At 40.6% G+C, this 144,179-nt stretch overlaps 1 long non-coding RNA gene and 1 pseudogene across 1 annotated transcript; one reads left to right on the top strand and one right to left on the bottom strand.

Moving 5' to 3' along the window:
• Positions 1–29,455: 29,455 nt before the first annotated feature.
• Positions 29,456–32,089, top strand: LOC100444059 (ATP-dependent RNA helicase DDX18-like; annotated as a pseudogene).
• Positions 32,090–53,897: 21,808 nt separating this feature from the next.
• LOC129050128 (uncharacterized) lies at positions 53,898–124,867 on the bottom strand. Its single transcript, XR_010137112.1, has 4 exons — positions 124,546–124,867; positions 89,055–89,213; positions 66,076–66,258; positions 53,898–54,132 (listed from the first exon to the last, which is right to left on the bottom strand). It is a non-coding gene; the product is annotated as an uncharacterized LOC129050128 (long non-coding RNA).
• Between the last annotated feature and the right edge of the window lie 19,312 nt (positions 124,868–144,179).

The following is a 144,179-nucleotide window of genomic DNA, read 5'->3' as shown; positions in this document are numbered from 1 at the left end:
TACAACAAACCCCTGTAACATGAGTTCACCTCTGTAACAAACCTGCACATGTAATAAAAGCTAAAACAAAAAACAAAAGATTGGTGGTGGGGAACAAAACTGGGAGCATTCTCTTTAACCCAAACCTCAGAAATCACTCTGCATGTCGCTGCTAGCAGCTTGGCTGGCTTAGTACACCCCCACCCATCTTTTAAGAATTTTAAGTTTCTTGTTTTTTATAGTCACAAAAATGAGTCCTGTGCATTTTTAATACAATTTATATATTTTATCTTGGTTTGGGGGGCTACTGCTTCAAATTGGTTAATCTTTTGGAGAAAAATCAATATACATTCTACTCAGCTCCAGTAATGAACAGGCTAAATTATTATTATTAACCATGTTGAGTGCCTGGTTCTCGGCGCCCATCTTTGGAGGTATTCCAGGCTCTCTGATATATTCAGACAGTCTGACCTATACTTATCGATCTCCATCTGACACAGAGAGAGGTTAACCAACTCGCCTTAAGATAAGCATATGAATTGAATACTGACTGAAACTTGCGGCCTATATAAAGAATCTTTGTGAATTATTAATTAATCAGCATCCAAAAAATTAGGTGGCAAAGCAAATGTTCAGGGTTTCCTGTGTGAACCTTTTCATTTTATGTCCCACAATAAGATTGATCTAAAGGCCAATCAATCCGGTCCCAGGGTGATCTAACTCTAGCCACCCCTCTCTGCTGCTATCCACTGCTCTGTTAATGTGTGTCATTCTGCCTTGGGTCGTGCTTAAGTCTCTGTGTGTGTGGGTGTGAGTGTACGTGTGTATGCGTTTCTGCCACTGGGTTGCAAACTGCTAAGAACACCTATAATTTCATAGCATCTGCTGGAATTTTTGCTGCAAAAGTTTGGCATTTTGGACTAACCTTACTTATCTTTGGGGAGAGGTATGGTGTGTTGGTAAATGCTTGACAACTAGCTCTCTAAAAAATAATAATAAAATAAATTTTTTTCAAAAGCTCTGGTTTATAGTGTTTGCTGATTTCCTTGGTATTACGCTTCCACTCTATCAATTTCAAGTTACAATGACAACATGATGTCACTAAATGTGGAGTTGGGAAGAGATAAGCAGGCACATCATTATACAGTACATCCACCCACTCTACAGATATGATAGATGTAAATAACCTCAAGTGCATGGATAATAGTAAAATGTAGTAAAATAAATAGAAAGTGATTAGTTTTGAATATTTATTATATTTGTTTTGGATGTAATTTGTTTAATTGTGCATTTATATAGCTTTTAGTAATGTCTAGGTCTTACAATCAGCTCAGAAAACTCTTCAACATTAATAATTGGCTCCAGCTCAGCAGTGAGTAGCGGAAAGAAAAAGGTTCATTGTTAAGAACACCACCACAACCAATAACAAAAAAAACTGACTGGTACTATTTCTAATAAAGTGATGTTTTATTATTTATATTAGGGGGAGGCAACCTGACCCCAAAATAAGAGTGTGAGCTGGCTCGTGCTAAGAAAACAACTGCAATTTCATAATATCTGCTGGGATTTTTGTGCAAAATGTTGGCAACTTGGAGCAGATAGCTTTCTATTGAAGAAGGAAAAGTTTTTTAGTGATGGCAGAGATGTGGGCATGTCTATAGCCTGGATCTATGGGACAAAAGGGAAGAGGAAATCAATAACAAGTTATTCTATATTTAGCAGAAGAATGTATGTGGTGCTGGTACCACATACACCAGGTGCAATGCTAGGTGCTGGGGATGCAATAAAGGTGACCTAAGTCTTCTGGTCTGGGGATCAAGGGTTGACTCCCTGGGAAGGAGACCATGAAGATGTCCAAATGAAAGCAGGGGTAGAGTTGGGCGCAGAGCCTGGTCCTGAGCCTAAAAAGAGCTCAGTCTGGGCTGGGCGCAGTGGCTCACACCTGCAATCCCAGCGCTTTGGGAGGCCAAGGTGGGTGGATCACAAGGTCAGGAGTTCAAGAGCAGCCTGGCCAATATGGTGAAATTCCATGTCTACTAAAAATACAAAAATTAGCCGGGCGTGGTGGTGCGTGCCTGTAGTCCCAGCTACTTGGGAGGCTGAGGCAGAAGAATCACTTGAACCCAGGAGGCAGAGGTTGCAGTGAGCTGAGATCGCGCCACTGCAATCCAGCCTGGGCGACAGAGCGAGGCTCCGTCTCAAAAAACAAAAAACAAAACAAAACAAAAAAAAGTGCTCGGTCTGTCTGCTGCACAGTGAAGAAGCCTGGTGGCGGGTGTGCAGTTGGCAAGTGGGAAAGGGCTGTATGACACAGCTGGTGAGTGTCGGCAGGTGTCAAGTGACCCAGTCCCTTGTGGGCTGTGTTGAGGGTTTAAGACTGAATTGGAAACACCTTCTGAGGCCATCTGAAGTTACTCCCTAGTTACATTCACCACCCACACTGGAAGACCCTTGCATATTTGTCCCACCTGTAAGGCAATACGCTCCAGAAGGGCAGGTATCCAGAGGGCTAGTGTAGGGTCTAGCCCATCACAGCAGCTAAAGAAAGCTTTATGGAAATGAATGCACAGATGTGTGCCTGCCCTCATGCCCCCTTACAGGTTTGAGTATGGGGCTCATACCCCTGACTGAGCCAGACCTGCGACCTCCTGGAGAAGCTCAACCCCAGAACTTCCCTGCTGTAGAGGATAAGAAGCCAGGAGCAGAAAGTCCTTCCTGGGCCTCTGCTCCCAGAGGGGAGCTTTTTAAGGTCAATAAATTTAACTCGAGTCCTCATGGGAACTGTGGTCACCATGACAGACTCAGATGAGACTGGGCCTGTGGAGGTGAGCCATGTTCCAGGCAGAAGTGGGAGCTCTTGCAGCTTGGAGTGTAGGTGCACTCCCCTGTGCTTCACCTGTTCCTAAGGTGTGTGTGGGATGATTTCAGGGCTACCTTAAGACTCTTAGGCCCTTCCCCCACGAATTGGCTCTTGAACCTACTGCTGAAGGCTGAAATTGCACCTTTGAGAACTGAGGGTACTAAATCTTCTGGGATGTAAATTCCCTAAACTAGGAAGAAATAACTATAATAAAAGAGTTATTTTATTATACACACGTAAAGTATACATGTATATAATATTATATTATATATAATGTACATAATATTATATATAATGTACATAATATGATATTATATATAATGTACATAATATTATATTATATATAATGTACATAATATATTATATATAATGTACATAATATATTATATATAATGTACATAATATATTATATATAATGTACATAATATATTATATATAATGTACATAATATATTATATATAATGTACATAATATATTATATATAATGTACATAATATATTATATATAATGTACATAATATATTATATATAATGTATATAATATATTATATATAATGTATATAATATTATATTATATATAATGTATATAATATTATATTATATATAATGTATATAATATATTATTATATATAATGTATATAATATATTATTATATATAATGTATATAATATATTATTATATATAATGTATATAATATATTATTATATATAATGTATATAATATTATATTAATATATTATATTATATTGTATATAATGTAATATATATTATAATATATATAATACTATATATAATATAATATATTATATATAATATTATATATGTATTGCTCTCTGCCTCTATGACAGGTGCCATACTAGCAGCTTTATATGCTTTATCTCATCTACTCCTCAGAACAATACCATGACATAGACATCATTATTATTCCCATTTTACAGAGGGGAACACTGAGGTATTGAAAGGCTAAACAAATTACCTGAGAATATTTCATTGGTAAATAATACAGCAGGGACCAAATTAAGTGTTTCTAATATAAAGCCCACACATTAAAAGCTGGATCTATCTCACACTGTGCTGCCATTTAATTTGGGGGCCAGAGGAGGTAGCAAAAAGGTCAATTTGATCGAGTATTCCCAAATTTCCCTGAGGAACAGAACTATGTGGGGACACTTGTTGATCATGGTGGTTTCCAGCCTCGTTCTATGCAGTTTAGAACCACCCAACTCTGAGATGAGGTCCTGGAGTTTGTATTTAACCAGGTGATTGATTTCAAGGGAGCTTGGAAAATGCTAGTGGGAGAGAATGACCTACATGCATTGCCCTCAGGACTGAAGCATATAAAATGTGGGCCCTAACACCTACTCTCTCTGCAAAGGAAGAACCGGTTTTAATCTACATGGAAACATTAATTCAAAGATTAATCCAAGAACTCAGTTTGTCAAAGGCATGCATACAGGCAGGGAGAAGGAGGGAGGTGAAGGATGACCAGAAGACAGCTTACTGGTGAGCTGTGTACCAACAGTACCTGGGAACGGATTTGCCCATAGAATGTCCAGTGTATTTCTCTCAAACAAGTTATTCAATTTTCCTAAGCCTTGGTTTTTAATCTGCAAAACAGTGAGAATACTATCACAGTGATAAAAATAAGTGAAGATTAAGTGACAGCTGTCCTGGAACAGGGCAGTGGTGACAGTGCTGACTCTGGCCCCACACTGCCCAGGTTCCTGTCTTAGCTACATCACTTTCTCTCTGTGTGCCTTCAGGTGAGTTATTTAACTTCGCTGTGCCTCAATTTCCTTTTGTGTAATGAGTTATGAAGTAAAAATAAGACTTACCTCATAGGGTTGTTGAAAAGATTTATTGTAAAGTACTTAGCACAGCACTAGGCACACATTAGGTGTACTGATAATGTCTGCTAAATTACTATTAGACTGCTTCGCACCTGCTAGGTCCTAATGTACATGATTTTTCCTCCAAATGATGGAACTGAACCTAACAGCCAGGTTCCTGGCACAGGATCCTTCTATCCACTGATTCTGTAGTCACAGGTGAAAAATACACATTGGCTGTTCAGCAATGATTTTAGAGAACACAGCAGAGACCACCCAAGAATTGTTTCAACCTTTGACTCTTGCTCCTGAGGCTGAGGTGGAGGGCACACCAATTGCCCTGCAGGAAGATGAGGAAATAGATTCCTCCATTGTTGTCCGTGTTGAGCAAGTCATTTCTCCTCTCTGAGCTTGGTTTCCTCATTTAAAAAATATTCCTCCCAGCTCCGAAATCCTACGATTCAATGAAAAATGCTCCTTGACCTGACCTTCAAATGTCGGCCACCTCGCCGGAAATTCAGGAAGTGGGAAGAAATCACCAAGGAGATTGGGTCGTTATGGCTTTCTTCTCAGCAACTAACCTTTTTACTTAAGACCCCTCAGTCACGTCGATTTCCAAATGCTCGTGGCTTTGCTTAGCTTGTCCTTCTGCGATGATGGTCTTAATCATAAATTCTAATTGGAACAGGATCCACCTCAATTTATTCCTAATGCCTCAGAAAAGCAGAACTGTTTCTAGGAATAAATTGAGATGGATTCTATTCCAATTAACAGTTTGACTCAGTCAAAGTGTTGTTAACCCACTGCTGTCCTCTGATAACCATCCAATTCATGGATGGCAAGTTGCTGGCCTAGCCAGAACTAGCAAGAACAAGAGCTATCTAAAGATATTCACCATTTTGAGAGGTGTAGACACGATTCTCTTCTCTCCACCCCACTCCTAACCCCATCTTAGCTTTTTAAGGGGCACCATCTGTTAGTTTGCTTTGAACTGTGATTAGATTGGACTACTCTCTCTGAATTGCAAGTAAGATGTTCTCATCTTATTCAGACAGATCCTGTATCAGTCAGGGTTCTCCAGAGAAACAGTACCAATAGCATTTGTATGTGTATATATAGAGAGATTTATCTTGAAAAACTGGCTTATGTGATTCGAGGGGCTGGCAAGTCTGAAATGTGTAGTGCTGGCCTGCACTACACACTTCTATGTTACAGTATTGAGGCAAAATTTTTTCTTCTCCAGGAAACCTCAGTTTTTGCTTTTAAAGTCTCCACTTGATTGGATGAGGCCCACCCACATTATCTAGAGTAATATTCTTTACTCAAAGACAACTGATTATAAATGTTAATAACAAAATACCTTCACAGAAATATCTAGACTAATGTTTAGGCACCACAGCCTAGCCAAGTTGACACATAAAATTAATCATCATGAGTTCCATGAATTATTTTCACAGAATATATTCTACTGTATTCATGAAATATGTTGACGAAATATACATTTAATCCCCAGGAGAAACTTGCCAAGTCTGAGACTAGGTGTAAAGAAAAGCAGCAGGCATGAGGCATTGTGACTCTCAGGGTCTCCCAGTACCATCCAGCACAGAGGGTTCAGTATTGACATCAACCTGCCCATGTCACACCCTTCACCTTGTGCCTCCAGGTATGTTTTTCCCAAGGCAGGAGTCAAGATGCCTTGCTGGGCAAAAGCAGTGCTGCTGCACTTTGATGCTCCACTTATGTCAGGCTCATAGCAATTCCTAAGCCCGCAATGCCAAAGGAAGGGAGAGTAGACATGAGCTGCAGATTTCTATAAACCAGAAGGTAAATATTCGTGATTGAACACACAGCCTGGCATGCACACTTGGGAGATTTTGACCAATACAGAGCCTCAGAATTTCCATTTCCACTGGGCAAACAGGAAAATGAGATGGTGCAAAATTGATGTGTGTGGAAAGCAGAGCGATTGGGCATTTACATCTATTTAATTAAGGAACACGTTGTAACCTCTATTTACTTCTGTTTAATTAAGGGATTGCTCATTTCAGAGAAGATATCATGCTGGGCCTTCTACTACTTTTGTGATTCAACGCTCAACTAAGGATGTATGGGAAACAGTTTGGTGATCTTAGCTCAGTCCCTAATGGTGAGAGCTTCATATTACAAAGCCAATAAACCATGCTGCCAGACTTGCAAAAAGATAGTCAAGGGACTTATCAAGAAAATGATCTCTTGAAGACACAGGAGGCAATCCATGAGAATGTATGTTATTCTAGAATAATTCTGATCAAAGTTTAGAAACATAATGAATTCCTTGTGGAATAACCAACCACATTTAAGTAGGAAAAGAAAGAGCCAAGGAAAATTAATAGAGCTTTACAGGCTCCTAAAGTATATGAAATTAGTTAACATATTGGTCAAACACTAAAAATGCCCCTTCAGGCAATCAACTGACCCTGCCCAGACAGAGGCAAAAATGGTTAGACAGAACACAGAGAATGAGAGAATTTGTTTTTCTATATACATGACAGCTGCTGTCTTACTGGGGTGTTGATTAATTTTTTTCTTCTCAAAGAAGGAGTTTCAGAACTAAGACGACTCATTATTTCATCTGACATTTCATTATCCTCTTTGGAATTGCCCTGAGAAATGCCTCCAGACTAACTCTATTCTTCTAAGTTCTTTGCATCATGACTAAGGAGAATGCAGGAAGAGCTACCCAAGAAAGAAGGAGGAGATAGCCAGTAATTCTAGAAGGTGTAGAGTGGAGAGAGGAAAGTTTGAGATCTCCACCCATCTTATTGGCCCCTGGATATGTAGCTAGACCCCCTCTCTCATTAAACATCACTAATGTCCTATTAGCTGCCTAACAGGATAAAGTAATCAGTGGTTACCAGCCTCCTTGGCATCCTCTCTTTATCCCCAGGAAGCAGAAGTGCATTTTAAGAGTGGTCTCCTGAAGATAACACTCTCCATCCTCATTTAACTCAAAGCAAATAATGGAATGACACAAGGTGAAATACTGCCTTGATTGCTGGTTCTTTTTGAGCATGTCTAGATTTTAACTCTTCTGGAACAGGAGCCATACCTTATATCTATATGAAGACCTCCTGGCATCTTACCAGGGCTTTGCACATTGTGAGCACTGAATTAATACAAAAAGAATGAGTGAATGCTTTGCTTCTGTAAAGCTGACTTTTTTCTCTTTCTTAAACTCACCATACGTTTTTCTCTCACTTTGTGGAATGCTCCCCTACTCACTCTTCACCATGTAGCCAAGCCCTAGACATTTGCCAAGGTCAAGAACAAATCCTTCCACTTTCACAAAGTCTTCCAGACTTATCTGGCCTTAGCAAGAAATCCACCTCCAAAGACCTGCATCCCTGATGACTAATTTCTAATATCCTGGTTGGTAAGGAGGATGTGCTGCTTATTAGTTATCTTTTAAAAATACGTCCTGTATCTCCAACTGGATGCCAACCTCTGTGTGTGACCAATCTCTGGATACTTCCCGCTCCACATTCCAGCAAACACACAGTCTCTGTGGAATGATGCCTGGTCCATAAAGGACTCTCAATCAGTGATCATGATTGGTGATGGGTTTGATGGCTCTCTGACAGGCTGTATTATCGGTTCGTCAAAGACAAAGACCCATCTCAGCTTGTTCAATATTAGGTTACCAGTACCTATTACAGGATATGTTCAAAAAGTATTTGCTAAATGAACTGTTGTGTAAATTTATGTTTGTGATGCAATGCCTCGCCACAAGAATCTAATATCATGCGATGAATGCACATCAGAGTTACTGGCTCATAGTATGTCAGGCATTGGAGGAAATAGCTATTTAAGGACATAAATTTTCTTCCCTAAAGGGGAATTGAATTGAAACTAATACATAGCGCTGAAGACTTCTGAGTACAGAGTCAATTCAAGAAACTTTTTTTGCCTGTTACCTGAGGACACCAGGCTGGATGTGGCAAGAATGAAGAGGTAACTAAGACTCAGTCCATACCCTAAAAGAACTTAATCTCTAGTAGTGGAGTTCATCAAGGAAGCAAAAAAAATGTTACAAAGCAGAATATGATATGTTTTAAGAAGGCAACAAGCATGGCTCATGCCTGTAATCCCAACACTTTGGGAGAACGAGGTGGATGGATCACCTGGGGTCAGGAATTTGAAACCAGACTGGCCAACATGGTGAAACCCAGTCACTACTAGAAATACAAAAATTAGCTGGGCACGGTGGCTCACACCTGTCATCCCAGCTACTTGGGAGGCTGGGACAGGAGAATCGCTTGAACCCAGGAGGCAGAGGTTGCAGTGAGCCAAGATCACGCCACTGCACTCCATCCTGGGCGAGAAAGCAAGACTCCATCTCAAAAAAAAGAATAAATAAATAAAATTTTAAAAAAAGCAAAGAACAGTGAAGGAATAAAGCATGACAAAAGTGGTAGCTATTATTTTAGGTTTGGGTTATGGCAGCACCTCACCTATGGTATCAATTTCTACATCAGTTAAGGTTAAGCTAAACTGCTATAACCAAATGACCAAAAGAGAAAATGGGTGCAAAAATACAGGCCCTATGTTGCCCAGGCTGGTCTCAAACCCCTGTGCTCAAGTGATCCTCTCACCTTGGCCTCCCTAAGTGCTGGGATTACAAGGGTGAGCCACCACACCTGGCCCTACTCATCTTTAAAGCCCAACTCGACCACCTATGAGACAACATCCCTGGTTCTCTCTTTTCCTTTCCTCACCTCTATGCCCACAGCACTTTGTTTGAAATGCTGGGAGGACATTCCATAGCATATTTCAGTTAGTTGTTATTCTATACTACATCAACCATAAACTACTTAAAGGCAAGGACAAGGTATTATTCATCTTCATTCTTTGTTCTTGGTCCACACCTGGCATGGAGCAAGCTGACTGTAAATAGTTGTTGAATTAAATGAGTGTCTGTTCCTGGGTCCAACACACTCCCTGTACTTGAGGGAGCAGAGCCAGTTGGGTAAGGGGAGGGGTGTTTCTGATGGCAGCCTCTTCTATGTAATTATCCCTTCCCAGTGAATAATGGGGCCTCAGCTCTGTGTCTGATTCTTTGATGAAGATGAAACTATTTAATCAGGTTTGGTTGCTCATCTCATCATCTTCCCACATCACACCCTTAGTGACGAGTTCATTAGCTGGAAGAAAAATTGATGACCTCATTAGTTCTGCACAGTGGTTCACTTAGGACAAATTGGAGCTTCAGAATGTTGCTCAACTCTGACCCATGGTGGGACAAGTTCTCATGCTCAGGATTATTTGGATACACCATGCCCTTGGTGCCTTTATGTGACAGGTTGCCTGGAAACTTTCTTTTTGAAATAGTGTGTTTTCCAATGTAAATATTCACCTTTTAAGTTCCTCCTCATTCTGCTCAATGAGGAGTACACCACTCCTTCACAGTGCCAAGGCTGGATTTACCTTCTCTACACCCCACCCCCCCACCTCAAATTCTTTGTCTCACCCACTGAAATCTTATCATCCTCCATGTCCAGTTTACTTTCTGTCCCCCTCTTCATCCAGGAAGTGTTCTTTATCCAGGAAGTGTTCAATGACGTCCTTGGGGACATAATTTAGATGAATTTGGAAGCAGCACCTGTTGGGATCTCAACTAAAGGACCAGGGGAGGAGGAATGATTCAGGACCATGGACAGAATCTGAGACAGTCTGGCTGTGGCAGGGACTGCTGGCCCCTGTAAGCTTGGCCAAGAATCAAAATACTGAATCCAGAAAAGTGGAAGGTGTGGTCAATTCTGGTGCTGTCCAGGGACCCCATTTCATTAAGCAGAGCGTGGTGGCCAGAGGAGGCAGGATGGTGAGTGGTCCTCGGGGCGAGGGGTAGAAGCTGAAGGATTGTGAGCCTAGCCAATGCTCCATTCCTTCTGTCTCAAATGTTCTTTCTTCCTCTCTAGCTTCACTCTATTTTCCTGACAAACTGTTTGGTTTTCAAAATCCAGAAAGGCTGTATTTCTCTAGAAAGGCTTTCCTGCCTTCCTTCCTGATGTTACCAGCCACTCCTAGCTCTGTGTTAGCTCTTCATCCTGAGCACATTTAACGCTGTTCTTGGCACACACTATGTTGTGATTATTGATTGAAAGTCAGGTTTCTTCTGCATTCCAGAGTGCTCTTGAAAGTACAGATTTAGTTTTTTTCACCTCTGTATCCTGTATATGCTCTGTGCCAAGCATGAGCCTGCTATCTGATAAATGCTAAATAATTATCTGTTAAATGAAAGAATGAGTGAATGGTGGGCCTCCAGCTTGCAGGTATGGGGTGTGCTCATGGAAGAAGGAGTGAGCATAGGCTCAATAAAGCCTCAAGGCCCTTGCTGAGTGGCTGAAAGTCCAAGGCCCAGCTTTGGTAATACTGGCAGAGTGGAGTGTAATACAGGGAAACTGAGGCAGAAGTTCAATCTCACAGCCTGAATCCGCACTGTATCTTGTAAAAATGTCAACTTGGGTTTTGACTGAGTGGTTATTAAATGTTTTTGACACACAGTAGCATTGTTGACACCAATTCGGCTTCTTCTTTACACTGAGGAACTGTGTTTATACTGGGTTAGCTCCTAAATAGTTTTTCATGTTTTCCACTGAAAAATGGCTTTATATGCTGTAGCACACAGATATATGGCTCGCTGCAGGGTTAAACCCAGACATCTGGGACATGGCAGGCTTACCTGGGGCGTTCCCTAGGGCCATGCTTGTCTGGAGAGGAAATCAGACAAAACTCGTTTGTTCATAAGAAACAAAAATTGACTCAAACTAATGTAAATAAAACAGACAGTGCAGGAAAGTCTCCCAAACAGTCACTGGGATGGCTCTGGTGACACACCTGTCAAAGTGATGGACTTCCATTCTGGAGCTCTCTATTCACATGCCACACCTGCACATGACTGCTTCTTTTTGCTCAAGTTCCTCCTTCAATGTCCCAATTCCGAATTTCTGGATAAAGGCTACATCTGTAATTTAGCTTATCTTGGTTCAAGAATTTATCCTAGATCCAAGAGTGGAGTCTCAAAGTAAAAGAACTGCCCTCCTAAGGATTATGTAAGATTAACCTAGAAGAGAAGATGAGAACTTCTCTACTTGCAAGGAAAGCTCATTTAGAAACCATAACTTAGACCCAAGTTATAAGAAAGGAGCTGGGAACAAGGTGGGCACACCAAAACTACCTAGGAGAACAAGAGCTTGGCAAAATTTCCAGAGAACAGTAATAGGTTGTGCAGTAAATATGGAAATGGCTTCTCTTTGTGAAGTGCTCTTCAGTTTAGAGAGAGTACATTCCTACTCACTGAATGCCCAGTGAGTTCCCCAAGGTCAGGACTGCATCTCATCCAAATCTGTATCCCTTCACATCCCCCTCACCAGGATACCCACTCCATTACAAAGCAGCTGTCTGTCAAATAGGCAAATGAAAACACTTGGTCCTTAAGGCAATCCTGTGAAACAGACATGACATAGCATTATCTCACTTGATGGTAAAGGAAACAGAAGCTTAGAGTAGATAAATGACATGCCCAGGATTGTGAATAATCAAAACAGAACTCAGATGCAGGACTTTTGTCTCCTGGTAAAGTGATTATTCCATTATGCCATAACAAAACATGAACTAACCCTAAAGACCAGAAAATGTGAGGGAGGGCTGGGTGCGGCGGCTAATGCCTATAATCCTAGCACTTTGGGAAGCCTAGGCAGGATTGCTTGAGCCCAGGAGTTCTAGACCAGTCTAGGTAACATAGTGGGAGCCCATCTCTCTATATATAAAAAAGAGAAATGTGAGAGAGAACGTAGGGAGGGGGAATAACTCTGATACATATTACTGTTTTGACAAGATGCTCTTTAACTTCATTTCAACCCTTATGTGGTACACTTAGAATTTAAATTGTAAACTTCTACAGCGAGGACTATGCTGTCATTTTTTCTGGGTAAAGGTATCCTAAAATGCCTGTAAAGCAAGGGCAGGAGCTTAGTTTCATTAAAGCAGATCTGCCATCCACCTTTCCCTAGGCTTGTTACAAAGATGCCTCTTTAACACTTAGCACCAGAGTGTGACATCTGGTTGCATAGCTTTCTAGGGAATTTCAGGGACTTTGTTCAGTGCCAATTAAGCCCACCTGTTCTATCTCCCCCACAGGAGCTGGAATAGGCAAAAAGGGTTAATGTGCTTTTCTAAAGCAATACTCCCCCAGCACTTATCAAATGCCACTCTCACTTCTTCCTGCTTCCACCTAAAAATGTTAACTAGGCAGGAAAGGCTTGACATTGACAGAGAGGAATCAGGACTCCATTTTGACAAGCTGACAAGTGGAGGAAATTCATATATTATATGGCTGGGAGCTATGACTTTCTCTCTAATTTATTATAGTGGTTCTTATCCATAGCTGTCCCCTCTCCTAGAAGGACACCCATGTTCCTGGGCAAAGGTAGGAGGCCTGAAGCACCTTTACATCCTGCTTTGGCTGTGATGTTTTTAACAAGCCATTGTCTTGGATTCCTTTCTTAGCAAAGGCTGTATGCTGCTGGGTGTCCTGATCTCTTTTCCCTTCCACCCTCTCGGGCATTCTGGGCTGTTCTCCTGCCCTGGAGAGAGTTTGCTCTTTGGACAGAGCACAAAACACCCACTGTGTATGTGCACCATGTTGGCTGCCATCCTGAGTATCCATGTTTCCTGAAAACAACCTTGAGAGTTTAACTGCACTCGTGTCCTGCTCTGGACTGCAGTGTGTGACTTTGCCTGTCACCAAATAGGATTTGGGACAACTTCTGTCCACAAGGTGTGCAGAACTGTTGCTCTGATCTGTGATTAGGTTTAAATTGAAGTTACAAAACTTCCCTTCTTAGTCTGTTCAGACTGCTATAACAAAATACCATAAATGGGGTAGCTTATAAACGATAGAAATTATTTATTTCTCACAGTTCTGGAGGCTGGGAAGTCCAAGACCAGAGTTCCAGGAGATTTGCTGTCTGGTGAGAGCCTGCTTTCTGGTTCAGAGATGTCCTCTTGTAGTTGTGTCCTCTCGAGGTGGAAGGGGATAGCTAGATCTCTAAGGTCTCTTTTATAAGGGCACTAATTCCATTCATGAGAATCCTGCCTTTATGACCTCATCACCTCCCAAAGATGCCCTGCCTTCTATGCCATCACTGTATCAGTCTGTTGTCACGCTGCTAATAAAGACATACTCAAGACTGGGTAATTTATAAAGGAAAGAGGTTTAATAAACTCACAGTTCCACATGGCTGAGGAAGCCTCACAATCATGGCAGAAGGTGAAGGAAGACCAAAGGCACATCTTACATGGCAGCAGGCAAGAAGGCTTGTGCAGGGGAACTCCCATTTATAAAGCCATCAGGTCTTATGAGACTTATTCACTATCACAAGAACAGCAGGGGAAAGACCTGCCCCATGATTCAACTACCTCCCACCAGGTCCCTCCCACGACACATGGGAATTACGGGAGCTACAATTCAAGACGAGATTTGGGTGAGACACAGCCGAACCATATCAATCGCCTTCAAGACTAGTATGTCAAAATATGAATTTGCAGGAGGGCACAAACATTCAAACCATAGCCCTTCCTAAGACCCAAGAAAAAAGGCAGTGGCAGTTAGTGTAAGGAAGCATGTGGACTGGAACTAGTACTGAAAGAAGAAAGCCACCAAGAACAGAGGTTGCCTTAGGAGCTAGGCACTTTCCCAGTTTCCCAGTCTGATCAGTTTCATTCATTACTGTTGCCTACAAGGTACTTCATGGGATTACCTGCCAGCTCACAGATGAACCACCTTTGTGTCATATTCTTATTTCTTGTCCAGTCTGGGTCCACCCATGGACAAGAAAGAGTCCAGCACTGCCTCTTTGTTTAGGGGGCTGGAAACAGGGAAATCCTAGCTAGCAAGTGACAATGGCATGGCAGACACCTTAATTGTCATGATGAGAGTAGACAGCCCAAGACTCATGCAGACAGCCAGTAGGGGAGAGGTGCAGTTGAAGAAGAAGGCGACTTTGTTTGCCAGTAGATGCCATATGAGATCTGGGACTTGGGAGGACACGGCTGGCCCATAATGTAACTCTTTATGCTGCCACAAAATAGCTGTGGAATGCTTCTCTCTCTTCCAAATGGCCATTGTGAGTATTTTTGGTAATTCCTTTCCCCTTTAAGCCTGCCCTTTCTGCTCATTTTTAGATCTTATATCTAATAATTATAGTACCTATCTGCTTTTACTTGTGCAGCTTTTTCGTCTCCTGTTTTGATAGTACCTCCTAGTTTTCCTTTGAGGAACCACCTCCCACTTGCAGTCCGTGTGCTCCAAGAGGAGCTGGTCTCATTCACATGTCCAGTTGGTTTTGTTTTTTTTTTTAATTTTACTTTAAGTTCTGGGATACATGTGCTGAATGTGCAGGTTTGTTACATAGATAAACATGTGCCATGGTGGTTTGCTGCACCCATCAACCCATCACCTAGGTTTTAAGCCCTGCTTGCATTAGGTGTTTGTCTTAATGCTCTCCCTCCCCTTTCTCCCCACCCCCCGAGAGGCCTCAGTGTGTGATGTTCCCCTCCCTGCGTCCATGTGTTCTCATTGTTCAACTCCCACTTATGAGTGAGAACATGCAGTGTTTGGTTTTCTGTTCCTGTGTTAGTTTGCTGAGCATGATGGTTTCCAGTTTCATCCATGTCCCTACAAAGGACATGAACTCATCCTTTTTTATGGCTGCATAGTATTCCATGGTGTATATGTGCCACATTTTCTTTATCCAGTCTATCATTGATGGGCATTTGGGTTGGTTCCAAGTCTTTGCTATTGTAAATAGTGCTGTAATAAACATATGTGTGCATGTGTCTTTATAGTAGAATGATTTATAATCCTTTGGGTATATATCCAGTAATGTGATTGCTGGGTCAAATGGTATTTCTTGTTCTAGATCCTTGAGGAATCAATACACTGTCTTCCACAATGGTTGAACTAATTTATATTCCCACCAATAGTGTAAAAGTGTTCCTATTTCTCCACATCCTCGCCAGGATCTGTTGTTTCCAGACTTTTTAATGATCGCCATTCTAACTGGTGTGAGATGGTATCACATTGTGGTTTTGATTTGCATTTCTCTAATGACCAGTGATGATGAGCTTTTTTTTATGTGTTTGTTGGCCGCATAAATGTCTTCTTTTGAGAAGTGTCTGTTCATATCTTTCACCCACTCTTTGATGGGGTTGTTTGTTTTTTTTTCTTGTAAATTTGTTTAAGTTCCATGTAGATTCAGATATTAGGCCTTTGTCAGATGCATAGATTGCAAAAATTTTCTCCCGTCCAACTGGTTTTTGCCATGTGAGGACATAACAAAGAAATGGCAACTGCAAACCAGGAAGAAGATTGTCACCAGACACCAGATCTGCTGACACTCTGATCTTGGACTTCCTAGCCTTCAGAATAAGTGTTTGTGGTTTAAGCCACTTAATCTATGGTCATTTGTTACAGCAACCTGAACTGATAAATGTAGACATCGAGAGGGGAGTCTCCCTGTTAAAATATATCTCACTGGATTCCCTGTTTGTATTTAGGCTCCAAGAGTCCTGGTCTCATTGCCTGGAAATCCAGATTGTTTCTGACGTTGTGACGGTGTGACATGATGACCCAGAGCTGCCTCCAAGCAGTGTGACTTCTGTTCTTCAAGTGGACTGCAGAGGCAATTAGTCTTAGGCTTGGGAGACACATGGCCTCTTCTCTTCTTTTCTGTAAGAATTTCTTTTTTCTTGGCCTTAGAAATGGCAGGATCTAGATTAGGGGATGGGTCAAGGGGGATGAGGGCAAAGAGACCACTTGGCCAGCGTGGAGTCTGGCTCATGATTCTATCAACTCAGTTGCCACAAGACCTTCTCTCCTCTCCTGTTTCATTGCTCGGACTCCTTGTCAATATCCTAGTGGCCCAGCTACATGTGAGTGCCACTCTGCTGACAGTGTACCTTTAGAACTCCGACATTTGTGCCAGGGCATTCCTCCCCAATGCTCCCAAACCTGGAAGATTTTTCCTCTCCCCAACCCTGCACTTTTCTTTGTCTCCCAGGCCTGCCACAGCATTGCTTCTGCAGAGAGCTTCACACCGTCTTTCCTGGAAATAGCTCCTTTCACTCCCGGCCCCACTCCTCCCACTAGGGCTGAAAGCCAGGGGAGGGGGTTGGGGAAAAATTGGCACACCATTGTCTGCATTTCTCTCCTCTCTTTTGCCTGTGTACCAAAAGAAACACATTTTTTTTAAAAAGTCCCATTTTTTTCTCCAGCCATAATAAGCCACATAAACAAACAACTCATGTAAATAAACAGCCAAAGTTGGTTCTCAGGCTGGGATCAGGCATAGCAGCTTGCTCCCTCATCCCAAAAAACTTCAACAACAAGCAGCCTAGGAGCTTGAAGAAAGTATTTACTTTTTAGTTAACTACAGCATCCACTTTTCAAATTTCAAAACGCTTATGTAAGTTGCTTATTGTTCACTTGTTAACAAAGGAATCTTTTCTACATCAAGGCGAATTCTCTTTTTCAGCTGTGAGCTAATTTCTCTGTCTCCTAAACAATGATTCCCTGCTCTCACTCACTCTCTCTCCTGCTTACAGACACTATTAACATCCCACAGGAAGTGGTGTTTGTACAGTGCTCCTTGATTAACGAATCCCCAGGCAATGAGCCTTCTTTATAGGATATGGGGCTGGGCTCAGAAACACTTCATAAATCATGCAGCATGAGCTGTCCGGACTGGTAGCGGCTTGCCGGCAACCTTCGGTGCACAGCCACTGTTTGGCACGTCTGCTGGAGGAAAACGAGTAAGAGCTGCTCACCTGGGAGGCTGCTCTCTGTTCTCACAGTTTGCTTTTCTGCCCCCTTCCATATCTCATAGGTGGGGAAGGTACTCATTCTTGTTCCTGCTCCTTCCTGCTCCCTTGTCAATCTCTTCCTCTTCCCTATCCAGATCCTTCTGTTCGCCTCCCCCCAGTCCTCCCCTGCCCCATACTGCAAGACAGGGAAAAACGAAGCTAATTTATCCTGAAGGTTTAACTAAACGAAGCATTTGCAGTTTAAGCTGAATTGGAGAAAAATAAGACTCGGCCCTGTTAAAGTAATCCCAGGTACCAGTTAGATTTCAGCAAATAGGAAGAAAAATATTTCAGGAAGCAAACTAGCATGAAGACTCATCAACTGGCTGGGCACGGTGGCTCACGCCTGTAATCCCTGCATTTTGGGAGGCTAAGGTGGGTGGATTACTTGAGGTCAGGAGTTCGAGACCAGCCTAGCCAATGTGGTGAAACTCCACCTCTACTAAAAATACAAAAATTAGCCGAGCGTAGTGACACACAGCTGTAATCCTAGCTACAAGGATGACTGAGGCATGAGAATTGCTTGAACCCAGGAGGTGGACGTTGCAGTGAGCTGAGATTTTGCCACTGCACTTCAGCCTGGGTCACAGAGTGAGATTCCGTCTCAAAAAATAATAATAATAAAAAAACTTCATCAACTGATTATTAATGCAGATTACAAAAATTTAGATCCTTGTCAGGGTCCCTGGGTGAGCCAGGAGGGCTGGTTCAAGATGTCTTCCCCTCTGACCTTTGTCCCTTGTCCAGTGGAGGGAGTCCAACTGCAGGGGCAGATTTTGTGGGGCTTGAAGGAAGCTTACACATTCTTGGGTGGGGTGGGGTGGGGAAGGGGAAGGGCCTTGTGAAAAAACACAAAATTACAGACACAAAATTAGGCATAAATGGGTATATACAGCTAACCCTTGAACAGTGTCGACCCCTGTGTAATAAAAAAATCAATGTATAACTTTTGACTCCCCAGGAACTTAACTACTAATGGCTTATTCTTGACTGGAAGCTTACCGATAACATAAACAGTCAATTAACATGTATTTTGTATGTTTATATGTATTACATACTGTATTCTTACAATAAAGTAATTTAGAGAAAAGAAAATGTTAAGAAAATCATTAGGAGGAGAAAATGTATTTACTATTCATTAAATAAAAGTGGATTATGATCATCATAAAGGGCTTCATCCTCACTGTCTTCTTGTTGAGAGGCTGAGGAGGAGGGAGAGGAGAGATTGATCTGCTCTCTCAGGAGTAGTTGTTCATCTGTGAGTTTCTTCAAATTGTCGCAAGTCTCCAAAAAATTTTCCAATACATTCATTGAAAAACACTGCACATGTAAGTGGGCCTGCACAATTCAAATCTGTGTTTTTCAAGGATCAACTGTATTTATTTAGAATAACAATATAAATAAAAATAAGCAGCAAAATGTTAAATACCAACAAAAACCACAAGCATCACATTGATTAAGCTCATCACTGTCTGCTTGATGTGTTTCTGTATTTTCTCCCCAATATTTGCCAGCTGCATACATTTTCATTGCCTTCTCAAGTGACAATTTTGTAATATTTTCTATACAGAAACCTCAGAGATAATTCAGTCTTTAATATGGTTGGTAAAAAGAATTTCACTTATTGTCTATTTTGAAATTTTTTTCATCTTTATAAATTATAATTGATAACATCACAAATTTTTAGTATTGTTTTTATTTATTTATTTTTATTTATATATTTATTTATTTATTTGAGACAGAGTCTTGTTCTCTCACCCAGGCTGGAGTGCAGTGGTTTCATCTTGGCTCACTGCAACCTCCGCTTCCTGGGCTCAAGCGATTCTCCTGCCTCAGCCTCCCGAGTAGCTGGGATTATGGGTGCACGCCACCAAGCCTGGCTAATTTTTGTATTTTTAGTAGAGATGGGGTTTCACCATGTTGGCCAGGCTGGTCTCAAACTCCTGACCTCAAGTGATCCACCCGCCTCAGCCTCCCAAAGTGCTGGGATTACAGGCGTGAGCCACTGTGCCTGGCCTTGCTCTAGCATCTCTTGCTCTGCATCTTTATAAGCCAGCAAAGTGAGTAACAGTAGCATTAGCATTCCTGGGTAGTAGCGTTCCTGGAAGACATTCCTATACCAGGATGGCAAGCAATATCTTAACTACATAGAAGAGACCATGAACTACATTAATATGATCCACAGAGCCCAACTTAAATGGATCTCCAAATCAACTTCCCTTTAGCTGGATCCCCCAAGATGCTCGTGACCACTTTAACACCACACATCATGAGGGGCAGTAGGATACAGGGAAAATTAGGTTAGAAAGAGACAGTGACTTAACCACTTGTTATGCAAATGTTACAAGCACGTATGACCATGGGAACAAATTGCAAGAGCCCCTCACAGGATCTTGGAAGGGATTTTGCAAATGAGGGCCCTCAAAGTTTAATCTTTGTTAGCTTCACAGCTAATCAGCCGCTGCTTAGGAATTGTGGAAGTCCCCCCGCACTAATGTGAGTCAGCCAATCCCTTCCTCCAGACTGCCAGGCCCCATACGGCCTCCCCACCATCAGACTTCTCTGCCTGAGCTCAGATCAGGCCTCCCTTCTCCATCTCTCCTGACCTTAACTCAACACTGTTTCCTCTACTCCAAGAATACCAGGTGCAATTTTTATTTTCCCATTTGTTTTTATTTTCAGGGGTCATCAGTTGATTTTTTTTACATTGCAAACCCCATTTTATTTCTGTCTCTATTCTGTCTATCCTATATTCTGCCTGTATTAATTCTGCTTCTAGATTTGTTTTTTTGACAAAGAAGTTCCCCCCAAATGCATCCTCTCTGTTTCATAGCTGCATTACTTTGTGGAAATTTAGTAGAGCTCTTGGCTCCTGATGCTAGGGACCTCTGTTTTGCTATTATCCTGTAGGGTCATTATTTATCTTTGTTGTTTGTTTGTTTGTTTGTTTTTTGAGACGGAGTCTCGCTCTGTCGCCCAGGCTGGAGTGCAGTGGCACAATCTCGGCTACTGCACGCTCCACCTCCCAGGTTCACACCATTCTCCTGCCTCAGCCTCCCAAGTAGCTAGGACTCTGGGACTACAGGCACCTGCCGCCACCTCTGGCTAATTTTCTTTTTTGTATTTTTAGTGGAGGCGGGGTTTCACCATGTTAGCCAGGATGGTCTCCATTTCCTGACCTCATGATCCGCCCGCCTCGGCCTCCCAAAGGGCTGGGATTACAGGCGTGAGCCCCAGCGCCTGGCCTTATCTTTGTTCTAATCTGTCTCTGACTGAACGATTAGTGCAGCGAAAGAGTCAGGAGTCTTGCAGTTTCAGGTGATGGATGTCTCAACACAACGCAGCTTATACAAAATGGAAAAATGGTTGTGGTTCATGTAACTGAGATGTCTAAGTTTGGTTCTGACTACAAACACAGTAGGACCCAAGGGCATAAACAGCATTGCCATCTTTTTCTTTCTTCATCTCTTGGCTGTGCTTCTCCCGATGGGGTGGCCTTACTCTCTTCCACCGTAGATGTGCATTGAGGTCCACAGTTACCTAGGCACTCGAGGCTTACATTATCATAGCCCATGATGTAAGATGGAAAAAAAAAGTCTGTCTTTCTTGGTGTGTTCTATTAAATCTCATGAAATGACTCTAATTAGCTCAGTCTTGGTCACATGCCCTTCTCTTGGCCTAATCTGAATAGACAGGGTATGGCCAGACCATGCTCACTTGCGTACTCCTGCCTTCGGAAAGCTGGGCATCACAATTGGCACTTGCTCTTCAGCTCTCATAACTGGAGTGCAGAGAAGTCCCCCAAAGGAACAGGGCGGCATCCTAGACAAATCAAAATGACATACATGCCCTACACATAGGTAAAGCTAAATGTTATTGACAAATGGAAATGTTTTCATTAAACTTCACATAATTTATTTCTTGCTTCCCTAAATCTGCAATTTTATTTCATCATTGTGAAAGTCATTTAAAATTAGCCTGACATACAGAATCTTTGGTATTCTATTATACGCCTACATTTCAATTAGGTCCTTGTTGTAGGTCAGTTTCCCAGGAAACAGATTCTGAGACTCTGAGATTTATGTACAGAGCAGGGAATGAAGGAGGCAGAATTGGGCAAAGGAGAAAGGTAAACTGCCATGTAGTGATCTTTTGGGAGTTTTGGAACATGGATGGTCCTTCAGCATTGTCCCAATTGAGGTAAGGAGGTTATAGCCTCCTTTGACCTCCTTTGAATGGCAGCTGCCCCAAGGAGCCTGTGGCTGATGACAGTTTCTGGAGAGGACTCAGCTGTGAGCCATCAGTAGCCAACACTCCCAGCAGCTGGGAAAGTGAATTGCTAGGTCCTGAAGGGGGATTTGAGTAGCATACCACTACATACACTTTGGTGGATTTTCAAACAGTGGAAACAAGGCTCATGTAATCCTGATATTTAATTTTTTTTGTTTTTTTTTTTTGAGACAGAGTCTCGCCCTGTCACCCAGGATGGAGTGCAGTGGCGCGATCTCAGCTCACTGCAACCTCCGCCTCCCAGGTTCAAGCGATTCTCCTGTCTCAGCCTCCAATGTAACTGGGATTACAAGCACCCACCACTATGCCTGGCTAATTCTTTGTATTTTTTTTAGTAGAGACAGGGTCTCACCATATTGGCCAGGCTGGTCTCGAACTCCTGACCTTGTGATCCACCCACCTCAGCCTCCCAAAGTGCTGGGATTACAGGCGTGAGCCACGACACCTGGCCCTAATATTTAAATATTAAGGGCCAAGTGTGGGCAGATAGATTCTCATATATGTTATCACTTATATGTATTAAAGTGATATAAAAGAAAATTTTATATCTTTTAATATTTTTCTTTTAATACTGAGTCATTCACTTTAGAATCTGTATTTTAAACTCTTTCTTCCAGTATGATAAATGTTCTTTGTTGTTTCCAAATGCGTGATGTAAATTCAAATTCTGATGTAGCCTATAGAATCTCTATAAACATGACTTAAAGATACAAAGCAGGACAGTGTTTATGTTGCTGTCTTGTACGCAGACCTGGAACCCCTGCCTGCTTGGAAGAGAGCTAAATGTGTGGTAGTCCCTCAAATCTTGGGCTTTTTCAGACCAGGGTTGGCAAGATAACTGCACTCAAGACTCCCCTATCCTTAGTATGCTTTCCTTTCAGCCTCCCGGCCTTCCTGACAGCTATCAGCCTAGTCAATTGGACTTGGCAGGTGCGAGGAATCCAATTTAACATCCCCGGTTTAGACCTTGAGCAATCTGCACTCACAATTCGCCTACTTAGCCTCTTTATCTACATCTCCTAGTTTTAGACCTGTTTTGGCACTAATTACCCTCATCTCCCCAATTTTAGAATAAGAGGCCTTTGGACTCGTTCCTTTACATCAAATCCTGGGATTTACTCAACATGCAGGTTGGATTTTCCTCCAGTTGGCCCATCCAATTATAGGCAGATCTCATGCTGTCTCTGCAACACTCTTGACCTCCCACCAACATTTCTAATCGATCAGGTGACTTCCCGTTTGAGCTGAGCTGTAAATGGGTTTAAAGCAGGGATCACATCTGGCATTCCAAGGGCTAGATCTGTTAAGCAGCCAAGTTTTATTTGCCTATACCATGTTTTAAAAACATTGAGCCAATATTCAACAATTTGGAAATTTCACCCACAATAAAATCCAATTTCTCTCTTCTCTTAAAAAAATTAGATGATCCAGCAATGCAAACAAGCATTTCTACCCGGCAACACTTGGCTCAAGATGAAGAGCTACTGCCTCCAGCTCACCCAGTTCCACACTCACTGTTGTGTTATGCCTTCTCTTTCCAGTAACTTGTGTTGCCTGCCTGGATTCTGCAGTTTACAACCCTGGTTTAAATTAGTATCCCTCCCAGGTGATACTTGACATCCAGTGTAAGTTATTGGCAGTAAAGAAGGGCCAAAAGCATGATGCAATCAAAGGAGAGGTAAAGAAGAAAATCAAACCCTGGGTTTTCTATAACATATTTCCAGATGCAGAAAAACAAGGCTTGTCTTCTTTGCTGATTTCACAGAACAAATGGCATTCCATCTGTGAAATGCATTATGGTTTTCAGCAGAGACAGTCCAGAGTGAATCAATGGTTACCTCTGCCACTTGTTACTCATCTGTTACCAAGGAGTAGACTCGGGAGAGGTTAGGAAACTATGTGGCATGTTCCGTCCTTCTGGGTTATGGATGATGCCAAGTGAAAATGTGAGATGTGCTGCCAAAGACAACACAGTCTTTTATTTGACACAGAAAAAAGCAACATTCTGATTTCCCTATCTTAAGAACTATTTCCTCTACAATCTGGCAAGGCATGCTTACAGAACTCATGGCAACCTGCTCCAGGTAGACTTTTTTCTTATTTTAAGGCTTACAGCAGATGAAGAGAACACAGGAGGAAAGAAATTAAAAATCAATTGCTTCAGAGTAGTGGAGGTACTACTGGTGATAGATAGGTGGGTTTCCCAGTGCAACGTGAGAAATATTATTTTGTTTATACTCCCTATCAATTTTAAAAAGGAAAATACCTTCCTCTGGCTCTTATTAATTTTTAAAACTAAAATACCTCCATCCAGACCTTCTAGTTTAAGTATGTCTTCAAATCAGTTATAATGTTTTCCTGCTTTAAAAAGTGGGGGTTGGGGGGACACGTTAAACTAAAGAAGCATGGTTGTCGGGGGGTGGAGGACTGTCTTCCTTGCAGGATTGGGGATTAAGGGGCTGATGCATTTGCAGACTTCATTATGTTGAGTACTCTGGTTAGAGGTTGGTTCAATCTCTGCTCCCTCCACCCTACCCCCACGCCTTCTCTTGGCACATTACTTCCTGTAACATACATTTCTTAATTTAATGAGTTCATTAGTCTGTTATAGCTTTTCCATAGCTAGAATTGGCCAGAGCAGTGATGAATGGTTTATCAGGAAACTAGCTCAAGGGTAGGCCTTCATAGATACTGTGCAGCACCTTAATCAGGAAATCCAAAGGGCTGCTGGTGGGGAGGGGGAGGGAAGGACATTTGGATCATGGGAGAATTTCTTCCCCTGGGTCTCCTGATTCAGAAACATTAAAAAATCTAATGCAGCTTTATTCTCCATCCTCCTTTAAACTCTAAATGTCTGTCTTTTGGGCATGAGCTGTAATAGACTAGGGCTTTAGGATCAGTTTCTCTGAGAATCAGCCGGTGTTAAAGAAGGGCCCTTGACACCATTCTGACTTAATGCTAGACACATCTGCAGCTACTTGGACAAAATTGACATTGTCTGGAGTGCAAAGCAATTGCCTAGCACAGCATTAGGGAGCATTTACTCTTGAGCCGTGCTACCAGACAGCAAATCTTGACCTTTAGGAGTTCAGAGATTAGATTTCGTTGTTGCAGGCGTTGAAGATACTGTTAGGAATTTGTTGCTATTCAAAGCAGATTTCAGGGGTTACCTATGGGTTTAATTCATCACATCAATCATTTTTGGAAGGTTCTTTTAAAGCCAAGATAGCTTCAAATAAAAACTAGGATTACTTTTACATTGATTGTCAGTAGTTGGTGAGGAGCAAAGGGGGAACACTCTTGAGATGCTGTTAAAGTTTTCGTATTTGTTCCTTTGCTAGCAGGCATTCTGTGGTATTGGGGAGAAAGGCATGTTTCTCCAATAGGCATTCAAAGCAGTTGCTGCAGGAACAGGCAGGAAATGAGAATAAGGATCTGACTACCCTCTGGTGTAGATCTCTCAAGCCCTTTAACACATGCAGTGCACGGATCTGCTGCAGGTTATCTCAAAGTGCATCGTTTAAAACAAGACCTGTTTAAGCCAATAGGGGTTAAATAGGGCTTATTTTGTTGAGCCAGCCTGTATAGGTACCCAGTCTCACCCTCCGTTTGTGTATGGGTGTGTATCTGTGTGTGCATATATAGGATGTGCGTGTGTATGTGTGCGTGTGTGCATGTGTGCACACATGTGCGTATAGACAACTTCTTTTGAGGTCAGTTTCCCAGCCCTCTTGATCCCAAAGGTGTACAGAAAAGATTTCTGAGTGTCTCTGAAAAGGAAGTGCTGTACAGTGGCTGGATTCCAGCCATGTGCTTCTTTTAGAAGACTTTCACAATGATCTTTACTGATTTTTATTTACCATGCAATTGCTATTCAGAATTTTTACTCAGTTCCCTAATCCATAGTCAATCAAATACCTTGAGACCTTACCTTCATTGTATCTTTTCACCTCTCCAAATTTGCTTCTTATTTCTCAAAGAGGGAGTTTGCACTAGATAATCCTATAGCGCTGATTTTATTGCAGCTAGAAGGTGATAGGAGCACTTTTCAAGGTAGGTGCAATAGCAACAAAAGAAACAACTAGAGCCTAGGAAGGGAGGGGTTACATACTCTAGCACAGGTAGCGAGCTGCCACCCCATGGCATAATAATGGGGAGCTGAGACATCAATGAATGGTTACCTGCAAGTCAGCATGTTTAGCTTAAAAAGTCAAGATAATGGGTAATTATTGTAAAGTATATTTTAGAAATATTTTTTGCTAGAATTGTCAGCATTTAAAATTTCATTGCTGGAAAGAGGAAGCTCCATGATCAATCATAGCTCCACAGTAGGTTGTTGCTTGATGTGGCTGAATATATGAGTCTCACTCTGTCGCCCAGGCTGGAGTGCCATGACACGATCTCAGCTTACTGCACCCTCCACCTCCCAGGTTCAAGCAATTCTCCTGTCTCAGTCTCCTGAGTAGCTGGGACTACAGGCACCTGCCACCACGCCTGGCTAATTTTTGTATTTTTAGTAGAGACAGGGTTTCAGCATTTTGGTCAGGCTGGTCTCGAACTCCTAACCTCAGGTGATCCGCCCAGCTCGCCCTCCCAAAGTGCTGGGATTACAGGCATGAGCCACCGCGCCCAGCCGAGATTGTTTCGTTGGAGGTGCATACCAGGTGAGGCAATGCACTTTGTTGCTGATACTTCAACATTGTGCCTGTGCAGCACTCTGTAGAACTTCAATGAGGCAATGAAAAAGAACCCAATTCTCTTCCATTCCAATGAAAGATGCAATTCCCAGGGTATTCTCCCTGTCATTTGCAGAAGACTTCCTATATGCCAGGCATAACACCTCATTGAGGTAGCCCTTATTGCCTATTGGGCAGAGAGGAAAACCAAGGTTCACAAAGTTAAGGAAGTTGCCTAAGGATACATAACCACCAAGGCACATAGCTGGGATTCAAACTCAGCTCTGTCTGATTTAAAGGTTTTTGCTGGCATCACTAAGCCAAGCATGGCTCCCACGCGGCTGAGTAAACTGAGATACATTGAGCTAACTGGCCTTGAACAAGTTGCAGAGGATAGCCAGAGCAAGTATTTTACTCTCAGTCCACTTGCCTTTTTCTAAACCCCACTTCCGTAATTCTATGTAGATTACATCTATATTAATAACCACTGTGAATTCATAATTTGCCAAGTGTAAATACATATGCATGCACAAATATGTGCATTGTAAAGAATGATTACTAATCGCCTTTGCTCCCATGGAAATGTATCCATATGTGCATTATAAATGTGGCTGAGAATTTCTACCAGGCTTCAAAACCAGCCCTATGTAGAGTTGTTGATGCTGCCTATCTGCGAACTGTCTGCAGATAGTGATTTCCAGGGGAGTGATTTACTTCCCAGCAGACGCTGCGATAGGGCTGAATCTCTTAGAATTCATGGGTAAGAATGCTGTTTATTTACAAGACATGCAGCCATGAAGCCGCTAGAGAGTGGATAAACTGAAAGAAGGTAATTGGGCTGAGCACAATGCTCTGGATATGAGAAACGAGTGAATGAGCTGATGTGGACTTCTTTGAACTTATTTATGTTAAAAATATTTTTATTAAAAAGGCAGTACATCTTTATTGCACAAAATTGGAAAAAGCACCAACAAGCAAAAGAAATAACATTCACTCACAGTTCTATTGACTAGAGATAGCAAAAGCAAACAGGTTGGGCTATATCCTTCCCCGTGTAAACCTATGTTGCTTGCAAAAGGATTATAATGTATATTCTGTTTTGTGACCAGCTTATTTCACTTAAAAATATTGGGATGACCTTTCCATGTCATTAAATGTTCTACAACATCATTTTCTATAGCTGCATGGTAACTTACTGAATGGATGTATCATTGCTTACGTTTATTTAGTTTAATAACTTACCTAATGTGTTTCTGTCCACACAAGATGAATGGAAGTCTTTCAATACTATTACCCAAAAGAGTGTTCCCAGGTCCTGTCCTCCCTCTTCATGACTAAATGGTAAATGAAAGCCTCAGACGACATCTTTTTAAGCCCTCACAGCAGGCCAGGCTCATGGACTGTGTAAGATAATATTTGAGCATGTTCAAAGAACCCCTGAAATAAGCCTGGGACTGTGGTACTTCCCATTCCTTCCACTCATGGAATAATCATCCCTTGTGTTTCAAAGCATCTGTGGTTCCAGAGTACTTCCTCCTGTAGTCCAATAATTACCACTGGGTGCTGTGGTCATTCTAATCCTCCTTCCAGAAGGGAAGTGACTGAGTCTCAAGAAGCTGCAGTAACTTAGCAAAGATCACCCCAATGGTGAATCTCAAAACTACACCTGAACCCACACTTGTAGATTCCAAGTTCACTGGAATTTGTCCTCCAATGCGATGCTGTGTGGAAGGGGGAGAAAAAGGAAAGAACGAAACAAAAAAAGGAAAGGAAGGAAGGAAGGAAGGAAGGAAAGAAAGAAAGAAAGAAAGAAAAGAAAGAAAGAAAGAAAAGAAAGAAAGAAAGAAAGAAGAAAGAAAAGAAAGAAAGAAAGAAAGAAAAAGAGAGAGAGAAAGAAAGAAGGGAAGGGAAAGGAAAGGAAAAGAAAGGAGGGAGGGAGGGAAGGAAGGAAGGAAGAGAAAGAAAGAAGGGAGGGAGGGAGGGAAGGAAGGAAGGAAGGAAAATGATAGGTATTTGTGGCTTTGGTAGTCAGAGGGGCAGGTAGGGAGGGCAGGAGGTTTTCCCAGTCCATCCTGTACAGACCTGTCTGTCTTCCACCTAAAAAGACTCTCCTCTCAGAAGCCGAGGAACAGAGATGAGCAGCTTTTTCAGGTACAAGCTTCAGAATCATAGATCTCAAAAGACAAAGCTATTTCTCTCCCACTTTTGCAGCCACCAAATAATCAACTGCATGTACCATCTGCATGTATTGGTGGCTATCTCCCCTCACCTCACGCTCTGCTGTCCTCACCCTGCAGGGAGAAGTGCTCATTGCGGGGAGACACCTGGATCCATTCTGACTCCTGGAGGGCTGGCCTGGACAACAGTAATTCCCTCTGAGCTCTGAGGCCTCCTGGAGCCAGGCACATAGCCAATGGGCAAAACCTTCAAGGACAGCGATTTTCACTCAGCCCCTTGGCAGGCCGTGGGGTCTCCGACTTAGTGAAGGAACACAGACCTAGGAGTTTCTCTGGGTTTGTATCTCATTCTAACCCTTACTAACTGTGTGCCTCATGGAAGCCACAGGATGTTTCTGACTCCTGGTTTTCTTGTCCACATAAAGCAGGGGAAGATTGAGCTGAGTAGTTGTAAGGATATGCAATAGTTATCAATAAAGTGTATGTATATGCATTAAATGCCTGACATATATCAGGAACCCTATAAATGTTAGCTTTCCCATCCTGGAGGTTACATTAGAGAGTGTATTAAAACCACAGGTGGGTGTTCTCTTCTTAAGGGCCTCGTCTGAATCTGAGAGCCTATGATTTTGGGAGTTTATGTGTGTAGGGGGGCATGGTGATAAGGTAAACAAAGCTCAAAAGAAAAAGCTGATACTTTGAATAATGGCACTCTATCTAAATGCCTTCAGCCTGTGAATGGAGCAGGCTGCTTTTCTCTAAAGCAGCAGCCACAGCTTGGCTGGGGAGGCCTCAACAGTCCCTCTAGTTTCATCAGTGTCTCCAGGACAACCCAGATAAATAGACAGTGAAAGCACAAATTATTTGCTTGCTGTGGAGATTTGGCATCAACACAAGTCCCCTACCTGCCCCCACTCTAGTCTCTAAACACTTCTTATGTAGAAAATTAAGATCTGCCTTGCCCTATAACTTAGTGAACTTGGTCAGGGTGATGGGAATATCCTAAAGATAAAAGTGCACACTCTGTTCTAGTGTTGCCTTTGGTTAGTGACTCGCTGAATGACAGTGAGGTATTAAGAAACTGTGTGCAACGTAAGCCCTGAGAGCTGAGTAGCCGTACTGTGTGGCACTGCGGTCTTGGCACTTCTTGAACAGCATGTCTCACCTGCTGATGAAACTCCTGAGCAAGAAGATCAAGAAGCAGAACCTCAAAATGCACAACAGATCCTAAAGTTGCCGGGGGCCTCAAATCTGACCCTATCAGAAACTCAAAATGGAGATGTGTCTGAAGAAACAGTGGGAGGTGGAAAGGTTAAAAAAATCAAAACATTCTATGAATGTGGGGTTATCAGAAGCTCAAGATGGAGATGTGTCTCAAGAAACAGTGGAAAATGTAAAAGTTCAAAAATCTCCCCAGAAATCCACTGTATTAACAAATGGAGAGACAGCAATGCAGTCTCCCAATGCAGAATCAAAAAAGAAAAAGAAGAAAGAGAGAAAAATGGTAAATGATGCTGGGCCTGATGCAAAAAAAAAAAAAAAAAAAAAGCAAAAACTGAAAACAAAAGGGAATCTAAAGAAGAAAGTGCCGAGACTCCCAAAGAAACAGAAAATAATGTGGAGAAGCCAGATAATGAGGAAGATGATAGTGAGGTGCCCAGCCTGCCCCTGAGACTGACAGGAGCTTTTGAGGATACTTCATTTGCTTCTCTATCTAATCTTGTCAATGAAAATACTTTGAAGGCAATAAAAGAAATGGGCTTTACGAAAATGACTGAAATTCACCATAAAAGTATCAGACCACTCCTGGAAGGCAGGGATCTTCTAGCAGCTGCAAAAACAGGCAGTAGTAAACTCTGGCTTTTCTCATTACTGCAGTTGAACTCACAGTTAAGTTAAAGTTCATGCCCACGAATAGACCAGGGGTCTTTATTCTCTCACCTACTAGAGAACTAGCCATGCAAATTTTTGGTGTTCTTAAGGAGCTAAAGGCTCACCACATGCATACCTATGGGCTGATAATGGGTGGCGGTAACACATCTGCTGAAGCACAGAAACTTGCTAATGGGATCAACATCATTGTGGCCACACCAGGCTGTCTGCTTGACTATATGCAGAATACACCAGGGTTTATATATAAAAACCTACAATGTTTGGTTATTAATGAAGCTGATAGAATCTTGGATGTTGGGTTTGAAGAGGAATTAAAGCAAATTATTAAACTTTTGCCAACATGCAGACACACTATGCTCTTATCTGCCACCCTAACTCGAAAAGTTGAAGACCTGGCAAGGATTTCTCTGAAAAAAGTAGCCATTGTGTGTTGGCGGTGATGATAAAGCTAATACAACAGTGGATGGTCTTGAGCAGGGATACGTTGTTTGTCCCTCTGAAAAAAGATTCCTTCTGCCCTTTACTGTCCTTAAGAAGAAGTGAAAGAAGAAGGTTATGGTCTTCTTTTCATCTTGTATATCTGTGAAATATCACTATGAGTTGCTGAACTACGTGGATTTGCCCATCTTGGCCATTCATGGAAAGCAAAAGCAAAATAAGGGTACGACCACATTCTTCCAGTTCTGCAACGCAGATTCAGGAATACTATTATGTATGGATGTGGCAGCAAGAGGACTGGACATTCCTGAAGTCAACTGGATTGTTCAGCATGACCCTCTGCACGACCCTAAGGAATATATTCATCGTGTAAGCAGAACAGCCAGAGGTCTAAATGGGAGAGGTCATGCCTTGCTATTTTGTGCCCAGAAGAAATGGGGTTCCTTCACTACTTGAAACAATCCAAGTTTCCATTAAGTGAATTTGACTTTTCCTGGTCTAAAATTTCTGACATTCAGTCTCAGCTTAAGAAATTGATTGAAAAGAACTACTTTCTTCATAAGTCAGGCCAGGAAGCGTATGAGTCATACACACGAACCTATGATTCCCATTCTCTGAAACAGATCTTTAATGATAAGTTGCTCTGTCATTTGGTTTCAAGGTGCCTCCCTTTGTTGATCTGAACGTCAACACCAGTGGAGGCAAGCAGAAAAAGTGAGGAGCCGGTGGTGAATTTGGCTACCAGAAAACCAAGAAAGTTGAGAAGTCCAAAATCTTTAAACACGTTAGCAAGAAATCATCTGACAGCAGACAGTTCTCTCACTGAAGACATGCCTTTCTTTCATCTTGAATAACTTCGTCCTAAAATGAATTTTTTCCCCCTTGAATTTATACAAGATTTCTATAAATTGATTTGGGTTGCAAGCACTGAGCACTGTTACTTCTATCAAGTCTCTTTTTTATTTTTTGGATATAAAACAGGCTTTAAATTTCTTGGTTGCCCAAGGGCAAAGCAAGAAATCTCTGGTCTTTCTTGCGATTATATAATATTTTAAATATCCTCCCTACCACATACACACAAATGTATGTTATTGTTTTAATATAATTCTTTTTATACCTTTCCTTCTTGCTATGTGAAGATTTTTGTGGCATGGATTGCCATGTTAACTCCTGTAAAAGGTGACCTCGTGTACCGGGCAGCTGGTGGTAATGCAGAAAAGAGTCTAAGGTTATTTTTCATTTTTAGTTATTTCGTGAAACTTGACAGTATCTCATGACTCCTCCTGAAAATGCTGCAGTATAAAAGAGCAAAGAGATTTGGGAAATACCTAAGAAGCACCTTAGGACTAGGGTGGCATTGCTTTTATAGATTTTTGATTTTAAAGCAATGAGCCTTTCTCAGGTGTTTTGTGTAAAGTGTCACTAGCTGTCATAACATTCGACAGGTGGGGGGGTAGGAAAAGGGTGAAATTGAGATGGTTGAGCCTCATTTCCATCAATAGGGGTGTAATATAGTGCCTCATTTCCATCATTAGAGGTGTAATATACTGCATTTCTTCATTTGGTAACATAGCAAAGACTTTTAAAAAACACAAAGAATGGTGATGCTCCTCATTCGGATTTCTTTATTTCAAGGTGGTTTGGATTTTGGTAAGCCTTTTCACTCTACAGAGTACTTAGAAGACAAGGCCGCCAACTACCTTGGACTTAAAGCCAAGCCATCAGACAGTGCCCAGCACATATTAATGTTAGCTTCTTTTTGAGAAAAATTACCTCTTCTAGGCCCTGAAGCAAAAAAATACATTTGCTATGAAGATTGAAAATGAGCAAAATTACAAAAAAAAAAAAAAAACCAAAATCGGTGATTTAGTCAGATGGGTTTTTTGGTTGTAGGAGCACTTGATTTTGAGTGTGTTTTGTATAGTGTGTAACTACAAAATAGTACATTTTGTAGCAATTTAAAACCAAAGTTGCTAGTATCATTTTGCTCTTATGCCGGTTAATCACAGGATCCCATTAAACGTAAGTGCACTGAAAACATTAAATGTAGAGGGAACTGTTTGGTAAAGAACATTCCAGTAGGAAAAGAAGAGAACAATCTTCATTTCTGGGCTTGACCGTCATCACCCTGGTGGGACCTGTCTTGGGTTTCCAACCTTGACTGCTGGACTCCTGGCTTGGTTTCTTGGATTCCTAATTTCTGGTGTGTAATAACTCTCTCCAGGGTCATGTTTTCCTTTTTTATTTCAGAAATAATGTTTCTAAAAAGTTGAAAAGGGAAGAATATTTAATTACTGAGCAGAAGTAAATACTATTGGTATTTTGTACCTAATCTAATTTTTATATGCATGTTCATGCTCTTTAATTTTTTTATCAAAAATGAAGTAATCTTCTATCTACTACTTGTAACCAGCTTGTTTCATATCATGTAAATTTCCTGTGTCATTAATTACATATAAAGAGGAAGCTATGTTCATTTTTTAGGACGAGAGCGTACCGTTCCATTCATCCCCAGGGTCAGCTTGCCTCCAGCAGCTACGGCTGTGGGATATCAACCCAACAAAGGGAAACAGATGCTTCAAAGAACCCATATCACTTGAGGAAGAAGGAGGAGACCCCAAGGAAAAGCACCCTTCCTATGAACTATTTTATGATCCTAGAGCAAGGGTTGGCAATCTGCAAAATAGTAAACTATCAAACTGCTTTTATTTGACATTTGATTTATTTGTCCTGTCATATATTTGATTAACCCACATGTGTTTTCTGAGCAGCTCATTGGGGTCTGGAGAGAGAACATTGACAAGGTCTCCACCCTCAAGAAGTTTGGAGTCTAGTGGAACAGGGATCCTCTGAAACTCAGGGATGTACATTATGGTCCACCTGGCCATGGTAGGCCGTCACATCACTGTAACTAGACTGTGGTCACATCACTTATCACTACACTTTATTTTATTTATTTATTTATTTATTTATTTATTTGTTTATTTTGAGACGGAGTCTCGCTCTGTCTCCCAGGCTGGAGTGCAGTGGCACGATCTCGGCTCACTGCAAGCTCCGCCTCCTGGGTTCACGCCATTCTCCTGCCTCAGCCTCCCGAGTAGCTGGGACTACAGGCGCCTGCCACCACGCCCGGCTAATTTTTTGTACTTTTACTAGAGACGGGATTTCACCGTGTTAGCCAGGATGGTCCCTATCTCCTGACCTCGTGATCCACCTGCCTCGGCCTCCCAAAGTGCTGGGATTACAGGCGTGAGCCACTGCGCCCGGCTGCCACAGTTTCTTGAGCATGGTGACAAGTACCCTGGACTCCTGTCAGGCCAGGGTCCCATAGGGGAGATGGAAGGATGGGTTCACTCACAGAGTGTGCATCAAAGAGTTTAAAGGGCAGGTGGTAAATCATTTGCAAGATTCAAAAACTTCTGCAAAGTAAGTTTGAAATAAACAAATAGAAAACAAGCCAAGTAAATAATACAGAACTTATTAATGAATCTAACCTGAAAATTATCTTTTTCTGCTGCCTGTGCTTTTGTGCTATTATTTAAGGGTACACTATCTATCTGTTATCCTATGTTAAAAAAAAGTTTGGTTCTTTCCTCTTTGTCCATCTCATCCTGAACAGTATTTCCAATTTTAAATTTCCATTTTACTCTGTTTTTCATTCGCTAGTTCACTCTCATCTAAGCTCAGTAGTGACAGAGGAAAAAATTCCAAACTAACCTCAAGCTTGGTCCGCAACTACAGGCTCTCCCTTGGGAGAGACTGTCCCAGTCCCTAGAGTTATGACATGGAGAAAGAAGGAGAGAAAGGAAAGGCAAGGTCATGATGTGTGTGATAACAGTATGAACCACAGCCCCAGTTCTCCAATCCTGAGATCCAAAAGTCTGGCAAGCCAAGCATATTCTGAAGTTTGTAGCAAACTCACTGGGTGGCAAATCTGGACCTGAGCTGACATGAGTCTATTTATAGCCTTGCATTTAGCCTACTTAATATGAATATTCATACATTTCACTAAAGAAATATTAATATGTTTAATTATGAGATGCTGCCACATACCCTGTTGGGAGTGTTATGTAATTATGGAAAATGCCCCATATTACCTTTCTAAAATTCAAAAAATCCCGCATTCTTAAACAGATTGGTCTCTTGGATTTCTTTAAAGGGATTTTGGATCTATACTCAGTTTTCCCCAGTCTGTTCTATGATCTTACCTTTAATTGTCTTTCATAGAGACAATTTTTCTTTAATTTTTTTTGAGAATACAAAGCGGATGATTTCCTAAAATTCTTTTTGCTCGTTAACTGCATATGCTTCCTCCTGCAACACCCCAAATTAGCTTTTATCTTATGTATACTATGCTTAGCACCTTGGGTATTTTTGTAATTAAAAAAAAATGTTGCTAGATATTTTTTATCTTTTTTTAACAGCTTTATGGAGGCATAATTTACATATAATAAAATTCACTTGTTTTGCATGTACAATTCAATGACTTAAGTAAATTTTCACAGTTGTGCGACCATCATCACAATCTAACTGGAGAAGATTTCCATTAGCCAAAAAGAAACCTCACATTCATTTATAGTCACTCCCTGCTCCCTGGCAACCACTAATCTACCGTCAGTCTCTTTTGGAGCTAAAAGGGTCTCAAAAAAATATGCCATATGCCAGGCACAGCACACACAACCCTCATAAGGAAACAGAGGCTCCCGTAGCTGGTAAAGGACGAAGCTGGGATTTGATCTGGGTCCTCACCACTCCAGAGTTTGTGATCTTTCCAAGGGCTGCCTGAGGAGATCCAGAGTGGCCTCTCACTGGACTGGGGCAGAAATGCAAGTAGCCCAGGCACAGATGTTGGATATTGGATGTTGGATGTGGATGACCCACAGAGGAGTCATGAGCTTGATGACCTTTAGGCCCTAGCCAGTTCTGAGCTCCTGTGATTCTATAAATCCATAAAATGCATCCAACTAAGCCAGGGACTTACTTTAATGAATAGATAAGAATGATGTGTCATGAACAGACTAATTGCATATAAAAGGAGCGCTTCTGAAGTGTGCAGCGTGTTCCCTTAAGCACTTTAAATACCCCCAGAGATGCCGTTTGCAGTCATAATTTGCGTTATCAATGAAGAGGCAGTTTGCCAAGCAAAGGGGAACATCAGCCTAACCCTCACCACACATTCCAAAGTATTGATGTCCAAATCAAGGAGACATTTTGATAGATTCATTTTCTCACCTCTTTAAATTTGAAGTTGGTATTTTGATGGAATTGTCCTGGTATGCTGGTGTTGCAGCTGCGCAAGACTAGATGATAGAATGAAACACCCTGTACCATAACTGAGGAAGCAGCTGTTCTGCTATTGTTATTAGTATTATTAAGAATTAACAACTTCCTCTGTGTCTGTTAAGAGAAGTCCATTCTGAAAGCCAGCCAAGTTCGCCTGCAGCCCTCCCAGCCACCATTTCTGCATCATGCCACATAGAGATTATCTCTCCTCTCTGCGGCACGGGCTGTTGTCTGCTCTGCCTACCCTCCCCAAATTTCAGGAACCATGCATTCTTTCTGTACCTTCTGCCAGAGCAAAACAGGCCTAGGAAAAGACGTATGGTCCATCACTAATGCCTTGGTATACTATCAAGATCACTAAAATCCTCAAATAGAGATTCCAGGTCCATATGTTTTAAACTGTGTAGCAATTTTGCAGTAAAAGGTAATTTAATTTTTGATAAAGATATTCCAGGGCACAGATAAGAGTTTGTAATCCATGGACTCTTCTAGATGCTTCTAAAATTTTGTTACATGTGATAACATGAATATATCTTTTTGGTTGACAAAAGGCTTCCTATTTTCTATCACTTAATCATCATGATCCTATGAAGATGGCATTATTGTCCATTTTTGTTAACCTTATTAATATCAATAGTATTATTAATTGTTAATGATAAGGGATATAAAGTATGTAATGCACTTAGTACTGAACTTCTTGAATTAGAGGATACATATGATAAGTTAGTTCTTGTGATTTTTTTTTTTTTTTTTTTTTAGACAGAGTTTTGCTCTGTTCCCAGGCTGCTAGAATGCAGTGGCCCAATCTCAGCTCACTGCAACCTCCACCTCCCAGGTTCAAGCGATTCTCCTGCCTCAGCCTCCCAAGTAGCTGAGACTACAGGTGTGCGCCACCACACCTGGCTAATTTTTGTACTGTTAGTAGAGACAGGGTTTCATTATGTTGGCCAGGCTGGTCTCAAACTCCTGATCTCAGGTGATCCACCTGCCTTGGCCTCCCAAAGTGCTGAGATTACAGGTGTGAGCCAGTGCGCCCGGCCAGCTCTTGTGATTTTTAAAATCTTCATCTTTACTTTTAGGACAAGGAAAATTAGGCTCAGAGATCTTCAGGAATTTTCCCAAGGTTCACACAGCCTGTAAAGTGGAGTAGATGTTGAAATTTCACCTCAGTTTCCTCTGGGACACATTCTCCATTACAGCCTGACGAGCGTGGCCTTGCCCAAGGTCACAGAGCAAATAAGCAGCAGAGTGGGGAATTGAACCCAAGTCCTCTAGCTGGGTTACATGCCTTTTTAATCAAACTGTCGCTGCCACTGAAATGACAGACTACAGAATCAAGGACCTGAGGTGAAGTCTTGCACTTGATAACAAATTTCCCAGACTGTGGAATTCTTTGCTTCTACCTGGCGAACTAAAGAGAAGACAGCTTCTGTGTGGGGAAAACTCTCTCTAACCATGTTTTTCCTCTGTTCTCACATCACAATAATCATCAACACAGGAGAAGACTTCCGTGACTATATGTGTGGGGTTTTTTTCCTCACACACCAAGCAGTGGACACCACCTGGGTGTCCTCTAATTCATTTCCGGCACTGTCTACCTGGAGACGACGTCAGATCTCACAGATTGTGCGTTCAGTCCCCAACCAAGACTGGCCCCCTCTAACACACACCAGTGACAAGCCTGGGCCTCTGGAACTTCTGATCAACTGATTCAAGTTGGGGTTCCCATGACCCCCTCTTTGGGTTCAAATAATTTACCAGAGCAGCTCACAGAACTCAGGGAAACATTTACCTACATTTACCAGTTTATTATAAAGGATATAGCAAAGGATACAGATGAAAAGATGTTTAGGGCAGGAAATGGGGGAAGGGCTCCAGAGGGTCCATGCCCTCCCTGGACCCTCTGGAGGAACCTGAAGTTCATCTATCCAGAAAATCACTGACTCCAGCCCTCTTGGGTTTTTATGGAAGCTTCATGATGTAAGCATTTCTTCCCCAAGGTATAGAGGGGTGGGACCCTCTCATGGGAGGGTCTTAGGACCCACAATCAGAAAGGCAGGGGAAAATTAGAGTCTTGCCTTGAAGCAGATGAAAGGAGGGCAGGAGGAGGTCAGAGGCTGTCCATGTGGCCTTATACACCAAACATTATAACAAAAGACTGCAACAAGGGCTATGGGTATCAGCCAGAAACCGTGGACAAAAGTCCATATGTTTTATAACACCACAGCCTTCCTACCACACATACCAGCAAAGTGGCTGTGTTTAGACTTAGAAATATATATACCTGAGCTATTTTACTAGGATTATTTTTCTTCTGGAATTTATGTTCTTTATGAAGGCAGTGCTCAGTTGAAGAGAGGTTTTTTTTTAATTAACAGCAAACTAATAATGTAGGATTTTCCCAAGTGTTCTCCCGTTTCTGTGAGTCCATTACAATTTGTTCTTTGCACTGACTTCTCAACACAGCACCATGAGATTTTCCTGCATCTGCACGTTTACGTAAGCAAAAAAAGTGCATTCAAATCCTTCTCTCTAAAGCATATTTCCACACAACAGCACTCATCTTGCTAGAGAGTGAGGTTGTCTGAAGACTACTTTGGGGTGCCTGAGCCAGCATGAATGGGGGCACCAGGTTATGTTCCACTTTATTTAATTTAATTAATTTATTTATTTGTTTATTTTTTTGAGATAGAGTCTCACTCTGTTGCCCAGGCTGGAGTGCAGTGGTGCAATCTTGGCTCACTGCAACCTCCACCTCCCAGGTTCAAGTGATTCTCCAGCCTCAGCCTCCTGAGTAGCTGGGATTACAGGCTCCCGCCACCATGCCTGGCTAATTTTTGTATTTTTAGTAGAGACGGGGTTTCGCCATGTTGGTCAGGCTGGTCTCGAACTCCTGACCTCAGGTGATCCACCTGCCTTGGCCTCCCAAATTGTTAGGATTACAGGCATGAGCCACCGTGCCCAGCCTTATGTTCCACATTTGAATTCCTCATTTGCAAGAGGGGGATTTTAGTAATAAAATGCTGCTGAAATTGGTCTATGTCTAAATCAGTGTCCTGAGAAACAAGATGGTAATGAGGTGGAAAGGAAGAATAGTAGGAAATGTATCTGGAAAAAATAATTCCATCAGGAAAACTTGTGATGGTCCTCTCCTTGATAGTTGGAACAGAACTCCTCTTAGGCATTTGTTCAATATCAACCCATGCCTTTTTGTTTGTTTGCTAGTTTTTCTATTTTGTTAAACTGTAAAATTCCTCTCACTTTTTGCTCATTTCTCTGATCATTAATTTTGAAATTGAGACATATTTTAATATGGATTTTTTGGTCATCATTTCCTTTCTTCAAATACTACTATTAAATGACAGAGACTGTCAAAGCGGACGGGCCATTTCTTCACTGGCTGTGTGGAAGGAGCGATTTAGCTGTGTCTTCACTGTTGTGAAGGCTGGCCTGAGGTCCTTCTTATGCAAAATCATCTCTGGTACGACATATCCTCCAAACCAGAAGTTGTAAGGCAGAAGGCTCAGACCAAATCAGGCTCATGGACATATTTTATTTGGCTCACACAAGTGAAAAAAAATCTTTTTAATAGTTGCCATCTTTTTTTTTTTTTTTTTTTTTTTGAGATGGAGTCTCACTCTGTTGCCCAGGCTGGAGTGCAGTGGCGCCATCTCAGCTCACTGCAGACTCTGCCTCCTGGGTTCCAGCGATTCTCCTGCGTCAGCCTCCCAAGTAGCTGGAATCACAGGTGTGCGCCACCACACCCAGCTAATTTTTGTATTTTTAGTAGAGACGGGGTTTCACCATGTTGGCCAGGCTGGTTTCGAACTCCTGACCTCAAATGATCCGCCCACCTCAGCCTCACAAAGTGCTAGGATTACAGGCGTGAGCCACCACGCCCAGTTCTTGCCATTTTTTTAAATTGGGAGAATTCAGATTAAAATCCTTGTTTCTGGCATCCTTTGAAAAAATCCAAAGCTCTGCAAACTAGGCATGCAATTGCCCATAGTGACAGGAGCTACCAATCCTACAGGTGGGTCCTTTCAGAAGGGGCATGTGCAGGCCAGGCTGCCGTGGTCCCCGCCTCTTCCTGATGTCTTGAGAAAAGCTTGGCTGTTGTAGGCATCTGAGATTCCAATCCTAGGAGATTGTTCAGTGGCTGTCACCACAAACAAACAAATAAAAACACTGGCACTTCTCAATATTATTATAAGAACCCACAGTGATATGTCAATATTTGGGAAAAGAGGTATATGAGTCAGCCTACACATGAGCATGTGCTTATTAATTTAGTTCTGTGGTGGGGTGAGATGTCCACGGTTCACTATGTGGCCATACATTCTCCTCACTCCCACCTCAGCAAGCCCTAGAGAGGGCAGAGTGTTCATTTCAGATGCTGCCCGGGCCATGAGTGCCTGCCCTCACAAATGCCATGGTGTTGGTCATGCCATTTAACCTCTCCTAGTCCCAGTATTTCTCTGTAAGACAAGGATGCTGCAATGGTAAAATGAACAAATGCATATTTGCACAGATCTGACTAAATACATGTTGCCTGCTTCTGTTCTCCTTCAAGCCAATAACAAGATTGAGCTGGCAAGCTCCTTCCCTGCACTGACGGCCAACCCAGTCAAAATGTTTGTTGCCCAAAAGCACACAGAGCCTTCCCTGTGGAGAAGCGATGTAATGTGGTTCTCCGGTGAATACAGAAAGCCCCTTCTGCCGCAGCCTGGGCATCCTGGGAGCTCAGGTGCCCCCGAGCCAGGCAGGATCTCTCGGGATTGTGTCTTCCCTGGGGATGGTAGACATGACGTGTCCTTTGTCATGGTCATTACTGAACTGCAACTACATTAAAAGGAAGTATGGAGACTGTGAATTTGAGATCACATTTCAGAGTGGAGCCCAAGGCTTCCAGTTAAGTGTGAACAGTGTATGGGAGATAACAATGGGGAGTGAGATATGCTAAAAGTGTTATACATGAATTTACATTCAATAAAAAACCCTTCCAGCTATAATTATCACATTTTTGCTAATATTGAGATACTAGATGTCAGATTTAATATTTGAGTAAACTAATTAAAGAATGTTTTTGCCTAGCCTTGACAAACAATCTTTTCTATTGAAAGTTTCGAAAGTGCTTTTTTTGTTTTGGCTGAAACTGATCTACATGACCAGCACTTTTGGGGGTTGAAACCACCAGAGCATCTTGCCTCTGCGTTTCCTTTTCTCCATCCCTCTCCACCTCTTTCTCTCATTCCCAGCTCTGTTTTGTGTTCTTATTGTTAAGGGCACAATTTTCAGACTGTGTTAATGTGTCTTTTTTATGCATTTGCCAAATAGTTCTAGGTGGAATTGCCTCTTAAGATTTCTCCTTTGGCTGTGGCACATTCCGACTCAAATTGTTGTGCTCAGTAGGGCCATCGTCACATTATAAAAGGGAAAATGCTTCATCGTGTGTTATAGAGCAAGATGGAATCTTCGCTAAGGAGCTTGGGGATCAAAGTGGAGGGAAAAGATTAATTTTTATGCATCGAATCATTATGGAGGGAGAAGGAGACATCAAGATTGCCAGAGAGATTTTCTCATCTAATATCGACATAGACAATGTGTTGAGATGACTGTTGGCTCCGTTCTCAGATTTGTTTCTACTGTTAAAGTGCTCAGATCTAGGTCATAAGCTTATTTACATGTATTTCAGGTTTTAGAAAGATACTTCCTTTTAAAAAGATATCTTCCCAGGATTTAAGTACACCTAAACATATTTTGATTATTTTTACTCCATAAAAATGCATTGCTATGTTTCAGACATAATAAAAGACAGGAAAAAAGTTTTAAAAAATTCACTCTTTACTAGGATAATTCAGCAACTCTAGTGAAGTAGTCCCTTTTAAATGATGCTACTTGTTAACCTGCTTGCAAACATAAGTACATGATTTTATATTCTGTTTCTTTGGTTCACCTGATATTATGCTAACATGGGTTTTTCACACCCTTACATAGATTATGTCAAGCACCTGTGCCCAGTTTATTAAGCTCTTCTGTCGTTAAACATTTAGACAACTTTCTCTCGTATTTTTCTACTTTTATAGAAAAATGCCAGGTGCGGTGGCTCTCGCCTGTAATCCCAGCACTTTGGGAAGCCAAGGTGAGAAGATTGCTTGAGCCCAGGAGTTCGAGACCAGCCTGGGCAACATAGCAAGACCCCAACTCTATAAAAAAAAATTTTTTTTTAATAGCCAGGCATGGTGACACACACCTATGGTCCCAGCTACTAGGAGGCTGAGGTGGGAGAATTACTTGAGCCCAGAAAGTTGAGGCTGCGGTGAGTTGTGATCGCACCATTGTGCTCCAGCCTCAGCAACAGAGCAAGAGCTGTCTCAAAAAAAAAGAAAAGAAAAAGAAAGATATATATGTATTTGTGCATCTGGATTTTGTCATATTTCGTAGAACAAATTCTCCAAAGTGGAATCTCTGCATCAAATGTTATAAATAATTTTCAGATTTTGATGCAAAGCACATTTATTTTTCAATGAATTCCACCAATTTTCACCTTAACTGCATAAGAATGCCCTTTTACTACATCAAGTGCCATTTTAGTCAATTTGATAAAGGTATCTTTTGAACATGTAGAAAAAGAATTTGTTTTCGTAATTTGCCTTAAATTTTTTGATAAATCACAAAGTACCATATATGATAGCAATAACATTACCAACAATTACCTTCAATAAACAGTCTAACACTTAACGGCAATACATTAGTATGTTAGAGTACTGAAGAGCAGTATAGGGTGATGGTGAGTGTGGACTTGGAAGTCAGGCTGCCTGGCCTCAACGCTGGGCTCTACCACTTACCAGCAAAGTGATCCAAGACCAGGGTTTTGCAACCTTGGCACTGCTGACATTTGGAGCTATTCATAAGCTGAGCAGGGAGGATGCTATCTTGTACATCCTAGGATGTTTAGCAGCATCCCTGGCCTCTATCCTAATCACCCCCCTCCTCTTCACGCACACCCAGTGTGACAACCCAAAATGCAAACAGTGCCAAGTGTTCCTTGGGGGCAGATTACCAACCCTCTCAGTGCTTAGCTTCTGTATGTGTAAAATGGGGGATAGTAATACTCACCTCGAAGAGTTATTGTAAGGGCAAAATGGATTTGTCCCTGTAGAGCAGAGAGAAGAGGCATTGTTTGTCACTTGCCAAGGGTACAGTCAACATTGACTATTAGTCATATCAAATTTCTGATGACTGCTCTTAAATAAAATGATTGTGTATTACTTTTACTGTAAAACTCACTGCATATAATTTGAAATGTTTGGAAAAGTATCAGAAGCTAATAAGGATCTCCTACAATCTCAACAGCCAGGGACAATCCTATTAACTTTTAAGTGTGTTTTCTTCTTATGCACCTAGAAGAGTTCCTGGCACGTTATAGCTACTCAACAAAAGTGTTGGACAAATATAAAAAGTGAGATCGGGCTATGTTTGCCATCTATTAAGTTTTGCATCCTATTTTTCTTCCTTACTACCACGTACTGGCTACTTGCCCCTGTATTTGGAAATTCTTTGGAAATATGTTTTTGTTTTATATTGTTTTGTTTGGTTTTGTTTTGTTTTTGAGACTCAGTCTCACTCTGTCATCCAGGCTGGAGTGCAGTGGCACAATCTTGGCTCACTGCAACCTCTGCCTCCCGGGTTCAAGCAATTCTCCTGCCTCAGCCTCCTGAGTAGCTGGGATTACAGGCGTGCACCACCGCACCCAGCTAATTTTTGTATTGTTAGTAGAGACAGAGTTTTGCCATGTTGGCCAGGCTGGTCTCAAACTCCTGACCTCAAGTGATCTGCCCCCCTTGGTCTCCCAACATGCTGGGATTATAGGCATGGGCCACCGCGCGAGGCGGCAAATATGTTTAATTGCTGCAAAATATCAACTCTGAGTGTTCTCTAATTTAATTAACCACCGTAATTTTGAGAATATACATGATGTTTACTTTTTAAATAAATAATATATCTTCAGCTTTTTATTATGAAAATTTTTAAACATAAAAGTTGAAAGGGTAGTACAATGCATATCAGGGCACCGCATTTTTAATGTATTTTAAATGCTTGCCGTATTTATTCTCTTTATTTGTGCGTGTGTGTGATCTGCATGGATATAGATACATGTAATGAGTTGTTTGTTTTTTTTACTGTTTTGTGGGACCATTTAAAAGTAAATTGTTGGCCGGATGCAGTGGTTTATGCCTGTAATCCTAGCACTTTGGGAGGCAAAGGCAGAATAAATTTTTTAAAAATATATTGTAAAATTAAGCAATGAGCAAATTGTAAACACTGTAACATTTTACTTCTGAAGACTTCAACGTAACTCTCCTAAGAGTAAAGACATTCTACACATAACCACAATACATTTATTATACCTAAGAAAATTAACAGTAATTCTCTAACACCATCTAATATGTTGTCTGTATTCAAATTTTCCCAGTTGTCCCCAAAATGTTTTTATAGCTAGCTTTTTTTTTTCTGCCAAAATCCCAGAAAAGATCAACTATATTTGGTTGTTATAACTCTAATTCCTTTTAGTCTAGAATAGACCCACCTTTGTATTGGCTTATTAATGACTTTTTGAAGATATCAGGCCAATTGTTTTTAAGAACATTCCATTTTCTTGGTTTGTCTTATTGTTCCCTTAGAGTGTCATTTAACTTGTTTCACTAGTTCCTGGATTTCCTGAAACTATAAGTTAGGTCCAATGTCTTCCTTAGATTTAGGTAAATAATTTGGCAAGGGCACTTCGTAGGTGATTACATCCTCAGAAGGATATAACAACAGGTTGTCCCATGATCAGAGATGTAATGTTTGATTACTTGATTAAGGTGGTAACCAGTAGATTTCTTTACTTAAGGTGTATTTTTCACTTTGCACTTAGTATATAGTCTATGGGGTGCTTCTTTGGTACCACATGACTATCCTATTCCCTAAAAATTTTCCATCCAGTGGTTTTAGCATCGTTGGTGATTCTTGCCTAAACCAATCATTTCATCGGGAGTTGCAAATGGTGATTTTTCTAGTTCTGTCATTTTACTTACATTTGATAGATGCCATTGCTCGGGAAAGAAGGATTTTCTCTTTCAAAATGCAGGGTAAATGTTTACTTCTTACGTTCTTAATACTAAAGAGTGGGATAAATAAGTTTTTGTTTCTTTCTCTTTCATTTTACTATTTTTTAATTTTTATTTTTATAAAAAATTTTATTTTTATAAAAATTAAAAAAGAATAGAGACCAGGTGTGGTGGCTCATGCTTGTAATTCCAGCACTTTGGGAGGCTGAGGCAGGCAGATCACCTGAGGTCAGGAGTTTGAGACCAGCCTGGCTAGCATGGTGAAACCCCATCTCTACTAAAAATACAAAAATTGGCCAGGCATGGTGGCACACACCAGTAATCCCAGCTACTCAGGAGGGTGAGGCAGGAGAATTGCTTGAACATGGGAGACAGAGGTTGCAGTGAGCCAAGATCATGCAACTGCACTCCAGCTTGGGAGACAGAGTGAGACTGTTTCAAAAAAAAAATAAAATACAGACGGAGCTTCACCATGTTGCGCAGGCTGGTCTCGAACTCCTGGACTCAAGCAATCCTCCTGCCTCGGCCTCCCAAAGTGCAGGGATTACAGGCATGAGCCACTATACCTAGCCACTACTGTTTTTTTACTATAGATGCATGGATTTTTCTTTAATGTTTTACAATCAATTATAATAACTTCCTGATGCTCAAGCTGTCCACTGGGCACCCCTCCAAGCTGGCTTCCAGGTCTCTTGGCATCTCTCTGTTAGTCTTTGGTTTTCCTTGCTTTTTGGCTTGATGTGCCTCAGGCTTTTTTTATCATTTCCTGCCTCTGCTCTGGAATCAGCCATTTCTCCAAGGAGCCTTTGTTCTTTTTAGTCAGGAATGATATAAATAATCTTTTGATGAATACCTTTGTACATAAGATTTTTATCAAAAATTACTAGACTTGAAATTATTTTGACAAAGATTGTAAACTTTTTATGCATTTAATATATCTTGTAAAGTTGCTGTATAGAAAGGTAGTAATAACATAGATTTCCACTAATGTGTTTGAGAATGTGTATCTCACTGCATTTGTACTGACATTAATTTTTAATATGATAAGTTAATCTATGACAAGTAAGATTGAACAGCTCAGTTTATTAATGTTTATATGTTTGTTAGTTTTCATATATTTTGCCCTTTTTCTATTGTGGTACAATGTACTTATTTGAAAGTTTTAAAAGTATGCTAAACACTTTAATTCTGTTTACTGAACTTGCTTCAAATACTTTTTCTAGAGTGTTTGGTTATTTGTTTGGTTTTTTAGTGTCAGACATTTTTATTTTTTAAGTTGTCAAATCTATTTGCGTTTTCCTTGATGATTTCATCCATTTTTTTAGTGCTTAAAAATTCCTTGCCCAATCTAAGAAGAGTTAAATGTTTTCGTATATTTTCTTTTAATTTAAAAATTTTAAAATAAAACTAAGTTTTAAATATTCATACTTTTTAAACCAAGTGGAATATATTTAGGGCTATAGTTTAAGAATCTAAAAATTTTTTCCCAAAGCCAATTTTTCTCATAATGTAGGAGGGATAATCTCTCACTTTCTCTCTGGTGTGTCCTTCGTTTTATATGTTCAATATAGATACAGATATATTGATATGTATTTATTTATAAATTATATATATCAACTTATATTCATCTGTTTTTACACAAGTGCCATACTGTTTCAATTATTAAAACTTTTAAATACATTTTAAAATACCAAAACCTTTTTTCTCTCAATACATTTTTTCTTCAAGATAAACTTTAGAATAATTTTGTCACTTTCAGAAAAGATTTTGTTTCACTTAAGCTGTTTAGCTTATTTACCCTTGGAATTTTGCAATAACATTAAAACTTGCTTTGGCATGACGTAGTATATCACAACATGAAAGCACCCTAAGTTGCCCCAGGCCTCTGTGATGGTGCATGGCCACAGCACCAGTCGAGGCAGGAGGCTTAGTAACATTTAGGTCCTAAAGGCCTTACGTGTACCCCATAAATATGTACAAATATTATGTATTGCTTTTTTTACAAGGGTCTTGAGATAAAAGCAAATGTTCCCTTTTCATGTCTTAAAAAGATCAATGTGGTTACTGAAACCATTGTTTCAAATCCAACAATTGAAACACATGGTCTAAAAGGTGGAATGATATTTATAGAAATACAGGCAAATAATAGCATAAGTTTGAACTACCCTGGGAAATTTGAGATGTGCATAACTATTGGTCATGCAGACACTACATTCAGACATTCTGTTTACAGTATATATTCCGACTAAGTAGTGTTTGTTTTCCTTCTTTTTTTTTTTGACAAAGTCCTGCTCTGTCACCCAGGCTGGAGTGCAGTGGTGTGACTCACTGTAATCTCTGCCTGCTGGGTTCAAGCAATTCTCCCTACCTCAGCCTCTCGAGTAGCTGGAATTACAGGTGCCCGCCACTATGCTGGCTAATTTTTGTAGTTTTAGTAGAGATGGGATTTTGCCATGTTGGCCAGGCTGATCTCGAACTTCTGACCTCAGGTGATCCTCTCGCCTCGGCCTCCCAAAGTGCTGGCATTACAGGCATGAGCCACCACACCCAGCCTTGTATCTTTCTAATATGGGTTAATCCATCCAAGACATTACTTACTTGGAGAAAGCCATCATGGACTAAGTTTGAACATCAAGCCATATAGTAGCCCAGCTTGCAGTATGAGAAAGTGGCAAAAACATGTTCTTTGGTGTCAGATAGACATTGGTTTGAGTTTTCAATCTGCTCCTTTCCAGTATTGTGACCTTGGATAGTAACAGTATACCTGCCTTGTGGAGTTGAGAAGATTAAATGAGGGCAGTATGTAAAGAACTCAGCACATAGTAAAATGCTTTATCATATCAGCCAGATTATCCTTATCTTTAGTACAGTTGCTCCTGCTATTATTATATATTTTTGTTTATTGCTGAGGATCAAGGTGACTGAGACTTTTGATGAACCTAAGAGCTCTGCTTTGTATTTCCATATAGCAACCCAGTTATATGCAGTTCAAAGATTCTACCCATTGCTTATAGCCTTGATCATTGTCATGTTTTTCTGTAAAAAACAGTCAATGCCAACTATTAGTGACCTCTCTGGGAAGAAATACAATGTCAGTAAGATACGCATAACAAAGCCAAAGCAGGGAAAAAGTGACATCATTTCAGAGTAGGACAAAAGCAATTACAATTAAAACAAAAACCAGAATCTCCATCCACTCTTAGACTCTCCTGAGAAGGCATACTTTCAATCTAGGGCTAAGTGTAGCTGAAGTCAAAGCATTAACTTACATATTTGCCTATTTTAAGCAGTGTATCTCATGCTCTTTTCTTGGCATTAAAAGACAATATTTCTACCCGTTCTCTTAAAAGGAAATTAGGTCTTATTACCATCCTTATAACACAGCCTTTACAACAGAGGACAGCCTTTTAAAGATTCAGCCTCTAATTTAAATGTGACATTATAGAGCTGTCTGGGCATTTGGATAATTTCTTTAGACATCTCAAAGTGGCACATATAGGGTCATTAATCAGCAGCTCAATATTTTATTCATATACTGTCTGGGAAAAGCAAGAGGAAGACTGAGATCAAAGATGAGGAAGGAATTATTAGTAACATAGTGCATCAAAATAATAAGGTTTTTAAATGGGCAGGGGAGTTAAAAAAAAAAAAAGGAGAAGAGAAAAGAAAAAGAGTTAACATGGCCGAGACCTTAGGCTTCCTAAAAAAAAAGCAATCACAGGTCTAATTAGTGAAAAACACTAATTATAATCCAAGATATAGTTAGAGAGTTTCCTATGCTTACATTGGAGTAAATCCATTAACTGATTACAATAAGGTGGTCAAAGTCGCTATAGCCACTACATATAGCCTGAAAAGCTAGGGAGATTCTCTTGAATCTTTGCTTCTTCCTTCCCTTCCTGTAGACAATGTCTTTGTTCAGGTCTTGGTTATGTGTCATCTCACTTCTGACAAACACCTTAAAACATGTCTCTCTTCATCCAGGCTTCCTCACTCCATTCCCTTTTCCTCCCTCTCTGCTGCAGGAGCCATCCTGCTGAAACTCAAAGCAGTCCCTGTCAACTCTACCTAAAGTCCTTCTGTGCCTGTTCATTGCTTAAGATTTGTTCACTTTTCTGTATGCATGTTAGACGTCAATAAAAAATGACAAGAAGGAAGTAGCCATTTTAAGAGGGTCTGGGGAAACATCCAAATAACAGAAGCTGCAAAGTTGAAGATGATCAGTGGAGCACGTGTGGTCATGTTGAGGGACAGAGAAAGGCCAGTGTGGCTGAGTATAAATGGGGAAGGGCAGAGAAGAGGGCAAAGAGTGGGGCAGGATACATGACAGAGACTGTGCTTTGTTCTAAGTGAAGTGAAACCCCATTCGAGGGTTTTAAGTAGGGAGAATGGCATATCAGTTCACTTATGCTTCAGAAAGATTACTCCAGCTTCTTTATGGAAGAACTTTAAGGAGCAAAAATGAGGCAGGAAGACAAGTTAGCAGGCTGCAGCAGTGCTTTAAGCAAGAGATGGTGGTAGCTTGGAGCAGCATTGGGGCAGTGGAAATTGCAAACATTCACCACACTGTCTTTATTCGTTGAACTGCTGATGGTCATTTGGGTTGCTTTCAGTTGGAGCTATTGTAATGTCCCTGTGCATATTCTTATAGCTGTCACTTGGGGCACAGATATATGCGTTTCTGTTGAGTATATATCTGGAAGTGGAAATACTGGGTCAAAGGGTGTAGCAGACACGAACTCTAACCATATACTCCTGGCCTTTACTTCAACGGTCCGGAAGTGGCTTGCTGAAAACACAGGCATCTCTCTGCTGAGGGACTTTTATTCAGCCATGGTTGAATATTTGGCCCACACGAGCCCAGAGGTATCAGAAAAATAACTCTCCCTGGTATGAACTGAATGCTTGTGTCCCCCCAAAATCCATGTGTTGAAACCCTAATCCCCAATGTGATGATATTTGGTGGGGTCTTCTGAAGGTGATTAGTTATTGAGAGTAGAACTCTCATGAATGAGATTAGTGCCCTTATAAGAAGAGACATGAGAAAGGTGAGATATATATATACATATATATATATATATATATATATATATATATATATATAATCTCACGATATGAGGATACAGGGAGAAGGAGGCCGTCTATGAGCCAGGAAGAGGGCCCTCACCAGAAGAACTCAGCCTTGCTGGTGCCTGATCTTGGACTTCCAGCCTCCACAATAGTGAGAAGTAAATGTAAATGTAAGTCAACCAGTCTTGATACCTTGTTATAGCAGCCTGAACTAACTGAGGCAACCCTAGAAGCAACATTCAGTAGGTAAATCTGGTTGATCAAACACCAGATCCCTTGCTCCTTACTTGGGATAACTCAATTCCACACAGACTCTCGGAGTTCCTCAGCAGGACTGAGCTCCAATTGCTTACTGTGGTAACTACACAATAAGGCACGCTTATTGGCTTTATTCCCTTCCCTGTACCACTTTCAAATTCCCCTGCTGGTGTTTCCACGTTCCTTCCAGCCCTGCTGCCTTGGTTGTGCTCTGATGCCTTAACATAACTGGTTTTATTTGCTTCTTTCTCATTGTAGCCAGCTTTTATAATGTGTAAGGGTTGGTCTGGTACATGCTGCTCAGCCAGTTATTAGAGTAGAGCCTCTGAAAATTTTTATGTAGCTATTTATATTATACAGCTCAGCTTGCCTGGGAGCCTTCAGTCAGCAACTTGGATTGGCCCTTCCATCTAGAATTGTCAACAGTGAATGTTAGAAACAAGCTAGAAATGAAGACAAGAATTTGCCATAGTGCACCCCCAAAAGGAGCATTGATGAAGGTCAACTCACTCAATATTCTATTAACCCTTAAGTGTGTGGAATAGGGGCTACAGTGGCAAGCAACTGGACAACCTTTACTGTCAGAACAAGTCCTTCTTTCTCTACATTGTCTGTAGAGCATTGATGTATTTTTATATCTAATGATTTGCATAACAAAAGCACCATGGCCGGGTGCGGTGGCTCACACCTGTAATCCCAGCACTTTGGGAGGCCAAGGCAGGCAGATCATGAGGTCAGGAGATCGAGACCATCCTGGCTAACACAGTGAAACCCCATCTCTACTAAAAATACAAAAGATTAGCCAGGTGTGGTGGTGGACGCCTGTAGTCCCAGCTACTCGGGAGGCTGAGGCAGGAGAATGGCGTGAACCCAGGAGGCGGAGGTTGCTGTGAGCCAAGATCGTGCCTGGGTGAAAAAGCAAGACTCCATCTCAAAAAAAAAGAAAAAGGAAAAGCACCATGTGCCAAAGTGTGAAGAGCAATTTGTGTACACACGTTTTTCACCGGGACTATACCTTCTCTTAAGGAATACTGTTACTGGTCCAAGTTGTTTCACTCATAGTTTGTTTTCTTTCTATTGATCTTGAAAATGACATCTAATACACAGGTACGCTTTGTTTAAGAATTTCTTATTTTCTCTTCTTTCACAGCCCTCTTCTTTGTCTTGAAATGTTGGAAAAGAGAACCTAAGTAATTATTACGTTTAAGTTAAAAATTTAACCCCAAACAGGCTGTGCTGCAAAAAGAGGGCCTTAAGAGGATAAGATTTTACTAATCTCTTAAAAAATAATTTTTAAAGATGTTTATTAAGCATCTACTATGGCCAAGTGTGGTGGCTCACGCCTGTAATCCCAACACTTTGGGAGGCCGAGGCGGGTGGATCTCCTGAGGTCAGGAGTTCAACACCAGCCTTGTCAACATGGCAAAATCTTATCTCTACTAAAAAAAAATACAAAAAATTAGTTGGGCGTGGTGGCAGGCACCTGTAATCCCAGCTACTCAGGAGGCTAAGGCAGGAGAATTGCTTGAACCCAGGAGGCGGAGGTTGCAGACAGCCAAGATCGTGCCACTGCACTCCAGCCTGGGCAACAGGAGTGAAACTCTGCCTCAAAAAAGAAGAAAAGCATCTACTATGTGCCAGCAACTGAGAATATAAAGGATAACAAAAGAAATAAAAAAAAATTGTACTCCCATGGGCATTCTAGAAGGAGAGAGAAAGGACAAATGAATAAGTGAAATATATAGTATGCCAAGTGAAGGAAAGTGCTGTGAAAAGCAGAGAAGGGCATATCCCTTCACTCATCTGCCCAAATGCAGCAGGAAAGAGTAAATAATCCTGGTGGGTCAATTCTAAAGCAGGAGAGTCCCAATATCCAAACCAGTAGGAATACTCCTCCAAGGGATCCCGACCTACAGAGCTGAGAAGAGGTCTGGAATTGCCAATGGAAGAAGTAATTCTTCTGCGTGTCAGGTCCAAAGAGTAAAGAATCTAAGACTAGGAAAAGAAGAGCCCAGTTGGGGGCTGGGGGTGCTGGGAGGCAGGAATGGGTCTATGAGCGTGGATCAGAACCAAATTCATGAGGGAAGAGCCTGGAAACAGTGAGTTCCATGGTGCAAGCTACAGGGAATTCCTGCTGGGCTGAGGAACTTATGCAAAGCTGGCAAAATCAATGACCAATATCTAAATACTTGCTTCTAGACCCTTGACTAAGACACTTTCTAGGAGTTCTCTTCGGGACACATACTGTTTCTTATGACCTCACTTACTACTATTTATTCACATGGGAGAATGCAATGGAAATGATTTTAAAATATCTTGTTTCATTTACATGTGAATGTAGAGAGGGCCTACTGCCCAGATGCTCAAGGACCACAGCAAAATGAAGATGCCAAACTTTCAACGCCTAACTCAGGGGCCGATGAGTCTCCTGAATCCCTCCACCCACAGAGCTGTCCTCCACTCCATGCTGGGGATAAGCGATGCCACATCTGCCAACTGAGGGAAGTCACCCCTCTTTCAGGGGAGTGGAGGAAGCCAGGCAGAGGCACAATCTCAGGCAGAGTCCCGCGGAGAGCAGCTTCCACCTGATACCGCTGGGGACCTCTGGTGTGTGACTTATGTCTCAGAATTGTACTAATTTGAGGCGGAGGAGCTGAAACTTTCACACCACTCTATCCATCTATCTACTGGCCAAGAGCTGCCCCAGGAAGGTCTAAATACCTAGACAGGGCTTGCTCTCCAGTACAAAGCAAAGCAGGCTGAGGGCAGTCTCCCCAAAACAGCTGAAGGTGCTGGCTGGCAACAGTGAAAACCTAACAGCCTGAAGATTTTCTCTCTCTCTCTCTCTCTCTCTGTCTGTCTTCTCTCTCCGTGTGTCTCTCTCTGTCTGTCTGTGTGCATGTGTCCTCTCTGTCTCTGCTTCTTTCTATCTCTTTCTCTCTGTGTATTTCTCTATCTCTGCAACTCTCTGTCTTTCTCTGTCTCTCTCTGTCCCTGTCTTTGTATTTCTCCCATTCTGTCTCTGTCTCTCTGTCTCTGTCTCTCTCTGTCTCTCTCTCTCTCGTGTGTGTACACACACACACACACACACACACACACACACACCACACAGTAAAAAGGAATCTGAAGAATTCTGGTCAGAGCACCAGCATTTTGTACTATTGTGAACTCCTGCTAAATATTTTGATTCCATATGTTCCATTGTCCAAACAAACAAATGCAGTACAAAACCACTGCAGCTGGTGCCTCCACCATAGGATGTGTTTTGACATAAATGCTTCACTTGCATCTTCAGTAAGGTGACATGCTATGTCTTCGAGTAGAGGTGGTGATCCTGTTTGCAGACAGCTCAGATAAACAGGTTATTCCTGGAAAAGAGAAAGGCACTGTGGTCATCATCCACATAAGGCAATTAAGAGTTGACTGTATTTAAAACAGATCAGGTGATCCTATGGAAACTGCAACTGAACCCCCCTCCACCTGTGCTTTTTTTTTTTTTAGTGGAGAGGCCCTAGTATGATTATTTCTAGTAGTACTTTTCACATGTGCCTCTTCCTTAACTCTCTCTGTTGGGTTGAGTGAGCAGAAGGTATGGGCAGAAACTAAGCTGGTAAGTTAGTCCTTTACGGAATAGGCAGGCCCTACCTTACTGATAAACCCCCTGAATCAGAGAGCACCTGAATATCCCTGTTTCATTCCTGCCCACTTCATCCCTTCAGTAGATAGTGTCCAGTAGCCATGGGTGTCCAGGCAAAACAACCACAGCTTATGAACATGCATTCACTTAACAAATACACATAGTCAGGTCCCAGCACATGCACAGCCAAGACTTTTCCCTGTAGGTCATCACTCTCACACATTGTTCCCAGGAGCATCGTGTGTGTAAGTCAGTGGCTACTCTAATCTGTTTGGTGTTTGGATTTCATTTTGAACGGGGTCTATGAGTATCACTGCATTAGGTACTTTTTGTGATGGATGAAACAAACACCTGAAGAGAGACGATGTCAACTGGCCAGACCTGAATAAGAGTGAACCTATTTACAGATTAAGTTCAACTATGACAGACATCTTCCTTTGTTTTCATCGTTAAGTAAGCTGCCTTCCTACATCTATGGAGTCATGGCCCTGCTGTATAGACCTGCTGTAAGACAAATACACTAGGAAATATTGAATTTCCATTTTATTTAGAGATTTCCTGCTGAAATATCTCTGTGGGGGCTGGATGATTTAACTAGCTGACATATTATTCAGATCTTTTCCCAGAAGTGATTAGCAAACTAGATCACGACTTCAGTTGAGGTTTCTCTTACTGGTAACTTGATATAAGTGCTCCTTTTTCATTTCAAATTTCTGAGCAAACTGAACCTAATTTTGTAAAAGTGACTGGATACATCTGGGTGTAATTGCAAAATGAGTTTAACCAGGAAGGTAAAATAATTTTATACATAGACATCAAAATTTCTAAGAACAAGGAGAGAGGAAGAGGAACTGGGACTCATGCATCCTGGAATGACAGAATGCAGCTGTTGATGACATCTGTAGAGCCAGCTGTTGGCACTCGACGTGACAATGTCTCTTGCTACGCATGGAGAGGGATGTGTGTTCACTTCTGATAAAATAATGCACTGTCAGCATACGCGCTCAATAAGCTCTAAAGCATTGATTTGGGACCAAGGGAAAGTGATTTAACCAAAATGCAAGTCTTTTTTTTTTTTTCTCTCAAAATAAGATACAACTTAATTCATACTGTGGCTGAAATGCAAACATACTTGAAGTCCCTAATTCATTTGCTCTTACCTCTCCCCTTTTTCCTACCTCTCCCCAGCTCTGTTTTTCACAGATTTATGTCCATAGCTGAAAACTCGGAAGCATTCAATATTGAACCACTCATGAATTTGATAATAATACCATATATCAAGTACTTTTTAATTTACAGGTCTTTTTTTTTTTTTTTTTTTTGAGGCAAGTTCTCTCTGTCACCCAGGCTGGAGTGCAGTCGCATGATCTCAGCTCACTGCAACCTCCACCTCCCAGGTTCAAGCAATTCTTGTGCCTCAGCCACCCAAGTAGCTGGGATTACAGGCATGTGCCACCATGCCCGGCTAATTTTTGAATTTTTAGTAGAGACAGGGACTTGCCATGTTGATCAGGCTGGTCTTGAACTCCTGACTTCATGTGATCTGCCCTCCTCAGCCTCCCAAAGTGCTGGGATTACAAGTGTGAGCCACTGTACCTGGCCCACAACACACTTTTATATAGATTATTACATTCAAGTCACTTAGTGCCCTTATGAGGCTTCTTGTGTTGTCATCCCATTGTGCAGATAAGGAAACTGAGACTCAGGGTGGTCATGACAGGTTAAGTGACTTGCCCTCGGTCCTGAGATTTTGGAGTCCTGGGTGAGAACTCAGTTTAGTTATTTTGTTTTGTTTTTACTACCTAGCACCTCATATATCAATTTGCAATTCCCCCATGGACCTATACGATGACATAAGAGCAATGAAATAAAAACAGCATCTTAAGACACTTCCGGCCAGGTGGGCTCACGCCTGTAATTCCAGCACTTTGGGAGGCTGAAGCGGGCAGATCACTTGAGGCCAGGAGTTCGAGACCAGCCTGACAAAAATGGTGAAACCCCATCTCTACTAAAAATACAAAAAAAATTAGGTAGGTGTGGTGGCATGTGACTGTAATCCCAACTACTCAGGAGGCTGAGGCAGGAGAATCACTTGAACCAGGGAGGCGGAGGTTGCAGTGAGCCCAGATTGTGCCATTGCACTCCAGCCCGTGCAACAGAGCAAGACTTCATCCCAAAAAAAAAGAAAAAAAAAAAGACACTTCCTTTACTTGACGGTGTCTCATGTTGTGGAGGATTGGTCTTCATTCAATTCTTCTGCTAAGAAATGACTGCCCTTCATATGGCAGAAGACACAATTGCCTACTGCATAAAATGAAAAGGTTTTATGCAGGGATCAGAAGGGCTCCTATGCTCAGAGCTCCACCCCATCTAAGGTCAGTGGTCTGAAAGTCCACCTTTCTTTAGGGTACCTTACTCTTTGGATCTCTTTTAAAATGCAAATGTCTGGGGAAAGTAACACATTGATTTAATTTGTGCTAAGATGTTTGTGCTGATTCACTCAATTCAGCTGCATAATGACAGAGACACCTAGGACAGCCCAGAAAGAGTCCAGTGTGCTAAAAAGGAAGGGGTGGGCAATGGAGAAGAGTGGAAATTCAATAAACACACGTGCTTCTGAAAAGATTCCAGCTGGAAGTTCTTGGGACTGAGAACCCAGGAGCCTAGACCCAGCACATCTTCTTACGAGGAGTTGTGAGAACCAGCCTTACCTCTGTGGGTACCAGGAGTGGGAAGAGGACAGGGCAGCCAGCAGGAGAGTCCTGGGTTCTCTCAGATTTGAGCTCAGGGGTCTCCGAGGAGGCCAGCCTTGGGCTGCCAGCTAGTTTCACCTGGGCTGCCTCAGCAGAGCTGGGAACATGGGTGGAGGGGGCCAGACAGGGTGCTGTGCGCTAACTCGGCCCACGGAGGGTGACTTCCAGTGTTGTCTGGCTGTGGAAGCCAGAGTTGGCAACCTCCTCTTTGTGTCTGACAAATCCCTGGGTTGCTGTTCGTACACTGATTGATACTACCATTATGGCAAACCGGTGTGAAGGCAGGAACTATCAGGTGAAGTGATTTCTGTATTTTTATTTTGCTGGGAGAGAAAAGAACCTGGTAATAGGAAAGCATGGGGATTAAGGTTTAAATTAAGATCTCAGGCCTCAACTATTCTTTTGTGGATTGCTGCTCTGAGAATGGAGAAATCTGGAATTCCCTGCTTTATGATTAAAGCTATGAGGGCTAAGAATGGGCAGGTTTTGCTGCCTGTTTATTTAACATATGGAGTTATATGTTCTATATATTCCAATTTTTCTTTGATTTTGGGGCGATTTGCTGACTGATCCAGTCATGTTGTCTTATGACATTTCTAGTGCTGAAACAGAGTAATTTGAATCCAGGGTCATGTGTATATGGCACAAGCAATTCCAGAATAAAAGACAAGGACCTCTGGGAGCTTGCCTTTCATACTTTACTTCACAAATTGAGAGTCGCTTCGACTCTTCATGTTCCCAGCTATGCCTCATTGGTGTAGATTTAGAAATTCCTTTCTCCAGAGTTTGCATCCACCAGAGAGGGAGGGACGGGGAAAATCCCCTTGCATAAGCAACTGCAGCATGACTGTAGAGATATCAAACCTTTCTTCCCAAAGCTGTCATTGCTCCTGACTGTGACCTAGTTATCTCTGATTTCCAAGTTAGACCATGGAAAGAATTCCAGGGCAATCATCTCAATTCCCCAAACCCTCAGAACTACCCTGTTTCAGAGAAAGCTGATCATAGAGGCAAGATGGTGTTGGACAAGGACAGAGAGGGACCATGTTCTCCATACCGGGAGCTGAGGCTCATTTTCATATAGTCTCACAATGAGAGAGGAGATTTAAAATTATATGTCTTGTGAAAAATCCAGGAAGGCCATAACTGGAATGTGATTCAGGATAGAAAAATACAAAAGTGCAATGTATGTCTTAGTTAGACTAGGTAACTTATAAATAATAGAAATTTATTTCTCATAGCTCTGGAGGCCTGGAAGTCCATGATGGATCGAGGTGCCTGCAATTCAGTGTCTAGTGAAGATTCCGTCTCTGCTTCATGGATGATGCCTCTTGCTGTGTCCTTAGGTAAGGGAAGAAAGGATGAACACTGTGTCCTCACATGATAGAAGGGGCGGAAGGCAGGAAAAGGGGCCAAACAGGCTCCCTCAAGCCCTTTCAAAAGGGCACAATCCCGTTCATGGATCCTTTGTGACCTAATCACCTCCTAAAAACTCCACACCTTAATACTATCTCTTTGGGGATTATGTTTTAACATAAATCCTGGAGGGACACAAACATTGAAACCATAGCAATGTACTAACTTGTCTTCTAAATATGTTCTACAAGGTGTAATTCCGTTTGAGGTGTTTGTACTTAATATGGGAAGCAAATCCACTTCAGTTTGACTTTGACATTTTGAACCTTCTCATCCAAGCCACCAGGTCCCATGCCAGCAGGAATGAGAGGCTGGATGAAGTTGAAGATATTAATAATAACAACTATGATTTATTGACTGTTTTCTGTGTACTGGGCACTGGGCTAAATGCTTTCCATGCATAGCTTGTTTAATCTTCAAAACAACCCTCTATGGTGTTTTCTTTTTTCATTATTTTTTAATTGTGAAAGGTACTGGAGTGAGTTCATAGGTGAGGAAATTGTTATTTCGAGATAGTAAGAAATTTGCCCGTGGTGTCATAGCTATTACCAGTACGTACCACAATCATCCACTTTTATCCAGATCTGCATCTTGGTGACTGACAACTAACCTTGGCTCTCTCCAAAATAGCTTCTGGTACAGTAAATAGAAGAAAAAAAGACATATATTTATTCTTCATCCATGAAAGAGGGGCCTGAAGAGAGTGACAGTCTCTCATTAGAATTTGGCCAAGAATTTCATGGAAAATATTGAAGCAATGAGTGTGAAATTTGTTCAGTATTCCAACAGCAGGCTTCCCAGTGAAGTCACTATACAAATATCTTCTTCTCAATTAGTTGAAAGATCTGTGAAACAAAGACGTGTTCCCCCCACTGTTTCTCCCAGCAGTCTCAAGCATGTTTTAGGAGGCTGTTGAGGAAACGATATAGGACTGGGAAGAAACAAAACGTTTCTGGAATCCTCAAGGATGCAGACTCTTCTTACATTAGGCAAAAATTATTCTTGATTCATAGCTTAGCTTCGAGACCACCCAGTCAGAGGGAAGCTGGCCCTGCCTGGCTCTCCTAGATGGCTGGATGGAGCCCAAGGTCTGGCCTCCTCAAGGCAGCTTGGGAATGGCATCTTCTTTAATCCACATCCCTTCTGGCCACGTCCCACACCTGTTAGCCTGGAGGGCATCGCCTGCAAGAGAGCAGGTGAAGTAATTCATCTTAGGGCTGGCAATTACACGGGCTGGTTATGCACTCGGATCACAGGGGGCCAAGTGGAGTCTCCGTCAGGTGGATTTCTGGATTTCTGCCTCACTTCACCCTAGCAGAATGAAACAGAGGCCAGCTATGGCCATCTCTCTCTTCTTTGCCATTTTCTCCCACCACTCTCCCCACACACTTCTGCTACCTGTAATTTTTACTGAATAAGAGAAAGCTTAAGCCAACTTGAAATAGGCAAACAGAAGAATTTTTCCAGTTGGCTAATCTAAAGCATAAGGCTCCATGCTCAAAAGTGACCTGGTTGAGACCAATGTATGCTTGGCTCCTCCTAGAAACATTCCTACAGACCCCTGGGGCACCTGCATGGTGCTTTTTCCAGAGCTGTTCGTGAGGTGACCTGAATGAGAGAATCCCTAGGTACTGCACTGTGAAGATTAAATGTGCTAATGCAGGCAAGCAATGAGAACAATGCCAGGCACATAAGAAAAGATCAGTCAATGTTAGCTACTATTAATGTCAGCCAACTAGCCCTTCCATTGATTAATAAGGAAACTGAGGCCCAGAAACATAAAGTGACCTTCTCAAAATGGCATAGAAACTCAGCAGCCGTTTTGGAACTGGAATCTCAGACTCATGGTTCTTTTCACATGTTATTCAGTCACTCAATAACCATTTGTTAAGTTTTTAATTCTGTACTGGACACTGGCCAACGATGCAAAAGTGGAAAAGACATGAAAAGAGAGTGGAAGAGCCCAGGAGGAACTTCTTGTTTATCAAAGGGAAAATGTGACCCATGTATATCACATAATGATAGCCGGCTGGGGTCTAAGGCTGATTTTCAAGTTATCTGGGTCGTTTTGAAATTTCTACCAGGTAAAGTCAATAGTAATGATGCTTGATGCCAAGTTAAAACAATTATTTTAAAATATTAAATATTAATTATTTATGCATTTATTGAGTATTTATGCAATTCACCTCATATTCCAGTATTTTTTCAAAGGTGATTGCACATACTGGTAACATTCTGACAGCTAATCATCCCAGCAATGATTCTTATGAAAACGTTCCATAGATTCACCACTGCTCCTCCCATGAGATCCATTTCAATCCTCAAGATACTCCATGACAGAATATTAGGATACTTGAGGACAGCTTTGTGCTTTGGAAAAAACTTCCCTTTCTCCTTTCCTCCCTACCTTCCTTTTTCCTTTTCTTTTCTTTGCTTTCCTTTTTTTTTGAATCAGTGTCTCACTCTGTTGCCCAGGCTGGAGTACAGTGGCGCATTCTCAACCTTCCAGGCTCAAGTGATTCTCCAACCTCAGCCTCCCAAGTAGCTGGGACTACAGGTGTGCACCCAGCTAATTTTTGTATTTTTTGTAGAGATGAGGTTTCATCATGTTGTCCATGCTGGTCTCAAACTCCAGGGATCAAGTAATCCTCCTGCCCTGGCTTCCCAAAGTGTTGTGATGATAGGCATGAACCTCCTTACCCAGGCTCTTTCTTTCTTTCTAAGATCAAGATCCTCCATTTAATCAACAAAGATCTTGAATAATCATAATCACCTTATAAACAGGATTTTACATTCCATTAAGCAAGACTAGCCAGATGTAGGCCTAGAAATCTAAATTTCCCTAAAATAGTAACAACCAAACTTTGAAAGGGCAGTAGAATGCAAACTCCTCAAATGCTTGGTGAGCATTTAGGGAGTTTGCATTCTACTGTCCTTTCTTTAGAAAATGACAGAAGCTCCCTTGGCATGGGTCTCACATGGGGTGCACTATAGACAATTAGAAAAGATGTCACCTTTACATTTAGAGTCTGACATTAAGGACATGAAGGAACTGTTTCAGTCATGGATGGGGGAAGGGAAATTGAACTATCTAGAGAGGGAAGCAGTTGGTAGGACAGGCCGTACCTGGCTGAGTTAAAAGTGTTTCCCCGGCTTGCTTTATCCTCTGCTATGAGCTTGCAAAGGGCCTTAGCTATGCCTAGATTTAAAAATTCTTTTCTCCAGGGTTTATATCCTTCAGGCTGAGCTGATATAACTAGTTTAATAGAAGGTACTTAAAGAGAAATCAGTTTTCATTTACTCATTCATTTATTCATTAAGCACCTATCGGGTGTCATATGTCAGCAGGTGTTAGGAGCAGACTATGGCTCTATGAAGGAGACTTCCCTGAGAAGCAAATACAGACAAAGGGGAAGCTGCAGCCTCACCAGCTCGTGTGACCGAGTCCTGCCTGAGTACCATGGGTACTATGAGCACATTGTCTACCTGTGACATTCATCCACCCCTGGTCCTTGCTCCTAATAACCTGATCAATGAATCTTGCTTACCCATGTGATATTTTGGTGATGATCAAATGAGCTAACATATGTGAACGGGTTTTGTAATTTGGGTGGAGGCCAGAGACACATGCGCCATTGTGTGAGCAATGGTGTCTCTAGTGTGGGAAATGGACGGTATGGTAATGAGAACTCAAGGCATATGATCTCATTTCAGCTTCACCTGTTCATACATATTTTGGGTGAAAGTGATAGATGGATAATTATTTGTGCCTGAGGGCAGAGTCTGTGAAAGTGCAAGGGAAGGGAGATTTGGACATGGCTATCAAATAACACTCCCACTCACTCCTCTGGCTTCTTAAGTGTGTCAGATGGAACCTGTAGCTATCACCTACAGTGCTTAGAAGGAGTGACATCTGCTTTTTTCTGTTCTTATATTTTTAAATGAAAATCTGTTTTTTAGGAGTATATGTGTCTGTTTCTACAGATCTGCCTAACATGCATTGATATACGCTTGATGAGGAGCACAAGGAGCTGGCATTAACACCAGAACATAAGACTTCCTCCCCTGGCTCCTCCGGCCCGGGGTTCTCCTTCTGACAGAGGCACCATCATGCCAGGGTACATATGGCAGGGAAGGGACTAGGAAGACAGGATTTGGAGACATTTTAGTTCCACCAACAGGTATTGAATGCCCACTCTGTGCCAGCTTGTGTTCAATACTGAGGATGCCAAGAGGAAGCTCTGAGGACAAGCTTTCAGAGCACATCTTCCTGGAAGGCAAGGCACCTAAAGCAATAATTTCAAAATAATTCAGAATGCACTAGGCAAAAAAGTATACCAAGGATCTTGTACAGGTGGTGTTTTTCTAGAAAAGTGACACCTGAACTGACTCTTAAAGGACTATCGGGGGTAGCTGGTTGAAAGGAAGGGAAGGCCAGTTCAGCAGGGGATGGGCATGGACAAAGATATTGAGTCCTGAACAAAGGACCAGAGGAGGGGAGAAAAGATTGAGGAATAAAATGGGAGGGGCAGGGCAGCGGGAACCTGCCTGTCATTTAATATTGCTGTTGCTAAATTTCAAAGCCTAGGGAGATTGGTAAGAGATCAGATAAGCTCCCTAGGAATGGTAGGAAAGAAGATGCAAAATTCAAGAACTTTTAGGCAAAGCAAAGACAAACAGGTTGCAAAGATCTACGTAAGCAGATTTTAGAGTTCAAAGCACCAAAAAATTTACAAAGGCATTAGCATCAGTAGTTCTGACTATAGAGCAAGAACCATTGGTTTGTGCCTTTTATGTTATGTGATTAGTGTGGGATGTAGACAAGAAACTTAAGGGTGAATGCTGGCCCAGCTTACAGGAGGGACAGAGACTCTGAGATAATCCAGCTGAAGCCTGCTTGGCATGTCCTCGAAAACACTGTCCTTTAGACCCATGGATGTATATACGCCCCTTTCAAACTTACCAGTATGTTTGCTTAATAATGGGTCACACGTTTACTAAAAGAACTTAGTACCTCTGTAATAAATGAAAATTTGTTTGTTTGTTTGTTTGTTTGTTTGTGATGGAGTCTTGCTCTGTCACCCAGGCTGGACTCAGGTACAATCTCAGCTCACTGCAACCTCCGCCTCCCAGGTTCAAGAAATTCTCCTGCCGCAGCCTCCCAAGTAGCTAGGATTACAGGTCTGCGCCACCATGCCCAGCTAATTTTTGTATTTTTAGTAGAGATGGGGTTTCACCATGTTGGCCAGGCTGGTCTCGAACTCCTGACCTCAATTGATCTGCCTGCCTCGGCCTCCCAAACTGCTGGGATTACAGGCATGAGCCACCGCGCCAGGCCTGAAAATCTTTTAAAATAACCCTTTTTCCCAGATAAAAATAGATATACATTTTCTTTTAGAAAATGTGAATAATACAGATAAGTCTGAGAAATAAAATGTAGTTGCATTATCAAATAATAATCACTGGTATTTTATTTATGTAGCATATTTTTTATTTCCCATTTTTAAACTTGCCATTATAGAATGAATGCTGTTCATGCTTTTGAGTTTAAAGATTTCACAGAGAAGGTGGATATGCCAGTCGCCCTTTTATTACCTCTCAACTTCAAATTTATTTATCTCTGCTCTGCACTTGATACTGGAACTGGGACCTGTAGACATTTTTCTTTTTCCAGCTGGCTTAATGTTAAGCTTGTTAAAGAGAGGGTCTGGAGTGAGACTTTAAGGCCAAAGAGAAGGAAGGAGTTACCCTTCCTGTTCATGGCCTCGGAGCCGGCAGAGCAGTGTGAAGGAAGCTGGGCACTGCTCAGCTCAGTATCTTGTGTGCACCAGCTCTGCCAGTCTGCACCCTCCAGCAAATGTCTTCACTACCCAGGGACCATTGCTATGGACCACCTCCCACCTGCAGCCTCTGGTGAGTTTCTCCAGCACCTGGAAAGCTGCTCCTGCAGCCCACTTCTGGCCCACAGCTTCTGGCAGGGGTCTTTACCACCGTCAGGCTGACTTTTCCTCTTGCAGTGGGTAAGTTCTTAGTTCCTTCTTATTGCTCTATGAATCTGCTACTTCTAAACCCCTTAGAGTTCATCTTGTTCTTTTTCCTAGTTAACCACCTTTACTAGTTAACATATCTTTATATTAAGATTTATCTGTTTGAACAATTGGTGGTGTTTCTACTTCCTGATGGGACCCTGACTAATACAGAGGGGAAAGAGGAGAGATGCAACAGGCAAAATGGGAGAAAAAACCTGTTCTCTCTCAATTCCCTACAAAATTCTCTCTCTCTCTCTCTCTCTCTCTCACACACACACACACACACACACACACACACACACACACACACCCCTACCCAAAGGCCACTGAGAACCACTAGTTTTCTGCATTCTTTGTTGTAGCCTAGGTTTCCCAGAAAGCAGACCCAAGAAGGGCTTAGGTGCTATACTTTTGTTCGTGAGTGCAATCACAGGAAGCAAAAATAAAGATCAGGGTGTGAAGGTAGGGAACGAGAGAAACCCAACGAAAAGATCCATTATCACCCTTCAAGCATGACTGATTGCACAACCCTGCCAAACTTTCAAAAAGTGGCATAAATGGCATTATGCTCTCCACTGGCTCCCATCCCTAAGAGGTGCGTCATATGTATGTCAGTTCTTCACTCTGCATAAAGTCATTACTATGATACATCATGTTGTAATATCTATACATCTTTAATCATACTCAGAGTAAATTATTTAAAATATATTTATTGTGTCAAAGGATAGAGAATGTGTATCTCCAACCAGAAGTTCTACTAGAAATTTCAGATATCCAGAATTCCTTATATCCTAAGCATCCTGGCTTGTAGAAATGTCATGTTTAGTATATTTTCTTCAGTCAAATACTTCCATAGTAAGATAGAGTTGTCATTTATTTAATAGCATGGCTTTGTGTGTTTGTGGTGGAGGATGAGATGGGGTGGAACTACCAAAGGATACATATGCAAACAGAATTGGCTTGCTAATTGCTAATTGATATACATCTATCCATAACATTCTAGGCCACTTTATTTTTTGATATCACAAAGTTGTAGCCTACTCTCAAATTCTTCAGGTTCTTCTGAATCCCTTTTGACCAATAGGAGACTCATCACCCATGGGGGGCTCTGCCAAGTGCCCTTGCCTTTCCTGGATGGAATGGCAGGAAACAGAGTAGCTGGCAGGAGCCCACCATGTCCTTAAGAGAGTGCACACACTCAAAGTTGTTTGAAAAACTGGACTAGCCAAGTATGTCATAATTCCCAAGAGGCAGGAGCAGAACCAGGAGTGGGAAATGAAGTCAAAAGGTCAGGAGCCAGGTAGACCCCGGAACTAAGGAAGTGAGGGAAGCAGAGGAGTGAGCCAAGCAGAGGGACCCAGGACCTTGCTGGGAATGAAGCCAGAATGCCCAGACTCCTTCTTATTAGATTTTATAGATAGTGTGGGTTAAAGACCATGAATTAAAGATAGAGGATCAGCTAGGTAGAGAACTGACCTTGAACAACTCCTGTTTCTTCTGCCTGCCGAGTCTACCCCCACCTTGAGGTCCAGGTTTTTCTCCAGAATGCTGCCCTCTCCTTTGTGAGAAAATCATGCTACCATTTCTACAGGATATTGGTGTCTACAGGTTTTCCTCCATGAATAGCCTCGGATTTCTTTCCTGAAATTATAATTTACACTGCAAAAGAGAAAAAGAGAGTGCACCATTCTGTGCGTAATTCTATTGGCTATGGAAACTGAAGACAAGAGATGTGGGCCACCTGTCTGGAGTCTTTCGTGTGCTTGTTGATTCACTCTGCATGACCACCCTAGGCAGATCTCACTGGCCATGATTCCTCTATCACAGATGCCCTCTCCTCCACTTCACCAGCCCACTACTGCATCCAAGTTGTTGGATTCAATATTTTGTTCAGTTTCAGCAGTCTACCTGGTCGGCCCAGGCCTTTAACCCAAGTCCTTTGCCCACATATATTGTAAAATCTGGTAAGAAGGCATTCTTCAGATTCTAGTATTATTCCCAACAAAAAGTCCCCCTTATTCCTCAGTATTTGAGGGAATATGAGAAATTGGCATTTTCTAGCTTTCTTGGAGTTTCAGTTCACTTGGTAGATTTGAATCTTTGTACAATCAACTTGAACATTCTAAAGAACTAGAGGGAGACTCATGGGGCTATCCTCTCCAATAAAGATGTCTTTTCAGTATCAGACAACCCTTCCCAGAGCTTGCAGTAGCAAGAATGGTCCGGGGAAATATTGGATACCCACCACAAGGTTAGATACTGGGGGAAAGGGAGGCATTAGAAAGCATGATTCTGGCTGAAGTGGAGTTGGAGATATAATTTCACGTGGCTCTTAATGTGTTGGGGGTCAGAGATCCATTGAAATCCATTAAAAGCTATGAATGCTCTCACAGAAAAATGCACATACACATAAAAATTTGTGCATGCATAATTCTCAGTACTCATGCCCACCCCCCGTCCCCACCACCATTTGGAAACCTATCTCTGGACCCTGACTTTAAAAGTCCCCAACTTAGATAAATAAATGAAAAATAATAAACAATATAAACAAGAAACAAGAAAACAATAAAAAGATCAGGAGCTAAATTAAACAGTAGATGTGTCAATCTGTATAAACTTACTGTAAACACTAGAAGGACTTCAGAAAAATTGACCAACATTGAAACAATCTAAAAATATGACCTAGGGGTTGTGTGATGCAGATGAGCCTTTTCTGGATCCTTGGCTTCCAAGGCTTTCTTGGTACTTGCCTTTGCCCCATACTAATGTTACATGTAAGGTGTCACTCGGTATCCAATAAATACTTTTTTTTGAGATGAATGAACTTGAATTCCTCATATGGGCACCATGTCTTTGCTGCCCTGTAAAACCCTACCACCTGTGTCTGGTTTGGTGAGAAACACCCCAGGAGGGCAGTGAGTCTGCTTGAAAGTAGGTGTGGAGTTTCGTTTATGAAAGGACTCAAGGCTTCCAAGAATTGTGCAGAAAAGCATCTGAGTCCTGGGGAGAAGGAAACCAGAAAAACTTGAAGCAATCAGGAACTGTTTTGTTTGGTTTTTAACAGCAAGTACAAGTTTAAAGTATACCTTGACATCAATTTAAAATTTAGCATTACAGCATTCTGAATGTTTTCCTTCAGCAAATATTCATGGAGAGCTTGCTATATTTTAGATGTGTGCTAGATCCTACAGATCTAAATTTTTGCAAAAATGAACATGACAGACCTGAATTCTGTCCTCACCCAAATTAATCTGGAAGGGACTACAGAGGCCACCTCCCTGGTCATTCTGTAGATGGAGAAAGCAAGACACAGTGAGAGGGGTTATAATTTTCCCAAGATCACACAGCTAATTAGGGACAGAGTTATGACCAGAACTCAGGGCTTCTGGCCTTCCAAGAGCACAATCATCTTAGTAAGAATTTGATGATAAAATTGGGGGATTAAAACATTTCTCCATCAAACATTTCATTAAACTTTTTTTTTCTTTTTTGAGACAGGGTCTTGCTCTGTCGCCCAGGCTGGAGTGCAGTGGCAACGTCACCTCGGCTCACTGAAACCACCACCTCCTGGGTTCAAGTGATTCTCCTGCCTCAGCCTCCTGAGTAGCTGAGATTATAGGTGTGTGCCACCACGCCTGGCTAATTTTGTATTTTTAGTAGAGATGAGGTTTCACCATGTTGGCCAGGCTGGTATCAAACTCCTGACCTCAAGTGATCTGCCCACCCTAGCCTCCCAAAGTGCTGGGATTACAGACATGAGCCACTGCACCCGGCCAAGCATTTTATTAAGCTTCTACAGTTTTCTGTACCAGTCCTTGGCTAAGTGTCCAAGATGCTGAAATGTATGATACACAACTTGACCTTCTAAGATATGGCAGCTAAAGTAAATTTGATTGTAGAAGCCAATGATTTGATAACAAAGTGGCTTTTTATATGGGCAAGTTCTGCCTAAACAAACAAACAAAAAACCTTAATTTAGGGGATCACAACCAATTGTTGAGAGGAAAAACAGGAAAACAGAAAAAGGAGACAAATGGCAACAGTAAAAATGTAGAGCAGAAATTGAGCCATGTTTTGGTGGCTTCAGTGTTTTACTCCAGGGGGATTGTGTTCCCCTTTGTAACCTTGTAAACCACACGGGCAAAGAACATCAACACCTTTGGGAACCTGCACATCTGCAGAGCCAAGTCAGCATTGAAAGGGGGTGAAAGGATAGCATCAAAAAGTTCAGCTACTGGGGTGGGTTAAAGAGCCCTGACCATAAATACTTTGGCCAGATAGAATTTCTAACACATTGCGTGCCGGGGCTTGCAGGTGGGCCTTTGAAATCTTTCCTCGGGGCTTGGCAACAGTGTGGTGCCTCTGTTCATGCCTTTATTGATGTATCCATTAGAAAGTGACATGATTTGCTTACTAAGTTTCTGTTTAATTTGCATCTTAATGTCCTATCATTAAGATATAAATACAGGCATAGGGAATTGAGTAATTTAGAAATTCCCTCTGGGGATTTGGCAGCATGACTGTGAACATGGAAGGCTGCAGCCTGGAAAAGTGGGTATCTGAGCAGATCCACACCTTGAGAAGTGTTTGGAAAAGAACCTACCCGCCACAGCATTGCACCTGAAAGCCCGAGGTGCAGGTGCGTGCCATTAGTCGCATGTATTTTACATCAGAGGTAGGGGCTCGCCAGGGTCAGTTCTCAGCGTCTCCAAGAAGCCCCTGGTGTTTGTTTGTTTTCCTCCTTGTGTTTCCTGCCTACAGAGGTTTGTAGACACTGTCACGGTCTTTGCCTCCAGATCCACAGGCAATTTTGCTTCAGAACGCTCTGTGGTTTGGGCACCTTAGGAGTGGAATAATATAAAGAAAACAATGGGAGCCAAACAACCCGGAGTTTCAGTCTTTCCATGAGTTATGCAACATCTCTGAATCTTAGTGAGCTCTTATATGGAAAATGGCTATCGCAGTTAATGTGAAAAATTGTCGTGAAGCCTAAATGAGTTAATATGCTTACAATGCCTAACAGGTTACCTGAGTCAGCAGGAGCCTAAAATCATCAATGTTCTTCGCTTTCCTGTTAGCACCTCTTTGGCTTCTGAACTTCTCAAACTCCTAAATGAAGCTCTGTGAGGACCAAATGGAGGGCTCTTGATCATCCAAAATGCATTTTTCTCTGGCCCACTCTCCAGAATGAAACTTGGTAGCCTCGAATGGCTGCTTCTTATAAATGGGCAAAGAGCATTGAATGGCTTGTCTAAGTCATTTCAGGAAATATCTTGGTTCAGCCCCGCTCTTTCCTCTCTCCAGAGCTGAGAGCCCCAGCTGTGTGTACATAACATGGGGGGTTGAAAGTGCACTAGAGAGCATGTCATTCAACCCTCTCCATTTAAAGACGAAAAAATTGAGAGTGAGAAGGATGGAGGGATGTGCCCAAAGCCATGTAGTTACTTAGCTGCAGAATTGTGAGGAGACCTAATGTCTCCTGTTTTTATGGAGATGTCATTTTCAAAGGACTTTCATAATTTTTATTTTATTTCATCCTCGTGGCAAATTTAAGAAGAGGAAGAAAGTAGTGTTATTTCCATTTTACAAATGAGTAAACTGAAATTTAAAGAGGAAGCAAAATGTAGGCCTCAAACCCGAGTCTGTGAACTCCAGGCCCCACTCAACTGCCAATGCTTTTTCTTTTTTCTGAAAGAGACAGGGTCTTGCTCTGTCACCCAGGCTGGAGTGCAGTGGTGCAATCATGGCTCACTGCAGCCTCAAACTCCTGGGCTCAAGTGATCCCTTCACCTCAGCCTCCCTAGTAGCTGGAACTATAGGCACACACCATCACATCAGGCTAATTTATAATTTTTTTATAGAGACAGGATCTTCCTATGCTGCCCAGGCTGGTCTTGAACTCCTGGGCTCAAGTGATCCTCCTGCCTCAGCCTCCCAAAGTGGTGTGATCACAGGTGTGAGACACCATGCCTGGCAATGCTTTCTTCATTAGCTCTGAAAAGTGTAGCTATGGCCCGAACCCAAGATACCTCACATATCACAGTAAGGAGGAAAGGGAGGAAAATGCTCACATTAATCCTTAAAGGCAAAGGGACAGAATGATGATTCCAAGAAAAATCTGTTTGTTCATTCATTCATTCATTCATACATCAAACACTTTCTGAGCAGCACAATATTTGAGGAACTGTGTTAGGTGATGCAGGAATATAGAGGCAAATCAAACATCATCAAACATTTGGAACCCTTTAGGAGCTTACAATCTAGTAAAGAAGTTCACCATCTGTGAGCATTTATCTGACAAGAGGCTCTTCTCTTTTACACTATAAAATAAAAACAGATAAAACTTTACTGTTTGAAGTGTTTGGGCCCACTTCCTAAACTTAATAAGTATAGTCGGGTGATTTTTAAAATTGATAACTGAGGGTTCACCCTCCACTGAAATTCTGAGCATCACTCACTGTTGTATAAGAACTAGGATTGTGGATCCAGAAAGACTAGGCAATTAATTGCATTCATTAATCTGGACTGAAACCCTGAAGGTTAGTTTCTAAATATATAGGTTTTGTTTTTGTTTCTTTTTCTTATTAGATTCTGGGAATGGAAAATCTAATATTTTGAGATTGTAATTAATTGGATTTTGGCTAACTGAGCCTTTATTATATGTATTTTACAAAGCATAATGGTAGTTGGAAAAACTCCATGATCTTTCATTCAATAATCTTGAATTTCTACTTGCCAAATGCCATGTAACACAGGAATTGGGTCTTTAATCTCAAGGAGTTTATAAACTAGTTGATCCCAGCTGGCAAACATATAATATGAATGCTGCCACTTCTGCTTCTTGTGCTCATCACAGACAATGCTAATTGATCACAGACCTCTTGATGCATTTAGACCTGGCCTCAGAATCTTTCTTATCAGAAAGCTTCCATTTACTACCAATAATTAAAAGTTGCTTACTTGTTTAAACCTATTTGCTGCCTCTGTGCTAGATGAACACTTACTCACTCAGCATACGTGGAGAAAACATAGTTGTGTTTCCAATAATGCCACAATAAAGGGCCATACTGAACTGAGTACAAATCCACTTCAATTAATTCCTTTAGTGCTTCCATGTATACAAATTATATTATATGGCAGAGAAACTTCATTTGTTAAATACTTGAAGCTCAGTTTTAATCAGCTCTGTATATGGTTTGGAAATAACACGAATTTAAAAATCTAAATATCACTAATAGATGTAAACTATATAGAAACTACTACTGGATAGTCACACTAAAAAAATGTTAAGGCCGGGCACGGTGGCTCACGGCTGTATCTCAGCACTTTGGGAGGCCGAGGCAGGCAGATCACCTGAGGTGGGGAGTTCGAGACCAGCCTGACCGACATGGAGAAACCCTGTCTCTATTAAAAATACAAAATTAACCGGACCTGGTGGCCCATGCCTGTAATCCTAGCTACTCAGGAGGCTGAGGCAGGAGAATTGCTTGAACCCTGTAGGCGGAGGTTGCGGTGAGCTGAGATCGAGCCATTGCACTCCAGCCTGGGGAACAAGAGCGAAACTCCATCTCAAAAAAAAAAAAAAAAAAAAGTTAAAAGGTGAACATTCAGGGTTGCTTACATTCTATTTGGATTTTCATTTTATGAGTCAGTCTCTACAAATGCCTGGCTAAAACATGTTCACTTATAAACACTCTGACAAAGGTACACCAAAATGATGTGGATGACAGGATGGATTCAAGTAAGATTTCATTTTTCCTTTTCCTCAAAAACGTGCATTCTGGATATCTTTTGTGTTACATTTAAAATTTTGTCCCTCAAAGCAGGCAATGATGGCCACATTAGAAGTAATAATTCCAACCAAACTTGACAATTGGTTACCTATCCATTAACTACAAAACCTGTACTCAAAACAATAGAGAGTGAAGAAGAGCTACTGTTCCGCACAGACCCCAGATGAAATGAACCAGCCATGTGAGGCACATGCTATGAAAGTGAGGCTGTCACCACCCAGGCCTGCATTAATGGACCCACAGGCACCAGGAGAAGAGAATGAGATCCTGCCTGACTCTGCAAGCCAAATCATATCCATGGCATTTTTTCCAGCTCTGGACATCCAAGTTTAAAAAGCTGGAGGCTGCTCTAGATAGAAAAATACCTGGAAGCTACAGCATTAAAAGGACAGAAGAGGAAGGGGAAAGGCTCTATACGGTGGCAGATCCAGGTTTTGTGGGGTCTAAACCTGGTATAATACAGTAGGAGTGAGAAGGGGAGAATCTCCTTCAAGAAAATGAATGCAAAATTACAATGACCAAAGTAAATGGGAATTTGACTACTTATTTTGAATGAGAAAATAGATCACAATAAATCATTGGAGACTTCAGGATTGAGGTCACTTTCCTTCTGAGAGCTCTAGGCAGTTTACCAGAGATGTGTAGGCAGAAATGGCTTCCTGGTGGGAACCTGGCTTCCCCTCCCCTCCTAGGAATCTCTAACTCTCAGCACTCATGGGCTTGCAGTGGGGAGAGGCCCTAAAGCCTCAACTGTGACCGCTTCACAGTTAATCTTCCTCTGGTTGTGTATGTGCGTGCGGTGGGGAGGCTGCCTTCAAAACACTGGTGGGAAGGATGATAGTAGCCGTGTTCAAGGACTAAGTATTTGCTTCTCTGGTGTTCCTGGAAATAGAACTTGGGCCCACAGTAGAAACTGCAGCAAGGTAGATTTGAACAACAGTATAAAAACTCAAACATCCAGAATTGTTCATCCACAGAATTAACTTTCTGGCCACGTGGGAAGAAAAGCAGAAATGGATTCATTGCCTTGCAGAAGGCTGTAACCTAGATCTCTTCTTGGTAGAGCTTAGTCTAGAATTTAATCTCAAAAGTCTTTCAAACTCTCAAGCTCTGTGTCATTCTGTTATGATCATCTGTCCCTTTTACCTGCCCTGTTTTTTATTTATCCTGCTCTTGAAGATCCCGGGTTTATTTCAGGGGAAACCACCTCCTCACACAGCCAGCCAGTGTGGTTTGCAAGAGCTCATGTTGTCCTGCTCTCCAGCCCCAGGATGGACATATCTTCTAGTTGTAGAGACACCAGTACTAATCCAAAGAGAGCGCTCAAGTCAATCAGCCAAAAGTCAGGTTTTGTTGTTGTTGTTGTTGTTTTGATTTTGTTTTTGTTTTTTTGAGACGGAGTCTCGCTGTGTCGCCCAGGCTGGAGTGCAGTGGCGCAGTCTCGGCTCACTGCAACCTCGCCTCCTGCATTCAAGCGATTCTCCTACCTCAACCTCCCAAGTAGCTGAGATTACAGGCGTGTGCCACCACTCCTGGATTTTTTTTTTTTTTTTTTTTTTTTTTTAGATGGATTGTCACTCTTGTCGCCCAGGCTGGAGTGCAGTGGTGCGATCTCAGCTCACTGCAACCTCCCTCTCCCGGGTTCAAGCTATTCTTCTGCCTCAGCCTCTTGAGTAGCTGGGATTACAGGCGCACGCCACGACGCCCGGCTAATTTTTTATATCTTTAGTAGAGACGGGGTTCACCATGTTGGCCAGGCTGATCTCGAATTCTTGACCTCAAATGATCCGCCCACCTCGGCCTCCCAAAGTGCTGGGATTATAGGCATGAGCCACCGCACCCGGGGCCAAGAGTCAGTCTTGAAACTCTGGGCGTTCCTGTATGAATAGAAGAGCTCTCTTCTGGCTGGAGTTGCTGAGCCAGAGGATGCAGGTCTGGAACTTTCAGAAATTATCTTGCCTGTTTGAGAGGGGAGCCGCCGAAAAGGAAAGCAGAGCTGAGAGATGGAGACGTGCAAATTTGCAGACGATGTGGAGAACCTGGAGTGAGCCATGCCTGAGTTACAGCCCCTGAACGTTGAGCCAGTAAATTTCTATTCCTTGCGTTTCTCAAGCTAGTTTGAACTGGACATGACTGACTCACTAATAAGACCTCAAATTCATCCCAAAGACCTAATGCCCCTAACTTTTTGAGTAAACACCACCCTTTAGCTCTTATTTCTAAGGAGACCATGTTTGGACACATTTTATACTATTTTAGATATTTAAAGTCATTTTGCTTGTTTATTTTTGTTGGCATTTTGAACTTTTAGCCCACTTTTGGAATCACAGTGCTATTATCAATGGAAAGTTCTGGTGTGCAGCTTTCATTTGTGTGACATCTATAATAGGGTTTCATATTTTTGGATGTAGGTAATCAAACTTTCCCACTTAGGAGCCTAAGGTGATGTATGTGTTTATCTTTGGAAAGTATGTGGTGAATTTTGCTATGGCAGGTATTCCAAGTATTTTTCATCTTGATCACTAAACAAGATTTATGTTCTCACTCACAGATAATGACAAAACTAATAAATTAGACTTGCCGACAACCCTTCAATAAAGAAACTATTTTTCTACAGTTAACAGTCCTTTTAGATATTAATAAGCTTACTTAGTTTTAATCATCTTGTCATAGGCAAAACTGCCTCCTAAAGAATAGAAACCCTAAGGAAAACAAAACATATTAAAAATGTTTTTTTCCCCTTACACTGAAATTCCTTAAGTGAAACACATATGCAAAATCAACATGCTATACGGGCAATCCCTACTTAGCATGGCAGAGCAGAACTACAAAAATGACCAAGAAGCTATAACCCCACAAAGCATTCTTAACTGTGAAAAAAAAATGATTGATTTTTGACTTTAAAGAATTTTTTGTCAAAGCACTAAAATTGATCATACTATCAATTATAAACGTATAAGGAAATCATAAAATGGTAAAACTAATATGTATTTAGTACACTGTAATTTAAAACATGAGAAACATTGAGAATTAAAGTACTTTATTTATAAGAAACTTATCAAAAGTAGTTTGAAAAGCGCTTTTCTTCTTTTACCACGCTACTTGCCATATGAAGAAGGCATCTTTTCTATAGCCTTGGTGAATTGTCAGGCTTCTTTCTAAGCTTGGATCAGCTTCCAGCCTTTTCTCGAATGCATTTGTAATTGTGTGAATTATTTTCAACAATTATTTTAATGTGAATTTTTTGCTGCATCACTTTCTCTGGGACTTCATCTTCTTCATCATAATGAAATGGGTGAGCATCTTTGGAATGCTACCTACAAATCAAGTCTCACGACTCTATCAGCTTCGAATAGACCTACTTAAGCTCCCCAGAGAGTTATTTTGAAACTGCAACTCAGAAGCCAAGTCCGTGTTAGAGATTGTAGGGTTTTATGGAATTTCAATGTGTCTTCTTTAGATCAGAAATATAGAGAAGCCACATTATTTAGCATGACATAAATAGCTTTGAATACATGGCTTCAGTGATGTCAGAGGACACTTTACGAAAATATTTATCTTATTTTGAAGGAGTACGGCAGGTGGCACGATGGGAAAGGTGGTCTTTGAGAACATCCTATTTATTGCTCGGTGCTTGGCTTGCTCCCGGTCAGTGTGATCAAAAACAGTCAGGGCACACGTAATCATACATGTCTCACCCTCTCTAGGAACTCTCCTTAATTGCCTGAAGCACTGACAGGTCAATAAAGTTGTTTGAAAACTTAAGAGATGTTTTCCCAAATGCCAGTTGTCAAAATGTTGCAAAGTTATTCTCTCTGCCTCTTCACCACTGGCTTTCCCTTTCCATAATTTCTGCCCTAGAGGCAAAATTGATGAGCAGCAATAGTCAGTAAGAATATATTTTTTTTTAATTTTTGAGACAGGCTCTGACTCTGTTACCCAGGGTGGAGTGGAGGGATACAGTCACGGCTCGTGGCAGCCTTGAACCCCCTGGCTCAAGTGAGCCTCCCACCTCAGCCTCTTGGTAGCTGGGACCACAGATGTGCATCACCACACCTGGCTAATTTTTGTATTTTTTGTAGAAATGGGGTTTCATCATTTTGCCCAGGCTGGTCTCGAACTCCTAGGCTCAAGCGATCCTCCCGCCACAGCATCCTACAGTGCTGAGATTACAGGTATGAGCCACTGTGCCCATCCATAATGTTTTAAAGAGCTATCAAAAACACTTTTGGAAGCAGTAATGACTGCTTGCTATGTAAACAATCAAATTTAACCAACATCTCTTCAACTATCCTTTTTTTCTTTCAAAAAATTTTGTATTAAATATTGAATATATATAAAATATGTTTATATCATATGTGTAAGATGTAAAGAACAATAATGAAATGAATACTCATTCATAAAATTACCAGTATCCCCAAAAGCCCTGTGTGATCCTTCTTACTGCTCCACCTTTCCTTCTTACAGAGGAAACCTCCATTTTAAATTTATTTTTATTATTCCTTATATAATCCCTGAATTTTATATGCATGTATCCCTAAATCATATGATTACATATTGTTTGATTTTGCATGTTGTTGTATTTGGTATGAACATAAGTATACTGTAGGTCTTCTTTGTTTTTCCTCCCATGTTATTATGTTCCTGAGATTTACCCTGTGGATGCATGTAGCTGCTATATGGTTTTAAAATGTATGAATTTACCATTATTTATTTACCTATTCTACATTGCTGCATATTTGGGTAGTTTCCTTTGTTTTTTTAGGCATTGCTGCTATAAACTATTTTGTATGTGTCTCACACTGCATCCGTGCAAGAGATGCCTTAGGCCAGTAGATCTCAAATTTCAGCATGCCTTTTAATTTCCTGGAACACCTACAAACCTCGCAGACTCATCCCTGAGAATTCTGACTCCTTCTGAGGTGAATTCCAGGAATCTGAATCTTGCAGCCTCCCTGTTGATTCTGATGCACGTGGTCCACTGACCTTCCCTTTGAGTACCACTGCTGGTGTACATACCGAGGTATACAATGCCACACAGTAGGGTATGCGATCTGTAACTTTACTTTGAAATTCAAAATTGTCTTTTAAAGTGGTTGTACCACTTACAATCCCACTGAAAAGATATGAGTTTCCGTTGTTTCACATCCTTGCCAATATCTCAAGATTTTTAATGTTTCTTAATCCTGAGAGTGTAAAGTGGTATTTCTTTGAGATTTACCTAGAGTCTGGATTCTAATCCTTTGTAAATTGCCTTTCATTTTCTTTATAGTGACTTTGATGGAAACTTTTTAAATTTAAAGTGATTTAAACATATATTTTCCACTATGGAATGCATGTTTTTAGAGTTTTGTATAAGAAATTTTTCCTGTCTCTGATTTATAAAGATCTTACCCTGTGTTGTTTTCTAAAATAATCATAGTTTTGCCTTTCATATTTAAGTATTTAATCCACCTGGGATTCATTTAGTGTATGCTATGAAGCAAGGATTCAAATTAAATTTTTTTCCATATGGATAATCATTCATCCCACTACCTCTTTTATGAGTTACTTTTTTATTGGAATTGTATTGCATCTACATAGATCAATTTGGGAGCATTGACATGAATTTTCTTATTCACATATATAGAATACCCCCCATATATATTTTAAATTGTATTTTAATAAACTTTAATACTTTTTGGTATAAAGAGCTTACACACTTTTTTGCTGCATTCATTTCTAAAACCTTTATATCTTTGCCGTTTTCACAGATTTTATCTTTTTAAAATTGTATTTTCTAAATTTGTTGCTTGTGTAGAGAAATAAAATTGACTTCCACATTAATCTGTTAGAAACCCACTATATTTTTTGTTAATATTAATAATTTCTTAGATAAGTTTTTCTGTGTACAAAAACCAACACCATTTATGAGCATTTTTTCATTCTTAAACTTTTTAGCATATCTTTCTCTTGCCTTGTTAGCTAGGAACACCTTCAGGAACGCGTTATATAAAAATGGTACGGAAGAGGATATCACTATTTTGCTCTTGATCTTTCACAAATAAGTATGATATTTACTATAAATTATATATAAGTACTCCTTGTAGTATTAAGGAATTTCCCACCTATACTTACTTTGCTCTGTTTTCTATTTCTGTAAAAGTATACTTATTTGAACCTTAAATAATTGTCAGAACTTCTCTGAAAAACCACTGGGCCTGGTGTTTTCTTTATATAGACCTTAACTATCAACTGAGTTTCTGGAAGGTTTATATAACTATTTAAGATGTTTTTTGAGTTTGTTTTTGTTTTTGGTAAGTTTGTTTTTCTGAAAGTTTCTCCATTTCATCTAAGTTTGCAATTTTATTGGCATATATTTAATCATCAGGCTGTTTATTATCTTTTAAATTTTTGCTGCTCCTGTATTTATGTCTCCATTTTCATTCCTAATTACTTTTATTTATGCCATCTATCATTTTTTCATGGTCAATGCTGCTAAAGGTTTGTCAATGTTATTAATTATCTTCAAAGAACCAGTCTTTGACTTTGTTGATCCTCTTTGTTGAGTATTTACCTTCTATTTCATTAATTTTCACTAGGACCTTCAGTTTTTTTTTTTCATTTAGTTGGTGTTTATTCTGTTCTTTTTGTAACATCTTGAGAGAGATAACAATGTGAGATATTTTTAAACCTTCCTCTGACCATATAAAGCTATAAATTTGCCTCTAAGTAGTTCTTTGGCTATACTTCACAGGTTTGGGTATGGATTACTTTTATTTATTCCACTTCTAATTGATTTCTTATTTGGTGCATGAGTATGCAGAACTATATTTATTAATTTTTAAGCTTTTGGTGCTTTCTAATTATCCTTTTGTTACTTTGTAACACAATTACATTTTGCTCACAGAACATGAATTTTGTAGACGTTTATTTACGATTATGTGTGAGTACAATTTTGCACGTTCTAAGTAAGTTTGGAAAGTGTGGTTGCCAGAATAATGATCTCCCAAAGATGCCTACGCTCTAATGCCTGGAATATGTAATTATGTTATGATATATGCCACACATAAAAAAACTTTGTAGATGTGTTTAAGATTACAGACCTTGAAATGGGGAGATTATCACAGATTATCCAGATGGGCCCAATCTAAATATATGAGCCTGTAAAAATGGAGAAATGTCTTCTGTTAATCAGAGATGTGACAGAAGAGAAGACAAGAGAGATGAGTGTATGAACTCAAACACCATTGCTACCTCCGAAGACATAGGGCTCTATGAGCGAAGGGTTGTGAAGTGACCTCTAGAAGCTTCGAACAACCTCAGGCCAACAGCCAGCAGGAACAGAGACATCAGTCCTACAACTGCGCGGAACTGAACTCTGCCAACAATCTACATAGGGCTAGGAGCAGATTCTCCCCCAAAGCTCTCAGTAAGAAAAACAGTCCTGGTACCTTGGTTTTAGCCTGGTGAGACCTGTACAAATTTCTGACCTATAAAACTATGAGATAATAAGTTTGCATTGTTTTAAGCTGCTGATTTGGTGGTATTTGTTATGGCAGCAATAAAAACTGAAAAAAAAAGGATGTGTGTTTTCCAAGTATTGGATGCAGTATATTATCTATCCATTAGATAAAGTTTGTTAATTACACTTGGAAGATCAACTGCGCAGTTGACTTATTGTCTCTCTTATGACTCATTGAAAACAGATAGAGGTGGATTTTTGTTTGTTTCTCTCTGTAAGTTTATCAGCTTTTGTTTTATATGTCTTGAAGCCACATTATTAAGTAAATAGTTATTAAGAATTGTTACAGCCATCATATTTTTTTAATCCACTCTAAAAATCTTTGTTTTTTAACTAGGTAGTTTAGTCTTGTGTACTTATTGAGGTTAATGATTGGTTTGGATTTATTTATTTATGTATTTATTTAGAGACGGAGTCTTGCTCTGTCGCCCAGGCTGGAGCGCAGTGGTGGGATCTCAGCTCACTGCAAGCTCCGCCTCCCGGGTTCACGCCATTCTCCTGCCTCAGCCTCCCGAGTAGCTGAGACTACAGGTGCCCGCCACCACGCCCAGCTAATTTTTTACATTTTTAGTAGAGTTGGGGTTTCACCATGTTAGCCAGGATGGTCTCGATCTCCTGACCTCGTGATCCACCGGCCTCGGGCTCCCAAAGTGCTGGGATTACAGGCGTGAGCCACTGCGCCCGACCCGGTTTGGATTTATTTATGCTCCCTTATTTTGTGCTTTTCATTTGTCCTTCCAATTCTGTTTCCTTTTTTTCCTCTTTCCTTGCCTTTTTTAAGGTTTTAACCATATTTCTCTTTTGCTCTTTCTCTTTTTATTCTCTTCTAAGTTGGAAGTTTTATACCCTATGTATATACTTTTAGTAACCACCCTGAACATTTTAATATAAATAATTATTTTTTAAAATACAAAGTTAATATTTTATCCTTCTCAAAAATAATATAAGGAACTTAGACCATTTTAATTTTTATCACTTCAACCCTAGCTTATTTCCTATTTTTTTCCTATATTTTAATTTGTTTAATTTAAAGAAAAAAAAATTTTTACTAAAAAGTAATAGAGGCAGGGTCTCATTATGTTTTCCAGGCTGGTTTTGAACTCCTGGACTCAAGCAATTCTCCTGCCTCACTTAAATTTTAATTTTATCTTATTTTTTACTGATTCCACAAATTAGACAATTATTTTTTAAGTAAATTTCCACTGAGTTTTGACTGTATATTTATTAGGATTTTTTTGCTTATCTTTTCTCCTTGAAAACTGTACTTTGATTTGGGATCATTTATTTTCTCTGCTTGAAGGATATCACTTGGAATTTTCTTTCATAATGGTCTTTTAATAGAAAACTCTGATTTTGCTAGGATGAAAATATCTTTGCTCCTGGAAGATAATTTTATTGGGTATACAATTCTATTTTAATATATTTTTTCCTTTCAGAGCATTAGATCATTTTATAGTCTTCTGGATTGCATTATGGGTTGAAAAGCCAGCTGTTAATCCAAGTGTCATTCCTTTGGGAATACTTTCCATAGCTGGTTTTAATAATTCCTTGTCTTCAATGTTACACAATTTTATTTTGTTGTCCACATATAAATTTCCTCTTGTTTATCCTGCTTGAGATTCCCTAGGCTCTTGGAATATGACAGTTGGTGTATTTTGTCAGTTCTGAAAAATTTTCAGCCATTCTGTCTTGAATTTCTCATACCTTTCTTTCACCTCTCTTGCCATAACTCTGATTAGGTATAAGTAAAATGTTTTCATCCCATATTCTGCATCCCTTTCACTTTAATATTTTCAATCCTTTAAAATCATTTTGTTCATCTGTGCTGCGTTGTGAATAATTTCTTCAACTCTGTCATTGCACAAATTCTCTCTTTAGCTGTATCTAATTTATGCATTCAGTTTTTATTTCAATTATTTGATGTATTACTTCTAGAAATTCCATTTGGTTCTTTTTCAAATCTACAACATCATTTTTAAGATTCCATGTGCCTTATTTTTATATTAAACATATTAAAATGCAATTATTTTTATTTGGAACCTGAAATTCCAACATTCTGTTGATCATTATTTTTCTTAGCTGTCATCCACAATATCTTTGTTTTTTTGCTTATTATTATTATCATTATTATTATTATTATTATCTTTTTACTGTGAGCTCAGATTTCATGGAGAGTTTGAAAGCCTTGGTTTAAGGTATGTTCTTCTACAGAGGGTTTAACATTTGCTTCATCCAGTTGCCATACACCATTTTATTTTATTTATTGTTATTATTGAGACAGGGTCTCGCTCTGTCACCCAGGTTGGAGTGCAGTGGCATGATATTAGCTCACTGTAGTGTCAACCTCTTGGGCTCAAGAGATCCTCCTACCTTCAGCCTCCCGAGTAGCCGGGACTACAAGCATGCACCACTACACCTGGCTAATTTTTATAGAGACAGGGTTTTGCCATGTTGCCCATGCTGGTCTGGAATGCCTGGGCTCAAGCAATCCTCTTGCCTCAGCCTCCCAAATTGTTGGAATTACAGGCATGAGCCACTGGGCCCGGAAGCCTTACACAATTTTAAATTAAATTTTAGACTTGACCTTTTTCAGAGTATTCTGAAAGTGTCATTTGGGTTGAATGTGGGCTGATTTATGGTTACAAAAGATTTTTTTTACCCTCTCTTCTGACCATTGTTAAAGTCAGGAAAGGCAATTTTCTTTTTGTCCTCCTCAGCAGGTCCTATTTGTAGTTCACTGTTTCTCTGATAATTATAACTCTTTAGGATCCCAGATTTATGCAAGGACCTCCTATTAGACTCATCGTAGGTAAGCTATAAATTTTGTTTCCTGTTCCTCTTTTTCCATGCAGTAGTCAAAATGAAAGTTCAAAGTGACCAAAATACATCAGAAGCTCCCCAGAAAGAAAGGTGAGCTCATTGCTCTGTGGGTTCCCACTTCCACTGTATTTGGGGCATCTGAAGTTTCCTTCCTTTATTTCCAGCTCAACAATGCATTTCTAAGCAGGCTGTTTGTAATTTACGCAAGGAGATCTGTTCAGGGTTTCTACTCCACCATATTGGAAAGAAAACTCCTTTGAACACAAATTATATTCATTTACAATCTGAAGATTCATTGTTAAGCACTGGCATATAAAACAATAACAAAACCCAGTCCCTGCTTTAAAAAAGAAAATGACAATCTTCGTGGCCAGTTCCCTAGGATCTCTTTTTAGGAATACACAACATTTTTTTTTTTTACACGACATTTAATATATTTGATTTACATGAGAAAATATAACCAATATTCTCTCAAAAGAGAGTGTAATGGTTACATAATGTAAGTGCATAAGTGTTTGTTGAATAAATGCATGAATTAAATATTAATTGATTAATGAAACAAATTAGTGTTTGTTGTGTTGTACTTGAGCCTTCTTTTACTAAGCCTAATGCAGTACAAGAAATATAGAGGAGAAGCCATCCAAGCGACTGAAAGAGAGCTGTATTTACAACCCCTGCAGCACTTCTGTTTTGTTTTGTTTTGTTTTGTCCCTGCCCCATAGGTTTCGTTAGCTGTCTGTGGCACTGGTTCTGTAATGAGAACTGAGAGACACCAGTACATAACATATGTTCAACTGTTCCAGTTGGATTTAATTCATCACATGCAGTAACAACTCTTTTCATCTCCTCCTAATCACTTCCTGGTTCTATTTTATACTGCTCTGCCATGTGAAGATGAAGTCTAATGACAGGCTGACACACTGTGGCAGGGGTAGGGGTCGAGGGAAAGAGAAATCCTAGCGTTTCTAACCCGTGCTTACAAATCCAGGGAGGAGTTAATTTCTGTAAAATTCCTTAGCATGTGGAAACATTTTCAATTTAGTCTTGATGATTCTGATAGACAGGAATTGTTGGGAAGCCTGATGAATAATTAATCTACTACAATGGCAACCAGCATATTAATATTTTATATCACTGTAAAGCTATGTAAAACCATCCTATAGTGATAGGTAACTTGGGTTGGGCACAACTTGAAACACTTCTTTACTGAAACGAGAGATTCTTCCTTTATCTCAAATATAATTATCCATTTAAATGTCATGGGTCAATTTATTAGCACCTTATTCATTGGGGTGTAACCTTTATTAGGCTTTATTGCGACCAGAAATTATATCCTACACAAATACAATGGAGATTTAAATGTTCTGGAGAATGAGCTGATGGCTTCTGCCTTTTTTGTGTCATACAGTAATGGACCTTGACCAGCAGAAGATTTGATAAGTATAAAATATTACTGTTCGATGCTAATTTGGTCCCTTTTTAATGACTGATAATCCTTGTCGATTTAGTGTGATTGTCACAATCCAGTACTGTTTCCCACCCCAGCTGTGATTGTAACAGGAGCCATTAAGTGTGTCTGCATAATAAAATTAGTCAGGGAAGCTATGTACTTTGTTTCCAGGCTTTTGGATTTCCATTATAGTGGTGAGGCTTGTTGAAGTGAAAAGTCTGCTGTGAACTCAACCAAGTTCCCGGCTCCCCGGATGCCAAGCAAAACACTGGCAATGTCTGCATTAAGAAATCTGTTCTTCAAGTCCTAGAAAATTCACTGTATATAAATAGGAACCATAGATTTCAGGCTAGGAGAGATGGTTTGGTCACTGATTTGCCTAACAAAGCTTTACACAACTCCAAAGCTTAAATACAAAACAAGTTCTTCACAGCCGAAATTTGTAAGGGGAAACCTCTCTTCGATGTGGAGATTTATCTCTCTATTGGGAGGTTGCTGTATTAAAGAAGTTGGAATTGCTTGACATCTTTGAAAATAATTTAAATGTGTGATTTGATCCCACTACCCCCTTGTAAGGATTTATGGGGCTTGAAGGGACAGCAGAGGTAAGGACCTCATCACTATGTAACGGCATGAAATAAACAAGTGCACCTGCCTCATTGCCCCTCCCATTCCCTAAGCTTATATTGGATCAAGCTCAGATTCCTTTCTCCTAAAGCTGCTCTGACACAAGTCCCCCGGGAACGATCTCCCTGGAGCCTGCCAAAAAAAAAGTGGAGATTTTGTACCAGCGAAGGGTCTGTTTTGCTACTGAACTAAGTAGGCCTCATTTTAACAGCCCAGAAATGTATATTCTAAATGCTCAGAAAGTCTGGATTGAAAGCAAGAAGGTAATCAAATGTGATGGCAACTTCAGACCTTCCTAGCAGAGGACCAGTTAATGCTATTATTACGTGACATTAGCTAAAGTTTTTGTTGTTGTGGTTGTTGTTGTTGTTACTGTTTATTAATCCCTCTGGAGTCATTAAAACTTGGGTTATTAGAAATAAGAGTACTTTCTCAGCGTTCGACTATAGAGCAAGCAACCATTCATTTTCAACACTGGTATAGTAAACCAAGAGTTCATGGTTTAAAAAAGAAAAGTAAATTAATTAAAAACAAACAAAAACACGCCTGTATAATAAACTATGTTATCATCTCTCCTCTGCAGGCTTTCTCTATTTGATCAGAGAATGTTAAGCAAAGCTGAGATTTTTTCCATGAAGGATTATAGCATGCTGGCATGGCACACTTTGTCCATCTGCAAGCTCCATTCTTCCCCTCTGGGTTTCAGCCTCTTTCTCTCCCCATTGTCTGATCAGTGTTGTTGCCTCTCTAGGCAGGGGCAAGAATTTCTGCCCCCAGCCAGCGGTGTCCAGAAAGTAGAACGTTGCAGGGTCTTTTGAAGAGTGCTGTGTGCAGGAGGTAACCCAAGAGCAGCCTGCCCTTTCTCTATCCCATAGGATGATTGTTATGTCTGTGAGGCTTGAAGAGGACACATCTTCTGAATGCCAGAGTAACCTGCAAGGGCTACCTTAATTTCCAAGTGGTAGGTCTCTTAGCCAGACTTCTTGTGATAGTGATAACAGAGGCTACATTTTCCTAGAAACATAGCTTCTCATTTTCCCACCTTGATGCCTACTGCTACTCCCTATTTACTTGTCTATCCCCCTGTAGATTACGAACTCCTTGAAGGGACTGTCTTGTTTATCCTTATGTCTCCAACCCCTAGCACAGAGCCTGACCATGTAAGCATGTAATAAATATTTGTTGAATAATCCATTGCTCTCTCTGGTCTTTCTACCTTTCTGACACCTGCCCATCCTTAAAATCCCAGATTAAGTCCCCCAGCCTTTTCAGATAATTCCACCCTGGAGCAGTCCCTCAGATACACAACACTTACTGTCTGTATGGCTCTTTGAGCTGTTTGTCAGGAAAGTAATTCTAGCATCTTTACTATTGGTGTTTTGTGTTGCAGATTAAGCTTTATGCGGACAAGTATCTTGTCTCTAACTAAATTGCAAAATTCTTGATAATTCCATGATCATTTGGTGGTACCTCACAGTGGAATGGTCTCTTAGACCAGTGCTTGACCCATGAGAAGTGTTAATAAATGTTAGGCATTAGTTCATCATGCCCACCATGACACCTCTCATTTAGTAAATATGTATGAACTGATGAACAGATCGATCATGGAAAATCTGATAAAGGATGCCAGTGAAAAAGCCCTCCCCTTGATTTTAGGTAACTTGTATTAGAGCCAAACTATAAAGGTACTGTTTTATAAATGTGTACCATCCATTTTCCTAAAGAGAAGAACAGAAACTCACTCAAGCAAGTAATATGATGGAATGGGGGATGGTGGAGGGAGATTTGGTCAGTAACTGAGAGGAGGAACTCAGGAACAATGGTCAGAGCAGGCCCTGTGGAGACAGGAAGTGAGCTCAAGGCAGCCCCAGCAGCCGAAGGTCCTGGGTCTTCTGGGGCCCTGCCAGCCGCTGTCCTGCACTCTCCTTCCATCTCCACCCTTGCGTGTCTGCTTGCCTCTTTTCCACTGGCTTTCATTCTATCTCAAAGCTTCTGCTCATTCAAGCCTTCAGTTATTCATAACTTTGGCGCTTCACGGTCCCAAATGTCTCGTTGGCCTTTCTCTCCCCCAATTGTAGAAATAGAGCTATAAGCCCCAAATTATTTAATTCAGCCTTGGTTAAAATTATAATTGAGTCCATTTGTCATACCTTTCAACAGTCTTTAATAAAATACTTTAAGTGAAGAACTGTTTGACGCAAGAGATTTTGAGAATGTTAAATACTGAGATAGCCATGATCTTTTGTTTAAAAAGAGAAGGAAACCCTCTCTCTACCAAAAATACAAGAATTAGCCAGGTGTGGTGGTATACACCAGTAGTCCCACCTACTTGGGAGGCTGAGGCAGGAGGATCACTTGAGCCTGGGGAGGTGGAGGCTGCAGTGAGCCGAGAATGTGCCACTGCACTCCAGCCTGGGCAAAGCAGTGAGACCCTGTCTCAAAAAAATAAATAAATAAAAAATAAAAGATAAAGAAGATTGGCCTATATTTACATACTAACTTTCATTAACCTTAAGGTAAATCCACATGTATTTTCTGTATTTTTGTCAACTGAAAAGTTTCAACCTACATTTAAACTAAGAAGACCAAAGGACTTTCCCATGATATTCAGAGATTTGCTATAACAGTTCTGAGTAACACTGACCTGTAACCTTGAAGTTACAAATATTTGTTAGTGAAAACCACATTTATTAGAATTTTTGTTGTACAGAATTGGATTTGTTTGTCGTACCGAATGGAAGACACAAACTATGTTTACTCACCAAACCTGTGTAATTACCACTGAACAAGACCTTATTCATTTAACCATAATTCACTCGGCAAATGTAAGTGGTGCAGATTTTTTCAGTTAAGAACCTTTTTAGAGTCATTTGCCCTTGCAAAATTATCTTGCAAGTAAAATAAAAAGTGACTCTGGTGAATAGTCGTATCAAATGGTTCCCGATGATCCCTGCTTCCTGGTATTCACACTCCGTGTAGTACCTTCCCTTTGAGTGTGAGTGAAACCAGTGACTTACTTCTAATGAATAACATATGGCAAAATAGAAAGAATGTTATGATGGAATTTTTTGTTGCGTCAACTTCAAACACTGGTCCAGGTGTTTCTGTGAAGGTATTCTGCAGATGTAATTAAAGTTCATAATCAGCTGACTTTAAGTAAGAGAGATGATGCAACGTAATTGAGGTGAATGGGATTCAATCTACTGAAAGGCCTTAAGCAGGGCTGAGGCTTCCCAGAAGAAGAAATTCCACCTGTCAACAGCAGTTCAGCCCATGCTAAGAGTTCCTTTCTTATGGCCTGTCCTACAGATCTCCGATGTGCCTAGCCAGCCTCCACAATCGGGTAAGCCACTTCCTTGCAGTAAATCTCTTCACATGTATCTCCTACTGCTTCTGCTTCTCTGGTTGAACCCAGGCTGATACAGATGTCACTTCTGAGATAAAGTGATAAGACTATGACTTTCAACTTGCCTGCATTCTCTCCCTGGCTTTTCTAGCACGCCTGCTCTGACGTAGAGGGCCACCTGGCAAGACATTGGGGGAAACCTCCAGCAAAGAGCCTGAAAGGAACTGAGGTCCTCCGTCCAACAGCCTGTGAAGAACTGCAGCCTGCCAATACCCACGTGAGTTTAGAACTGGATCCTACTCCAGTTAAGCCTTGAAATGACTGTAGCTTCAGCCAACACCTGACTGCAGCCTCATGAGAGACCCTAAGGCAGAGGACCCTGCTGTGCATAACTGGAAACTGTGAGATAATATTTATTGTTGTTTATAACCACTAAGTTCTGGGGTATTTTGTTATGCCACAACAGATAATTAATACAGATTGATTCAAACAAGTTGATTTTTAAATACAGTGCAAAATGTCATTCTTCCAGATAAATTTTTAGCCACTGATAATACTTCCATATTTCCCAATTGATTATCTTAAGAGAGAAAATTTAATTGGTTCAACGCATTTAAATAAAAACCTAATAACAGCCTGATCACAATCACTGGCCGTCTTTGGGTCAGGTGCCTAGTCTAATTAGCTATGGCCAGGATGGGAGGGTGGTTGAGACATAGAGCTCTGTGATTGAACCAAAGGCTGATGTTCTGCAAAAGCTGTGAGTGAGACAGTTTCTCTTAGAAGAATCAATGAACCCCAATAGGGAATCATAATGTACATACCTAATAAAAAGCCAGAATCACAGAACTGTAAATATATCAGCTAATGGTGATATTCAAAATATTTAACCAACCATCCAGCAAGGACACCAACCTGAGTGGTCAGTTGGTCAATCAGAATGGATGCTTGCAGTATATCATGCTGGTGTGTGCAGATGAATACCAGTCCTGATGTAAGCCCAGACACCTTCATGCACATTTATTTTCTTCAAGTATTTAGGCACCAAAAGTGCTAAGAGAACAGGACACAGGTCTGTTGAGCAAACAAAGTTTATATCAGAAAAAGAGGTAAATATTTAAAAACTGAGTTTGTCAAGTAGTGTCTCCCTTTCATTCCCCTTGCAGATAAACTTTCAAACCGTGGAATATTTCTCCACAACCTGAAGAATCAGGATCAAGCTCTCAAAATTCCCTAGTGCGTGTTTCTGACAGGTCGTAGGGGTGACCTCTTGAACATGACCAAGATTTTTTGGTTGCTCATCCTATCATGATGTCCTGGGCATCTTTCAGAAGTGGAACCCATATTGATGGATTCAACGTATGCAAAATTCTACTATCTACCAGATAGCTGTGCTTTCTTCATTTTGCAGGTAGAAACAAGGTTGTAGATTAGATTTTGGTACAGCAAATATTCACCTCTTCTCACACTCCCACTTTCCTGGAAAGAATGTGCTTCCCTGTCCCTTTGATGCTGAGCTTGGTTCTGTGACTTGTTTTGGCCTCATAGTAAGTAGAGTGTGCTTTCGTGTCCCTCGACCTGGGCTTAGCCATCCCTGTAAGTTGCTTTGGCCAATGGGCTGTTAGCAGACATGATGTAAGTCTTGAAACAAAGTTGCATTCGCTTCACTATAGCAAGAACAAGACTTGAGTAACCTCTTGTTTAAGGAGGAGGAGACAGGCAGAGAAGTACATCCTAGATGTGGCTTGGAGCCAGAGCAACCGAGTCCTAGATGACCCACAGATATGTGACAAATAAATGGTGGAAAAAAAAAAAGTTTGCTTTTTTTCATTTGTTTTTTAATCAATGCTTCTCCAGACAAGATTTTTGTTCAGCCTTTGCTAAGTACATTCCTCCTGACTGTCACAAGGTTAGTATCATCTTTTTGGCCAAGACAGTGTATTTAACTGTGGCCTTGCAGTGTAACAGAGAAACTCTTCACAGATAAACAGGAGGCAGTCACAAAGAAATCCCACATGGCCTGCACCACACGCCAAGCTTCAAGTAGCAAATCCACAGATGTGCCCACAGAAGTTTAAGAGGCAGCTTAACAGATGTACAAAGCTGCAGATCAGAGGGGATATAAAACAGTTAAACTTGCTTAAAGGCACAATGTGTCACCATCTAACAGTTCCATGCATCCTAAACCCCACCGAGGAGAAACATGGGCGGGCCGGGGCTCCTGGCTGTCGGCATGCGAGGAAGATTACAAAAAGGCCACGCTGTGATGTGTTGCCCTCCTGCCTGAAAAGCTACTATTAAGCTCAGTATTTACTGCACCTATTCAGACAGGAGCGGCAGAGCCGAGTGCTACCTGTCTTCTGGTTGGATAAATTAGTTGTGGGTGTCACAAGATTATATAGCTGCCTATTGTTCTGTCTGCTGAAGGTGGAAGAGACAAAAGCCCCCGGCCTGCCCTTGTAATGTTTCGTGCGAAATGCAGGAGGCAGCCTCTTTTCTTCCTCAGTTAATGGCAAAACAAGACCTGGACTGACTATATTAGAGTTTGGGGAATAATTAAAAAGACAACACATGGTAAAGAGACGGGGAAAAGCGTTTATTTATAGCGGGAGGGCATGTAGAAAGGAACCTGGCAAAATCCAATGTGGGAACCATGAAAGGTGAGCTCCCCGTGCCACTGTACATAAATTGGTGCTGTAATCAGAACAGAAACGCTCACTAGTCAATGCAGAAATGATCCTCCATTTGTTCAACTCCTCTCAAAATATTTTTTATAAATTGTTTTGCCCGTACATTTCCATGATATATGGAGCTATGAACTCTAAATTAGTATTAACAGAAATTGACAAGCTCTACGTTAAAAAATATCAGCTAGCCGGCCAGCCCTATGGGCTTAATTATGAAAGGAGGGTGTGATGAGCACAACAATCTTGCTTCGAAATTTTACCACATGCAATATAAATAAAAGATTATCTCATCCACCAGTAACCTTACAGATCAAAAGCAAAACAGAAAAGTGACTTTACTGGCATTTATAATTATTTATATTGCCTGAACAGTTTTGTTCTATTTTGACAAATGCAACATTTCTAATTTTTTGTTGTAGGGCAGAAGGGGTGGTGACCCTACTTTGTGCATCCAGGAAATCACTCCAATTAATATAATATACACTTTAAATGGAGACAGTTTCCCCACATGTCAGACAAGACCATGTAGATTTATTCTTCAGCAGTCATCTGTTGAGTACCTACTATGTGCAAGCATTATATGGGTGCTTTTTGAAAAGTGCCCGTTATAATACCTTTAATAGGGTTTATATTCTGTATATATCCTGAGTTATTTGCTTATTTTTTCTTTCCAAAAATGAACCCCAGGGTGGGCATGGTGGCTTACGCCTATAATCCTAACAATTTAGGAGACCAAGACAGGACGATCCCTGGAGGCCAGGAGTTCAAGACCAGCCTGCTCAACATAGTGAGGCCACATGTCTAAAGAATTTTTTTTAAGCCAATTGTAATGGATATGTACTGGAATTTTTTTTTTTTTTAATGTCATGATCTCATCAACACACAAATCAGAAATGAGCTTAGACTTCAGCTTTGATGTTCAGTTCCATCGCTCAAACCCTATTTTCCCAATTGGTTGTCATTAGAAATGTCTCTGTTTTTTTATTTTTATTTTTATTTATTTATTTTTTTGGGGGGACAGAGTTTTCCTCTGTTACCCAGGCTAGAGGGCAATGGCGCCGTCTTGGCTCCCTGCAACTTCCGCCTCCCAGGTTCAAGCGATTCTCATGCCTCAGCCTCCCGAGTAGCTGAGACACATGCCACCACGCCCGGCTAATTTTTGTATTTTTTGTAGAAATGGGGTTTCACCATATTGGCCAGGCTGGTCTCGAACTTCTGACCTCAGGTGATCTGCCCATCTCAGCCTCCCAAAGTGCTGGGATTACAGGCGTGAGCGACCGTGCCTGGGCTTCTATGTTTTATTTGTCATTTTGGACATTTTTTCATTCTGCCATACAATTACAGCTATCATATAATCAGATTAACTCAGGGCATTGTTGATTTGCTTCCACTGTCCAGATTATTTATTAGCAACCCTCAATAGTGTCCCAGTTTGGACAATAAATTTTATTTTAACCTCCATATGATGTGATTTTGTTTCTGTAAAAGTGAGGAAGTATTGAGTGAGCGAAAGCATGAGTGAGTGAATATCTAGGTGCATAGGTGGAGACTGAGAATTAAGGCCTACACCAAAATTTGCAGGCTCAGTTGATCTCCTAAAGTATGCTGCCAGAGAAAATTAACTTGAACCAAAAATGGAATATCTTTCAGATTAAAGCAAAGGTTTTCAACCTCGAAACTATTGACATTTTTGGCCAGATAATTGTTTGTTATGGAGCTGTCCTGTGCATTGTAAGATATTTAGCAATGTCCTTGGCCTCCACCATTAAATGCCGGTAGCACTCCCCACCCCAACTGTGACAACCAAAAATGCCTCTGGACATCACCAAATGTCCCCTAGGGAAGGGCAAAATCATTTCCAGTTGAGAACTACTACATTAACAAATGGTTGTAAAATATTTTCTGTATTACTAAAGACAATGAAGAAAAGAAAGATATATTGAAGAACAGAAAATATCAGGGCATTCTACAGATATCCAGTATCATGCACTTTTTAAAGTCTAAAATGCAAAAAAAAAAAAATTATTTAAAAATTTAAAATGCATATAAGATTGGGTGTGGTGGCTCATGCCTGTAATCCCAACACTTTGGGTGGCAATGGCGAGAAGATCGCTTGAGGCCAGGGATTCAGGACTAACCTGGGTAACACAGTGAGACCCCTGTCTCTATATTTTTTTAATTGGCCATGTGTAGTGGCTTGTAGTCCTCTAGTCCTAGCTATTTGGGAGGCTGAGGCGGGAGAATTGCTTGAGCCCAGGAGTTCAAGGCTGCAGTGAGCTATGATTGTGCCACTGGATTACAGCCTGGGCAGCAAATGAGAGCCTGACCAAAAAAAAGAAAAAAAAATGCATATAATGTATGAAACCACTGAGAAATCAAAAACAATTCAGGTTCTGGGTTTAGTCCCCATTCATTTATTTTGCTTTGGTGATCCATACATAGTAATTGCTTTGATTGCTTATATGCTGATAGACATGAATCCAATCGATTCATGTTATTTTATTCTCTTTTTTTTTTTTTTTTGCTAAGATATTTGAATTTTTTTTTTTATACTTTAAGTTTTAGGGTACATGTGTACAACATGCAGGTTTGTTTCATATGTATATATGTGCCATCTTGGTGTGCTGCACCCATTAACTCGTCATTTAACATTAGGTATATCTCCTAATGCTATTCCTCCCCCCTCCCCCCACCCCACAACAGGCCCCAGTGTGTGATGTTCCCCTTCCTGTGTCCGTGTGTTCTCATTGTTCAATTCCCACCTATGAGTGAGAACATGCGGTATTTGGTTTTTTGTCCTTGCGATAGTTTGCTGAGAATGATGGTTTCCAGCTTCATCCATGTCCCTACAAAGACATGAACTCATCATTTTTTATGGCTGCATAGTATTCCATAGTGTATATGTGCCAAATTTTCTTGATCCAGTCTATCATTGTTGGACATTTGGGTTGGTTCCAAGTCTTTGCTATTGTGAATAGTGCCGCAATAAACATATGTGTGCATGTGTCTTTATAGCAGCATGATTTGTAATCTTTTGGGTATATACCCAGTAATGGGATGGCTGGGTCAAATGGTATTTCTAGTTCTAGATCCCTGAGGAATTGCCACACTGACTTCCACAATGGTTGACCTAGTTTACAGTCCCACCAACAGTGTAAAAGTATTCCTGTTTCTCCACATCCTTTCCAGCACCTGTTGTTTCCTGACTATTTAATGATTGTCATTCTAACTGGTGTGAGATAGTATCTTATTGTGGTTTTGATTTGCATTTCTCTGATAGCCAGTGATGATGAGCATTTTTTCATGTGTTTTTTGGCTGTATGAATGTCTTCTTTTGAGAAGTGTCTGTTCATATCCTTTGCCCACGTTTTCATGGGGTTGTTTGTTTTTTTCTTGTAAATTTGTTGGAGTTCATTGTAGATTCTGGATATTAGCCCTTTGTCAGAGGAGTAGATTACAAAAATTTTCTCCCATTCCGTATGTTGCCTGTTCACTCTGATGGTAGTTTCTTTTGCTGTGCAGAAGCTCTTAAGTTTAATTAGATCCCGTTTGTCAATTTTGGCTTTTGTTGCCATTGCTTTTGGTGTTTTAGACATGAAGTCCTTGCCCATGCCTATGTCCTGAATGGTATTGCCTAGGTTTTCTTCTAGGGTTTTTATGGTTTTAGGTCTAACGTTTAAGTCTTTAATCCATCTTGAATTAATTTTTGTATAAGGTGTAAGGAAGGGATCCAGTTTCAGCTTTCTACATATGGCTAGCCAGTTTTCCCAGCACCATTTATTAAATAGGGAATCCTTTCCCCATTTCTTGTTTTTGTCGGGTTTGTCAAAGACCAGATAGTTGTATATATGCAGCATTATTTCTGAGGGCTCTATTCTGTTCCATTGGTCTGTATCTCTGTTTTGGTACCAGTACCATGCTGTTTTGGTTACTGTAGCCTTGTAGTATAGTTTGAAGTCAGGTAGCGTGATGCCTCCAGCTTTGTTCTTTTGGCTTAGGATTGACTTGGCAATGCGGGCTCTTTTTTTGGTTCCATATGAACTTTAAAGTAGTTTTTTCCAATTCTGTGAAGAAAGTCATTGGTAGCTTGATGGGGATGGCATTGAATCTATAAATTACCGTGGGCAATATGGCCATTTTCACGATATTGATTCCTCCTATCCATGAGCATGGAATGTTCTTCCATTTGTTTGTATCATCTTTTATTTCATTGAGCACTGGTTTGTAGTTCTCCTTGAAGAGGTCCTTCATGTCCCTTGTAAGTTGGATTCCTAGGTATTTTATTCTCTTTGAAGCAACTGTGAATGGGCGTTCACTCATGATTTGGCTCTCTGTTTGTCTGTTATTGGTGTATAAGAATGCTTGTGATTTTTGCACATTGATTTTGTATCCTGACACTTTGCTGAAGTTGCCTATCAGCTTAAGGAGATTTTGGGCTGAGACGATGGAGTTTTCTAGATATACAATCATGTCATCTGCAAACAGGGACAATTTGACTTCCTCTTTTCCTAATTGAATACCCTTTATTTCCTTCTCCTGCCTAATTGCCCTGGCCAGAACTTCCAACGCTATGTTGAATAGGAGTGGTGAGAGAGGGCATCCCTGTCTTGTGCCAGATTTCAAAGGGAATGCTTCCAGTTTTTGCCCATTCAGTATGATATTGGCTGTGGGTTTGTCATAGATAGCTCTTATTATTTTGAGATATGTCCCATCAATACCTAATTTATTGAGTGTTTTTAGCATGAAGTGTTGTTGAATTTTGTCAAAGGCCTTTTCTGCATCTATTGAGATAATCACGTGGTTTTTGTCTTTCGTTCTGTTTATATGCTGGATTACATTTATTGATTTGCATATGTTGAACTGGCCTTGCATCCCAGGGATGAAGCCCATTTGATCATGGTGGATAAGTTTTTTGATGTGCTGCTGGATTCAGTGGGCCAGTATTTTACTGAGGATTGTTGCATCAATGTTCATCACGGATATTGGTCTAAAATTCTCTTTTTTTGTTGTGTCTCTGCCAGGCTTTGGTATCAGGATGATGCTGGCCTCATAAAATGAGTTAGGGAGGATTCCCTCTTTTTCTATTGATTGGAATAGTTTCAGAAGGAATGGTACCAGATCCTCCTTGTACCTCTGGTAGAATTCGGCTGTGAATCTAACTGGTCCTGGACTCTTTTTGGTTGGTAAGCTATTAATTATTGCCTCAATTTCAGAGCCTGTTATTGGTCTATTCAGAGATTCAACTTCTTCCTGGTTTAGTCTTGGGAGGGTGTATATGTCCAGGAATTTATCCATTTCTTCTAGATTTTCTAGTTTATTTGCGTAGAGGTGTTTATAGTATTCTCTGATGGTAGTTTGTATTTCTGTGGGATCAGTGATGATATTCCCTTTATCATTTTTTATTGCATCTATTTGATTCTTCTCTCTTTTCTTCTTTATTAGTCTTGCTAGCAGTCTATCAATTTTGTTGATCTTTTCAAAAAACCAGCTCCTGGATTCACTGATTTTTTGAAGGGTTTTTTGTGTCTCTATCTCCTTCAGTTCTGCTCTGATCTTAGTTATTTCTTGCCTTCTGCTAGCTTTTGAATGTGTTTGCTCTTGCTTCTCTAGTTCTTTTAATTGTGATGTTAGGGTGTCAATTTTAGATCTTTCCTGCTTTCTCTTGTGGGCATTTAGTGCTATAAATTTCCCTCTACACACTGCTTTGAATGTGTCCCAGAGATTCTGGTATGTTGTGTCTTTGTTCTCATTGGTTTCAAAGAACATCTTTATTTCTGCCTTCATTTCGTTATGTACCCAGTAGTCATTCAGGAGCAGGTTGTTCAGTTTCCATGTAGTTGAGCAGTGTTGAGTGAGTTTCTTAATCCTGAGTTCTAGTTTGATTGCACTGTGGTCTGAGAGATAGTTTGTTATAATTTCTGTTCTTTTACATTTGCTGAGGAGTGCTTTACTTCCAACCATGTGGTCAATTTTGGAATAGGTGTGGTGTGGTGCTGAAAAGAATGTATATTCTGTTGATTTGGGGTGGAGACTTCTGTAGATGTTTATTAGGTCTGCTTGGTCCAGAGCTGAGTTCAATTCTTGGATATCCTTGTTAACTTTCTGTCTCGTTGATCTGTCTAATGTTGACAGTGGGGTGTTAAAGTATCCCATTATTATTGTGTGGGAGTCTAAGTCTCTTTGTAGGTCTCTAAGGACTTGCTTTATGAATCTGGGTGCTCCTGTATTGGGTACATATATATTTAGGATAGTTAGCTCTTCTTGTTGAATTGATCCCTTCACCATTATGTAATGGCCTTCTTTGTCTCTTTTGATCTTTGTTCGTTTAAAGTCTGTTTTATCAGAGTCTAGGATTGCAACCCCTGCCTTTTTTTGCTTTCCATTTGCTTGGTAGATCTTCCTCCATCCTTTTATTTTGAGCCTATGTGTGTCTCTGCACGTGAGATGGGTTTCCTGAATACAGCACACTGATGGGTCTTGACTCTTTATCCAATTTGCCAGTCTGTGTCTTTTAATTGGAGCATTTAGCCCATTTACATTTAAGGTTAATATTGTTTTGTGTGAATTTGATCCTGTCATTATGATGTCAGCTGGTTATTTTGCTCGTTAGTTGATGCAGTTTCTTCCTAGCCTTGATGGTCTTTACAATTTGGCATGTTTTTGCAGTAGCTGGTACTGGTTGTTCCTTTCAATGTTTAGTGCTTCCTTCAGGAGCTCTTGTAGGGCAGGCCTGGTGGTGACAAAATCTCTCAGCATTTGCTTGTCTGTAAAGGATTTTATTTCTCCCTCACTTATGAAGCTTAGTTTGGCTGGATATGAAATTCTGGGTTGGAAATTCTTTTCTTTAAGAATGTTGAGTATTGGCCCCCACTCTCTTCTGGCTTGTAGAGTTTCTGCCGAGAGATCCGCTGTTAGTCTGATGGGCTTCCCTTTGTGGATAACCCGACCTTTCTCTCGGGCTGCCCTTAACATTTTTTCCTTCATTTCAACTTTGGTGAATCTGACAATTATGTGTCTTAGAGTTGCTCTTCTCGGGGAGTATCTTTGTGGCATTCTCTGTATTTCCTGAATTTGAATGTTGGCCTGCCTTGCTAGATTGGGGAAGTTCTCCTGGATAATATCCTGCAGAGTGTTTTCCAACCTGGTTCCATTCTCCCCGTCACTTTCAGGTATGCCAATTAGACGTAGATTTGGTCTTTTTACATAGTCCCATATTTCTTGGAGGCTTTGTTCATTTCTTCTCATTCTTTTTTCTCTATACTTCTCTTCTTGCTTCATTTCAGTCATTTCATCTTTCATCACTGATACCCTTTCTTCCAGATGATCGAATCAGCTACTGAGGCTTGTGCATTCGTCACGTAGTTCTCATGCCTTGGTTTTCAGCTCCATCAGGTCCTTTAAGGACTTCTCTGCATTAGTTATTCTAGTTTGCCATTCGTCTACTTTTTTTTCAAGGTTTTTAACTTCTTTGCCATGGGCTTGAACTTCCTCCTTTAGCTCAGAGTAGTTTGATCATCTAAAGCCTTCTTCTCTCAACTCGTCAAAGTCATTCTCCGTCCAGCTTTGTTCCGTTGCTGCTGAGGAGCTGTGTTCCTTTGGAGGAGGAGAGGCGCTCTGATTTTTAGAGTTTCCTGTTTTTCTGCTCTGTTTTTTCCCCATCTTTGTGGTTTTATCTACCTTTGGTCTTTGGTGATGGTGACGTACAGATGGGGTTTTTGTGTGGATATCCTTTGTTTGTTAGTTTTCCTTCTAACAGTCAGGACCCTCAGCTGCAGGTCTGTTGGAGTTTGCTAGAGGTTCACTCCAGACCCTGTTTACCTGGGTATCAGTAGCAGAGGCTGCAGAACAGTGAATATTGGTGAACAGCAAATGTTGCTGCCTGATCGTTCTTCTGGAAGATTTGTCTCAGAGGAGTACCCGGCCGTGTGAGGTGTCAGTCTGCCCCTACTGGGGAGTGCCTCCCAGTTAGGCTACTCGGGGGTCAGGGACCCACTTGAAGAGGCTGTCTGCCCGTTCTCAGATCTCCAGCTGCGTGCTGGGAGAACCACTACTCTCTTCAAAGCTGTCAGACAGGGACATTTAAGTCTGCAGAGATTTCTGCTGCCTTTTGTTTCGCTATGCCCTGCCCCCAGAGGTGGAGTCTACAGAGCCAGGCAGGCCTCCTTGAGCTGCGGTGGGCTCCACCCAGTTCAAGCTTTCTGACTGCTTTGTTTACCTCCTCAAGCCTGAGCAATGGCAGGCGCCCCTCCCCCAGCCTTGCTGCCACCTTGCAGTTTGATCTCAGACTGATGTGCTAGCAATGAGCAAGGCTCTGTGGGCATAAGACCCTCCGAGCCAGGCATGGGATATAATCTCCTGGTGTGCCATTTGCTAAGACCGTTAGAAAAGCGCAATATTAAGATGGGAGTGACCCGATTTTCCAGGTGCCGTGTGTCACCCCTTTCTTTGACTAGGAAAGGGAATTCCCTGACCCCTTGCATTTCCCGGGTGAGGCGATGCCTCACCCTGCTTTGGCTCACGCTCGGTGCACTGCACCCACTGTCCTGTACCCTCTGTCCGACACTCCCCAGTGAGATGAACCCGGTACCTCAGTTGGAAATGCAGAAATCACCCGTCTTCTGCATCGCTCACGCTGGGAGCTATAGACTGGAGCTGTTTGTATTCGGCCATCTTGGCTCCACCCCCTTTATTGTCTCTTATTTGTACAGCCAGTGTCATGAATATGGCACAGTATATGTCTCTTCTAGACCTCTTGAATGAGAACTGACGAGGGTTTGGAAATTATCCTCTTTCCTTCCCAGCTCCTCCCTAATTTCTAAATGCCAGCTTTTAAAGTGACTTTGGAAACATATTCAATTCTAGTGCAGAGATTCAGCCTAATCTTTGAGTATAGTGCTGAATAAACCACCCTCACAGTGCATGTTTTCACTTCATTTCTTTTTGCGGCTTTCCTGAATAAACTAGCTTAAGTAATATCTTTACTCAAGTCCTATGTTCATTCAGTCCCTGATAGTTTAAAAGAATTAGCTTACTTCTTAGCAAAATTGTATTGATACCTGCAAAATTTTATTTAGTTCTGGTATAATTACTCAATGGGTAGGTTTGAGTTGTGGATACAGGTGTGAATAGACCATGACCTTTGCTCTCCAGGAGCTCACTTGTCCAACAAAATTACCAAGCCTGCCACTTATGTAATTTTAATATTCTAATAGTCATATTTTAAAAAGCAAAAAGAAATAAGTGAAATGAATTTTTACAATATATTTTTCTTAATCCAATGTATCCAAAGTATGTAATTGATATAAAAATTACTAAAGAGAGATTTTTACATTCTTCATTCCTTGTTCTAAGTCTTCAGTGTCCAGCACATTGAACACATCTCAATTTGGATTAGTACATTTCTTTCTTTCTTTCTTTCTTTCTTTTTTGAGACAGTGTCACTCTGCCACCCAGGCTGGAGTACAGTGATGCAATCTCAGCTCACTGCAACCTCCGCCTCCTGGGTTCAAGCAATTCTCCTGCCTCACCCTCCCAAGTAGCTGGGACTACAGGCATGCACCATCATGCCCGGCTAGTTTTTGTATTTTTAGTTTCACCATTTTGGCCAGGCTGGTCTCGAACTCCTGGCCTCAAGTGATCCGCCCACCTCAGCCTCCCAAAGTGCTGGGATTACAGGTGTGAGCCACCATGTCCAGCCTTGGATTAGTACATTTCAAGAGCTCAATAAATCACATGTGGCTAATGGCTACTGTGTTGAACAGTACAGATCTGGGGCAGTGGTCTCCAAAGTTTGGTGCCCCTTATAGCTCATCGGAGCTTGAGAAGAAAATATATTTATTGGGATCAGGTTAAATTTATAGGCTAACTGGGAGATAATTGACATCTTTATGATGGTAAATCTAAGACTATAACGTGTCTTTCAATTTGTTTAAATATCCTTTTTGTGTCTTTGAGGTTTGTATCTTATATGTATTTTGCAAATTTTGAAAGCTAATGTCTAAGTATCTTACATTTTTATTGCTATTGTAAATAAGATTTTTCTTCCTTTATTTGCTAACTGGTTGATATTTATATATACAAAAGCAACTAATTTCTGAATAGTCATACTGAATTCAGTTTTAATGGCTTTTCCATTTATCTTCTTAGGTTTTTCAAGTATCATATCAACTGCAAATGTGATGGTTTTATGTTTTCCTTTTTAGATGATTTCTTAGCAGGATGGTTGTGACTCAGGATCTCTCATAAAACTTAAGTCAATCTATTGGCTGAGGCTGCTGTCGTCTGAAGGCTTGACTGGGGTGGAGGATCTACTTCCAAGAACGTGCACTCCCATGGCTATTAGCTGGAGGCCTCCATTCCTCAAAGGCTATTGGCTAGAGACCTCAGTTAATTCCTGACCATATGGGCCTCTCCACAGGGCTACCTGAGTATCCTCAAGACATGGCAACTGACCTTCCCCAGAGACAGTGATTCAAAAATGAGAAAGAGAGGCTAAGATGGAAGGCACAGCACTTTTTTATAAATTAGCCTTTAACATCTTTCAGAGGTGGAACTTAACTCCTCTCCCTTTACGTGTGGGCTGGATTTAGTGAGTCGATTCTAATAGATAGAATAAAACAAATCACAAGTGTTTATTTTTTTCTTGTACTTCCTGTAGTTTTACCTTTGTGAATATTGATATTGTGTTATCCAGTGCCTCTATCTGCACTGTTAATTGCACTTTTTAACAAAATTGAAAGCCCGTTTTGACTCATTTAATGCTTTGTCCTGTATTCAACCTTGTCTGATATTAAAATGACTAACTTGTTTTCTTTTTGTTCGCATTGTCTGGTATATTTCACTTATCCGTCTGTTTTCAAACTTTCTGAATTGCTTTGCTTTAGGGGTGTTTCTTATGTACAGCATAAACTTTAGATTTTCTTTGTGATGTATTCTAAAAGTTATTTTCTTTCAATGGGTGAGGTTAGTCCATGTATGGTAACTGATATGACAAGTTTTGTATTGCTTCTGTCATACAATTTTATATTGTGTTTTTCTATTTTATAGCTTTATAAAATTCTTAACATATGCTCTACTTCACATATTTTATTTTTCATGATAAATAGGAAGTTTTACATTTTTATAAATATTTACCCTTAAATTGTAAGTTTACATGATAATGAACCTTGGATTTATTTAGGCAACATGTATTACTTATTCTGAGAATAAAGAAATGTCTATGTATACATTTTCTCCTATTCTTTTTTCTACCATCCAATTTCTTGTTTTTAAAATAGAGATGGGGTCTCACTCCATCACCCAGGCTGGAGTACAGTGGTGTGATCATAGCTCATTGCAGCCTCGACCTCCTGGACTCAAGTGATCCTCCTGCCTTGGCTTTCCAAAGTGCTGGGATTACAGGTGTGAGCCACAGCACCCAGCCACTACCATCTAATTTTTCTAAATTATTTTATCTTTCTTAGTGTTCTTTTTTGTACTGTTAGATTTACTCTTGCCCATATTTTTTAATTTTAAGATGATATTCTTTAATGTGCAACTACTAAAGATGAGAAAATCACATCACAGTTTTATGGAAATAAATTTGCTTAGCCTTTACTTTCCAGCTGATTTAACACTTACCCTCCCAACTTATGTTACTTATATCTTGTCTCCATTTTTACTGCATCTAACACTTACTTTCTGTTCTGTAATTCTAACCACACATTTGTTTTCGTCTTAGAGCTGATACAGTCAGGGATCCTGTAGGTTCCTTTCCTCTTATGGCTTGATTGGCTGAAGTTTGGCCTCTAAGATATTCCTCAAGAGGAGATTAAGAATATATTCTCTGAATTCTTGGATATTCAAAAGTATTTGATTTTTTTTTTTTTTTTTTTTTTTTTTTTTTTTTTTTTTTTTTGAGACAAAGTCTTGCTTGTCACCCAGGCTGAAGTGCAGTGGCGCAATCTTGGCTCACTGCAACCTCCACCTCCCAGGTTCAAGTGATTCTCCTGCCTCAGCCTCCTGAGCAGCTAGGACTACAGGTGTGCACCACCAGGCCCGGCTAATTTTTGTGTTTTTAGTAGAGACAGGGTTTCACCATATTGGCCAGGCTGGTGTCGAACTCCTGACCTCGTGATCCACCCACCTCGGCTTCCTAAAGTGCTGGGATTACAGGCGTGAGCCATCGTGCCCGGCCCCTTGACTCTTTTTCTTATACCCAAATAACATATTTAGGTTGCACATTCCTTCCCTGAAGATGTTGTAGGTGTTACTTCACTGACTTAGGCATTGATTGCTGCTATGGAGCACTCTGGGGCCAGCACACTTTTGTCTTTTTTTTTTTTTTTTTTTTTTGAGATAGAGTCTTGCTCTGTTGCCCAGGCTGGAGTGCAGTGGCACAATCTCGCTCACTGCAAGCTCCACCTCCCAGGTTCATGCCATTCTCCTGCCTCAGCCTCCTGAGTAGCTGGGACTACAGGCGCCCGCCACCATGCCCAGCTAATTTTTTGTATTTTTAGTAGAGTCGGAGTTTCACCGTGTTAGCCGGGATGGTCTCCATCTCCTGACCTCGTGATCCACCTGCTTCGGCCTCCCAAAGTGCTAGGATTACAGGCCACTTTTTTCTTTTATAAATGACTCTGCCCAGATGCCAAAAAAAATGTTGTTTAGTTGTTGTTTTGAAATCCAGTAACTTTCCTATGATATGTCTCAGTTGGCTGTTCTGAACCAATTTCCCTAGAATATAGTGTGTTCTTTCTTATGTAGATACAAGTCTTCTTTCATTTTGGGGAAGTTTTTAAAATTATATTTTTAAGTATTTAGTTATAATTCAACATTTTTGTCTTCAGCAACCTGAAATATGTGTATGTATAATCTCCTTTTGCTTATCTTCATGTCTTCTTCCTTTTAATCCTTTTAACTCTTTATTTCTTCATTTGTCTTCAATTTTTACTTCATTTGTCTTGACTTTCCCTCATTTCCTTTTCTTCTTTTTGTTTTCTTTTTTTCAGGCAGGGTCTCTCTTTGTCACCCAGGCTGGAGTACATTAGTATAATCATAGCTCACTGTAAACTTGAGCTCCTGGGATCAAGCAATCCTTCTACCTCAGCCTCTCAAGTAGCTGAGATTACAGGTGTGCACTACCATGCCCGGTAATTTTTTTTTTTTTTTTTTTTTTTTTTTTTTTTTTTTTTTTTTGTGGAGATGGGGTTTTGCTGTGTTTCCCAGGATGGTCTTGAACTCCTGGGCTCGAGTGATCCTCCCACCTTGGCCTCCCAAAGTGCTGGGATTACAGGCATGAGCCACCGTGCCCGGCCTTTCCTTCCACTTCTATCCTTTGTGTTCCCTACTGTGATTTTAGTGGCATCTAGTCATTTTGGTGCTTCTTCCAATTTCACTTTCATTTCTGTCATGGTTTTCTTTTTTTCCTTCAATCTTTCTCCTGAGTTCTGCTAGATCACATTTCACCTCCCCCTCTGTTGCCTCATGAGCTCTCTCTTGAGCTTTTTTTTTTTAAGATAGGGTCTCACTTTGTCACCCAGGTTGGAGTGCAATGTTGTGATCACAGCTCACAGCCTTGACCTCCTGAGTTCAAGCTATCCTCCCGAGTAGCTGGAACCACAGGCACAGGCCAGCTAATTTTTTTTTTTTTTAATATTTTGTAGAGATAGGGTCTCACCACGTTGCCCAGGCTTGTCTCAAACTCCTGGGCTCAAGCAATTCTCTCACCTTGGTTTCCCAAAGTGCTGGGATTACAGGTGTGAGTCACTGTGCCTGGCCTCTCTTGAGTTCTTGTATCTCTGATTCTTTCTTCATAGAATCAATTGCTTCATTTTTTAGATTAATAGCAAAAGGTTTGGTCATAATTTTCATCTACCTTATGAAGATAATTTTCTGGTGCTTGCCTACCACTTGTTTTATTTTTTTCACGTCATTATATCATACACTACTGGTTTCTTTTTGACTTTCATCTGTGTAAGATGACTCTTCCCTGAACCCAATATTTGCAAAAAGTCATGTTGGGGAAGAACCAGAGCCAACTAACTATTCTTATATTGCAGAGTTTGCTGTGTAAGTTTCTCTCGAGTTGATGGGGTGAAGTAGCTATGAGTTTTTTCCAAAGCAAAGTTAGTTTTCTCCCCTCTCACAGAGATAGACTGTTTCCTGCAAGTATGATTTGTGTCTGTGATTTCTCTTTTAGCCTTACTTTTTATTTTTATGAAATAAAACCAGGTATAAGGGTACTCCTACTGCCAGGATGTACACTCTGTTTCTGCTGTTGCACACCAGGTGTTAAGTTCTGTACCTCAGGGTGCACCCCTACCTTTGAGATGTGTATTTTGTCTTTTTCCAAAATCTGTTCAGCAATGTCTTCTTTCTTCATGCATTCCTAAATCATCTCCACTACTTTGGTAACCTTTCCACTTATTTTATAGTTTGGTGTCCTAGCTATTTTTGTTTGTTTTACCAGAAATGGAGTTTGTTTGTTTCTTTCTCATTCTCCTTACTGCCTTTGAGTAGTTTCCAAGAAGAAAAAGAAGAGCCGGCTTTATGTTTTCATCTAGAAACCCAAAGCCTCTTATATCCTTTTAAATTGACTATTATCTGGATATGTTTTATAATGCTGATAATATATTAAAACGTGTAAAATTTATATATGAATATCTGATATTTATATACAAATTTATAATATATACTCTATTAGGTTGCATGTGCCATCCAAATTTTTATTTATAATTGGTCAAAAAAGTGTAGAGAGTATTGAAGTCAAGAAAATTGAGTGTATTAAATGCTATTCTAAAAGTAGATAAGGCTATTGGTCCAGAGAAAAGTAACATCTCACTCTTCTAATAAGCCTAGATAATTATCACATACTATTTGAGCAGTGTGCACTGGGCGGGGTTGGGGGTGGGGAAATGGCTTGAGAAGTAATATCTGAAAGAAAAGTAATAATAACAACATACTGTTGACAGTTTTGCAGTTAGATAGCATAATGTTTTGCAAAGCACTTCATGTATTTGATTTGATCTTCCAAATGACCCGTTAAAGAAGATATCATTGTCCTTTTCTTTTTTTTTTTTTTTTTTTTGATTGGTATTGTTTTAATTCTCAGACCTTTTTTTTTTTCTTTTTTTTATTATTATTATTTTACTTTAAGTTTTAGGGTACATGTGCACAATGTGCAGGTTAGTTACATATGTATACATGTGCCATGCTGGTGTGCTGCACCCATTAACTCATCATTTAGCATTAGGTATATCTCCTAATGCTATCCCTCCCCCCTCCCCCCACCCCACAACAGTCCCCAGAGTGTGATGTTCCCCTTCCTGTGTCCATGTGTTCTCATTGTTCAATTCCCACCTATGAGTGAGAACATGCGGTGTTTGGTTTTTTGTCCTTGCAATAGTTTACTGAGAATGATGATTTCCAGTTTCATCCATGTCCCTACAAAGGACATGAACTCATCATTTTTTATGGCTGCATAGTATTCCATGGTGTATATGTGCCACATTTTCTTAATCCAGTCTATCATTGTTGGATTATGTCCTTTTCATAAGTACAAAAACTGCGGCTCACAGAGGTTAAGTGATTCACTAAAGGCTACACAGCTGAATGTCCAACCCTGGTCACTGGAGTCTTCAACTGTTGCCTGAAATTCAGGGAGTGATAATGTCCCCTTGGTGGGCTGTGGACCCATACAAAAGCAAATCCTATACCTAAGAAGCTGCCAAGTCACAGAACTTTCCTGATAAAAACACATTAATCCTGAATTCTTTTTTTAATAAGATAAAAGAAGAGAAAGATGTCAATTTTTTCAAATACTTGAAATAATCTTTTAAAAATTTCTTAGATTGGCTCTACAGTACAAAGAGGAGGTATATTCATCTTTTAGTTTATTTGATCAATGTATTTATTCAAGACAGGTAACTAAACCCAAAGAGGATTTTAGAATGAGATATTACATATTTTATTTTCAACTTATTCAGTATTCAGATGACCAGTGGCTTGGGATCAAGTCAATTACTATTCGAGAGTACATCAAATAACCATCAGTTAAAATGTCAGAATAGCTCATTCTTTTGAAATAAACTGCCTCTTCCATAATTTATTCTGATGCTTGGTGGCCAGATGCTATGCAATAAAATAATTAAAATTTCTATCACTTCTAAATGTAGCTTAGGCATAGCCAAGTGGGTGGTATTTTATTGATTTATTAGTGCAGTCAGAATGCATGTGTGTGTGTGTGCATGCGTGTGTTGGGGAAGACATGAGACAGTTGTGATAGATTAGCTGTAGTCAAAGATTTCAAAAGATGTATAAAGAACATTTTTGGCTAGACATGGTGGCTTACGCCTGTAACACTTTGGGAGGCCGAAGCAGGCAGATCACCTGAGATCAGGAATTTGAGACCAGCCTGGCCAACATGGTGAAACTCCATCTCTACTAAAAATACAAACAATTAGCCAGGCATGGTGGTACATGCCTGTTGCCCCACCTACTTGGGAGACTGAGGCAGGAGAATAACTTGAATCCAGGAGGTGGAGGTTGCAGTGAGCCAGATCACACCACTGCACTCCAGCCTGGGCGACAGAGGCAGACTCTGTCTCAAAAAACAAATATACAAACAAACAAAAACAAAAAGCATTTTTGAGTTAGATACTATGTAACAACCATGACCAATTGCCTTTATAAATTTATGAACTCATAACTATTTGAATAAGATTGTTTTTAAGATAAATAAAAGAACTCCAATCACAGATGGCAGACAGATTTTCTCCAATAAACATTTTAGTAATAATATTCAAATTCCAGGCTTTGGAATAGCTGGATATCTCTCCGTCAGAAGTGCTCCTTTCTAAAAAGTGTTCACTTTTTACTGTTCAAAGAAAAATCAAACAAAACTACAAGAAGGAAGGAAGGAAGAGAAAGAAAGAGAAAGGAAAGAAGGAAGATTCCACTGGGGAATATATATCTATGTATTTAGGATTTCATGTGAAACTAAAAGTTGAGAAGAGGTTTTTTAAATATAAAACTATCACCCAGCTATCTGCACCTAATTCTACAGGCTCCAAAATGGCTAATTAAAACTTAACTGTATTGCTTAGTTAATTCAGTTGACAGTTAACCCCAGGGAATATTTTGGCAGTTAATTATATACATTGGCAATTTTTATATGGTAGGTATAAATTTATAGTGGTACAACTATAAAATCCCACCCCAGCAACCAAATTTTTGCAGGTCCAGATTAATCTTAATCAGTAGTAAGAAATGTAATTGGGCTAGTTTGACTAGTGATTATTCCTATAGTGCTTCAAAGAGTTTGTCATTCTTATGAATTGTTTTTCTGCAGATGCAATCTGCAAAAAGATGTGTATTTCTAGAGAGGACACTGGACACTGATGAATAAATATGAACTTTCTCTCTCTCCCTCTGTCTCTATCTCTCTCTCTCTCTCTCTCACACACACACACACACACACACACACACACACACACACTTCAAAGTTAGATTTCTACTCACCTTCAAGTTTATTCAATTTCAGACTCTTAATAAGTGATTATACTGAGCCCAAGAACTTGCTAGATTAAAAATATGATAGAGAAATTTACAGCAAATTCATATTTGTTCATCACAGTGTCCTCCCTAGAAATACACATCTTTTTGCAGATTGCATTGCTGCAGAAAAACAATCCATAAGAATAACAAACTCTTTGAAGCACTATAGGAATAATCACTAATCAAACTAGCCCAATTACATTTCTTATTACTGATTAAGGAGACAAGACTTCGAAGATCTAAAACAATTAAAAAAATAAGACACAACCAAATCAGGTCCCAAAATACTCTGGGCTCTGGAGCCGGATTAGTGTGAGTTCTTGGGTTTCAAGGAAGAAGTTAGTCTGTGGTGATGGAAAGAATTAGACATTTGAGTGGTTACAACATGGTGTGATGAGCACTAAGGTGAAGTCAGGTACCCAGGCATGGGAAATACAAAGCAAGCAATGTGTAACTCACGCCGGGGGAGACAGGGAAGGCTTCGCTAAGAACATGACATCTGAGGTTAGTTTTAAAAGACAAAGAGTCTGTCAAGAAGAAAAAGGAGGGCAGAGTGCACAAGGCAATGGCAGACAGCATTTTAAAAGGCTAAGAAGTTTGGACTTTGCTTGTAAATTACTGGGGCCATGAGAGTTGTTCAGTAAGAAGAGGACATGGTCAGAGCTGAGTTTTGGAAAGACTCTCTGATTGCGGAATCCAGAGAAGGATTATATTACAGACAGGAGGACGACTTCAGAGGTGTCACAAATGATAGGACCGGAACTAAACTAGTTGCTGTAGAGGCAAAGGTCAGAAGATCCCCTGGCCACTGCATAAACCTAGACTAGGGATTTTTTTGTTTTAACTGGTTTTGAACAGTTGTTTTGGAAGGCACAGGAAGAGAGATTATAAATGGTTGCTTTCTTCCAAATTATGGAAGATTATTCCCTGTCACCATCTACTTCGTAGGATCTATGGTTTCCAAGCCGAATCAACAAATATTTATGGAGCAAAACACTTGTGCTCAGCCCTGGGAAGAGTCTATTTCTGTGCTGCACAGATTCCACTCCAGCCATTTGGAATGGGAATTAGAAGTTGTCTGCACCAGTAAGCACCCTACATAGGCAAAGCAATCATTTATGTAGCCTGTGTGGGAGAGAAGAAAAAAATTACTATGTTTTTCATTACCAAGCGAATTCCATCCATCTGCCCCTTACCAGTGAATTCAGTGTAAATAAATAAATACAACCAAGTTCACTGGTAACTTTTAGTACCTTCCATTAATCAGAGTAAAAGGCTTTTTTTTCTGGGGCCTTCACTGATTCTATAAAAAGAAAAATGGTGACAAGAGGTTAGTTTAGCTACAACTCTATGACACTTTGTCAATATGGTATTGGCAATTCAGTTATGGTGAAAAATAAGGGCATTATTTAGGTGTTAGGAGTTAGTAAATAGATTATTTATTATGCTGTCTGTCATCAATCAGAACCCAAGCTGCCAATACAACAGCTACCTGAATAATTTTCCTGCAAATGCCTAAAACAGTTTGCTTGAACACTTCCTCTCACTCTCTATCTCCCTGTGTGTGTGTGATTGTGTGTGTGTGATTATGTGTGTGTGGTGTTAGAAAATATTATACTATTTAAGGTTGATGAATGTAGGAATTTATTAACAGGAAATGAAAACTGATAGGTATTTAACATTTAATGTGAAATAATCTACTATAACATAAAAAACTCAAAATAATACTAACTGTTTTAATTGCCCATGATAATTAAACTGTCACTATGCTCATTAAAAAGATAGGTGAATAGTAAGTTATTGACACAAGCTCTTCAAATAAAATGGACTCATTTTAAAACTAAATTTAACTTAAATCGAATGATTGCCTGCCTCTCTGTCTCTCTCTCTCTCTCTTTAATTTTTCTTAGTGTCAGCATCAAAATCTGTTTTTGTCTGTGTTTAACAGGGATACACCTAAAGTCACTGAGTCAGTATGCAGTAATAAAAATTCCTGCTAATAAAATCTTTAATTTCACTACAGGGAAAGGTTTATCAAATACGGGACATAGTGAGAGAACTGTAAGTTAGCTATTTTGGAAGTGCATGTGTGGGTGTGTATGAGTTTGTTTATTTGTCTGACATCATACACTTAAATAAATTTTGGATGGATTCAAATTAAAATTTGTAGTCAAATACAGACAGAATGTTAAAAATAGATAAGTATCAAATATATTAAGAAGAAAGAAAATGCCTGGACTTCGAATTTTGTATTAATATTTATCCTCTCCTTTTCTGTCCTCATTTTCCATTGCTTCCCATTGTATACTTTTCATCCGGATAATGATGGCAGCGGCAGGCCGTCTGGAGTGGCCACTGCCATCACGCCGGCTGTAACAGGGAGGCACGGCAGGGGCTACACACTCCATGGAGCCACCCAGAGCCAGGGACAAGCGGGAGCCCCTCCCCTTCCGAGTTGGGGTGGGAGCTTTCTGGGTGCCGCTGGAGCCACCCAAGCCACGGCTGCAGACATGAGCATCCCTGTGCTCTCGGGACCCGGGAGCAGGCAGGAGCCCCACCCTCCCAGGCACAGCTGCAGCCGCGCGAGTTGCGGCTACAGACCCAGACATCTCTTTACTCTTGGGGACCCGGAAAGCCTCCCCCGACACCTCCCTCCCCGCCCTTGAAGGCTGGAAGTACCTGCTCCAGCTGCCTAGCTTCTCCCTGATGTCAGTGCCCACTCTGATCTCAGGGCCAAGCCCAGGCGCTGTCACAGCCTTTCCAGGTGTACACACACTCAAGGCAGTTCTGACACACTAGCCCCCTGCTGCCTTGACCCCCTACAGACGTTGCACATGAGAATACAGAGGATAGCCAAGGGGGTCCTGAGAGCAGCTGGGGGCCGGCTTGCAGGCACCCCTTGGCACCTACAACCTGGGCTCCATGAACGCAGCAGAAGGTAGACAGTTTCCTGGGTGGAAGGGGGCAGAACCCTGGTGAGGCCCTACCTTCAAGGCCAGGGAGGGCCTAATGGCTGGGGGCTGGGCTGCCAGTCCCCAGGAGTAGGAACCTGTGGTGCCTTTTCTAGGACCACCCATGGCCACCCATGGACCGATCAGTATGCACTTCCTCCCCTCTGAGACCCATAAAAGCCCTGGGCTCAGCCAGAACTGCAGACATCCGGAGGACCAGCTGCAGAGAGAAGCCACCCACTCCAGGCCTCCTCTCTGCTGAGATTTGCAGACATCAGGGGCTGCAGAGAGGAGCCACCCACTCCAGGGCGTCCTTTCTGCTGAGAGCTGCAGAGATGACAGGACAACCTACCTGCAGAGAGGAGCTTCCCACTCCAGGGTTTCCTCTCTGCTAGGAGCTGAACGCTCATCAGGACACCCTGGCTGCAGAAAGGAACGGAGCTTCCCAATATGGGTCTCCTCTGAGCTTCCCATTGCAGGTCTCCCCTGAGCTGTTCTATCGCTCAATAAAGCTCCTCTTCATCTTGCATAACCTCCACTTGTCTACATACCTCATTCTTCCTGGTTGCAGGACAATAATTCAGGACCCCTCAAATGGCAGGGTTAAAAAAGCTGTGAAACAAACATGCCTGAAACATGCTCCTTGCTTGCCATGTTGTGGATGAAGAGAAGGAGAGAAGAGTTGCAGCCCTTTGGAAAGCCCAGACTAGGGAGCTCCCAGAGCCAGGGCTGTGGCTTCCTCTTTGGGGTCTTTGGTTCTTGGTGTCTCCAAGCTTCCAGGCACCACCACATTCCCCAGTGCCAGCCAGGGAAGCTGCTTACAGTGAGCCTGATCCAGCTGCAGCCTCGTAGAAAGCTGGCACCCATGCCAGCACCTGGAGCTGCCTGCTCCATGGCAGCAGCCAGCATGTCTAACTGCACAGTGGCCGGACCCCATGCTCGCTCACACACCCCTTGCCACTCCACGCCTGACTCACAGTCTCTCTCGGAGGCATGGGATCCAGGCCGGTAGTGTGAGCTGAGCACAGCCTGCGAGACCGAGTGGGTGGAACAAGCCCAGGACACCCAAGCAAAACTCAGGCGAAGGTGCCACCAGCTACAGGTTTCCAGCCAGAAAATGACACCCCAAAGATTCCATAACAATAACAATTTCAAATGCCCTGTGAACACCAAGCTGGTTCACAGTTCCTTCTCTCTGGAACACTTTAACCTCTTATTTGGCTAGCTAATGTGCACTCATCCTTCAAGACTTAGTTCATGCGCCATCTTCTCCAGGAAGCCATGCTTGTCATCTCCTCTAGGTCTCCATCCCACCTCTGCCTGCTGGAAGTTGAGATCAGGAGTCTGCCTTTCCTAGTTCCCTGAACCTACCACGTTACACCAAACCAGCATGATTTATTGACTAGTCCTTCCTTTCCCCACACATCTGTCATGTCATTTCTGTAATATATTGAAGTTTTGTATGCAGGTGGGCATATTTCTGTTCCACTGGTTGATTTGCCTATCCCTGTGTTAAATACTACACTGCATGAATTGTCATAGTTTATTATAAGTATTTTTATTATTTTGAGACAGGGTCTCACTCTGTCACCCAGGTTGGAGTCCATTGGTGCAATCATGCTCACTGTAGCCTCGACTTTTCCAGGTTCAGGTGATCCTCCCTCCTCAGCTTCCTGAGTAGCTGGGACTACAAGTGTGCACCATCACACCCGGCTAACTTTTTGTATATATTTTTGTGTGTGTGTGTAGAGACGGGATTTCACTATGTTGCCCAGGCTGGTCTCAAACTCCTGGCCTCAAGTGACCTGCCCACCTTGGCCTCCCAAAGTGCTGAGATTACAGGTGTGAGCCACCATGCCCAACCTAATAAGTCTCTATGGGGCAAATCCGTCTCTTTATTTTTCTTTTCAATATCTGTATTAGTCCATTCTCATGCTGCTAATAAAGACGTACCTGAGACTAGGTAATTTTTAAAGGAAAGAGGTTTAATGGACTCACAGTTACACATGGCTGGGGAGGCTTCATAATCAAGGCAGAAGACAAAAGAAGAGCAAAGGAATGTCTTACATGGCAGCAGCAAGAGGGCATGTGCAGGGGAGCTCCTCTTTATAAAACCATCAGATCTCGTGATACTTATTCACTATCATGAGAACAGCATGAGAAAAGCCTGTCCCCATAATTCAATTACCTCCCACTGGGTCCCTCCCACAACACGTGGGGATTATCACAATTCAAGGTGAGATTTGGATGGGGACACAGAGCCAAACCATATTATTCCACCTGTGGCCCCTCCCAAATCTCATGTCCTCACATTTCAAAACCAATCATGTCTTCCCAAGCGTCTGCCAAAGTCTTAACCCATTTCAGCATTAATGCAAAAGTCCAGAGTCCAAAGTCTCATCCGAGACAAGAGAAGTCCCTTCTACCATGAGCCTGTAAAATCAAAAGCAAGTTAGTTGTTTCCTAGATACAATGGGGATACAGACACTTTTAAAACCTTAGCACTTCAACTTCCTTGAAAATTTAGCTAAGCCCGCCCCTAACTTATGTGGTTTTCAGGGAAAGCACAAAAGTGGATGCCTACATAACTTATGTATAAATGCTTACAAATAATAAATCAAGCTTACAAATTGACACATAAAATATGTTCTATCCTTGTACTTTTAAAAGTATTCCTTCACACAACAAGGTAGAAAATTGTGTGTTAAACTATTATTTGTATATGACTAAAAGTTGACAAAATAGTAAAAACAATTGAAGTTTTTTTGTGTTTTGTTTTGTTTTGTTTTTTGAGATGGAGTCTCACTCTGTCGCCCAGGCTGGAGTGCAGTGGTGCAATCTCGGCTCACTGCAACCTCTGCCTCCCAGGTTCAAGCGATTCTCCTGCCTCAGCCTCCTAAGTAGCTGGGACTACAGGTGTGCACCACCATGTCCAGCTAATTTTTGTATTTTTACTAGAGACAGGGTTTCACCATGTTGGCCAGGCTGGTCTCGAACTCCTGACCTCAAGTGATTCACCTGCCTCAGACTCCCAAAGTGCTGGGATTACAGGCATGAGCCACCATGTCCAGCCTGAAGTGAATTATTATTTCACATACCTGGGTATTCTTCTGATAGGCTCGTGGGGCTTGGTTGATAACTAAAATGAGGGCTTACATAATTCACAAATTATTATAGGTTTTCTATCCTAAAATTGTTTTTCTTGCTTTCATTTCAGAAAAAGTACTATGTTGTAATCAAGATGTTCACATAATTTGTCTTCTATTAACATTAATGATTAAAAATAAAATGCATTTGCATTTTACATTTCATTTTACATTACATTTTACATTTCACAGCATATATGCAAATATAATCCATCAAATTAAACACTTAATTCAAATTATTTTCAGAAACTAAAATTTTCTAATGCAATTTTTGAAAATTTTACTAAATATTATCTATTTGTATAGCATAAAATCATTTGTAATTTAGTGTTCAATGTCTCTGTAGTTTCTAATGTAAAGAATCCGTATCTATCCCATTTCATACATGGTGTATCAAACCTGCAGATCTAACACTAAAAGACTAATACAAATTGTTTAACATTGGAAAATTTTCTCTGCAGGTGTGGGCATCTGTTACAAATACTACTGCTACTTTGTGAGTCTCTTCAAAACCACAAACTGAGACAAAAAGAGAAGCAAAGAAACAAAACAAAACAAAACACATGATACTGAGTAATATTTTATTGTGTGAGAACCTATTGCATTCAGTCTGAAAAAAAAGGATTTAACAAGCTGATTCTTTTTTTTTTTTTTTTTTTTTGATCTAAAGGTTTCCATTCCTCAGATCCTCTCTACCTTCCAAAGCAGTATCCATCTCCAGGATCTGTGATGTCACAATCCACACCTCACCATATCTGGGCTTTATCACCCTGTGTTTAGATGCTGCACAAGCAAGCACAAGTTTTGTTTCTTTGGGACCTTAATGGAGTTAGTCACGAAGGTGGCTACATAGGACTTGGTCATGCTATGCTGGTGCTAAGCACATATCTTTAACATATTGTGAGTGTGTGTTGTGTGCATGTGCTTATGATATGAGGGTCTTCTCTTACCTGGGCCTAAAACTAGTGCCAGTTCAGCTTTCTGATCTCTGCCAGATAGACACACATAACATGCAGAGTTGCGGTTAGCATTTCTCCTGAGGTCACCACCCCTCCTCTTGCTGCTAACCCACTTTGGGTTCATCCCACCCCAGCTCATATTTTGTTACTTTTTCTATTTGAAAGACAGGGATCTTTAGAGACTTCTACCTTTTTTATAATTAACAATATCTCCAAGAGTATTGCTCTTCTAGGGTTTAAATCCAGGACCCTTTCACTGTTCTGCAGTCAAACAGTTCCTTGGAGTACCTAGCCCACCATAATTTCAGAAGTGGAAGTCCCCCAACCCACTATGTTGAAATTTTCTAAGCCATTATATCTTCATACAGATTGCAAGCTCATGGAGGCATAGGCAGTGTTACTTATATTTAAATCCACCACAATGTCTGCCACATCATATGCACTTAATAAATATGGAAATAAAATGACTAAGAAAGTCACAAAAGAAAGTATAGACTTGATTTCATAAAAGTGAAAAGTTCCATATGTCAAGAAAATTCCCAAAAGCCTTAGGAAAATATCTGCAGTAAATATTGCAGAGGGGCTTCTTCCATCTTATGTTACAGTGAAAAGACAGACCACTGTGCAGGAAGCAGGCCCTCACCAGACACCCATTCTGCCTGAGCCTTCATCGTAGACTTCCCAGCCTCCAAAACTGTGAGAAATAAATTTCTGTTGGTTATAAACTACCCAGTTTATGGTATTTTGTTATAGCAGCTCCAGTGGTCTAAGACAGCTTTCCAAATCTGACTCACTGCAACAAAACTTATAAAAGATTGAGTGGTGGTTGGATCATAGTGGCGGATGGGAGGCGGGACTAGACTGCAGCTCCGGAGAGAGCAGCTCGCAGAAGCTCACATTGTGAATTTTAGCTCCAGATCCACTGCAAGAACAAACCAGCAATCCCGAGAGGACCCACGGAACCTCTGAAGGAAGCAGACTGCTCCTGCAGGACCCAGGAGACACCCCAAATACTGTGAGTGCCCCAACTGCGGAAGTGGGAAAGGGAAACCCTCCTCTCCCAAACACACACCCCCACTGGGGAAGCTGAAGGTCTGTTTGTGGGAGAAGTTTCTGACTTTATGTGAAGCTGAGTCAATTTAGAGAGCTGAGAAAAATACAGGGGTAGAGGAAGCAGCAGAAAGGCCCTGGGAGCTCACTGCGTCTCATAACAGGCCAGTCCTGCTTGGCACCACAGGGATCCGTCGGGAGGCTGACCAGAGGAGCAGGGGATAAAACTCTACAGGGAGAAGGAAATCTCCAGCTGAACTTTGTAACAATTTGAATGGGGCGAGAAGCCTCCTGGCCAGAATGAGTGAGTGCGCAAATCCGGTGTGCAGACTCCACAGGCCAGGGAAGAACCAAGTCCTTTGCTTTCACACCTGGGAGGCAGATAGCCCAGGGCAAGTTTTCAAGCCCAGGGTTGTTGGCTGGGGCATGATGGGAGTGAGACCAGCCCTTTGGTTTGCATGGGAGCTGGATGAGGCCTGTGACTCCCAGCTTTCCCCCACTTCCCTGACAACCTGCATAACTCAGCAGAGGCAGCCATAATCCTCCTAGGTACGCAACTCCAGTGACCTGGGAATCTCACCCCCATCCCCCACAGCAGCCGCAGCAAGACCCACCCAAGGAGAGTCTGAGTTCAGACATGCCTAGCCCTGCCCCCACGTGATGGTCCTTCGCTATCCAGCCTGGTAATCACACTTTTTGATGGGATTGTTTGTTTTTTTCTTACTGATATGTTTGAGTTCATTGTAGATTCTGGATGTTAGTCCCTTGTCAGATGCATAGATTGTGAAGATTGTCTCCCACTCTGTGGGTTGTTTGCTTACTCTGCTGACTGTTCCTTTTGCCATCCAAAAGCTCTTTAGTTTAATTAGGTCCCAGCTATTTATCTTTGTTTTTATTGGATTTGCTTTTGAGTTCTTGGTCATGAAATCCTTGCCTAAGCCAATGTGTAGAAGGGTTTTTCCAATGTTATCTTCTAGAATTTTTATAGTTCAGGTCTTAGGTTTAAGTCCTTAATCCATCCTGAGTTGATTTTTGTATAAGGTGAGAGATGAGGATCCAGTTTCATTCTCCTCCATGTGGCTGGCCAATTATCCCAGCACCATTTGTTGAAAAGGGTGTCCTTTCCCCACTTTATGTTTTTGTTCGCTTTGTCAAAGATCAGTTGGCTGTAAGTATTGCGGTTTATTTCTAGGTTCTCTATTCTGTTCCATTGGTCTATGTGCTTATTTTTATACCAGTACCATGCTTTTTTCATGACTATGGCCTTATACTACAGTTTAAAATCAGGTAGTGTGATGCCTCTAGAATTTTTATTTTTGCTTTGGCTATGCAGGCTCTTTTTTGGTTCCGTATGAATTTTAGAATTGTTTGTGAAGAAAGATGTGGTATTTTGATGGGGATTGCATTGAATCTGTAGATTGCTTTTGGCAGTATGGTCATTTTCATGTTGATTCTACCCGTGCATGAGCATGGAATGTGCTTCTATTTGTTTGTGTTGTCTATGGTTTCTTTCGGCAGTGTTTTGTAGTTCTTCTTATAGAGGTCTTTCAACTCCTTGGTTAGGTATATTCCTAAGTATTTGATTTTTTTTTCGCAGCTATTGTAAAAGCAGTTGAGTTCCTGATTTGATTCTCTGCTTGGTCCCTGCTGGTGTATAGAAGAGCTATTGATTTGTGTACGTTAATTTTGTATCTAGAAACTTTGCTGAATTCTTTTATCAGTGGAGTTTCTCTTTTATCTGGAGGAGTCCTTAGGGTTTTCAAGGTAAACGATCATATTGTCAGCAAGCAGTGACAGTTTGACTTCCTCTTTACTGATTTGGATGCCCTTTATTTCTTTCTCTTGTCTGATTGCTCTTTTTAGGACTTCTGGTACTATGTTGAAGAGGAGTGGTGACAGTGGGCATCCTTGTCTTATTCCAGTTCTCAGAGGGAATACTTTCAACTTTTCCCCATTCAGTATTATGTTGGCTGTGGGTTTGTCATAGATGGTTTTTATTACATTAAGCTCTGTCCCTTGCATGCCGATTTTGCTGAGAGTTTTAATCATAAAGGGATGCTGGATTTTGTCAAATGCTTTTTCTGCATCTATTGAGATAATCATGTGATTTTCGTTTTTAATTCTGTTTATGTGGTGTATCACATTTATTGACTTGTGTATGTGAAAACATCCCTACATCCCTTGTATGAAACCCACTTGATCATGATGGGTTATCTTTTTGATATGTTGTTGGATTCAGTTAGCTAGTATTTTGTTAAGAATTTTAGCATCGGGGTCCATTCCAAGATGGCCAAATAGGAACAGCTCCAGTCTGCAACTCCCAGCGTAATCAACACAGAAGATGGGTGATTTCTGCATTTCCAACTGAGGTATCTGGTTCATCTCATTGGGACTGGTTGGACAGAGGGTGCAGCCCACAGAGGGTAAGCTGAAGCAGGGAGGTGTGTTACCTCACCTGGGAAGCACAAGGGGTCGGGGGATTTCCCTTTCCTAGCCAAGGGAAGCCGTGACAGACTGTACCTGGAAAAATGGGACACTCCTGCCCAAATACTGCTCTTTTCCTATGGTCTTAGCAACTGGCAGACTAGGAGATTCTCTCCCGTGCCTGACTTGATGGGTCCCATGCCTGAGGAGCCTCACTCACTGCTAGCACAGCAGTCTGAGATTGACTTGCGAGGCAGCAGCCTGACAGGGAGAGGGGCATCCACCATTGCCAAGGCTTGAGTAGGTAAACAAAGCAGCCAGGAAGCTCAAACTGGGTGGAGCCCACCACAGCTCAACAAGGCCTACTGCCTTTATAGACTCCACCCCTGTGGGCAGGGCATAGCTGAACAAAAGGCAGCAGAAACTTCTGCAGACTTAAACGTCCCTGTCTGACAGCTCTGAAGACAGCAGTGGTTCTCCCAGCACAGCGTTTGAGCTCTGAGAATGGACAGACTGCCTCTTCAGGTGGGTCCCTGACCCCCATGTAGCCTAACTGGGAGACACCTCCCAGTAGGAGCCAACAGACACCTCATACAGGTGGGTGCCCTCTGGGATGAAGCTTCCAGAGGAAGGATCAGGCAGCAATATTTGCTGTTTTGCAATATTTGCTGTTCTGCAGCCTCCACTGGTGATATCCAGGCAAACAGGGTCTGGAGTTGACCTCCAGCAAACTCCAACAGGCCTGCAGCTGAGTGACCTGACTGTTAGAAGGAAAACTAACAAACAGAAAGGAATAGCATCAACATCAACAAAAAGGACATCTACACCAAAACCCCATCTGTAGGTCACCAACATCAAAGACCAAAGGTAGACAAAACCACAAAGATGGGGAGAAACCAGAGTAGAAAACCTGAAAATTCTAAAAACCAGAGTGCCTCTTCTCCAAAGGATCACAGTCCCTTGCAAGCAACAAGACAAAGCTGGATAGAGAATGACTTTGACAAGTTGTCAGAAGTAGGCTTCAGAAGGTTGGTAATAACAAACTTCTCCAAGCTAAAGGAGCATGTTCTAACCCATCGCAAGGAAGCTAAAAACCTTGAAAAAAGGTTAGACGAATGGCTAACAAGAATAAACAGTGTAGAGAAGAACTTAAATGACCTGATGGAGCTGAAAACCATGGCACAAGAACTTCGTGACGCATGCACAAGCTTCAATAGCTGATTTGATCAAGCGGAAGAAAGGATATCAGTGATTGAAGATCAAATTAATGAAATAAAGTGAGATGACAAGTTTAGAGGAAAAAGAGTAAAAAGAAACAAACAAAGCCTCCAAGAAATATGGGAGTATGTGGAAAGACCAAATCTACATTTGATTGGTGTACCTGAAAGTGATGGAGAGAATGCAACCAAGTTGAAAAACACTCTTCAGGATATTATCCCGAAGAACTTCCTCAACCTAGCAAGGCAGGCCAACATTCAAATTCAGGAAATACAGAGAACACCACAAAGATAGTCCTTGAGAAGAGCAACCCCAAGACACATAATTGTCAGATTCACAAGGTTGAAATGAAGGAAAAAATGGTAAGGGCAGCCAGAGAGAAAGGTCAGGTTACCCACAAAGGGAAGCCCATCAGACTAACAGTGGATCTCTCAGCAGAAACCTTACAAGCCAGAAGAGAGTGGGGGCCAATATTCAACATTCTTAAAGAAAAGAGTCTTCAACTCAAAATTTCATATCCAGGCAAACTAAGCTTCGTAAGTGAAGGAGAAATAAAAACCCTTTACAGACAAGCAAATGCTGAGAGATTTTGTCACCACCAGGCCTGCCTTACAAGAGCTCCTGAAGGAAGCAATAAACATGGAAAGGAATAACCAGTACCAGCCACTGCAAAAACATGCCAAACTGTAAAGACCATCCATGCTATGAAGAAACTGCAACAATTAACAGGCAAAATAACCAGCTGACATCATAATGATAGGATCAAATTCACACATAACAATCTTAACCTTAAATGTAAATGGGCTAAATGCCCCAATTAAAAGACACAGACTGGCAAATTGGATAAAGAGTCAAGACCCATCAGTGTGCTGTATTCAGGAGACCCATCTCATGTGCAGAGAGACACATAGGCTCAAAATAAACGGATGGAGGAAGATCTACCAAGCAAATGGAAAACAAGGCAGGGGTTGCAATCCTAGTCTCTGATAAAACAGACTTTAAACCAACAAAGATCAAAAGAGACAAACAAGGCCATTACATAATGGTAAAGGGATCAATTCAACAAGAAGAGCTAATTATCCTAAATATGTATTCACCCAATACAGAGCACCCAGATTGATAAAGCAAGTCCTTAGAGACCTACAAAGAGACTTAGACTCCCACACAATAATAATAGGATACTTTAACACCCCAGTATCAATATTAGACAGATCAATGAGATAGAAGGTTAACAAGGATATCCAGGACTTGAACTCAGCTCTGTACCAAGCAGACCTAATAGACATCTACAGAAGTCTCCACCCCAATCAACAGAATATACATTCTTCTCAGCACCACATCACACTTATTCTAAAATTGACCACATAATTGGAAGTAAAGCACTCCTCAGCAAATGAAAAAGAACAGAAATCACAACAAACTGTCTTCAGACCGCAGTGTAATCAAGTTAGAACTCAGGATTAAGAAACTATTTCAAAACCACACAACTACATGGAAACTGAACAACCTGCTCCTGAATGACTACTGGGTAAATAACAAAATGAAGGCAGAAATAAAGATGTTCTTTGAAACCAATGAGAAAAAAGACACAACATACCAGAATCTCTGGGACACATTTAAAGCAGTGTGTAGAGGGAAATTTAGAGCACCAAATGCCCACAAGAGAAAGCAGGAAAGATCTAAAATCGACACCCTAACATCACAAAAGAACTAGAGAAACAAAAGCAAACAAATTCAAAAGCTAGCAGAAGGCAAGAAATAACTAAGATCAGAGCAGAACTGAAGGAGATAGAGACACAAAAAACCCTTCAAAAAATCAGTGAATCCAGGAGCTGGTTTTTTGAAAAGATCAACAAAATTGATAGACTGCTAGCAAGACTAATAAAGAAGAAAAGAGAGAAGAATCAAATAGATGCAATAAAAAATGATAAAGGGGATATCACCACATATCCCACAGAAATACAAACTACCATCAGAGAATACTATAAACACCTCTACACAAATAAACTAGAAAATCTAGAAGAAATGGATAAATTCCTGGACACAGAGACCCTCCCAAGACTAAACTAGGAAGAAGTTGAATCTCTGAATAGACCAATAACAGGCTCTGAAATTGAGGCAATAATTAATAGCTCACCAACCAAAAAAAGTCCAGGACCAAATGGATTCACAGCCAAATTCTACCAGAGGTGCAAAGAGGAGCTGGTACCATTCCTTCTGAAACTATTCCAATGAATAGAAAAAGAGGGAATCCTCCGTAACTCATTTTATGAATACAGCATCATCCTGATCCCAAAGCCTGGCAGAGACACAACAAAAGAATAGACAATTCTCAAAAGAAGATTTACAAATGGCCAACAAACATATGAAAAAATGCTCAACATCACTAATGATCAGGGAAACTCAAACAGAAACCACAATGCAATACCACCTTACTCCTGCAAGAATGGCCATAATCAAAAAGTCAAAAAACAGTAGATGTTGGCATGGATGCTGTGAACAGGGAACACTTCTACACTGCTGGTGGGATTGTAATCTAGTACAGCCACTATGGAAAACAGTGTGGAGATTCCTGAAATAACTAAAAGTAGAACAGCCATTTGATTCAGCAATCCCACAACTGGGTATCTACCTAGAAGAAAAGAAGTCATTATTCAAAAAAGATACTTGCACATGCATGTTGATAGTGGCACAATTTACAATAGCAAAGTCATGGAACCAACCCAAATGCCCATCAATCAACGAGTGGATAAAGAAACTGTGATAATACCATGCAGCCATAAAAAGGGATGAATCAACAGCATTTGCATGGACCTAGATGAGACTGGAGACTATTATTCTAAGTGAAGTAACTCAGGAATGGAAAACCAAACATCGTATGTTCTCACTGATACGTAGGATGTAAGTTATGAGGACACAAAGGCATAAGAATGATACAGTGGACTTTGAGGACTTGTGTGGAAGAGTGGGAGGGGAGAGAGAGATAAACTACAAATATTACAAATATGGTGCAGTATATACGGCTTGGGTGATGGGTGCACCAGAATCTCACAAATCATCACTAAACAACTTACTTATGTAACCAAATACCACCTATACCCCACTAACTTACGGAAAAATAAAAAATAAAAGTAAACAAATAAATAAAATTTTTTAATATTGCAGAAGGCCATCATCTTTAGGATTTAAGGAGTTCACACAAATAGGAGAGAAAAAAGCTAAAACTCATGTAGGTTAAATTGACAAAGTACCTAAAAGACAATTTTCAAGGGAGGAAATCCAACTAGAAATAAATTCTAGTACTGATACAATACTTTGGAACCAATTTTTGATAGTCAGAAGTCTCAAAAGAGTCATTTTATTTGACCTAATAATTTTGCTGCTAAAAATCTATCTAAAAGAATCATAAATTTTGGAGGAGAAATTTTTATTATCTAACGCAAGAATTGTATGGCCTTTCTTTTTCTAACTCAGGATGTTCTTTGGTGTCCTTGCTGGAAACTAACTAAAGTGAGAGAAACTGGGCAGAGAGACAGAACCCACAATTCAAGCATTCAGAGTTAACAAGAAGAGTACTGGAGAAATATAGAACACGAGATGTTTGCCTGCTGTTTAGTTTTATGATTCCCAGTGATTGTGAGGGAGTCTGCAGCCCTGCAGCAGTAGTCCATACCTGGGCCTGATCAGAACACAGAAAGAAAATCTCAGATGATCCACAGATTAGAATGCAAAACACCTTTATTCTAATCCTATACAAATTGAGAGCTCTGCCCATGAACATTTAATAGTAATATTGCAGGAACACTTAATGGTACCATTTAAACTCAGAAATAGTTACTCCTGTAGAGTGTTGGCTCCAAGTGGCCTTGAGCCACTTGGAAATGTGAGGCTTCAATTCAAGCCAAATGTGGGGCTTCAATTCAAGCCAAATGGCCACTAGGTGTTATTAACAGAAGGGTCAAAATATCTCAGTTTACCTATCCAGGTGTCCAGGCCACCTTACAGAACAGCAGCTCTCTGCCAGGGTAGTTTCTCCTTGGTGATAGTTAATACAAATGATTTTCTAGAATCATGGTGACACAGAACCTGGAAACTGACATTGGATCCCTAGCTGTCTATCAGGAAGCACTAACGCACCATGCCGCCACCTGCCATTAGGAAAGCTTTTACCACCACCAGGCCACTTGTCATTTCTCTGCAGAATACACTTGGCTGGATCAGCCTGTAATACACTGACGTGATTTCAGCTAAACTACAGGGCTAAATACCAGAGGAGTAGGGCACTTGGAGCAGAGAAGAAAGAGAATGAAATGACTATCATCAACTCCCTAAATTTCAACAAGCATGAAAGTGTCCTCTTCCCAACAAGTCCAGATCCCCAATTTCAGACAGTGTAATGGCAGCTGGCTTTGCAGTGCAGAAGTACAGACACTTACCTGCTGATGAGATGTCTTTCTTCTCCCACAGAACAGGAGGAGATGATCTTCCGGCATCAGTCCCAGTCCAAGGTTTGGGCCCCTGACCTCATAATCGATTTGATAATAAAGCAGTGGTTTGTAGACTCCATTTAGAATCTCACTGACAATCAGTAACTATAGACTTTTATTCTAGAGAAATGTGCATATGCACAGGCTTCTGCCACATACCAGTGAACCGTATCAGTGAACTGTATCAGTGAACCACACAGACTTACAGAGGCCCCTCCATGGAGCCCCTTTAGCTATCGGCCAGTTCTCCCTCCACTCGTGCCATCACTCCCCATCTTATGTCTGTAACAGGTCTCATTAATGGTGAATGGAGCTCTATTCTGTTGAACTAGGAAGCAATGTTACAACCTTTGCTGGCACAGAGCTCCTAGAAGCCACTCAGAATTAATTTCAGCAAGCCTGTGGATAAAACATATTTGTCACTCTGTCCATAAACATTCGTGGTACAAAAAAAAAAAAAAAAAAAAAAATCTGTTTCAGATAAACCCTTCTTAGTCTGACTTCCTCCTGGCTGGATTTATGTATGGTTTTCTAATGATGTGGTAAAGCAGTTTGGTTCTAAGGAAAAACAAAACCACCTATGGTGAGAAATTAAGAGCAAAATTACATAAGAGTTTTTTTTAAAAAAATTGGTATTCTGGCTGCATTTTTCAACTAAGAGTCATAAAATCATTTCCCAAGCCAGAAATATCATTATCCTCATTTCACAGGTGGAAAACCGAGAATTACAGAGAGGTTAATGGCTGTGTCTAAAAGCACACAGCACGCCCTCATCAGAAGGAGCTGGAAATTCAGGTATGGGCAAGGGCTCATACTGTTCTGTCATAAACCAAACTTTCCTGAGAAGTTTGGCTTGGCTCTAATTGGCATTCAATTTTAAAAAATGTCTTTCATTAAAAAATATAATTTGAAGAACTGGGTAATTGACTCACATTTGATTAAGGCAGATTCTATTGGATTAACATGATTAATAGGTAAAATTATAATCAAACAGAAAGCAGTACAAAAGGTGACTAAGTCATGGATCATATTAAGATACTAAATTTTAAAATGATGGATATGCTGGGATTTTTTTTTTACATCAGTAATATTCATTTCACAGTGGATCTCACACTGTTCAGTTATCACTAGTAGGGTAATTAGGATGAAGTCTGTGTTCAGGATTAAAAGAAGAAGTACTTGGAAGTTGTTTTGATTTCACAGTAAGGGAAATCCCAGATGTCCTCTTTCTGATTCTCCCCAAATCATTTGGTTCAAGCTGGTGGTAAATTTCTCAAACTAATAGTGAAGTAGGCCACTCTAGTGGCTATCCCTGCTCAGACCTAGATATAGTTAGTACCACATCAAACCTCAAAGCACGTTTCGGAACTGTAATGTTCACCAGGCTGTGTAGGGATAACACAGTCCACAGTTTTTTCTATCAGTGCAAAATTGTATCCCCAATAGGAACTAAGTTAATTGATATGAAACTACTCCAGCATCAGCCACCTCCAGGTAGCCAGGCCTGGAACTAAAATGAAAAATAGAATGCTTAGGTGTTTTTGACACTCCATCTTAAATCTTTTTGTCCAGAAATGGGAGCTACTATGGTATGAATAGAGGCAGATATGGGTTATTCTTTTCATCACAAGACTTTCTATTTTAGAGGACTGATGGGCATGGTGGCAGGCTCCCTCCTAAAACTACCATGTCTGCATAACTGGAAGGAGAATGGAAACTGGGGGAGGCTTGAACCATTCCAGAATCTTCATCAGTGTCCCCAAAGCCAACTCACAAAACATACAATATAAAGAACAAACTTGCTTCCTAGCAAGCACGGCTCTAGTGCCACCCGCTTGCCTCAAACCCATCCCAGCTAGCTTGACACTTCTAAGAGTTTCCTATATAGGAAACCCTAGGCCACCGCAGCAATCCCTGTTCTTACCATGTTATTACTTATAAAAACATGCTCTGATCAAGCAAATGACTAAGAACTGGGACTGAAAGATGGTGCTGCAACAATGCATTGGCTTTCTTTGCCTGTAAAAATGACAAAAAAAATAAAGATTGATAATATTTCAGCTTGACAAGGGTTTCGGGAACAAGTAGTCTCATACACAGCTTGTTACCCTTTATGTGAAAAGGCATTTTGGTATTATCTACTGAGTACTATAAAATATGCAAACCCAGGCCAGCCACCGTGGCTTCCTCCTGTAATTCCAGCACTTTGGGAGGCTGAGATAACAGAATCACTTGAGCTCAGGAGTTCGAGACCAGCCTGGGCAACATGGTGAGACCCCCCCACATCTCTATAAAAAATACAAAAATTAGCCAGGCAGTGGTATGTGCCTATAGTACCAGCTACTTGGGGGCTGAGGTGAGAGGACTCCTTGAGCCCAGGAAGGTCAAGGCTGCAGTGAGCTGTGATCACTCCACTGCACTCCAGCCTGAGCAAGAGAGCAAGACCCTGTCTCAAAAAGAAAAAAAAAAAAATTGTGCTTGTCTTTTGACCAAGACATTCCATGTATATCTAGGCACAATTATTTAGATTCAAAGTTGTTTATTGGAGCAATTTTTGTATTTTGTATTTATAGCCCAAAATATTGGTAACAACCTAATAGTTCATCAGTAGGAAAGTGGCCATGTAAATCACGGTACAGTTACACTATGGAATACATATAGGTCTCTTTTACAAAAGGTGGGTCCAACCACAGTGTCAAAGAATGATTTTTATGATACATTTTTAAGTGAAAAAAGCAGGTGGTAGAAATATTTATATAATATGATCCCTATTTACATATTTTTAAAAATTATATATGTATATATTCTATGTTTTTAAGTGAATAGAAAAATATTAGATTGGACAAATCCCTAGTTGTTAACAGGACTGACCTCTGGAGAAGAGAAGTGAGCTGGGAGATGAAGGTGTTTCATTTTCTACTAAGTGTACTTCAGTAATTTATTCTAATAAGTATATGATTTTCTTATAAAAAAATAAAATAGTATGTCACTGGCATTTCCTCACAAGGCAGTATTCAACTGTGATGAAATAGAAATTTCACTACATCTGTTCCAGAGCAGTGAGACAGGCCACTTAAGTTCTCCAAGCTTCAGTCTGTCCATCTGTAAAATGAGGACAAGGCATGCCTCACAGTATTGTTGGAAAGGATCACATGAGAGAATGCTTGTAAAAGCCCTGTTTACTGTTAAACACAAGTGATTATAAAATGTTAAACAAGAATTATTCCAAGGTGAAGAATAAAGAGTTGGTATAATAAAACCACAAAGACCACTAAATTCCCTTTGGGAAATGACCAGCCTAGTTGTGATCGTTTTAGAATCTACTTAAAGAAATCAAGGCCACGTGGTTGGGCATGGAGTCTCCCCTGAAAGGGATGGGCGCTCTAAGTTATCCTGGGAAAAATAATCCTGGAAAGAGGTTAAACCTGAAGCAGGGAATGAGCAGGAAAGAAAAGTCCTCCTCTTGCTGGGCGTGGTTGCTCATGCCTGTAATCCCACCACTTTGGGAGGCCAAGGCAGGAGGATCACTTGAGGTCAGGAGTTCAAGACCAGCCTGGCCAACATGGAAAAACCCTATCTCTACTAAAAATACAAAAATTAGCCAGCCATGGTGGCAGGCACCTGTAATCCCAGCTACTTGGGAGGCTGAGAAAGGAGGATGGCTTGAGCCCTGGAGGCAGAGGTTGCAGTGAGCCAAGATCATGCCACTGCACTCCAGCCTGGGTCACAGAGTGAGACTCCATCTAAAAAAAAAAAAAAAAAAAAAAATTCTCCTCTTTCTGGGGCTAGGAGGTACTATGGCTGAATCTCCAAGGGTTCCAAAAACTGAAAGAAGCCCCATTAGAGGATCAGCTTCCACAGCCACATGGCAGGTTGGGAATAAGGTTAGAAGTGAGCCCCACCTGGTCGTCTAAGGCAGGTTTGAGCCTATGTAGAAGTGTAAGTGATTTTCTGTGTTAAATGTTTCTTCTATCATCACTGAATCTTCAAATAAAGTCTCATTAAAAAATTGGTACCTGGTCTTAATTGCTCAGTGCAGAATTAGCAAAGAGCCTGGCCTACTGCTCTATGTCTAAGATTCCTTTCCTGGAATGAATATGTTTAGGGGGAGCTAAAGGCACCCCCATATTCATGATTTGGGCCTACTTATCTATGGCTGCATTGCAGAATAGACTGGCCATGTGAAGAGGCAGCTGACTGTCTCGTCATCTCCTTCCATCTCAGGGGACCGCTATGAAGTTCCCCAGCTCATATGTCTGGAAGTTCTGCTTCCTACACCTGATTTGGTTCTCAGACATATGGCTTGGATTATCTCAATACTTATATTCTATTTGGCATATACTGTCTGCTTGGACACAGGTATACTTTGGTGATCTCTTAATATTTATGGAGTCTGCCTTCTCCATGGTGGTGTTAATTGTCTCTGAGGACCTAAATCCCAGGAATAGTGACAGAGTCAATGGGGTTCTATTTGGAACTTTTATGCAATGTGCAGACGGCTTCTCTCAGGGTCATTCTTGTAAACACAGACTTATTAACTTAAATAGAAAATGCCTTGCAAGACACATTTATGAGCAGAAATTGGTGGTGCTGAATGGTAAGATGTGGGAAAAACATAGAATCTTCTCTGTATTTTAACTCTAGCGCTCAGAATCTTATATCACATTAGACTGTGATTATCTTGGTAAGCTGCCTTAAATCCTCTCTGGAATCATGGTAGGGATATACATGTACAAGCAAATAAATCCATTCATAAACAAACAGGTAGAATGCATTGAGTCTTACTATGTGGCAGCTAATGTGCTGAGTGTTTTTCACATAACTGTTTCCTTTAATCCTCTCAACAAACTGTTGGTCATACATCCTAACCCCAGTGATTTGTCAGATATTTACTGGAAGAGATAGGGTCATGTGGGCCTTCTACTTTTCATGCCTCTGCAGCAAGCAATACCAAGGAAACCAGCAAGGTGAGAGGGAATGACAGCCACTAGGAGAACCTCTAAACAAGGCAGAGGAGGTGTGTACTTGAGAGTTAAGGCTTGATTTTCCTGATTGCTAAAATTGCTAAAGAAAATGGCCCTGCTTCTGTTTTCTTCCTGGTGGCTTTTCTTGTACATACTTTAAATGGAAAATATCACTAAAAGGACAACTGGCCAAACGGGGCAAATAGGGAGAAAAACTTTCACTTCCCTTTCCACTTGAACCCCAGGTCCTTGTATTTCAGCATGTGTCTACAATGAGATTCCATCCTGTTCATTTGTTTTTGTTTTTGTTTCTGTTTTGAGACAAAGTCTCACTCTGTCACCCAGGCTGGAATGCAGTGGCATGATCTCAGCTCACTGCAACCTCCGCCTCTGGGTTCAAGGAATTCTCCTGCCTCAGCCTCCCAAGTATCTGGGCTTGTGGCGCATACCACCATGCCTGGCTAATTTTTGCTTTTTTAGTAGAGACAGGTTTTGCCATGTTGACTAGACTGATCTCAAACTCCTGACGTCAGGTAATCCAGCTGCCTTAGCTTCCCAAAGTGCTGGGATTACAGACTTGAGCCACTGCTCCCCGCCAGCCTCTTCATTTGGTATCATGGGCACTGTGTTTTTCATAATTCTTCCACAAACCTCAAAGAATTAAAAGGTTGTGCTTTTAGGATGTAACAGATCTTTCATTTGCATGATTAAGTCTCATGCAAATGTGAAGACGGTAGGAAGCCCATTTTCACATTTATAGGCTGTGTGGCATAGTGAGGACTAAAATGCATGTCGATGTCTGATCTTCCCCTCTGAGGCAGTCAGAAGCTTGGGGCTCTGATTTGGCTCTGAAACCTTATCTGGTAGGGCAGGAGTGAGCTTCTGAGAAACCACATCCCAAAATAAGTGTCGGTCATGTACCCAAAAGACAATGCAAACAGAATGATGGAAAGGCAGCAACAAAAGGGACTTAGAACCAGCACAGAGAAATATGAATGGCTCAGATTCCCTCTGGAGAGATTCGCCGTGGAGCCAGAATGAAGGGGTTGAATGAGGTGTTTTACAGAGCCCACTGGGTAGGGTGGAAGCTGTTAACAGCACTGTTTCAGGCACAGGAAACTAGGTCTTCCTATGTACTAGGTATAAACTCCATAGATACTAAACAAAAGATTTAATTTTTTTCAAGCAAAACAGCCTCTCCTAATGGTTATTAAAGCAATGAACAGTCAGAACTCTGTAGTACAGGTAAATTGCTGCTGACTGTTTCAGTTATTGGCTGTGAGAGAAACTAGATGTCAGAATAGTCCTATTGTCATTTAGATTCTCAGAAAGTTTACCTCGTGTATGCGTGTGCAGTCATGCACACACATACACACAGTCTAAGAAGCATACAGTAGGCAAAGAAGAAAAAAATCAAGCGAGGTGTCGTAGTGTGTACCTGTAGTCCCAGCTACTCTGGAGGCTGATGCAGAAGGATCATTTGAACCCAGGAGGTCGAACCCCCAGTGAGCTGTGAGCATGCCACTGCACTCCAGCCTGAGTAACAGAGGCTCAAAAAGAAAAAAAAAGAAAAAAGAAAAGAGTCTGCATTGTACCAAAACCACCAGTTCCGTCTGTTTGTTCATTGAATTCACTGAACAAAAATAGTAATATAATGTATTCTGTGGAACCAGACAGAAAGTAGTTCTTTTCAACCTAACAAGTAACGTGTCATTTATGTTGTGTCCCACACAGTGCCTGGTGCGATAGTACGTACAGCAGGAATGCATAAAACAGTGTTTAATCCTTTGTGAAAGCTAACATTTAGTCACATCAAACAGATCACTTCTCAAAACAATGGTAACCTTTCCCAAGTGCCAAATTACTTTTGCCAGAACTTTCCATTTCCATTGTTCCTTAGAGTAGTCAATTCCATGGCTTAGAAGATGTTAGGGGGTTCAGTTTCCTCTCCTATGGCAGGGTTTGACATCCAGTATCATGTTCTTCACTGTAAGCCCCTCCTTAATGCAACCAATAAGGTCCAGTGCACCAGGGCCTGTTATGGGCTGAGGAAGAAGGGGTGAGGCAGATGAAGAAGAAGATTCCATGCAAATGCATGAATCTTCACAACATAAAGAGAAACCTGAATGCAGAAGAAGCTGGTTATAAGGAAGAGATTTCTGTAACATGACTCCCCAGGAGGTGCAGTCACCCTTGCATCAGCTCTAGAGTACAGAAGGAAAGATATTTCTATTTAATAGGTTTTGGGAGCTTTGGGGAAGCTGGGCAGGTTGGTTGTTGTTTTAAAGGAATTAAGTCAAGTGTAGACACTGCTGCTACATCCGTGCCTCTAATTGAGACACTCTTGGGTCATCAGGCTCTAGAGTATAACAATTTGTCAGCACAGGACACAGCGTGGACCAATTTAATACTTGCTTCAGGGGTTACAATTGCCACAGCCTTTGATCAGAATTTTTTTTTTTTTAGCTCAGTAACATTTAGAGGTAGATAAAAAATATTGAGTAATTGGTGAGAAAGTAGGTGGTTAATGGCTAATTTGCAAAAGTACAGATCATATTGTTATTGAGATTTTATCCACTTAATGAATAAGCTGTGAGATTTTTGGGAAGGACACATTAATGTGGGTGCCATGGTAGGTTGGTAAGCAACCCACTCTCACAAGTGCCAACATCTGCCGCCTTTCCTCCCTGACACGCCCTCGCACTCGCTCCCTGGAGCCTCTGAATCTACACTGGCTTGCATGTTGGGCCAGGTAATAAGATTACATGTGATGCTGTTAGCTCTTTTCCTGCCCCCCTTTATTACAAAAATGGAAAATGAAACCCTCTGTTCTTTCCTTAACTTAGAATGGAGCAAGATAAACAAAGCTGAAGTCTGACATATAATCACTAAAGTGCCTATCTGTTACTTTAAAATTTAAAAAGAATTTATAAGAGAAACTTAGTGGTAAAAGAGAATGCCCAAATGTGTTGAGTATAATTACTTGGAGACACAATTCCATCTCCACCACACCAGCCCACATATTGTTTCTGAAGGAGCCTTCACAGACCTTGCTAATCTCCTCTGAAGGGCCAACGACCTCCTTTTAAAATCAGGCACCAATACCCCACATGTAGGGAAGCCACACATGGGTGGCCCACCTTGGGCATGTGCTCCACCAGAAGCATTAGGATTTGTTCTCATGGCCTGCCATCTATCACCTATAAACAACAGAAATTTATTTTCTCCCAGTTCTGGAGCCCAGAAAGCTTAACATCAAGGTTCCAACCAGTTGAGTTCCTGGTGAGGGTTATTTTCCTGGTTTGCAGATGGCCACCTTCTTTTTCTTTTTTTTGTTTTTTTTTGAGATGGAGTCTGTTGCCCAGGCTGGAGTGCAGTGCTGTGATCTCAGCTCACTGCAACCTCCGCCTGCTTGGTTGAAGCAATTCTCCTGCCTCAGCCTCCCGAGTAGCTGGGACTACAGGCATGTGCCACCATGCCTGGCTAACTTTTTGTATTTTTAGTAAAGATGGGATTTCACCATGTTAGCCAGGATGGTCTCGATCTCCTGACCTTGTGATCCACCCACCTCAGCATCCCAAAGTGCTGGGATTACAGGTGTGAGCCACCCTGCCTGGCCACCACCTTCTTGATGTGTCCTCACCTGGCCTTTCCTCAGTGCATCCACACAGAAAGGGAGGAAGAGCAAGTTATCTGGTGTCTTGTCTAATAAGGACACTCACCCTATTTGATGAAGTTTCCACCAGAATGATCTCATTTAACCTTAATTACTTCCAAAGGCCCCCATCTCCACAAGCACACTGGACATGAGAACTTCAACATATGAATTTTGGGGGAACACAAATTTTCCATCCATATATTGAGGGTACCTCTCTAATTCTGTCTTTGACTTTCTCATTCATCATGCATGCTCTTCATGTTGCTGCACAGTCTGTCTTCATAACCAACTTTTCACTTTTCCAACTCTATTTCTTTCAATTCTCATTCTTTTAAAGTTTGGGAAAACTCAGGGAGGTATGGTGAAGAAAATTTAAAATCACCTAGATATAATCACTACTAAATTTTACTGCATTTTCTTTCAAAATTTTTCAATGCATTTCTGTACAGTATATGTAGAATATACACTTACAGAATATTATATCAATGTTGTTGCCAACTTTTATCTCTTAGCATTGTATATTTCCCCAATGATGTTAAAATTATTTGACAACATCTTTTAACAACTGCCTAATATATTATAGCATGATGGCACCATTATTTATTTAACCAAACTGATATTGTTGAAAATTTGCGTTGTTTCCAGTTTTTCACTATTACAAATAATAGTTTAAGTAATATTGTGGCTTATAAACATTTGTATACATATCATATTTGTTTTAGGCCAGGTTGCTGCAAGATCAAGTAATTAAAATGTTAAATATTAAAATATTTTCATATTTTTATATTCATGTATAGTACTAAATTATTTTCAGAATCTCAGTAATGATTATTCATTGCTTTAAAAAATAATATTTAAAAAATAAAAATAAGTGCAGTACAAAGAAATTCTATTCAACCACCTAAAGTAAAGCCATTATTAATTTTTTAAATAAAACTATATTATTTTAAAACCTGTTTTTTCATTATAAAATTTGTGAATTTTTTAATGAAATTATATAATTTTCTGTAATATTTTAAAGGCTGCATTGTGTTCTAGTGCATGGACATGTTATAATTTAATTAACTAATTATTTATTTACAAACTTTTATTCGCTTCTGGTTTATAAATTAGACAAAACTAAACAGGCAGAATTCTTATGCCAAAATGTTGGGATATCTTCTATGATTTGAACATGTATTATTAAATTGTACTCTAAAATCTGTGCTGATTCATACTGTCATTAACATGTAAAAGCATGTACCTTTGCTGGTGGAGAGAGTAACACACAATCATTGTACATTTAATAAGTAAAAAAAAAAATTAATAATTTTGATTTAATGTTTATCTTCACTGGATAATAAGGTGAACATTTTTCATATGTTTATCTTTATTGACCAATTTAATTTTTTCAGTAACTACCTGTTGGTGTTCTTTGACCACCTTTCCACTGTAATACCCATCATTCTCTTGTTAATTTATGAGATCTTCCAATATATTTAAATGGCATTGCTTAAACTACATTCTACAGAGAATTAATGTCCCATAAAATGAAGTAAATTTTCATTAAAAATGAAAAAAAATTGATACTGATGATATTATTTACTAAAACATTTAAATATAATTGCATTTAAATATATATGCAAGAAAAATATTAGGCATGTATAAATAGTAGTTATTATTTGAGATTTACTTTGAAGATGTAATCTGCTATACTTGAGAGTGCCAGGAAGTAACATGAGTGCATACCAAATGCTTGTACATTTAGTGTTGCCACTGACCATTCACTGAGCATCACCTGTGAATCGTCTACTCAGTGGTCACATGAAGGGCTTGTATCTTATAATGTCCACATACATTTGAAATATATTTAACTTTTACATATATATAAATCATAAATCAAATTTTAAGTTTTTCATCAACTAATTTGCCTTTAAGACTATCTATTCTTATCTACTTATTTTTGTCCTTTGCGAAAATATACTCAGCTAATCTCACTTATTATATTTACAAATCAACTTTAGATTAAGATTGTTGAGATCTCCCAAAATTCCCGTAGGATTTTTACTGTAATCGCAATACTTTCATTGCTTTATTTGGAAAAAATCTTCCTTTGTACAAGGTGAAATATTTCCATTCAGCAACATGGTATTTCTCTTCAATTTTTCAAATCTTACTTTAACTTGCTTTAAGGAACTCTGTTTTTTAAAGAAAAGTTATCTAACAGATACAATTGGGCTTTCTTCTATTCTCTTGTCTTATTTGGCTTTTTAATTTTCCTTGATTTTTCTTTTATAATGGTGTCTTTTTCTTTATGTTTGTTCCTATAACTACATCTTTAAATTTTCAAAAATGTATTTGACTGTGTATCTCTTTATCAATGTCATTAAAATTTTCTGTTAACTTTTTCCTATGAAACTTGTGAAATTAATCATAATTTTACTTTCTTTCTCTCCATCTTGCTTCTTTTCTTGGTGTGATCAGAGATTTTTAACCTAGATCCTTCTTACTAGTACTTTTACATTGTGATGCTGTTAAAGAACTCTTTTAACATTTGCATTATCTCTATTTATTCTACCATTTCTGCTACATTTTATCTATTATCAAGTTCTTAATTTTGACTCACTTTTTAATCAAAATATTTTTATTTTTAAAATAGAGATATACCATTGGTAGGTTCAAAATGCTTGCATTTCAATTCAGTAATCCCACTACTGGGTATACATTCAAAAGAAATGAAATCAGTATGTCAAAGAGATGTCTGCACTTTTATAGTTTATTGCAGCACTATTCGCAATAGCCAAAATATGAAGTCAGCCTAAGTGTGCACCAATGGATGAAAGGATAAAGAAAATGTGATCTATATATATACATCATATACAAATTGGTGTATGTATATAAAAAGACACCATTCTGCCATTAAAAAAGAAGGAAATCCTGCCGTTTGCAACAACATGGATGAACTTGAAGGACATTATATTAAATGAAATAAGTCGGGCACAGAAGGATAAATATCGCATGATCTCATATATAGTGGGATCCAAAAAAGTCGAACTCAGAAATAGAAAGAATGGTGGTTACAAGGGGCTCAGGGGCAGGGGCTTGGAAGAGATATTGATCAAAGGATATGAAATTTCAGTTAGGAGGAATAAGTTCAAGACATCTATAGTATAACACAGTTACTATTGTTAATAACTGTATATTATATTCCTGGAAATTAGACATCTATAGTATAACACAGTTACTATTGTTAATAACTGTATATTATATTCCTGGAAATTGCTACAGGAGTAGCTTTTGCGTTCTCACCACAAAAAAAAAAGTATGTGAGGTAATGAGTGTGTGAATTAGCTTGATTTAGCCATGTGCTACCTGATAAATATGTACAATTTGTATTTGTCAGCATAAAAAATAATTTTAAAAGACTTGCATTTCTGAGTATTTCATCTGAAGATTTTACACTGGATACAGATTCTCAGGTCACAGTCTTTTCCATTCAACCCTCTGGTAGCAAATGGTCCATTGTCTCCTCAAATTTATTGTTGTAGTGCAGAAATGCCGAAATGAACACCTTTATGCATAAAACTACATCATTAATTTAGATTTTTCCTTCGGACTAGGTCCTAGAATTGAAATTATATAGTAAACTCTTCTTCCTTTTCTTCCTCTGTCTCTGTCTCTTTCTTTCTTTCCTTTTCGTTTCTCTTTTTCTAAAAGTCATTATAGAAACTGGTGATGACATCTTATTGTTTCTTCATTAGTTAACAAGTTAAATAAAATCTTTCACACATGTTCATTTATGTTTGTATAGGAGTCATGATTTTACTTCTTTTTAATTGTCTTTTCACAGTTTGGGAGATCACCTACCACAATGTCCTCACAAAGCCAAACTGCACTGCTAGAGAACTACACCTATTGGGGAGAGTGACGGGAGGTCAGGGGTGGCGTAAGATGAGGCACGTTTTTTTCTTGGCTTCTGAAAGTCATTCTCAGGCAGCACGAGAACTTTAACTTTTCTGTCTCTATGTTTCTCTTGGTATTTTTTTCTCTCTTCACTAATTTTGCATTTTGCTTCTGTTTCTGGTTTATGCATGAAGGATAAGTTATGGGGGCAGCAATAGTTAGTGGAATTTGACTTTATGTTCGGACTGTTTGGTAATTTAGATAAATAAATTAAAGGACCAGACAGGTCTATTCTCTATACGGCAAAAGGATAGAGAATTCAGATTGGTAGTCTCATTTGTTTGTCCATTTTGAGCTCAAATCAGTTGAAAATTTTATCCTCACCAGGAGAGCATACAGGTCTATGATATTTGGCCCTGTGAGTTTTTGTGTTGCTGTCTTTACTTTTAAACTATGAATAAAGTTGTACAACTGAAGCTATAAACTCTGTCTATATGTCTATAATTCAGAAAGTCCTTTACCTCTCACAGTATGAATGTAGCAAATTGGCTTACAAAGTCTTTTAAAATAAAATAGACTCTGTTTTGATTGGCTTATATAAGGTCTTATACACCAAATATGCCTATGATTCCCAGAAAATAAAGAATTTGAATTTGAAACACATTAATCATGCTAGGCATAAAAGCTATGACATGAGGCCAAGCACTATAATAGGTGCAGTAGGGGGATCCCTGGAAGCTGAGAGAAGGACAGTAAGGGTGTCCTAGGGGGAAGGAGGGTGACAGCAGTGACTTGAGATTGGTTATATACAAGTGGGTTAATCAGTAAGTAAATATATTAATAACGGGAACCAGGTTTCTTATTGTCAGAGAAGGGGATCACTGAAAGGGAGAAAGCTGCAATCAACCATGAGGTGTTGGATTCAAATTGAAAGAATCAGTTTATACTCATGGTTTAACATAAAGATATAAATACCTTTATGCATATCTCTATCTATAGAGATAGAGATATATATTCATTCCCTAGCTCTGTCTACTGAAAAAAACAGGAAGTCATACTCAGTGTCACTGTGCAATGAACACATTTAGCCCCGAGATTTTGGTTTCTAAATATCATTCTCCACTAAAAGAAACTGGGACTTCTTTAAACAATGGAAGATTCCAGTGCTGGTGCAGGGAAAGCACAAGATGAGCCTGAAACATCTTGGGCCAGAAGGAGAGAAAATGCACAAAGAATGATGGGGGCATGTCAAAGCCAAAACACAAAAACCAACTTGAAGGACTTCCCACTGGCCAAATCTGAGACAATTTGAGCAGCAATATAAATTATGAGATAACAGCTTAAAATTCACTGAATAAAATCTTTCATGCTAATCTAAATAAAGACATGATATGAATAAATAAATAACTGAAAGTTTGGTGAAATACAGAATATTTACAGCATCTCAAAGTTAACTCCTTACACAATGGCTACTAACTAAAAAGAGAAAAAGAATAACTTCACAGTAAAGAAATCTCATGTTTACCACCTTAATGAAGTGAGTAAAGTTAATATAATCAGTAATAGGGCTAATCAAAATTGTGTGCCACCTGATAGGATTCAATGAGAAGAACATAGCATCACTTCTGTGATATCCTTACTGCAGACGTGCAACCTGGATTGCATCCTAAGGGAACCCAAACAAACCCAAATGGAAGGACCATCTACAAAATAACTGGTCTGTAATCTTCAAAAGTGGCATGACCGTGAAAAGCCAGGGAACAAGGAGAAACCATATTGAAGGAAACTAAAGAAACATTACAAGTAAATGCAACGTGTAACTCTTAGCTGGATCCCTTTACTATAAAGACGTTATTGAGGCACTGGTGAAACCTGAATAGAGTGTGAGGACAAGAGGGTAGTAATGTATCCATGTTAATTTCCTCATTGTGATGGTTGTATTGTAGTTATATAGGGAAACTTATTCATTTGTGGAAAATACACCCTGGAGTATTCAGGGATATGAGCATCCTATCAGCAACTTACTCTCAAATGGTATGGAAAACGTTCTTTGTACTCCAATTGCAATTTTTGGAAATTGGTTATTGTTTACAAAAAAATTGACATGGTACGAAGGTGTGAAAATTTTAATGACTCTTAATACAAATTGCTAAGTTGCTTTCCAAAAGAGTGGTACCTCGTCTTATAATTATGCACTTTATTTTTTCCTATTAAATTTTTGTCATGTAAGCCATGTACTCACTGTATTCAAAGACTTTATTTTCAGTCCTACCTGTCACACTTTATAATAGAACTGCTGATTTTCATGAACTCACTTATTATCTCAATGTGACGGTAATCACTCATTGTATCATTAGCTGATAATGACTAGATGAGTTGATTGAGCTGTAAATGACTATGGTTAGAGATTGCAGCTCTAGCTGATTAGATAAATATGCCACATATTTCATTTTGATCGTATCAATTCCACTGTCATTTCACTGAAATGTCTTCCTTCAACCTAAAGTTCTCATTAAGGCATGGTAATTTCTCTGAAATATGACTACATGCATGACTTCTATCAGCCAAAGCCAATAGTTATAGAAAAGGAAGGTTATTTTACATTTTAGCATCTGCCTATCTATATGATTTTATGCAAGTCTCGAAATTCAAAAATCCTTTGTGAGAAAGTGAAGAATATCTTTATTGCACTTGCAGTAGTAGCATATGTAGTAGGACAGAGAGGCCAGTGCTTTGAAAAATGTGTCTAGTTTAAGAATTTTGGTGAAAAGATTTGGAAACTTTGTCCCCAGTAAATCCTAAAGAATGACTCCCTTTGGCACCAGATATCAGGCATTATTTAGACTTTCTAGCCCAGTGCTTCTTGAAAACTTTAAAATGCACGTGAATCACCAGGGGATCTTGTTAAATGCAGATCTGATTCAGTCATTCTGGATGGGGCCTGAGAGTCTGCACTTCTCACCAGCTCCCAAGTGATGCTGATGCTGCTGGTGCACAAACCACACACAAAATGAAAGCAAAGGCTGGGCGCAGTGGCTCACGTCTATAATCCCATCACTTTGGGAGGCCGAGGCAGGTGGATCACCTGAAGTGAGGAGTTCAAGACCAGCCTGGCCAACATGGCGAAACCCTGTCTCTACTAAAAATACAAAAAATAGCCAGGCATGGTGGAAGATGCCTGTAATCCCAGCTACTTGGGAGGCTGAAGCGAGAGAATCGCTTGAGCCTGGAAGGCAGAGGTTGCAGTGAGCCAAGATCAGGCCACCGCACTCCAGCCTGGGTGACAGAGTAAGAGTCTGTCTCAAAATAATAAGAATAATAAATAAATAAATAAATAAATAAATACTGAAAGCAAAGGGGCTAGCAAACAGCTCAATTTTGCTGTTTTGTGAAGAACAGAACATGGAGATTGTGTGTGAGGGGAAGCTTAGTCAACTGGTAAATCTGTATGCCTGGCTCATGGACCATCCACTCATTCTAGAGAAGAGTTAATCCTGTGGCCAACTGACTGGAACATGACAGTGACCACAGGGAGCAATTTTATTAGGCCAGGATTGTGTGTTTAAGAAAACAGCTAAAAATTTGAGTATCAGCTGGGTGCAGTGGCTCACACCTGTAATCCCAGAACTTTGGGGGGCTGAGGCAGGAGGATCACTTGAGTCCAGGAACTCAAGACCAGCCTGGGCAACACAGCAAAACCCATCCTTATAAAAAATAAAATATTAGCCAGACATGGTGGCATGCACCTGTAGTCTCAGCTACTGGGGAGGCTGAGGCAGGAAGATCACTTAAGCCCAGGAACTGGAGGCTGCAGTGAACTATAATCATGCCACTGCACTCCAGCCTGGGCAACAGAGCAAGAAGCTGAAAAAAGAAAAGAAAGAAAGGGAAAGTAAAGAAAAGAAGAGAAGAGAGAAAGAGAAAGAGGGAAGGAAGGAGGGAAGGAAGGAAGGAAGGAAGGAAGGAAAGAGAAAGAAAGAAGGAAAGAAAAAGAAAGAGAAGAAAGAAAAGAGAAACAAAGAGAAAGAAAAGAAAGAAAGAAAAAAGAAAAGAAGGAGGGAGGGAGAGAGGAAAGAAAGAAAGAAAGAAACGAAGGAAGGAAGGAAAGAAAAATGAGTATCTTGTCCATGTAGTGCTATAATCTCTATTGGAATGTGACCCATATCTCTTATTTTTCTCCTGAAATTTCTTGTATAAACTTGGGGAACACAAATGATTGTTGTTCCAAGGAAAGAAAGAAAAAGGAAGATGAGGACCCTTGGGGGTCTCATGAGCTGCCTTAGATACCTCCAGATAAGTAGGAATCTGGTCTGGTGTGAGGAGTGACAAATTGACCTGAGGTTTAGGTTTAAATGTATTGTCTTTCAAAGAACAGAGAGAAAAATAAAATTACTTAATTAATTAAAATTAAAAATAGAAAAAATAAGTTTACCCAGTCATCTTCTCTATGGTGGGATAAGGGGTATGTCCTTTTCTAAGTAGCTGAGTGTTGGTGAGGCTTTTCCATGAATAGCTTGGAATTTTTAGGGATGAACTATGCTGTGTGGTGAACAGATATGGCAGCATTTCAGAGGTGTAATAAGTCAGCACTTTTTTTTAAGAGACAGTACCTTGCTCTGTCACCCAGGCTGAAGTACAGTGACATGATTGTTACTGGAAAGGGGTCCCTATCCAGACCCCAAGAGAGGGTCCTTGGATCTCACAAAAGAAAGAATTTGAGGCAAAACCATAAAGAAAGAGCAAGTTTATTAAGAAAGTAAAGGAATAAAAGAATGGCTACTCCATACACACAGCAGCACCCTGAGCTGCTGGTTGGCCATTTTTATGGTTATTTCTTGATCATACTAAATAAGGGGTGGATTATTCATGAGTTTTTCCAAAAAGGGGCAGGCAGTTCCAGAACTGAAGTTTCCTCCCCTTTTGAGACCATAAGGGTAACTTCTTGATGTAGTCATGGCATTTGTAAACTGTCATGGCACTGGTGGGAGTGTCTTTTAGCATGCTAATGCATTATAATTAGCATATAATGAGCAGTAAGAAGGATGACCAGAGGTCACGCTCATCACCATCTTGGTTTTGGTGGACTTTGGCCAGCTTCCTTACAACCTGTTTTATCAGCAAGGTCTTTATGACCTGTATCTTGTGCCAACCTCCTATCTCATCCTGTGACTTAGAATATCTAACTTACTGGGAATGCAGCCCAGCCGGTCTCAGCCTCATTTCACCCAGCCCCTATTCAAGATTGAGTCACTCTGGTTTAAACACCTCTGATAAGATCATAGCTCACTTCGGCCTCGGCCTCCCAGGCTCAAGTGATCCTCCCAAGTCAGCCCCTCAACTAGTTGGAACTATAAGCGTGTGCCACTATGCCTGGAAAATTAAAAAAAATTTTTTTTTTTTTTTTTTGAGACAGGATCTTGCAATATTGCCTAGGCTGGTCTCGAAGTCCTGGGCTCAAGCCATCCTCCTGTCTCAGCTTCTCAAAGTGCTGGGATTACTGGTGTGAATCATGATGCCCTGCCAAGTCAGCACATTCTACTTCAAGTAGTCTTTTAACTTTGAAAAACTGGGTAGTACTGTTCCCATTATATTGAGTTATATTGAGCTAGAAATTGGGACTCCAGGAAGTTAATTAACTTACCCAAATTCACACACCTAATAAGTGATGGAGGTGAGATTTGAACTCTACCCGCACGGTTTCAAAGCTTGATAGCCTTCTTGTGTGCCAGACTTCTTCTCTAAGAACATTTGTAAATACACACACACACACACACACACACACACACACACACACATATATATATAATTCAGAAATCATAGTTTAAATTTAAATTGGTGGGAGATTAGTAATATGCTGGGATTTTGTTGCTTGATCAAAATTAAGCAACTATTAAGTGATGGAGAAAGAATTCAAACCCAGGTCTAATAAAGGGTTTCACATTAACCTACCCCCTCTAATGATCCAAGAATTGTGATGCTAACAGCAGCAAGATGAATATCACATCCGTTTTGTATGGCACTTTAAAGGTCTCAGAGTTGTCATTTTGGCCCCACAGTACTGGGAGGTTCTGGCAGGGCAGAGCTTCCATGCAGTTCACAAGTTAGGAAACCAAGACTGTGAAAGTTAAGGGCTCACAGGCAGGAAGTGGTCCTAAAATCTAGGTCTTGGGCAGCAATTTCTGAGTCCACAGCCCTCACTGTCATCAAAAGACCTCAGAGCAATTTTAAATGGACATATCCCCAGCTGTGCCTAGAGAGATTTATCTCCTTTTTTTTTTTTTCGTTTGTGACAGAGTCTCGCTCTGTTGCCCAGGCTTCAGTGCAATGGCTCACTGCAACCTCCACCTCCCGGGTTCAAGCGATTCTCCTGCCTCAGCCTCCTGAGTAGCTGGGATTACAGGCATGTGCCACCACACCCAGCTAATTTTTGTATTTTTAGTAGAGACGGGGTTTCACCATGTTGGACAAGCTGGTCTCAAACTCCTCACCTCAGGTGATCTGGTCACCTCGGCCTCTCAAAGTGCTGGGATTACAGATGTGAACCACCACACCTGGCCTCATTATCTCCTTTTTAAAGCAATTATTTAGAAGTTAGCCAAAGCCTTAATTGGCCGTTAGATTCCTAAAATAATGACAGCTGCTGAGTGGGAATTTATTGAGTACTTACAATGCATAACATTGAAAATGACATGGGCCCTGTCTTCAAGGAGCTTACAAACCAGTACACATGCAAAGACATAAACATAACTGACTTGTATACAATGAAAAATTCTTTTGAGTCTATATGCACAGAAGCACAAACTGAAGCAGTGATTTAAAGAGTAGGGAATATAAATATCCCTTTTGGAAAGAGAGAGCTACTTTATGCTTTGCAGGCAAGTTCTCCATAAGGGACAACTACTTTGAGTCCACAGCAGTATGATTATTTATTCTCTTTTCTGTGTCCAAGAGCCCAAATAAACCTGTCAAAACCCTTTGCTGTCTTATTCCTGAAAAGCAATCACTATTAGTCCTCTTCTGACCAGTTCTCCAGTGGCTCTGTTGGACTGCTACACTCTGGTTGGAAGAAAAAAAAAAAA

The sequence above is a fragment of the Pongo abelii genome, chromosome 16, assembly GCF_028885655.2.
Source record: "Pongo abelii isolate AG06213 chromosome 16, NHGRI_mPonAbe1-v2.0_pri, whole genome shotgun sequence".
Classification (NCBI taxonomy): Eukaryota; Metazoa; Chordata; class Mammalia; order Primates; family Hominidae; genus Pongo; species Pongo abelii.
This window is presented reverse-complemented; position numbering and strand designations above follow the sequence as displayed.